The 133936-nt window shown below is 45.4% G+C and overlaps 1 protein-coding gene across 2 annotated transcripts; it reads left to right on the forward strand.

Moving 5' to 3' along the window:
- The first annotated feature begins 280 nt into the window (after positions 1–280).
- On the forward strand, positions 281–102380 carry LOC143769086 (uncharacterized). Of its 2 annotated transcripts, XM_077257665.1 has the most exons (6): positions 281–397; positions 99723–99780; positions 99866–99940; positions 100061–100256; positions 100410–100583; positions 101387–102380. In XM_077257665.1, the coding sequence occupies exons 1-5, from the start codon at positions 351–353 to the stop codon at positions 100574–100576; spliced, it is 543 nt and encodes a 180-aa protein (XP_077113780.1). In that variant the 5' UTR covers positions 281–350; the 3' UTR covers positions 100577–100583; positions 101387–102380. The 2 variants fall into 2 exon arrangements, with proteins under 2 accessions (XP_077113780.1, XP_077113779.1); XM_077257664.1 differs by having other exon boundaries at positions 100410–102380.
- The last annotated feature ends 31556 nt before the right edge of the window (positions 102381–133936 follow it).

A 133936-nucleotide genomic window follows, 5' to 3' on the forward strand; every position in this document is an offset into this window, starting at 1 on the left:
GGCAGCAGCGGCTCAGTATTGGGATATCAGGTGTAGTAATAGGGACACATACGGCAGCAGCGGCTCAGTATTGGGGTATCAGGTGCAGTAATAGGGACACATATGGCAGAGGCTCAGTATTGGGGTATCAGGTGCAGTAATAGGGACACATACGGCAGCAGCGGCTCAGTATTGGGGTATCAGGTGCAGTAATAGGGACACATGCGGCAGCAGTGGCTCAGTATTGGGGTATCGGCAGGATGAGGCGTTTGTGCAGGTTGGGAATAGATGGTGATGGGGCTGGAATGTAAGAAGTGAAATGTGTCTTTGTTGTATTCTCTGCAGGAAGTTGTCATGTCGGTCTGGGCCAGATGGAAAAGATGGGAAAAGTGAACAACTCCATCAGAAAACATAAGCGGTAAGACATTATCTGTAACTGTGCTGTGATCTCATATATGTTCTGTAGGACTGTATTTACCACTGACCGTATGGTGGTAATATCTATGTTGGTTCTCCTCCACTCCTCCACTATTAGGGCGCGTCACCGAATTGTAATCAAGGTTACCTGGTTAGGGGCCCACTCAGAAGCTTCGCCCCCCCCCCCGGACCAAAACCCTAGCTACGCCTCTGCTTACACAACAATGCCACTGGTCAAATCTGTCAGTTTACAGGAGTGCATTGCCCATTGGGAAATCGGGAGGCAAGATAGCAGTGCTCTCCTGATAAGATAACTGGGCCGTTTAATTCTCTAATTATAAATTGTCTCCCTTCATATTAGATATGTAAGCACAAGGGATGTTCTCCATTTTTACAACCCTGCGTACAACAGGCCACATCATAGCCGAGACTCTCGTGTCTGATTTTCGTCCTGCAAAGAGATAGTTGAGAACGTAATTTAAAATAAAAAGATAATACCTCAGCAAATAAATAATCAAAAAAAAATAACTTGGCTCTTCTACAATATCATTCAGCTGAATACTAAAAATGCTAACTTATACTTGGTCTTTAGGGCCATAAGTAGAATTTAAAGAAAAGTAAATCAAATCTTTTTTTCTCATAGCAATGGGCCATGTTTCATGTATTTATTGTGCCTCTTTACTCTCCCCTGCTGGCAGACCATCTTTAGTGCATGTGACTGTCACAGTGTCCTGCTGTTTTCATGTTTTGTTATTTCCTTGTGAAGGAACTGCTGTATATTACAGTGATGCTTTGTGTTCATGACATTCTGTATAGCAGCTTATTACAAGCCATTTGCTAACATAAGGATAATGAATGGATGCAAGAAAATCATATGGATGAAAAAACAATTTCCAAGATTAAGCTCCCAGCCTCTAGTCTCATACTTACAGTGCCGCTCGGGTCCGTCTCCAGCAGTTTGTGACCTGCCGGACCCCTCCAGTGTTGTCTATGAAAGACAAAATGAGGCTCACATAGAATTACATTGAGAGACAGAAGTTACGGTCACAAGATGGAACGGAGAGGCGCCAGGAACAATTGAAGTATAATGCTAGGAGCAGGGACCTTAAGTTAGTGGCACCATTCCAGCAGTGAAATAAAAAAAAAAATGGAGTAGTGCTTTAGGTGACAGGTTATCCTGATAATAGGCCAGGGGATTCGGAGGTCGGCGTCTCACGGCGGTATGAAAACTCAGGCCAGTCATAAGCACAAATAGCGGACATGACTGGCTCCGTGTGCTTGTCCACACATCAGATGAGTGCAGTATATCTGCCTGTTATATATATGCAGTGTCGGACTGGGATGACAAGGGCCCACCAATAACATTGACTTTGGGGGGCCTACTTCTCACCTGCATGAAAATATTATACTACCTTCGTTCAAAAATTTGCCTATATCTCTATATAATGATAAACTGGGTAGCGTGGTTAAGAATGATGAGATGCTGCTTTTTTCTGTACAGAGTGATTCAACTGAATTATGCCAAGTACTGCCCATACAGTGGGGTTGGGGGCCCAGATCTACACAGGGGCCCACCGGGGGATTCCCCTGTTACCCTGTGGGCCAGTCCGAGCCTGTTTGTTACACGTGGAGGAAAGACAATTATGGTAGCTAAATAGGAAAGGGTTCTTTACAGTAAGAGCAATCAGACTGGAATGCCGACCACAAGAGCTAGTAATGGCAGTTACTATAACAACATTTAAAAAAGGTCTGAATGCTTTTTTAACAAAAACATGACATTATGAGTTATAAATAATTTAGCAAGATAAAATATATAACTTTGAAGATAGGTTGAACTTGATGGTCCTAGGTCTTTTTTCAACGTCTTTAATTATGTGAACTGTACATTAGGAAAATGCTTGAAATGTAATTCCCTATAATCAGGGCCGTATTTAGAGTTTCTGCTGCCCTAGGCACTTTTAGTGCTGCCTCCCCCTTTGGTGAATATGACACTATCGGCAGTGACTTTGGCAAGAATCGCTGATGTGAAAGTCGCCTTTTGCAGCAGATCGTGCAGTTTTTCTGCATCTGCCGCGTAACGGATTACTTATGGCCATACTGCGTTCGGCCTCATTCATTCCCTATGGGATTTGCGGCACTTGCCATGATCTGGCAAATGTGGTACCATACCTCCCAACTTTTGAAGAAGGGAAGGAGGTATAAAGTTTGCGGCGTGCGTAGGCCACGCCTCTGACCACACCCATTTCACAACTAGTCACACCCATATCCACGTCCCAACCACAGCCATTTAGCACTGCTGATCACACTGTTTCATATACAATAATTATAAAAGAAAAAATATGGCCACAGTGCTCCATACTGTATAATGGCCACACATGATGCTCCATACTGTATAATGGCCACACATGATGCTCAATACTGTATAACGGCCACACATGATGCTCCATATTGTATAACGGCCACACATGATGCTCCATACTGTATAACGGCCACACATGAGGCTCAATACTGTATAATGGCCATTGGCCACACATGATGCTCCATACTGTATAATGGCCACACATGATGCTCCATACTGTATAACGGCCACACATGATGCTCCATATTGTATAACGGCCACACATGATGCTCCATACTGTATAACGGCCACACATGATGCTCAATACTGTATAATGGCCATTGGCCACACATGATGCTCCATACTGTATAACGGCCACACATGATGCTCAATACTGTATTATGGCCACACATGATGCTCCATACTGTATAACGGCCACACATGATGCTCCATACTTTATAACGGTCGCACGTGATGCTCAATACCGTATAATGGCCACACACAGTTCTCCATACTGTATAATGACCCCCCCTCCTGTATGCATGGCTCATATTCCCCCCCTGTATGCATGGCTCATATTCCCCCCTGTATGCATGGCTCATATTCCCCCCCCTGTATGCATGGCTCATATTCCCCCTCCTGTATGCATGGCTCATATTCCCCCCCCCTGTATGCATGGCTCATATCCCCCCCCCCCCTGTATGCATGGCTCATATTCCCCCCCTGTATGCATGGCTCATATCCCCCCCCGTATGCATGGCTCATATTCACCCCCCTGTATGCATGGCTCATATTCACCCCCTACTGTATGCATGGCTCATATTTCCCCCCCCTGTATGCATGGCTCATATTTCCCCCCTGTATGCATGGCTCATATTCACCCCCCTACTGTATGCATGGCTCATATTCACCCCCCCCTGTATGCATGGCTCATATTCCACCCCCCCTGTATGCATGGCTCATATTCCACCCCCCCGTATGCATCGCTCATCTCTCCACCCCCCCCCGTATGCATGGCTCATATTCCACCCCCCTGTATGCATCGCTCATCTCTCCACCCCCCCCTCCTATGCATGGCTCATCTCTCCACCCACCCCCGCTCCCATCTTGAATGGCGCGGCTTACCATCCTCCTTCATCCCCCCTCCCTGGCTGTCCCCCATCCCTCATACTCACCTGTTCCTCACCGCGTGGCCGCGACGTCCCTCTGGCTGTCCCGACTCCCGGTGCACCTACTTCCTGCGTGAGCGGTCAGGTGATACCGCTCATTAAGGTCATGAATATGCGCATGGGGGGGGCGGGGGGGTGTTGGGGCGAGGTCGGTCGGGAGGTGACCCAGCTTTAAAAAAAAACAACAAAAAAAACAACCAAACCTTGCTCAGGTGCCGCCCCCTGCATTATCCCCGCCCTAGGCACGTGCCCTCACGTGCCTAGTGGCAAATACGGCCCTGCCTATAATATTATTTTACAAGTAATTTCCCCTTATTTTTTTCTGTGTAAAGTGCTAGCTATAAATCCAATCTCTGGATTTAAAAAGTGCAAAACACACCTGAAACACCTTAATCTGTATTTCTTATGGTGCTTAAGGGAAGTCATAATGATAGGCGCCTGCTTGGTAACAAGTGCAGTAATTTTCCTCTATAATGAAGTGAATTATTATTATTTTTTTTTATTTTTTTTTTAATTCGTGTATTAATTTTCAGAATAAATCATACAATACACACATTTGCGTTCGTGTCCATCATTATCAGTTATATCATGAAGTACAGATAATTGCAGTGCGTCACCACGTCTAAAATATTGCAAGAATAACAAATGGTGTATGTCAATCACTAATACCTTATAAAACTCCTATGATATAACATTAACTACATTAACTACTAATAATAGTACGCCGCCAAAAAGAAAATTCCACATAAATTTCACCTTTTAAGCAATGTCCCCGAAACCATAAACCCAGCTTCTTGCATAAATATTAAATTATTGTAGACTATAGAGTATGATAAGAGGAGTTCCATCTGCCCCAGATTTTCTCAAATTTTCCTGGACATCCGCTATTCTGGTATCGTGTTCGTTCATATGGGATAATCTAGTTCACCAAATCAAACCAAGCTCTAAGAGATGGGCAAGAACCACCCATCCACCGGAGCGCCAATACCTTTCGCGCCATAAAGAGTGTCTCTCGTAGAAAAATCCCAGTATAATGGTCCCAGGTTTCCGCATCCCACACCCCAAATAAGCAGGTCAATGGTTCAAGTGTGACAGGGATCGACAATAAAGATGTTAATAATGTCGTCACCTCTTTCCAATAATGAAGAATAACAGGACACTTCCAAATTATATGAATGAAATCTGCATCACGTAAGTGACACCGCAAACAATCTGATGAGTGGAGGCGACCCATTTTAAAAAGACGAGTCCGAGTCAGATAGGACTGGTATATGATATACAACTGGGTCATCCTATTATTAATTGATGGGGAGACTTTAGTTGGAGATTCCAGAATACCTTCCCATTCTTCTCCCAGTACATCAGGAAGAAGTCCCTCCCACTTCCCTTTAATAGAGTTTATAGTAGACCCGTACCCACGGACAGCAGATAGGTATATAAAGAGGAAATAAGTCCTTGAGGACCTTGCGAATTGAGAATTCCTATTAAAGGCAAAGATGAAATAGCTCGACCTGTACCCATATTCCGCATGTGCGATTGAAAGGCTGACCTTAACTGTAGATAACGGAAGAATTGAGATCTCGGGATATTATAAATATTTTGTAATTGTTCAAAGGATAGAAAAATCCCCTGGTTATGTACATTGCCTTCCGAGAGAACACCATATCAAATCCAAAAATCAATGGATGGATGGTTCAGCAATCCCGGGAAATAACTGTTATTCCACAAAGGCATTTCAGCAACTATATCTACAAATTTAGTGACTTTTTTAATTTGTCTCCATATTAAGCGCGCCAGCCGGAGTAAAGGCAACAACCGAGGGACACTGACTTTCTCCAGCTCCAAAAACCCCAGTGGACAATCAGTCCGGGCAGAGTGGAGCAGATGGCTCTCAGAGTTAGGTAGAAAATTATTGGGCATCCATTTATTTATCGCCTTAGCCTGCCCTGCAAGATAATATAAGTAAAAGTCCGGCAAAGCCGCCCCGCCCCCCTGCTTCGGTCTCTGCAAAGCAGATGGTTTAAGTTTAGGCCTGGTCTTCCCCCATATAAAGGATGCAATTAAGGAGTTTAAAGTCGCAAAGAGGGATTTAGGTATCGGCACAGCACTATGTTGAAAGCAATAGCTTAGTTTGAGGAGTAATATCATTTTGATTAGGTTGATACGACCAGCAACAGAGAGTGGGAGTTTATCCCAGGTTGCAAATTTAGATTTGACCAAATCCAATAATGGGTAAATATTAAGTTGTAAATCCAACCGACTATGTTGAGATATGTGGATACCTAGATATTTAAAGGTAGAGACAATGGGCAGTGATGAGAGAGTTTCGAGACATGGTATTGGGGTATGAGAAAGAGGCATCAGAGCAGATTTATCCCAGTTTATATAAAAACCGGAGAATTTACTAAATTTATCTATAATCGTTATTACTTGCGGCAGCGTTTCCTCTGTTTTATCCATAAATATCACCATATCATCAGCATAAAGACCAATAATGTCCACTCGATCTGCAATATGTATTCCCTTAATATCAATGGAGGACCTTATACGTATTGCCAAAGCCTCTATTGCCAGGGCAAATAGGGCCGGGGATAGAGGACATCCCTGGCGAGTTCCCCTATGTAGGGAAAAAGGCTCAGAAATAGAATTATTCACAACCATTCGTGCCTTGGGTTTCGTATATAGTATACCTATCCCTCTCAGAAATTTATCCCCAAAACCATATTTCCGCAAACATGCAGAGAGGAATGGCCACTCAAGAGAATCAAAAGCTTTAGCCGCGTCCATTGATGCTAGTGCCCAATTATTATCTGGTTCTAGAGAGCTATATTGAACAACTGACTGAACGCGCCTAATATTGATGGAAGTACTTTTACCAGGCATAAAACCAGTTTGGTCTGGGTGTATAAGGTCCAGTATGATCGTATTCAGCCTAGTAGCCAGAATTTTAGTAAAGATTTTATAATCTACGTTTACTAGAGATATGGGTCGATATGATCCACAATCCAAGGGATCCTTCCCTTCTTTCCTGAGCACAATAATATTTGCATCATAAAATGTTTCGGGTATAGACCCTCTCTCCCACATTCCCCTGAGTACCTTCAATAAAAGTGGTGCCAGCTTATCTCGATACTTCCTATATAGCTCAATGGGAAAACCATCAGGTCCAGGGGCCTTCCCAGTAGCCATATCCGCTATAGCGTGTTCCACTTCCTCCAGAGTGAACTCAGCATCCATAAAGGCCTGCTAGGTTGGGTTCAATGAGGGAAACGTTATATCTGATAAGTAAGCTAAACATTCAGAAACATCAAGGCCGCTACTAGATTCATATAGTGATTTATAATAATCATGAAAACACCGAAGTATTTCATCAGTAGAAGATACTAATGAGCCATCAAGTGCACAAATCTGCAGTATTGTATTAGAGGTGTTATGTTGGCGCACTAAGAAAGCCAGGAGAGTGCTGGCCTGATTCCCGAGTTCAAAGTAGGATTGACGGGTAAAAAATAATTTGTGTTTTGACTTAACGTCTGCATGCTGAGCATACAACCTCTGGGAAGTAAGCCATTCAGCCCTGTTACCGCTAGTTTGATTAGCTATATATGCGGCCTCCGAGTCTTTCAACCGCTGCGCTACCTCATCATCCTCCCTCGCCATTATCCTTTTAATATAAGAAATTGTAGAGGACAAGCATCCCCTTAAGTATGCCTTTAGGGTATCCCAAAATAGACCAAGATCTTGGGGTTCCGGATGAGTTGAAATTAAACAATTTAACTGGTCGACCGTCCTATCACTAGAATCTATTAATTTCAACCAGAAAGGATTCAATTTCCAGGACATATTATTATTAGATTGACCATATTTAAGTTTAAGAATAACCGGACTATGATCTAAGATCCCCCTATTACCATGTTCAATGCCATCCACCCTCAATGCCAAGCTACTAGATCCAAATTTATAGTCTATACGGGACAAAGATCGCTTAGTAGATGAGTGGCAAGTATACCCCCTAGCCTCAGGGTGACTCATTCTCCATAGGTCCAGCCATCCACTACCATCCATAAACAGTGCCAATTGGGAAGGGGGCTGAGGCAGAGGCTCCCCAGATATTGTATCATCCAGTCTTAATCTATCCAGGGTATTATTCATGACTAAATAAAAATCACCCATACAGATAACATTAGCATCAGGATATTTTAAGGAGAAACCCATTGCCATACGAAGAACCGATGTGTTAGCAGGGGGGGGTTATAGACACATAATATCACATATTCACACGAATTAATGAATGCATGCACAAAGACAAAGCGACCCTCAGGATCTCGCCGTGCCTCCCTGGCCTCCCATCTAACGTCCCTGTGTATTAGCAGAGAGACCGCTCTTGAGTAGCTAGTGTGAAATGCATGGAGAGACCACTGTACCCACGGCTTTTGTGTACAGCAAGCTGTATCTCTAGTCAGATGTGTCTCCACCAGTGCCACAACATGAGGGCGGTAACGTTTAATCTGCGAAAATACCTTGATTTTCTTCCGGGGAGTTTTAATACCCCCGTATATTCCAGGTCATACAGATAATTTCAGACCCAATATTTATATGTAAAAGAAAGAATAATGTACAGTATTATTCGGGCAAGGCTCAGAGACATCACACAAAGCATAAAGATAGTATTGGCGGCGACTGTACACATCAAACAATCAAAACTGGTATAGAAAACCAAACCAAACAAAACTTGAACAATAGAGGAGTATGGTCCTATAATCCTACAGTTAGATATAAAAGGGGATACCCTCGCTGAATCCAGCGTCTGGTATTGTTAATAACCTCAGTACCCATATGAAGAGCTTCGTTTATATTGCCATTAGACAAAGAGCACAGATTAGGAGTCTTTCACATTAGACACCCCATGAGACCTCAACCATTCGGCTACCTCCGCTGGGTCTGTAAAGAATAAAGAGGAACCATCATGGACTATACGGAGTCGGGCTGGAGAGAGCATGGAGTAGACAATATTCTTATCTCTAAGTTGTTTCTTGATGTCCATGAACCGTGTCCGCTGCTTTTGGAGCTCCAAGGAGAAGTCCGGGAAAATCGATATGGTAGCATTGTTGAATTTAATAGGGCCCTTCTGCCGCTCCAGATGAAGAATAGCATCTCTGTCTCTACAATTGAGGAGACGTGCCAGGAAAGGTCGAGGTGGAGTTCCAGGTGGAAGAGGTCTCGTTGGGACCCTATAGGCCCTCTCCACCGCGAATGTTGAGGAGAATCCATCTCCCAGTGAGGCCTTAAGCCAGTCTTCCAGAAATTGTTCAGGTTGCTGACCCTCCGAACGCTCCGACAGACCAGTAATTCGAATATTATGGCGGCGTAATCTGTTCTCCAAATCGTCTGCCTTTTGTTTCCAGGCGTTTACTGAGCCAGCGGCTTTTGCCAGTTTAGCCTCCATAGGGGCAATGGTATCCTCCACTTGAGACACTCTTGTTTCAACCTCCGAAATATGCCCTCTCATAGCTTGCATATCATGCCGCAGACGACCCACTTCAGTATGCACATCCTCTATTTTTTCCGTGAGAGATGATCTAGTGAGAGATATAGCCTGCATTAATTGCTCAGATGCCTGTTTAAGAGTCAGTTCCTCTTGTTCTCCCTCCTCATCAGAAAGAAGATTTTTGCGCTGGGCCTGTGCAGGGTTATTTCTGAGAGTGTGTACATTATCAGGGGGATCCTCCCTGGTGTACTTCCTTAGTTTGTCAGCAGCCCCTGCTCCTTTGGTGTGATGCATGGCAGGCAGCAAGAAGGACTCCACAGTGTGAGTGCAGTTACATTTGGAGACAGTCCGCTCCCCCGTCTCAGACGCAGCAGGGTTAAATACAGGATTGTATCACAAAGAGACCACTAGACGGGCAGGTGAGATATTGAGAGTTGTAAAAGCAGCAGCTTTAATGTGCACCCGGGCTCTATGTATAGGAGTGGGCCTACAGTCTCCATAGGGGGAACAGCAGGGAGGGGGTTAATGCCTCTAAAGTTTATGGCGCTGGCAGGGGAAGTGTCTATCTGATAGGGGGGCGCAGGGCCCAATCTTTCAGGGCACACACCGTACCACCCCTTTATTATTCCAGGTTGTCAGCTCACCTCCTGGGCAGCACCGCAGATATGGCAAGGAGCACCGCTTCCCTCACTGTTAGGCTACTTTCACACTAGCGTCGTGCACTGCACGTCGCTATGCGTCGTTTTGTAGAAAAACGCATCCTGCAAAAGTGCTTGCAGGATGCGTTTTTTCTCCATAGACTAGCATTAGCGACGCAGTGCGACGCAATGCCACACGTCGCAACCGTCGTGCGACGGTTGCGTCGGACCGTCACCACCAAAAAAGTTGCATGTAACGTTTTTTGGTGCGTCGTGTCCAGCATTTCCGACCGCGCATGCGCGGCCAGAACTCCGCTCCCTCCTCCCCGCACCTCCCAATGGGGCAGCGGATGCGTTGAAAAACAGCATCCGCTGCCCCCGTTGTGCGGCGCATTCACTGCTAGCGTCGGTACGTCGCAACGACGCAATTCGTCGTGCGTCGTACGACACTAGTGTGAAAGTAGCCTTAGGGCGCACACTGTAGTAATGGCCGCTGCGCCCCCCGCAGGCACCGCCGCCCGCCTCAGGTCCCCCGGCTCCTGCACGCCGATGTTCCACAGCGCTCACCGCTTAAGATCCGGAGACCGACTATTCCAAGAGGGAGGAAGCCCGGCACTAGTAGAAGCCAGCGCCGCGTCCTGTCTCATCAGAGCGCGCACACAGAAAATGGCCGCCGCTGCATGTGGAATCCTCCACCCATCCAGGCCACTACAGCTTCTGACGTCCCAGGTCTTCACAGCAGCCGTCCGGAGGGCTCATAGGGTTCCTGGGGTTATGGGGTTCCAGTACCGGCCGGTACTGCCCGCTAACTGGGGGTCCAAATGGCAGAATGGGTTCAGGATTGCTGGCGCTCACACGAGGTGCGTCTTCCCTCTTCGGCTACATAGCCACGCCCCCTATTATTATTTATTTATATAGCACCATTAATTCCATGGTGCTGTACATGAGACTGGGTTACATTAAAATACAAATATCACTTACAGTAAACAAAACTAACTGACAGACTGATACAGAGGGGCGATGACCCTGCCCTTGTGGCTTACATTCTACAGGATTGTGGGGAAGGAGACAGTAGATCAGGGGTTACAGTAGCTCCGATGGTGTTGAGGTGGTCGTGTGGTCATTATAGGCTGTAGCTTTCCTGAAGAGGTGGGTTTTAGGTTCCGTTTGAAGGATCCAAATGTGGTGGATAACCGGACGTGTTGGGGCACAGAATTCTAGATTATGGGGGATATTCAGGAGAAGTCTTAGAGGCGATTGGGTGAGGAGCAAATAAGCGTGGAGAAGAGAAGGAGGTCTTGGGAGGACCAGAGATTACGTGAGGGAAGATATTGAGAGATTTGTTCGGATATATACAGAGGAGAAAGGTTATGGATGGTTTTGTAGGTCAGTGTTAGTAGTGTAAACTGGATACACTGGGAAATTGGGAGCCAGTGAAGGGATTTGCAAAGAGGGCAAGCAGGAGTGTAGCAAGGAGAGAGATTAATTAGTCGGGCAGCAGAGTTAAGGACGGACTGGAGGGGTACGAGAGTGTTAGAGGGTAGGCCACAAAGGAGGATGTTGCAGTAGTCGAGGCGGGAGATGATTAGGGCATGCACAAGAATTTTGGTAGAGTGAGGGTTGAGGAAAGGACAGTTTCTGGAAATATTTTTGAGCTGGAGGCGACAGGAGGTGGCGAGAGCTTGGATGTGCGGTTTAAAGGACAGGGCAGAGTCAAGGGTTACTCTGAGGCAGCGGATTACTGGGACGGGGGAAAGTGTGAATTAATTTATTGTGATAGATCAGGTAGGAAAGGTATGCGAGATGGAGGAGAGATAATTAGTTCGGTTTTGTCCACATTGAGTTTGAGGAAGCGAGAGGAGAAGAAGGAGGATATGGCTAAGAGAAACTCTGGGATTCTGGAGAGCAGAGAGGTGACATCTGGGCCAGAGAGGTAGATCTGAGTGTCATCGGCATATAGATGGTACTGGAAGCGATAGGACTTTATGAGTTGTCCCAGGCCAAGAGTATAGATTGAGAAGAGAACAGGTCCTAGGACAGAGCCTTGAGGGACACCAACAGAGAGGGGGTGAGATGAAGAGGTAGTATCGGAGTAGGAAACGCTAAATGTGAGGTATGAGGAGATCCAGGATAGGGCGAGGTCTTTGACACCAAAGGAAGAGAGGATCTGTAGTAGGAGGCAGTGGTCAACTGTGTCGAAGGCAGAGAACAGGTCTAGAAAGAGGAGTATAGAGAATTGTCTGTTAGCTTTGTCTGTAAGTCGTTCATAAGTTTGATCAGGGCAGTCTCAGTGGAATGGTGGGGACGGAAGCCAGATTGTAGGTTGTTAAAGAGAGAGTTAGATGCAAGGTGAGAGGAAAGTTCAGCGTGGGCGTGCTGCTCAAGTAGTTTGGAAGCAAATGGGAGCAAAGATATGGGGCGGTAGCTGGACGTATCGCTCGGGTCAAGGAAAGGCTTTTTGAGGATAGGTGTGATTGTGGCATGTTTGAAAGCAGAGGGGAAGGTACCAGAAATTAGTGATAGATTGAAGAGATGGGTTAGGGACGGAATTAGTGTAGTGGTGAGGTTGGGGAGGAGGTGGGATGGGATGGGGTCAAGTTCACAAGTGGCGAGGTGTGATTTGGAGAAAAGATAAGCAAGCTGTCCTTCAGTGATTTTGGAGAGGGAAATTATGGGGTTAGGGCATTGGTCTGACATACAAAGGGGTTGTGGTGGTCGGACAACAAAGACTTGCCTTGTTTGGTCTATCTTATTTTTGAAGTGCGTGGCAAGGTCCTCAGCAGAGATTAAGGAAGTTGTAGGGGCAGTGGTGGGTGGAGGAGGGAGTTAAAGGTGTTGAACAACTGTTTGGGGTTGTGGGATAAAGAAGATACCAGGGATGTGAAATAGGCCTGTTTAGCAGAGGTGAGAGATGATTTGTGTTGCTTGTTTGAGTACAGTGAAATCATCTTGTGAATGCGTTTTCTTCCAATGCTGTTCTGCAATTCTGGATACTTGCCGAAGCTTTTTAGTGATGTTATTGTGCCAGGGTTGTCTATTGATTCGTCGCACTCTGCATGTATGACAGGGGCGACCGAGTTGATGGCTGTTGCCAGAGTGGCATTGTAGAAACTAGTGGCACTGTCTGTGTCATGGAGTGAAGCTATGGAGGACAGTGGCTGAATAGTCAGAGAATGTGCGAGGGTCTAGATGTGTGAGGTTTCTGCGGGGGTGCGCATGTTGCTGGACATGGGTGACAGGTGTGGAGGACAGCGATGAGAAAGTGAATAGATGATGGTCAGATAGAGGGAGGGGGAAGGTTGTGAAGTTCAATATTGAGCAGAAACGGGTGAAGACCAGGTCTAATGTGTGTCCGTCTGTGTGGGTGGCTGAGGAGGACCACTGAGTAAGTCCAAAAGATGTAGTAAGGGACAGGAGTTTGGAGGCTGCTGACTGGTGGGTGTCAATGGGGATGTTAAAGACACCCATGATTATGGTGGGTATGTCAGCAGACAGAAAGTGAAGGAGCCAGGTGGAGAATTGGTCAATAAAGGCAGTGGTCGGGCCCGGAGGTCAGTATGACGGCCATTTGGAGGCTGTAGGGGGAGTAGATTCGGACAGAGTGGACTTCAAAAGAGGGGAGAATAAGGAAGGGTAGAGGTGGAATTGGGTTAAAGGTACAGTTGGAAGAAAGGAGAAGGCCCACTCCTCCACCATGTCTGTTGCCAGGAAGAGGAGTGTGAGTGAAGTGGAGGCCACCGTAACATAGCGCAGCAGGGGAGGCTGCGTCAGAGGGTGTCAGCCATGTTTCGAAGAAGCCCAGGCAGGAAAGATTACTAGAGGTAAAGAGGTTGTGAATCACGTGGAGTTTATTGCAGACGGAGCAGGCATTGCAGAGTGATTCAGAGAGAGGGAGCAGGGTGGTGGGCGTCAAGGGCACGGATTTGAGGTGGGCATGATTTCTGGTGTTTATGTTGGATTGGGAGCGAAAGAAGGGGGTAATAATTGGAGGTATGAGATGTGGGGGTCCAGGATTGGGAGATATGTCGCCAGCAGTGAGGAAAAGCAGAGAAAGACAGAGCAGGTGGGAGAAGGAGAGTGGGCGGCTTGTTTTGTTCTATTAGGAGAGATCTGATGTTGAGGAGCAAGTCAGCGGAGGAGATCAGGTGGGGAGGCAGGAGGGAAGGAGAGATTATTAAATGGTTAGAGGGTGCTGGGGTTTGGGGATAGTGAAGGAGAGTGAGGAGTAATGGAACCAAAATTGTTAGAGCGTATGTCAGCATGATGTGAGTAAGTGTGGTGGAAAGGGAAAGAAATTTAGTACATTTATTAACAGTTGTTAGGCTAGTTTCACACTAGCGTTTGTAGAAGCTGCGGAGGGCTGCGGACTTCCTCCTTGAAGCCCCGCCCTCGGCCACACCTCCGCCACTGCATTAGGGACGCAGGTCGTGCCGCAGTATGCTTTAGATACCCCCAGGGCATGGGAAGGTAACCGAGGGGGGTCCACAGCATAGGATGCCCTTCTGTTACCCTCTACAAAGAGCTGCTCTCCTTTGGGAGTTCATGGAAGCACTTATGACTTTAATGGGTGATAAATTGGGATGGGAGAAGAGGGTAGGGGATATTTCTCCTATTAGGGGTTATCCATTATGAACAATCCCTGTAACCAAAAGTCTAAATTTATGAGAGGTGGACCTGGATATGTAAGGAAGAAATGGATCATCCATCTGGGCAATCAGATCAACTAAATTGAGTCTAACAACCAATGTGGTGACCGATATCGCAGCCAGATCTCTCCCACATCCGATTTATCACATTTATAGTCTACATTTGTTATGTCATTCTCTGTAAATCTGGTAAAATGTACAAATGTTAAAACTTGTTATATCTGTTATATATCGGCACTAACTCTCTAAGCCCAAGGGAAGGGCGATCCTCCAGCCATGGTTTCCTAGAGGTTTCCATCACAGGGTTTTTTCCCTCTCCTGAGTGCTGGAGGGTGACTCTTCATGAGTCGGGGGTGCCATTTTTGGTGTCATGTGAATGTAAATAAAATTGAGAATGTTTGACACCTAATTACAATGCTTTGTGTATTTATTTTGTGTGCGTCTGTATGATTCATTTTGTTTGGGAGTCTGGGTCCATCACATGTCACTGTGTCACAGGGCCGGCCATCTGCTGGACACAGTTTTGCCCCAGGTGTTGCTCCTGCTCTGCTGAATATCATGGAGCAGAGAAGACAAGCAAGTGTGCACTCATCATTGGAATAAGGATTTATATTACAGCAGGATTACAAGCAGCTTCCTCGCCTCATTCACATAGTGAGTATTTTGGCCAGCATTTTACATCAGTATTTCTCAGCTAAAAAAACAAGACAGGAGCAAACATTGAGAAAAATAATAACTGAATGACTTTCATCCCTTCTGTGTTTTGGATACACTCCTGTAGTCTGTTAAGAAATACTGATGCAAACTATCGCCATGTAAAAGTGCTGTAAATCCTTACTGACTTGATCATTACATCGATTACAGCACTGCAGTCAGTAACTTAGCTCAGTGACTCTGCTTGAGTTGACATCATAAGCTGCTGAGCTCGCTAATTGTCTGCAGTGCTGTCTATGTGAAGTCAGCGCTGCAGACAATGACAGATACCATGGGTAGCACCAGAGATTCATCCCTGGAGCAGGGGAGAGTGTGTAAAGTACAGGGGAACAGAGATTTTACTTTCTGAATACCCTTCATAAAAACCGACGCAATTCAAACCAGGACTAAGAACGTTGTAACGTTTGAAACGCGTTGGTTCTTAAAGAAAGTGTTCACTTCACCCTTTTAAAAAAGCTGGACATGTGTGCATGCCCATAGACTATAATGAGTACTTGTTTATAATGGATAGAACACTATGAGAATATTGGATGAGTGAAAATGATCTAATATTTCTTTACTCTATCTTACACTCATCATCGATTACAGGCTGTTAATAGCCAATAGCTGCATTTACAATTTTACAGAATAAATAGCAGTAATCTGCCAGCAGTAATTTCTGACTCAGTGCCTAGAGGTTTAGATTATTGATACTTAGAAGAGGCCAGTATTACCAGATCAGAGGGACTCTTCACATCCCATAAAGATCAGCACAAGTGCTGTTAGAATGAGTCACAGCACTTGTACAAGCACTACAACTCGCCTGTGCAGAAGACCCTGAATGCAGCGCCCATAGAAGGGAGGAAGAGGTTCAGATTGTGGTGACTAGTAGGGCACAGGCGCAGGATTCTAGCACCATAACTGACATATATGGGAGGTGGTAGTATCATAATGAAGACAGGAGGCAGGGATTTCTTTCAGGGTGTGTGCACACGTTGTGGATTTGCCTGCGGATCTGCAGCGGATTGGACGCTGCGGATTCGCAGCAGTTTTCCATCCGGTTTACAGTACCATGTAAACCTATGGAAAACAAAATCCGCAGTGCACATGCTGCGGAAAATACCGTGCGGAAACGCGTTGTATTTTCGGCAGCATGTCAATTCTTTGTGCAGATTCCGCAGCAGTTTACACCTACTCCTCAATAGGAATCCGCAGGTGTTAAAACGCAGGTGAAATCTGTCTGTCTGTTTGTCTGTAACGGAAATCCCGCGTCGCTAATTGGTCGTGCCTTAGTCCGGCCGCGAATTGGCCCCTCCCTAGCGAGACCGCTATGTCATCTGGGTAATTTTGCAATTCATCTCTGGGAACGGAAGCTGGCGGCCGTATCACGCACGTCGCGACAGCTTCGGTGGACGACGGAGGGCGAGTATATAACTATTTTTTATTGTAATTCTTTTTTTAACAGGGATATAGTGCCCACACTGCTATATACTACGTGGGCTGTGTTATATACTGCGTGGGCTGTGTTATATACTGCGTGGGCTGTATTATATACTGTGTGGCCTGTGTTATATACTGCGTGGGCTGTGTTATATACTACGTGGGCTGTGCTATATATTACGTGGGCTGTGTTATATACTGCCTGGCTGCTATATACTACGTGGGCAGTGTTATATACTGCATGGGCTGTGTTATATACTGTGCTATATATTATGTGGGCTGTGCTATATATTACGTGGGCTGTGCTATATACTATGTGGCTGCTATATACTATGTGGCTGCTATATACTACGTGGCTGTGCTATATACTATGTGGCTGTCTGTGTTATGTGGGCTGTGCTATATAATATGTGGCTGCTATATACTATGTGGCTGCTATATACTATGTGGTTGCTATATACTACGTGGCTATGCTATATACTATGTGGCTGTGCTATATACTATGTGGCTGTGCTATATACTATGTGGCTGTGCTATATACTACGTGGCTGTGTTATATACTACGTGGCTGTGTTATATACTATGTGGCTATGCTAAGCACGACGTACATACATACATACATACATATTCTAGAATACCGATGCATGTTATATACTACGTGGGCTGTGCTATATATTACGTAGGCTGTGTTATATACTGCCTGGCTGCTATATACTATGTGGGCAGTGTTATATACTGCGTGGGCTGTGTTATATACTACGTGGCCTGTGTTATATACTGCGTGGGCTCTGCTATATATTACGTGGGCTGTGCTATATATTATGTGGCTGCTATATACTATGTGGCTGCTGTATACTACGTGGCTGTGCTATATACTACGCGGCTGTCTGTGTTACGTGGCCTGTGCTATATAGTTGTGGCTGCTATATACTTTGTGGCTGCTATATACTATGTGGCTGCTATATACTATGCGACTGTGCTATATACTATGTGGCTGTGCTATATACTACGTGGCTGTGCTATATACTACGTGGCTGTGGTATATACTATGTGGCTGTCTGTGTTATATACTACGTGGCTGTGTTATACACTACGTGGCTGTGCTATATACTATGTTGCTGTGCTATATACTATATGGCTGTGTTAAATACTACGTGGCTGTGCTATATACTAGGTGGCTGTGCTATATACTACGTGGCTGTGCTAAGCGCGACATGCATACATACATATTCTAGAATACCCAATGCGTTAGAATCGGGCCACCATCTAGTAATAATAAGCAATTTATTATTATAAAGCTAATTACTGCTTGGAATAAATGTCTGCAGTCACTTTATGTGACTACGGACTACCAAATCATGACAGGGAGCGCCTTCTGTCATTAGTCCTCAATATCACGGGCGTTATCAGGCGTTCTTGCAAGCACATGTTTGCTATATGCATGTGCCGACTAGAAAGGTTTGGTTTCTCTCGATAGAAGAGAATTGAGAGAAGCAGAAGGAGTCCTCACATGACCGTCTGCTCAAATCTGTGATACTGGGGCCATTGTTACTGTACATGGAGGGACTCGGGATTATTAGTAAATGTTAAGTGGGCACGTAAGCATTATTGTTATAGGGGCACTCAGAGTATTGTGACCATCAAAGTTGCATATGGGGTATTATTACTTTGTATGGACAAAATGTGGAGGGCACTAGCACAGGGCATTAATATTTTTTAGGGGAGAATATTACTATCAAGAGGGCACAAAGGAGGCATTATTACTATGTCAGGGGCACAGTGGAGGAGTATGATGTGGAGCTGTAAGAGGTTGGGCATAGATATGGACGGTGCAGGAAATGTGAGAAGTCAGATGTGGTGTTGTAATCCCTGCAGAGTCCTGGCTGAAGAAGTTGTCATGTTTTTCTGGGCCAGATGGAAAAGATGGGGAACGTGAACAACTCCATCAGAAAGAACATCGGCTGTAAGTCACCATCTATAACTGTGCTGTGATCTCTTATATGCTCTGCAGGACTGTTATCTACCAATTTATGTCTCCATATAGTAATATGAGTGTTCGTTTTGAAAGAACATCGGCTGTAAGTCACCATCTATAACTGTGCTGTGATCTCTTATATGCTCTGCAGGACTGTTATCTACCAATTTATGTCTCCATATAGTAATATGAGTGTTCGTTTTGAAAGAACATCGGCTGTAAGTCACCATCTATAACTGTGCTGTGATCTCTTATATGCTCTGCAGGACTGTTATCTACCAATTTATGTCTCCATATAGTAATATGAGTGTTCGTTTTTGTACGTAGATTTATTTTCAATCACAGCGCGGTCATCTGCTGATGTTACCCTATACTCACAATTAGGGTGCACCACGTAGCTGTAGTCAGGATTACCTGGTTAGGGGCCCATTCAGATTTTTCACCCCCCCCCCCAAGTTGAAACTCTAGCTACGCCTCTGATTGTGGTATTATATGTTCACTCTGTGGTGGTAATATGTGGTCGGTCCGGCCATGATGTGGTGATATTATTTGTCCCTTGTATGTGGTATTATTCGGTCACTATGTGGTGGTAATATGTGGTCTGGTCATGGTGTGGTAGTATTTGTCCCTCGAATGTGATATTGGGCATTTTAAAAATTGAAAAATAAATAAAAATATACCTAAAAAGAGTATTGGATATTTTAACACATGTTTAATAGGATAGAATAGAGTAGGGCCATGCCAAAAAAGTCTACCTTGTCATGTTGGCTGCTTAAAAAATCTTTTGGCCAAAACAAAAGCTGATGGCTATGTATGTGATCTGGTGTTAGTTGGGAACTGTGATTGGTGAGGACGTGGTACAGAAGTGATGTATTTCCAAGAGTGGGCGGTGGGATTGTGGAAGGTTTGAGGGGTGGATGCAGAGCATGGGGTAGAGCCTGGGCGGAGTCTCAAGGGGGCCCAAAAATGTTGCAGTATGGGGCCCTGAAATTCCTGGTGGCAGCCCTGGTGCCTCTACCATCACAAACTGTTATTAGAGCCAGTTCACATTACATTGCTACCTACTATGGATTTGCTCCTACGCCTGTGTGCAGCTTCAGACCTTCTTTTTTCTCTACACCTGCCCTGCTGGTTCAGAGGCTTCCAGTGTGTGCTGCTCCACTAGTTTATCTGCCATCCAGCATAGCCTGTTATCCAAATCCTCGTTGTCCCATGTGCCTTGCAGCCTGCTGTACAAACGCCCTGTGTCAGTGTGCACCCTGACCTGCAGCTTTGTGAATCCACCTCACCAGCTGAGCCTAACACCGTCCTAAAGACCTAAGCATATGCAGTTCTATACAAAAGCTGTCTTAACTCACATCATTCTCTGATTAGGCCATTACTGGAGGAAATTAAGGAATATAATTGGCAGTTCACTTATGGAATTAGGATATCTTCTGATAGAGATTTGCCCTGATAAGACTATTCATTTTCATACTGTAATTGTGACAAGAGTTAATATTTGGTCTGTTATTCTTTGCATAAATAGAATGGTCCTTAGGGGGGAAAGCTGATTTACAGAACAATCACTGAAGCCATTGTGTAAGCTGTCAGAGGAACCGTAAAAATGAGATTACCAGGGACTGTGATCTCCATCATAATTCAAATGGCTCTAACTTCCTGCACCTTCTATTTAAAAAATGTAAAGAGGCATCTTCCATTATACAGTTTCCCACATCTGTGATTATTATCAAATGGAGTCAATCATGGCAGAATTACTGTTCAAACCAGGCACAGCTTTTCGCACCCTTTCCATGGCCATACATTTAAGTGCACCTTTCCAACCTACCTGTTTTCCATCCTATGGATAGACTATCAAGAAAAAGTAGTGGCCCCTTTATCTCCTTTCCTAAAACAAATTCAAGTATCATGTAGCGTCTGCCGTTGCCTTAGCATAGTTCCCCTCCTCCCACCATACTCATCGCCTCAGTTCTGGCATGGTCCTCAACGTGCTCCAGCTTCCTGGTCTGTGTGTGCGCTGCAGTTGCCTAGTATATGCATGCGCGCTACCTTGCTTGTAAAGGAGCAGAGCGCGCACATGGTAAAATACCCCCTAGCTGACAGATGGGAGGCATTTAGTTGGGAACCCCTGCTAGATGTCTCTCACCCAATAGCTGGGAGGCATCTTGTTTAAAAGACACCCTCCCCAATTGGGAGGTGCCTGAGGCAACCCCTATAGTTTAGTGTAGGTGCCTGAGGCAACCCCTATAGTTTAGTGTTAGGTTTGTTGGTGTCTGCAACTATATGTTGCCAGGACCGTCTCCCTAGACTGTTAGAACAATTCTGTATCCTGTTTACCCATAGTCTATTATTGAGATTTCCCATCCTTTACCTGTAGATATGTATAGGTTACAAGTTATCCTGACAACTACGTCCGCGGTATCTGTACCCCGTGACCACATAAGTGGTACCAGAACTGTTTCCCAAGTGACCGTCCTGTCTGCACAGTTTGAACCTGTAACAAGTGGCCATCCTGCCTTGTCTTTGCCTCTCTATCCGAGTTAACGTCTCTGACCCTTGGTGTCAGCTGCTACTGCCGGACGCTGACCTGGAGTAACACTGGACAATTACCTGCAGCACAAGCCTGACCTCACCACTAGAGGCTTCAGTGAACACTAAGGGTATGTGCACACGCTGCGGACTGGTGTGAGGATTTTTCCGCAGCAGATTTGATAAATCCACAGGACAAAAACACTGCGTTTTTCCTGCGGATTTATTGCAGATTTACCGCGGATTTACCACGGTTTTTGTGCGGATTCGACTGCGGTTTTACACCTGCAGTTTTCTATTATGGAGCAGGTGTAAAACCGCTGCGGATTCCGCACAAAGAATTGACATGCTGCGGAATGTAAACCGCTGCATTTCCACGCGTTTTGTTCCGCAGCATGTGCACTGCGGATTGTGTTTCCCATAGGTTTACATTGTACTGTAAATGCATGGGAAACTGCTGCGGACCCACAGCTGCAGAAACGCTGCAGATCCGCAGCAAAATCCGGAGCGTGTGAACATAGCCTTAGATAGCTCTTAGTCACACCCCTCCAGGGTAAGTCCAGTCTGTGGCACAGTGGGTGCCTGAGTGCGTAACATATTATTATTGACTTTTCCAACAGGACAGGTGTGATTTTATATCTGGCTAAGCACATTCAATGTATACTATGCAATTTTCACAAGATTGACTAACTATCTAAAGTATGTGGACCTTCAAACCCTTACTGGACAGAAGATGTTGGGGGAGATAAGAATTAAGCATTGGGATATTAACTGCATAATTCGCTTGCTATTAGTATAAAACCCAAGATAAAAGCAAAATGAATATACAGTATATCCTCTAGTAAGTAAATAAGCAAATAGTAATGGTATATGTAAATAACATAGGGTACTTAGTTAACAAAGAGAGCAATCATTGGAGAACAACATCATGGTTAGAAGAATAGAAGGAACAAGGTGAAGAATATGGCCAGCACCCCGAAAGCTTGATACAATCAAAATAATGGTGGAGGAGACCGTAGTGGACCTATCTAGGCTTTCACAAGATCATAGCATGGTAACACATTGGGAACCGCAATTTTCATTGCGAGGAACCAATGGTTATAAAGGGGGTCTTGTTGACACCCTTGTAACAATTTAAAAACCATTGTTGCGATTGACAGCTGTATTTAAGGGGTTAATCAGCCCCAACCGGTCGAGTCCAAAATTGCAGGGTGTCAGCTGTCATGAATCGGCACTATTCTCTTATTTCTCAGCACTGTTAAAAAGCGACGCTGATGAATAAGGCTGGTTTCACACTTGCGTTTTGATCTGCAGCGTTTTAAACGCATCTGCAAACGCATGAAAAAACGCATGTAAACGTGTACAAACGCAGCGTTTTTTAGACGCATGCGTTTTCACATGTGTTTAAAAAAACACAGCGTTTGACCGCGTTTACATGCGTTTTTTCATGCGTTTGCGGTTTTTTTTGCGCAAGAAGAGAAATTTCACAATAGCAAAAACAAGATAACCAGACACCACCAATGGGACTACAGAGGGCGTATATGATGGGCTCTCTATATATAGACCCTACGGCTACTTAAAGGGCCACTGTCACCCCCCTCCAGCCGTTATAAACTAAAAGAGCCACCTTGTGCAGCAGTAATGCTGCAGTCTAACAAGGTGGCTCTTTTAGTTTTTGATTCAGTTATTCCCTCAATAAAGCGTTTTAAAATTTGTACAAAATAACCTGTCCTTAGACCTGGAGGCGGTCCGAAGCTTCCTTGGTGAATCTCCCAACGGCCGTCACTCTTCTCTTCTGGGGATGTGGTCGCTGCCCCCTGCGCGCTGTTTCTTCTTAAATCCGGCGCCTGCGCTGTGCGTGCCTGCCTGGGGCAGGCGCAGTCTTCATTGTCCTTCATAGCTCAGATGCCGGGTGCCTGACTGCGCCTGTGCGGGCAGTGCGGCCACCCTGTTGCTGAATCCCCGCCCCGCACTGTGTTATTCATTATGCACAGTGCGGGGCTGGGGTTCCTGGGCATGCGCACTGCGCTGTTCAGACGCTCCCCCAGCTCAGACGCTCCCCCAGCTCCCCCGCCTTCCAGCGTTGTTATTTGCGGCTGCTTCATTCCAAACGCTGGCAAGGAAACCTGTATATTACGGCAACGCTGGAAGGCGGGGGACCACTGCGCCTGTCACAGGCAGGCACGCACAGCGCAGGCGCCGGATTTAAGAAGAAACAGCGCTCAGGGGGCGGCGACCACATCCCCAGAAGAGAAGAGTGACGGCTGTTGGGAGATTCACCGAGGAAGCTTCGGACCGCCTCCAGGTCTAAGGACAGGTTATTTTGACCAATTTTAAAACGCTTTATTGAGGAAATAACTGAATCAAAAACTAAAAGAGCCACCTTGTTAGACTGCAGCATTACTGCTGCACAAGGTGGCTCTTTTAGTTTATAACGGCTGGAGGGGGGTGACAGTGGCCCTTTAAATTTTAACAGCTTGCTACTGTATCCTGTGTCATGATGGATCTTCGCATGGAGAGCTTTTATTTCAACCTGGATTTCAGCTTCAAGATGTTTCTGGCCTGCGCTTTTGCTTGGGAGCTAGACCGAAACCGCGAAAGATGGAGAAGGAGACAACGTAGGCGTTTTTGGAGGCACCCGATTATTGAAGTGCGTCACACGCTCTATGCCGAGCTGAATGCCAACCCGGAGAAATTCCAGGAGTACACAAGAATGTCGCAAGAATCGTTCCGGGATTTGCTGTCTCGTGTCCAAGGAGCCATACGGCGACAGGACACCCAACTCCGTAGAGCGATTCCACCCGAGGAATGTCTGCTGGTGACATTAAGGTACTTTCAAAATCTAAACCAATGACAGTCCAAATTTTGATTATTCTGACATGGTTTTTTTTTTTATTTTCCTTTCTTTCTTTTTTTTTTTTTTTCAATTTTTAACCACACCATAAAAAGAGTAGATTGTAATGATGTTTTTTGTTTGTGTTTTTCTTCTAGATTTCTTGCCACAGGGGAGAGTTTATCGTCCCTCCAATTCCAATACCGGCTTGGAATATCCACCCTGTCCGGAATAGTTGTGGACACCTGTCGGGCTATATGGAATGCACTCCGTGATGAGTTTATACCACTACCCACCACGGACATGTGGCGTGAAATTGCTGTAAAATTCTGGAATGTGTGTGATTTCCCCAACTGTTTAGGAGCGGTGGATGGAAAGCACATCCGCATTATCAAACCTGCCAGAACCGGATCGGAGTTTTTCAACTACAAGAAATATTTTTCTGTAGTGCTCATGGCAATAGCTGATGCGGACTGTCGCTTCATCGCCGTGGACATTGGAGCTTTTGGCCGTGGCAACGATTCCCAGACTTTCAAGAGCTCGGATATGGGCCGGCGTGTGTATGGGAACAATTTTAATTTTCCCCCTCCACTGCCTCTCCCCAACACTCAAGGCCCTACGCTGCCATTTGTTATGGTTGGGGATGAGGCCTTCCAGATGTGGTGAAAATCTACTGAAGCCCTATTCCAGTCGTGACTTGGACCACACTAGAAGGATCTTCAACTACAGACTGACGAGGGCCCGAAGAACAGTAGAGTGTACCTTTGGCATTCTGGTCGCTAAATGGCGCATTCTTGCATCAGCCATAAATCTAAACGTGGAAACAGTTGACGAGGTGGTCAAAGCCTGTGTGGTTCTCCACAATTACATAATTACTAAGGAACGACCCCACATTGAACTGGATGAACCAGTTGCACACCCTCTGCCTGATTTCCAGCATCACCCGCTGCGGTCAACTGCAGCCGTTGGTCTCATGCGGGACCAATTTGCTGCTTATTTTGATTCAGATATTGGACGGGTGTCATGGCAGGACAATGTTGTGTAAATGTCCTGTTGTATCTTTATCTGTACCAGTACTTTTCTACAATGAAAATAATGTTTCACATTAATAAACTTTAGTGTTGGTTGTGTTGACCGTGTCTCCTATCTTTTTCCTCTCCAAACCAAGGTTACCCAAAAACGGGCAGTAAACCATGTCATATCCCCCTTTTTTTGCATATTCCATACTACAAATGTTAGTAGTGTGTACGTGCAAAATTTTGGCGCTGTAGCTTTTAAAATAAAGGGTTAAATCGCGGAAAAAAATGGCGTGGGCTCCCACGCAATTTTCTCCGCCAGAGTAGTAAAGCCAGTGACTGAGGGCAGATATTAATAACCAGGAGAGGGTCCATGGTTATTGCCCCCAACTGGCTACAAACATCTGCCCCCAGCCACCCCAGAAAAGGCACATCTGTAAGATGCGCCAATTCTGGCACTTGGCCACTCTCTTCCCATTCCCGTGTAGCGGTGGGATATGGGGTAATGAAGGGTTAATGTCACCTTGCTATTGTAAGGTGACATTAAGCCAGATTAATAATGGAGAGGCGTCAATTATGACACCTATCCATTATTAATCCAATTGTATGAAAGGGTTAAAAAAACACACACATTATTAAAAAGTATTTTAATGAAATAAACACATAGGTTGTTTTAATATTTTATTGCTCTCTCAATCCACCTGAAGACCCTTGCTCTGAAAAATAATAAGCCAACAATATACATACCTTCCGATGATCTGTCACGTCCCACGAGGTAAATCCATCTGAAGGGGTTAAAATATTTTACAGGCAGGAGCTCTGCTAATGCAGCTGTGCTCGTGCCTGTAAAAACCCCGGGGAATGAAGGTAATGTAGGTTAATGACCTGTATTTACCTTCATTCGCAGTGATGCGCCCCCTGCTGGATGTCCCTAGAACGTGGGAAAATATTTACCAGGCTTGAGGTCATATGAGGACATCCAGCAGGGGGCGCATCACCGCGAATGAAGGTAACTACAGGTCACTGACCTACATTACCTTCATTCGCGGTGATGCGCCCCCTGCTGGATGTCCTCATATGACCTCAAGCCTGGTAAATATTTTGCCACGTTCTAGGGACATCCAGCAGGGGGCGCATTACCGCGAATGAAGGTAACTACAGGTCATTGACCTACATTACCTTCATTCGCGGTGATGCGCCCCCTGCTGGATGTCCTCATATGACCTCAAGCCTGGTAAATATTTTCCCACGTTCTAGGGACATCCAGCAGGGGGCGCATCACCGCGAATGAAGGTAAATAGAGGTCATTGACTTACATTACCTTCATTCCCCGGGGTTTTTACAGGTACGAGCACAGCTGCATTAGCAGAGCTCCTGCCTGCAAAATGATTTAACCCTTTCAGATGGATTTACATCATGGAACGTTACACATCTACGGAAGGTATGTATATTGTTGGTTTATTATTTTTCCTTTGTTACAGAACGATGGTCTTCAGGTGGATTACCAGTATAATAAAATATTACAACAACCTGTGTCTTTATTTCATTAAAATACTTTGTAATAATGTGTGTGTGTTTTATTAACCATTTCATACAATTGGATTCATAATGGATAGGTGTAATTATTGACGCCTCTCCATTATTAACCTGGCTTAATGTCACCTTACAATAGCAAGGTGGCATTAACCCTTCATTACCCCATATCCCACCGCTACACGGGAGTGGGAAGAGAGTGGCCAAGTGCCAGAATCGGCGCATCTTCCAGACGTGCCTTTTCTGGGGTGGCTGGGGGCAGATGTTCGTAGCCAGGGGGGGCCAATAACCATGGACCCTCTCTAGTCTATTAATATCTGCCCTCAGTCACTGGCTTTACTACTCTGGCGGAGAAAATTGTGCGGGAGCCCACGCCAATTTTTTCCGCGATTTAAACCTTAAATTTAATAGGTACAGCGCAGAAATTATGCACATACACACTACTAACATTAGTAGTGTGGAATATGCAAAAAAAAAGGGGGATATGAGATGGTTTACTGTATGTAAACCATGCCTCATATCATGTTCGGTTTGAAAAGCTGGCAATTGAATTTCCGGCTTTTAATATATATCGCGCTGAAGTAAATATAAATATATTTATATACTGTATATATATATATATATGTGTCTCAATGACACATTATATATATATATATATATATATATATATATATATATATATATATATATAAAGAAACCCGACTTTGGAGCGAAGATCGCCGACGGCCGACCCGATCCCACAGTGACATTGGGTGGGGTTTCACCAAACCCGACTTTGCCAAAAGTCGGCGACTTTTGAAATTGGCCGATCTGTTTCGCTCAACCCTAGTGGTTATACAAGGCAGTTATCTACTCAACAGGTCAGGTGTCATAACTTTTGAGTTTTTGGACCCCTGACCTGTTCAGTAGAGGACTGCACTGTATTTCCACCATTTTCTCTTAATACTGCCACACTAGGCATATACAAAAAGAGATTATGGAGATACAGGTTATATTTTTGGGGCCACCTCATATCTGTATACTAAAGACACACATATAGCTGCAGTCTTGTATTTTTAACTACTGGAGATATGTTGTGGCCCAAAAAGTAAGTGTGTGGCCAAGTTTCTTGGCGCACGGTGTGTGTTGGCGGCGGCGATATACACAATAAACCAAACATAATTGTGGCAAATCAAACTTGTTTTATTTTGTTAACAATGTAAAAAACTTTTTTTGAACCGCGCCGGCTTGGGGTTGAGTGATGTAAACGGGGGGGTGTGAAGAACTGAGGCCTGGCTAACCGTGGACGACGCAGAGGAGGCAGGAGAAGGGGCAATGAAACTAGAAGGGTCTGGAAGTTCAGGGATGGGGCTTGACACATGAGAGGCTTGAGACGCACTGGAAGGGTGAGACAAAACTGACAATACAGACACATCGGTAGGTGAAGGGGGAGGAATACTAAGAGTTTTTTGTTTTTTTCTTTTCTGATTTTTTTTGGCTTTGCCTGGTAGGGGGACGTCTTGGTGAGCTCATACGCTGTAGCGTGGTGGCGGGAGACCCGTCAGGGTCCGGCTGCACTGTCTCACAGTCCATTGCGCTTGTCGAGCGCTCGCCCATGCCAGAGTCCTGCTGCGTAGTGGTGGGGGTGAAAACTAAAGCCCTGCCAGGGTCCTGCTGCATCGTGGTGGGTCCGGTCCTGAAAGCCACGCCAGGGTCCTGCTGCATCGTGATGGGTCTGGTCCTGAAAGCCACGCCAGGGTCCTGCTGCATCGTTGTGGGTCCGGTCCTGAAAGCCACGCCAGGGTCCTTCTGCATCGTGGTGGGTGCGGTCCTGAAAGCCACGCCAGGGTCTTGCTGCATCGTGGTGGGTCCGGTCCTGAAAGCCACGCCAGGGTCCTGCTGCATCGTGGTGTCAGTGGAGGACGTCCAAGCCGGAGCAGCGGTGGTCACGGTGGTGGCGGTGGGATGTCCAACTGCACTCGTCATGGTGTTGGCGCTGTAGTGGAGTCCTCCTGTGGAAGGAATTGAGATGGCCGTGCAGTGGTATGCAGCAGAGGTCGGCATGGAGGTTAATCGTGACAGTGACGGCACAGTTGGATATGCCGCCACTGTCTGCTGTAATTAACAACTCTGCTGCATAGCCTGCACAAAAGCACCATTGCAGGCCTGCATAACACTGAGCTGGAGATCAGGGCTAAGGTGTTCCGACATGCCCTGCTCAATTTGGTTGAAAAAATGATGAGCTGGCCTCTGGAGGTCGGCTTTAACTTTATCAAGGCTTTTGGCGACCTCCTGGATACGGCAATTCAAGAGGTTATGAGAAACATCCATTCGGTCACCTAAAGCCTTGATTGCTTCGTGTAAAACTGAGCTCAAGTGCAAAAACTCGGGCATGAGGGACCTGTCCGAAGCCCTCTGTCGCTGCCGGGATGAGCCCCAAAAAAAGGGTGCAGTGGAAGAGGACTGCGAAAGGGGAAGACCTGATGGGCCAGCTCCCTGGCCTCCAGTTAGTGTGGAAGGCCCACCTGCTGCTGCGCTGCTGGATGGCTGGGACGGAACCGTGGCTGCCGGATGAAGGACCACTCCAGAACCTGGGCCGACAGTCGTGCTGTGTGTGCTGTGAAAAAAGGAAACAGAAAATTAATACCAAAAAATAACCAGACGCTAAATCCTGTGGAATTTTAAAATACAGATTATGTCAATACAATACAACCGAAAGCATGTGAGAAAAACTTACGTTCTCTGGACAAGGACCGGTCTTAAAAATGACAGCACGCGATGATATTTGTACAGTCTGATTTTTGCTCCTGAACCACTGGCAGCACGACTCTCTTGGCGCAGGTCCTTGTTGAAGCGGTCCTTCATGGAACGCCAACGTGTTTTGACTTTGTCCACTGTTAAAAAAAAAAAATATATATGGTCAGGACATGGATTTTTTGATGTTCAAAGACAAGTGTGTGTGATGAGAGAAACTCCGGAGAGTTTCTTTCATCACACACAGTCAAGAGAACACGGCAAAGGTCTCTGCCGCTTCACACTGCAGTGCAATACTTACCAAATGCACTACGGACCCGTGACGTGGCATTGTCCCATCCATCCCACAACGCTTGGGCCACCTCATTCCATAAACGGCGGAGCGTGGTGTTCATCGAATGCAGTGGATCCCGGCTGTCCCACAACGGAACTCGCTCCTGGACCAGGGTTATTAGGAGGTCGTTGTCGATAAGGTCATCGTCCCGTCGTGAAACCTAAAAATTAAAGACAATCATTACAGTTTGCTCAATCACATAAGGAAAAGAAAGAGAACAGATGATGAGAAATGGCATGAATACGAAAGCAAACATACAAATTGATTCCATAAGAAAAATGTAAAGAAATACGAGTGTAAAGAAAGGAAGATTCAATAATTTTACAATGAGGACAGTCAGCCATGTATACATACCCGCTGCCATCTTCCCACCGGACCTTGACTCCGCTGCTCCTGCCCGGTATGAACCTCAGTAGAAGTGCTCTAAAAAAAAATGAAAAATCAAATTGTCACATGTGTCGATGTGACAGTGAATACTTACCAATCTGACAAAGCAAATGCTCACCTCACTGACATGCTCCACTTCCGACTGACGTGGTTCAAACTCCTCACCAGATGAAGACTCTGAAGAAGACATTCTGAGGCATGTAGAAAGAAAGAAATGGAAGAAATTAGGACATGTAGAGCCAAAATATCGAAAATAAAGGCATTGGTAGGATATACTCACATTGATCTATGTATTGTCCTCCAAAATGCGGTCTGCCAGTGTATTGTCTTCTTGAGAGTCTGATGAGAAGTGTCTGGAAACTTTCCCCAACCTCCCTTTTATCACCTTGTTAGCAGGGGTTGTCTTATCAGTGTCTAGACATGGTTATCTTAATTGAAACGCATGCGTTCAAAAACGCATGCAAACGCATGTACGCAAAAACGCATGCGTTTCCATAGACATCAATGTATTTTTTGACGCAAATCAAACGCAAATGAACGCATGCGTTTTTTTGCGGCAAAAAAACGCCTCTAGAAATTACTACATGTTGCATTTCTGTGACAGAACGCAGGGGAAAAAAACGCATGCGTTTTTTTCAGTACAAACGATGCAGATCAAAACGCAAGTGTGAAACCAGCCTAAGTACCTTAATGACTGTCGTTAAAAAGCGTATCAGCGGTCGTTAAGGAGTTAATCTACAATTAGGGTCAACATTTCAGACTCTTGACCAACCGAAGAAAGAAACATAAATTCAAAACTCAACATAAATGCCATCTTCCACTCATCTACCTCCTTAGTCCTAATCAGATTATAGGCTCCCCTGAGATCCAACTTGGAGAACCATTTTGCCTCAATAATCTGATAGAACAAATCAAGTATGAGTGGGAGAGGATATGGGTCCCAGATAGTAATCCGATTTAACTCATGAAAGTCTTAACAGGGACACATGCCCCCATATTTCTCTTTTTTTTTTTAATCATGTATTTTTTTATTAAAGCATATGACACGCCAATACCACAGTCCTGTACAATTTCCACAGAAATACCGTACATTAGATATATGACCTGATAATACATTTTCATTTTACTAAACAACACCCTTACCCCCTAACCAACCCCCCTCCCTCCCCCCAATCTCTTGCCCAATATCCAATACAACCATCTGACAACATCACCTCTTGAGAAAAGATAACATGCTTTACAAAAACACACCTGTACATGTAGGAGTTCCCCCAGAATGAACTAAACGACACCCATTCTACTTTGCAGTAACTCAGCAGACGCCACACCTGGGTAATCCATCCATCCACCCCACACATTTTCAAATTTTGTATTCTGACCTCTCTTACTGTATATGTTTATTTCCATAAGGACAATAAAATTTATCTTGTTGATAAATTCCTTTTTCCCTGGCGGTTTTTCATCCAACCAATGCATTGCGATAAGCTTTCTCACAGCATACAACAATCTTGCAATAGTCAGCCTTCCACATTCATCCGTAGCAATATCATCCATACAGCCCAAAAGGCAAGTCAGCGGGTTACGCACCACATCTACTCCTGTCACCTCCTGGATCAAGTTAAGCACCTTCACCCACCCATTTTTCTCTTTAACGAAGAAGATCCTTGCTGCTACAGACAGAGACAAGAGTCTGTGTCCCTTGGCAAGACTCTCAGAGATATAGTCTTTCATGGCCAGTCTGTCAGGACCTGACAGATTGTATAATCTGGTCTTGGTCAACTTTGAACCTGGAAGTAAGTTCACAGGACAATCATACACACGATGAAGAGGCAGTTCTTGACACCTATTTTTTAGAGAACACCTCCTCAAAATCAGACAAAAAAGTTGGAATGTTTTTTATTGGAGACACTAGAGATAATAGTACCTAGGCAATTCTTTTTGCAAGAATCACTCAGCTTAATTATCTCTCTGGCCTGCTAGTTTATGACTGGATTATGCATAGTCAACCAGGGAAGACCCAACACAGTAGAGAGGCCTTCCAGAAGGTAATAAGAATGGAGCTCTCTGTGAAGAACTCCTACACGAAGGATTACTTTATGCGCTATTTGTGTAAAGCTTCCCCGACCCAGAGGTGCAAAGTTTATCGCAAATATGGGATTGGACTTCTCCAGCTTACTACAGGAGAGACAATGGATCTGAGCGAACCGAGCATCCACCATATTGGCTCCTGCTCCACTATCCAGTAAGACAGATATTGTCTTAGTTTTCTTTACCAATAACCACTTCTGCAGGTTGTAATCCTCCACACAACCTGGGGTCAGAATTTCTCAAATGGTTTCTGGTGTTTCAGTATAGATGGACAAACCCCATTTGAATTACCTTTTTTGCCACAGTAAAAGCACACCCTCATTTTGCGGTGAACTGCAAGAGACCTATAACAGGAAAAAGCCACCCGTAACTGCATAGTTTCTTCAAAGCACACATGGAGAACTTCAGTTTGGGAAGTTCCACAGGGGGTGGGGTCACTACAGGTCTATCCCTGAGGCATCTACAGATATGTATAGCAAGAGCTATGGAGGCCTGCAACCATGCTGGAGTTTCGTACTGCGCCAACGCATCTTTTAACCATTCAGACCGGCCCTGACAAAATTGACTCCTAAGGGTAGGATTATTCTACTGTGTCAGTGGCCCATCTACAGAATTTGTTACAAAATTCCTCTGCTAGTCGGTCTCCCTGCTGGATCTTACGTAGTTTAGGTTCCTCATGGGATACCCAGTCCAGGTCATCATGAATGAGGCTAAGAGCAGCGAAAAATCCATCCACCGACTAGAGTGACAATGAGTCGGATGAGTGTGAAAAGGCCCAGGATTGAAGATCTCCTTGAAGAAGGGAGACAACAATCCTCTCCCTCTGTACCTCACTCCCAGATGACCACGAATGAAGCCTGAAGTAGAGCTTACAGGCTTCCCGAAATGCAACAAGTTTATCATGAGCCCCAGAAAACCTATCTAGGAGAGCCAGTTTAGGTTCCGATTCAGCTGTCTTTTGTGACAAAACCTTAGACCGTAGGTCAGTAAGCTCAAAAGACAGACCCTGTAGCTGTCTCACAAGGTTAGTGTCGGGATCCATATGATGATCCAAAAAATGTGGGGTCAGTGAAAATGTCATGCTGTTACTGTATGTGGTTCTTCAAAGGGGAACAGAACCGTCCCTAGGACTGGGACCCTAACTATCCCTGCTCCCAAAGGTACCTCTGAAGGTGAGGTTTGGGCCACCAGATTTACTGATCTCCTGTTATTCTCTAAGCTGTCCCCTCCCCCAGGGGGTCTGAGACAGATATGCTAGTGTATAACCACGTAAGACAAACAGGGATAACAAAAAGCCACTGTGGCATCCCAGGAGTTCAGGTACCACAGTGGTATTGCCTTCCTCTTGGGGAGGGTGATGCCATGCCTGGAAACGAGAAGAATCCCTTTGGCAGGTAAGCTGTACATTCAACACATTCTGACTCCAGGCCAGAAGGGGGAGCTCTTAAGTCGGTTTTCAGGGGAGCTTCCCTAGATAATATACATTCTGGTCTGGAGGAGGAGTTAGTCTGGTGCAGACAAGGAACAGAGAAGGAGCACAGGAGAAGTCAGGAGCTAGAGGAGAGCTGCGAGTGGGCTCCCTCTAAGCTAGAGCACAGAAACCGGGCTCCGGGAGCCCGAGGTTGTAAGGAACTACAAGTCCCAAGGCAGAATCGGAGGGCAGGAAACTGAACAACTATAAACATAAGGATGAATGACCTCGGGGAGATCAAAACATCCAACACTGCGGAGACACCATCATGTGTTTTTCAACGCAGTGATCCAGAACACTGCCCCCATCCCTAAAGGGAAATATGCAAATGCATGTAGAAAAGCCGCAGAGACACCATCACGTGTTACTCAACGCAGTGATCCAGAACACTGCCCCCATCCCTAAAGGGAAATATGCAAATGCATGTAGAAAAGCCGCAGAGACACCATCACGTGTTTCTCAACTCAAGCAATGAATAGCCAGGGGCAGTGTTCTGGATCACTGCGTTGAGAAACACGTGATGATGTCTCCGCAGTGTTGGATGTTTTGATCTCCCCGAGGTCATTCATCCTTATGTTTCTAGTCTTTTCACTAGGCACTGCTCCTAATAGCCAGTTTCCTACTCCACACTGATGAGGGGCAAATACCCTGAAACAGCTGTCTGTGGATGGATACCATGTTTTGGCATAGGTGGTTTTCCTTTATTGGATGCTGCCCTTCCTGTGGTTGTTCCTTCCCGGTGAAAGACCTGGCTATTCATTGCTTGCATTGAGAAACATGTGATGGTGTCTCCGCGGCTTTTCTACATGCCGGAAACTGAAAGAGACTTGCCCACATTACACCTAAAGTAGAGCATCAACCAGAGCCCGGAGTCACCATGAATAGAGACCCCAAGGAAATGGCTTGAGTTGCCTACCGTGCAGGTACTGTCCCAGGACAGGAGAGAAAGAGTAACTTGCCAGAAATCTGCAGGCAGCAAGGGACTAATATTCAGTGCATAGTGGAATGCTCCCAAGCTGACCTGACCAAGGGGGTTCAATCCATTTCCAGGCTGCCTGGACTCCTCCGTCGCCTGTTGCCAGTACCCTGGACTGAAACTGACTGCCAACAGTAAACCAGGTAAAGACATTGCAACCCCATGTCCTTCATGTATTCTGGCACCACACCACTCTGGCCAAACACACCGGGAGCCCTGGGGACCCCACTTAACCTGTGGGAAGTGAAACCATCTTTGCTGCAGCACCTGTTATGATCTGGTGGCCTAAGAGCAGCATGAGACGTACTCTGGAGAAGGTGGTACCTGTACTGACCGCAGACCCTGAACTTAACACCGCAACTAGAAGTAGCCGTGGAATGTACCTAGCGCTCCCTGGACATCTCGACACAGCCGGAGGACTATTTACCCCTAGAGATAGAAAAGGGAAAACTATCTTGCCTCAGAGAAAATTCCCAAAGGATAGGCAGCCCCCAAAAAATATTGACTGTGAGAGGAGAGGAAAAAAACATACACAGACTGAAATCAGAATTTAGCAAAGGAGGCCACTTCTAGCTAAATAGAAAGGAAAGGACAGAGTACTATGCGGTCAGTATTAAAACACTAGAAAATATCCACCACAGAAAATACAAAAACTCCACAGCTAACTAAATATGGAGGGTATATCTGCATCTCCAGAGATACCAGCTTGGCTAAACAAATCCTTATACAGACCAAGCTGGACAAGACAAAAAACATGGAAAATAACTGAACAATAAGGCCACAGCATGTGGACAGCAAAAAATCAAGGCCAGAACTTATCTTTGTTGAAAAGAACTGCAAAGCAGGAGACACCAGGCAGAGATGTGAATCCTCAGGAACAATGGACAACTGGCACTGGCTAAAGGGTGAAGCAAGACTAAATAGCCCAGTCAGATTTGCAGAAAGTGAACACACCTGATAAATGCTGCAATTCAGAGACAGCAGCGCTACCACTTACAACCACCGGAGGGAGCCCAAGAGCAGAATTCACAACAGTACCCCCCCCTTGAGGAGGGGTCACCGAACCCTCACCAGAGCCCCCAGGCCGATCCGGACGAGCCAAATGAAAGGCACGAACCAAATCATCAGCATGAACATCGGAGGCAACAACCCAAGAATTATCCTCCTGGCCATAACCCTTCCATTTGACAAGATACTGAAGCTTCCGCCTCGAAAAACGAGAATCCAAAATCTTCTCAACCACATACTCCAACTCCCCATCAATCAACACCGGGGCAGGAGGATCAACAGAGGGAACAACGGGCACCACATATTTCCGCAACAAAGATCTATGAAAAACATTATGGATGGAAAAAGAGGCTGGAAGGGCCAAACGAAAAGACACTGGATTGATAATCTCAGAAATCCTATAAGGGCCAATAAACCGAGGCTTAAACTTAGGGGAAGAAACCTTCATAGGGACATGACGGGAAGACAACCAGACAAAATCCCCAACCCGAAGCCGGGAACCAACACACCGACGACGGTTAGCAAAACGCTGAGCCCCCTCCTGAGACAACACCAAATTGTCAACAACATGAGCCCAAATTTGCTGCAACCTGTCAACCACAGAGTCCTCCCCAGGACAATCAGAAGGCTCAACCTGCCCCGAAGAAAAACAAGGATGAAAACCAGAGTTACAAAAGAAGGGTGAAACCAAGGTAGCAGAACTAGCCCGATTATTAAGGGCAAACTCGGCCAATGGCAAGAAAGCCACCCAATCATCCTGATCAGCAGACACAAAGCATCTCAAATAAGTTTCCAAAGTCTGATTAGTTCGCTCGGTTTGGCCATTTGTCTGAGGATGAAATGCGGAAGAAAAAGACAAATCAATGCCCAGCCTAGCACAAAAGGCCCGCCAAAACCTAGAAACAAACTGGGAACCTCTATCGGACACAATATTCTCCGGAATGCCATGCAAACGAACCACATGCTGAAAAAACAACGGAACCAAATCGGAAGAGGAAGGCAACTTAGGCAAAGGTACCAAATGAACCATCTTAGAAAACCGGTCACAAACCACCCAGATAACTGACATCCTCTGGGAAACCGGAAGATCCAAAATAAAATCCATAGAAATATGCGTCCAAGGCCTCTCAGGGACCGGCAAAGGCAAAAGCAACCCACTAGCGCGGGAACAGCAAGGCTTGGCCCGCGCACAAGTCCCACAGGACTGCACAAAAGAACGCACATCCCGTGACAAAGAAGGCCACCAAAAGGACCTACCAACCAAATCTCTGGTACCAAAAATCCCCGGATGACCAGCTAACACAGAACAATGAACCTCCGAAATCACTTTACTAGTCCATCTGTCAGGAACAAACAATTTCCCCACTGGACAGCGGTCAGGTTTATCAGCCTGAAATTCCTGAAGAACCCGTCGTAAATCAGGGGAGATGGCAGAAAGAATCACCCCTTCCTTCAGAATACCGACCGGCTCAAGGACCCCAGGAGAATCAGGCAAAAAGCTCCTAGAGAGGGCATCAGCCTTAATATTCTTAGAACCCGGAAGATACGAGACCACAAAATCAAAACGGGAGAAAAACAGGGACCATCGGGCCTGTCTAGGATTCAGTCGTTTGGCAGACTCGAGATAAATCAGATTCTTATGATCGGTCAAGACCACAATACGGTGCTTGGCCCCCTCAAGCCAATGTCGCCACTCCTCAAATGCCCACTTCATAGCCAACAACTCACGATTGCCGACATCATAATTGCGTTCCACAGGCGAAAACTTTCGAGAAAAGAAGGCACACGGTTTCATCAAGGAACCATCAGAATTTCTCTGAGACAAAATGGCCCCTGCCCCAATCTCAGAAGCGTCAACCTCAACCTGAAAAGGAAGAGAAACATCCGGCTGACGCAACACAGGGGCAGAAGTAAATCGGCGTTTAAGCTCCTGAAAGGCAGAAACAGCCACAGAGGACCAATTCGTCACATCAGCGCCTTTCTTCGTCAAATCGATCAAGGGTTTAACCACACTGGAGAAGTTGGCAATGAAACGGCGATAAAAATTAGCAAAGCCCAAAAATTTCTGAAGGCTCTTCACGGATGTGGGCTGGATCCAATCATGAATGGCCTGAACCTTAACCGGATCCATTTCTATAGATGAGGGAGAAAAAATGAAGCCCAAAAAAGAAATCTTCTGTACTCCAAAGAGGCACTTAGACCCCTTCACAAACAAGGCATTATCACAAAGGATCTGAAATACCATCCTGACTTGTTTCACATGAGACTCCCAATCATCTGAAAAAATCAAAATATCATCCAAATATACAATCATGAATTTATCAAGATAATTCCGAAATATATCATGCATGAAGGCCTGAAACACAGATGGAGCATTAGAGAGTCCGAATGGCATCACAAGGTATTCAAAATGGCCTTCGGGAGTATTAAACGCAGTTTTCCATTCGTCACCCTGTTTAATACGAACAAGATTATATGCCCCTCGAAGGTCAATCTTAGTAAACCAACTAGCCCCCTTAATCCTAGCAAACAGATCAGAAAGCAAAGGCAAAGGGTATTGGAATTTGACCGTGATCTTATTCAAGAGGCGATAATCAATACAGGGTCTCAAGGAGCCATCTTTTTTGGCAACAAAAAAAAAACCTGCTCCCAATGGTGAAGAAGATGGCCGAATATGCCCCTTCTCCAAGGACTCCTTAACATAGCTCCGCATGGCGGTATGTTCTGGCACAGACAGGTTGAAAAGTCAGCCCTTAGGGAACTTACAGCCTGGAATCAAGTCAACAGCACAATCACAGTCCCTATGCGGTGGAAGGGAACTGGACTTGGGCTCATCAAATACATCCTGGAAATCTGACAAAAACTCAGGAATTTCAGAAGAGGGGGAGGAGGCAATTGACATCAAAGGAACGTCACCATGAACCCCCTGACAACCCCAACTAGTCACAGACATAGATTTCCAATCTTATACCGGATTATGCACATGTAACCATGGGAAACCCAGCACAATAGCATCATGCAAATTATGCAACACCAGAAAACGACAATCTTCCTGATGGGCTGGCGCCATGCACATGGTCAGCTGTGTCCAAAACTGAGGTTTATTTTTAGCCAACGGTGTAGCATCAATGCCCCTCAAAGGAATAGGACTCTGCAAAGGCTGCAAGGGGAAACCACAACGTATGGCAAATTCTAAGTCCATTAAGTTTAGAGCGGCGCCTGAATCCACAAATGCCATGACAGAAAATGACGATAATGAGCAGATCAGGGTCACAGATAACAGAAATTTAGGTTGCACAGTACTGATGGTAACAGAACTAGCGATTCTCTTGGTACGCTTAGGGCAATCAGAAATAACATGAGCAGAATCGCCGCAGTAAAAACACAACCTATTCTGACGTCTGAATCCTTGTCGTTCAGCTCTAGACACAATCCTATCACACTGCATAGGCCCAAGACTCCGCTCGGAAGACAATGCCACAGTGTGCACAACTCTGCGCTCGCGCAAGCGCCGATCAATCTGAATGGTCAGAGACATAGAATCACTCAGACCAGCAGGCGTGGGGAACCCCACCATAACATCTTTAACGGATTCAGAAAGACCCTTTCTGAAGATTGCCGCCAAGGCATCCTCATTCCATTTAGTCAGTACAGACCATTTTCTAAACTTCTGGCAATATGATTCTGCCGCTTCTTGACCCTGAGACAGGGCCAACAAGGTCTTCTCAGCATGATCCACTGAATTAAGTTCATCATACAATAACCCAAGCGCCTGAAAAAAGGTGTCTACATTAAGCAACGCCGGATTCCCAGGTTCCAGGGCAAATGCCCAATACTGGGGGTCACCACGCAGCAGAGATATAACAATTTTAACCTGCTGGATGGGATCACCAGAGGAACGGGGTTTCAGAGCAAAAAACAGTTTACAGTTATTTTTAAAGCTCAGAAATTTGGACCTATCTCCAAAAAACAAATCAGGAGTTGGAATTCTAGACTCTAAAACCGGAGTCTGAACGATATAATCGGAAATACCCTGTACTCTAGCAGCAAGTTGATCCACATGAGAAGCCAATCCCTGAACATCCATACCAGCGCCGAACTCCTGAGCCACCCAGAGGTAAAGAGGGAAGAAAAAAAAACACAACAGACTACAGAAAAAAAATGGCTCAGCACTTTCCTTCCCTTCTTCTGAGATGCGGTTAACTCATTGTGGGCCAGTTGTACTGTTATGATCTGGTGGCCTAAGAGCAGCATGAGACGTACTCTGGAGAAGGTGGTACCTGTACTCACCGCAGTCCCTGAACTTAACACCGCAACTAAAAGTAGCCGTGGAATGTACCTAGCGCTCCCTGGACATCTCGACACAGCCGGAGGACTAATTACCCCTAGAGATAGAAAAGGGAAAACTATCTTGCCTCAGAGAAAATTCCCAAAGGATAGGCAGCCCCCCACAAATATTGACTGTGAGAGGAGAGGGAAAAAACATACACAGACTGAAATCAGAATTTAGCAAAGGAGGCCACTTCTAGCTAAATAGAAAGGATAGGACAGAGTACTATGCGGTCAGTATTAAAACACTAGAAAATATCCACCACAGAAAATACAAAAACTCCACAGCTAACTAAAGATATGGAGGGTATATCTGCATCTCCAGAGATACCAGCTTGGCTAAACAAATCCTTATACAGACCAAGCTGGACAAGACAAAAAACATGGAAAAGAACTGAACAATAAGGCCACAGCATGTGGACAGCAAAAAATCAAGGCCAAAACTTATCTTTGTTGAAAAGAACTGCAAAGCAGGAGAGACCAGGCAGAGATGTGAATCCTCAGGAACAATGGACAACTGGCACTGGCTAAAGGGTGAAGCAAGACTAAATAGCCCAGTCAGATTTGCAGAAAGTGAACACACCTGATAAATGCTGCAATTCAGAGACAGCAGCGCTACCACTTACAACCACCGGAGGGAGCCCAAGAGCAGAATTCACAACAAGCACCATCACCCCCAGAGGACCCTTTTAAGCAGTGTCGGTCACTCTTGACTGAAAACCACAGGTGGCGTCACAAACCTTTATTACTTTCACATCCCCTTTAAAGACTTCCCCTTTTACTTGAGCACCCAGGGCCACGGAACGGGTTGCTGCCAATGTGACCTCCCCTTTAATAACGACCGGACCCGGTACCGAGTACCCCTAGGCCCTGGCAGGCAACTCACCACAAACATACAAAACACTCACCAAAGGTAGAGAGATATAAGGAAGGGTAATGTACAAACCAAATAGGAATAGGATAATGAGAAAAGCATACACCCAAAAACAGCATACAACAATCTCCAGCAGAAACAATGATCTCTAAGGCTGGGTTCAATCTGCGACTGTGGCGTCCGTTAGATGGACTACGTTACACCGGGGCACAACGCGGTGTATCGCAGTCCGTTAACGCCGCCATTATACCCTATATCGGACGCATATCGCTAGCGCACGCCCACAATGGGTGTGCGCTAGCGATGTGCCGTCATTGAGTGACGGACCCTGGGATGCGGGCTGCAGCATTTCCGGGTCCGTCACTGCTAGCGCAGATACAGCAATCTGCTAGCTCTATCTGCGCTAGCGCGATGGAATGTCGGCACTTGCGTTAACAGCAGCCCATTAACGCATGTGTTGAACGGGCTGCTGTTAACGCAATGTGAACCTAGCCTTACTCAGAACATAAAATATAAACAATAATGCATTATTAAATTTTGATGGTATAAATTGTAACCTGTAACAGACCTGGTTGTATTCCCCTTTTTTGAACCTGCTTGGTTTGTGGTACTCTATTCCCATGTAAATGAATCTTGTTTATGTATATAATAAAATATTGATATTTTGGAAATACTCTACCTCATTGATTAAAATACAATAGAGGTTATGGTGTTATAGTGTATCTAAGAGTTAAAGTGATATCTAATTGTGAGATCCTGTGGTGTTTAATTACTCAGAACAGCGACTCCAAGGAGCTAGGAAGTAAAACTTTCACTGGCAAGGAAGAGAAGACCTGGCCAAATTTTATAGCGAGAGGCACGCTTTGAGATGGAGCTGCAAGTTTCTAACCAGCATAGAAAGAGTTGTTAACCTCTTCAGCACCAAAAGAAACAAAATCCATTTAATACGAAACACAAACACACAGGCTAAATAGAAGATCTGCGATTCACAATACGTAGTGATCTTCTAACTCCAGATCTCCCAGGAGGACGCGACCAACTCGTGACAGTGGTTTCATCAGACCATGGTTCTGCATGGTGATACACAGCCATTACACAGTATACAGCAGGGGCACATTTATAAGAAATCGCTGGTCAACTTTTAACCCTTCTAACTTCCTAACAAAAAAAAATTATGTTTCAAAAATTGTGCTGATGTAAAGAAGAAATGTGGGAAATGTTATTTATTAACTATTTTGCGTGACATATCTCTCTGATTTCATAAGAATAAAAAGTGTGAGGATTGTTAAATTTTCAAAATCTTCTCCAAATTTCCATTTTTTCCCACAAATAAACGCAAGTTATATCGAAGAAGTTTTACCACTATCCTGAAGTACAATATGTCACGAATAAGCATTCTTGGAATCAGTGAGATACATTGAAGCATTCCAGAGCTATAACCTCATAAAGTGACAGTGGTCAGATTTGTTAAATTTTGCTTGGTCATTAAGGTAAAAACTGGCTCGGTAATTAAAGGGAACCTGTCAGCAGGATTGTGCTGAGTAACCTACAGTGTCAGGTTGGCGATGTTATACTGATTAAAATGATACCTGGGTTGATGAAATCAGTCTTGTGGTTGTTGAATCTTTATTTTCAATTTTCAGTTAATGAGATTCTCGTGCTCCGGGGCAGCCTGTGGGGGGTCCTCTTTTGTGGTGCTCTGCTTATATATTCATCTGTATGACTTACCCCTAGTTTACATACTGAATATAATACACTAGTGGCCAAAATTGTGGATACACTTGAAGTTTTTAATAATTTTCGAGGCCTCAGGAACTTTCGTCCATCTTACTTGCTTGATTATGTAATTATATTTATAACTCAAGCACGCAATCTGTTGTTAAAGATATCGGGAAACTTGTTTTTGTATTTTGACGGTAGTTTTTATAATTTTGACAAGAAATACTGAACTTTGTTTTCTGTAAAATTCATACATTTTCAGTTATATGTTAACTTTACTTTATGTCCGCATTAAATTAAAAATAGTATTTTAAAGCTAAATGTCTGCCCATCAACCAACGTCAAGGTGGCCTCAAAGACTGATGGGTCCCTAACCAGTGTGAACACCTCTCTTAGGCCGGCATCACACTTGGCGTAAGACAATACGCCACGTATTATACGTCCGTACTACGGCCGTAATACGGAGAAATGTTCCCAAAATAGTGATCCGTAGTCAGGGTGTTTCAGCGTATTTTGCGCATGGCATCCTCCGTATGTAATCCGTATGGCATCCGTACTGCGAGATTTTCGCGCAGGCTTGCAAAACCGACATCTAATGGATTTATGTGCTCAAATGTTCGGGAAAACATATATACAGTATATATATATATATGTCATTGTGACACATATATATATATTCTGTATTTAGATTTCAATCAGCGCGATATCTGTGAACAGCCGGTAATTCAATTGCCGGCTTTTCATTTCTCCTGCACAAACCCGACAGGATATGAGACATGGTTTACATATAGTAAACCATCTCATATCCCTTTTTTTTTTGCATATTCCACACTACTAATGTTAGTAGTGTGTATGTGCAAAATTTCAGCGCTGTAGCTGCTAAAATAAAGGGTTAAATGGCGGAAAAAATTGGCGTGGGCTCCCGCGCAATTTTCTCCGCCAGAGTGGTAAAGCCAGTGACTGAGGGCAGATATTAATAGCCAGGAGAGGGTCCATGGTTATTGCCCCCCCCTGGCTAAAAACATCTGCCCCCAGCCACCCCAGAAAAGGCACATCTGGAAGATGCGCCTATTCTGGCACTTGGCCACTCTCTTCCCACTCCCTGTAGTGGTGGGATATGGGGTAATGAAGGGTTAATGCCACCTTGCTATTGGAAGGTGACATTAAGCCAGATTAATGATGGAGAGGCGTCAATTATGACACCTATCCATTATTAATCCAATTGTAGGAAAGGGTTAAAAAACACACACATGATTGAAAAGTATTTTAATGAAATAAACACAGCGGTTGTTGTAATAATTTATTGTTCTCTCAAATCCATTTGCAGGCCCTCGCTTGGCAACATAATAAACGCACAAGATACATACCTTCTGATGTACTGTCCTTGTGAATCCTCACCCATCCCCTGTAGACTGTGAGCCTTCGTGGGCAGGGTCCTCTCTCCTTCTGAACTTGTGTGTGCCTTGTATTGCTCATGTTTATTGTACTTGTCTATGTATGCCCCTGAGGGATCAGTGACCTGTCATAAGCCAAACAGATGAATATGTAAGCAGAGCATCACATAAAGACCCCTCCCCCCCCCCCCCCCACAGCCCTGCCCCGGAGCACGAGAGTCTCATTAACTGAAAACTGAAAATAAAGATTAAACAACAACCACAAGATGGATTTCATCAACCAAGGTATCATTTTAATTAGTATAATGGCATTAACTTGACACTGTAGGTTACTCATCACAATCCCGCTGACAGGTTCCCTTTAAGGGGTTAATATACATTCAATTGTGAAACTACAAGTAAGACTTGTTCATCTTTAAGTTGCCCATTTGCATGATTTATCTATATTTCACTCAGAGTGATGCTGTAATTGTATAACTCTTGAAATATGTAATGTATGACGCCTGATTCATCTTGAACATGTTTTGCCGCATGATTGGAATATTCAAAATAGATTGTTATGAATTCAAATGCCATTAAGTTGCTACTGACATTACCGTTTCAATAAAATTAGTTTAAAAAAAACATATTAATGAATAAATCTAGCACACTTTTTTGGTGCAATTTGAGCTATCATTCTGGAGCATATCGCTGGCATGTTTTTTTTCACCCCAGGAGTAATATCACAAATGTTTGTTCCGTGCCCATAGTAAAATACTTATTAGCCGCCATCATCTGCTCTTCCTGGCACCGCTTCAGTCTTGTTTCGCCATCTTATGACCACAGCTCGTTCTGGCTCTCATTGAGAAGTTACTTTTGGTCCACCCAGCAAACACTGGTCACAGCTATCAGAACAGGACCGATGCGGCGCCAAGAATAGCAGAAGACAGTAGCAGTTAAGTATACAGCCACAGGCAGCGAACATGCATTAGTGAAACCACTGTGGTGGTGAACTATAAGAGATGCTAGTGTGGTACTTTAGTAACTCTTCCCCTGAGTAGAAATGTGGGAATTGGAATAAAATTTTTTGCACCTTTCATCTATAAAAGTAATGTAAAAATATGATTTAAAGCACAAAGAGCTACACAACAAGTTGTTAGCAGAGACTTTTGTGTTGTCATGTAGTATGTAGAGAAGAAGTGCCACATTTCACTTCAGTGCATGAAGATTAAGCTAAACAAGTCATAATAGCTTCAGGAGGTCATCAACTATTATTCCATTTCAGCTCACATAGAAGCATCTTTGGGTAAATCCTTGGGTGCACATTATGGAACTGCTTATTCAGATTTGGTTTCAGAATATTTCTATTATCAGAATAATGATCTTTATAAATAACAGCAAAATAATGAGAAGAGTTAACAAAAGAAAGATATGCGTATTGTAGTGTGATTCTTTATTACCCAGAGAGGAGAGCTACAATAAAAAGTGTTATCCAGTCCACTATATATCCTCTAGGGCAGAGGTGTCAAACTGCATTCCTCAAGGGCCGCCAACAGGTCATGTTTTCAGGATTTCCTTGTATTGCACAGGTGATAATTTAATCACCTGCACAGAATGATTCCAGCACCTTGTGCAATGCTAAGGCAATCCTGAAAACATGACCTGTTGGCGGCCCTCGAGGAATGCAGTTTGACACCTCTGCTCTAGGGTTTCTAGACCAAGGGTAATTACATTACTGAGGAGTTGACATAGTGCCCTTCCCCACTATACCAGTGGGCTCGGTGACAATCTAATGTGTATGGAGGGCTCTTAACTCTCTGTCAACAAATGATATCAGGGGAAAGAAGGAACTGGTTTGTTCGATTTCAGACTGCCAATGCCATTGTTCTTCAGGAGCTAAGTGGCCAACAAAGGAGTCTGACAGTGGATCTCTAATAGAGAACACAGGAAAATATCCTGTCACCATTGTTTTTTATAGTCACTATTGCTTTCACTTATTTACTTAGAAGCAAAATGAATAAATATCCTGCTATATCTTGGGTTCTATTGAGAGAAACAGTTAAGGGGAAATTCAACACCAGGCCCTTCTGTCCTGTGTAGATAGTATGAGTATCTATGTGACTGCAGACTTGTGAATCCTAGGGGTATGTGTCCACGGTCATGAATTGGCAGCGCTTTGAATGCAGCACATGTCCGCTGTGTCCAAAGCGCTGCTGGCTTTTGAACACAGGTGATTCCGCATGTGTTCATTGAACCGTGTGGAATCATCGCGCCCAATACATTGCAGTTTGGAAGACGTGCCACATGTCCGTCTCTGCAGGTGAGCCGTGGGCATATGTGCACGCATTGTGGGCATGGGATTTCTTGAAATCCCATCCACTATGTTGTAACATCTGGACGCTGCAGGTTGTACACAGCGTCCAACCAGCAGCATTTACTGACCGTGGGAACATATCCTCACAGCAAGGGCGCCGCTATCATGGGGCAAGTTGAGCCCTTTGCTTCAGGCGGCAGTCGTCACTGAAAGACAGGGGGCGGCAGAGCGGCGGTCAGAACACCTGGTGCCGACTCTCCATAATCACTGACACTTGCAGTCAGTCACTAGCGCGCCCCTGCTCACAACCCCACCAGCCTGTCATCCCTGCACCTTGGCTGCTCTGTGCAAACAGGACCTATGATGAGGTCACAGGAGGGGAGGAGTCAGAGGTCACATGATCGGGACCTCCATGGATTGCAGGACTCTGCTGTGCTGGTTGCCATGGTAAGTGTGTGTGTGCTAGGTGTATGGAGCGGAGCCATGTGTGTATGAGGTGTACAGAGCAGAGCTGCATGTGTATGAGGTGTATGGAGCAGAGCCGGGTGTGTATGAGGTGTACGGAGCAGAGCCGGGTGTGTATGAGGTGTACGGAGCGGAGCCGGGTGTGTATGAGGTGTATGGAGCAGAGCCGGGTGTGTATGAGGTGTACGGAGCAGAGCCGTGTGTGTATGAGGTGTACGGAGCGGAGCCGGGTGTGTATGAAGTGTACGGAGCAGAGCCGGGTGTGTATGAAGTGTACGGAGCAGAGCTGCATGTGTATAAGGTGTACGGAGCGGAGCCGGGTGTGTATGAGGTGTATGGAGCAGAGCCGGGTGTGTATGAGGTGTACGGAGCAGAGCCGTGTGTGTATGAGGTGTACGGAGCGGAGCCGGGTGTGTATGAAGTGTACGGAGCAGAGCCGGGTGTGTATGAAGTGTACGGAGCAGAGCTGCATGTGTATAAGGTGTACGGAGCGGAGCCGGGTGTGTATGAGGTGTATGGAGCAGAGCCGGGTGTGTATGAGGTGTACGGAGCAGAGCCGTGTGTGTATGAGGTGTACGGAGCGGAGCCGGGTGTGTATGAGGTGTACGGAGCGGAGCCGGGTGTGTATGAGGTGTATGGAGCAGAGCCGGGTGTGTATGAGGTGTACGGAGCAGAGCCGTGTGTGTATGAGGTGTACGGAGCGGAGCCGGGTGTGTATGAAGTGTACGGAGCAGAGCCGGGTGTGTATGAAGTGTACGGAGCAGAGCTGCATGTGTATAAGGTGTACGGAGCGGAGCCGGGTGTGTATGAGGTGTATGGAGCAGAGCCGGGTGTGTATGAGGTGTATGGAGCAGAGCCGGGTGTGTATGAGGTGTACGGAGCAGAGCCGTGTGTGTATGAGGTGTACGGAGCGGAGCCGGGTGTGTATGAGGTGTATGGAGCAGAGCCATGTATGTATGAGGTGTATGGAGCAGAGCCAGGTGTGTATGAGGTGGACGGAGCAGAGCCAGGTATGTATGAGGTGTACGGAGCGGAGCCGGGTGTGTATGAGGTGTGCGGAGCGGAGCCGGGTGTGTATGAGGTGTGCGGAGCAGAGCCGTGTGTGTATGAGGTGTATGGAGCAGAGCCGGGTGTGTATGAGGTGGACGGAGCAGAGCCAGGTGTGTATGAAGTGTACGGAGCAGAGCTGCATGTGTATTCATTGTACGGAGCGGAGCTGGGTGTGTATGAGGTGTACGGAGCAGAGCCATGTGTGTATGAGGTGTACGGAGCAGAGCCGTGTGTGTATGAGGTGTACGGAGCAGAGCCGGGTGTGTATGAGGTGTACGGAGCAGAGCCGTGTGTGTATGAGGTGTACGGAGCGGAGCCGGGTGTGTATGAGGTGTATGGAGCAGAGCCATGTATGTATGAGGTGTATGGAGCAGAGCCAGGTGTGTATGAGGTGGACGGAGCAGAGCCAGGTATGTATGAGATGTACGGAGCGGAGCCGGGTGTGTATGAGGTGTGCGGAGCGGAGCCGGGTGTGTATGAGGTGTGCGGAGCAGAGCCGTGTGTGTATGAGGTGTATGGAGCAGAGCCGGGTGTGTATGAGGTGGACGGAGCAGAGCCAGGTGTGTATGAAGTGTACGGAGCAGAGCTGCATGTGTATTCATTGTACGGAGCGGAGCTGGGTGTGTATGAGGTGTACGGAGCAGAGCCGGGTGTGTATGAAGTGTACAGAGCAGAGCTGCATGTGTATGAGGTGTACGGAGCGGAGCCGGGTGTGTATGAGGTGTATGGAGCAGAGCCGGGTGTGTATGAGGTGTATGGAGCAGAGCCGGGTGTGTATGAGGTGTATGGAGCAGAGCCGGGTGTGTATGAGGTGTACGGAGCAGAGCCAGGTGTGTATGAGGTGTACGGAGCGGTGCCGGGTGTGTATGAGGTGGACAGAGCAGAGCCAGGTGTGTATTCAGTGTACGGAGCAGAGCTGCATGTGTATGAGGTGTACGGAGCGGATCCGGGTGTGTATGAGGTGTACGGAGCGGAGCCAGGTGTGTATTCAGTGTACGGAGCAGAGCTTCATGTGTATGAGGTGTATGGAGCGGAGCCGGGTGTGTATTCAGTGTATGGAGCTGAGCTGCATGTGTATGAGGTGTACAGAGCAGAGCCGGGTGTGTATGAGGTGTACGGAGCAGAGCCGGGTGTGTTTGAGGTGTACGGAGCAGAGCCGGGTGTGTATGAGGTGTATGGAGCGGAGCCAGGTGTGTATTCAGTGTATGGAGCTGAGCTGCATGTGTATGAGGTGTACGGAGCGGAGCCGGGTGTGTATTCAGTGTACGGAGCTGAGCTGCATGTGTATGAGGTGTACGGAGCGGAGCCAGGTGTGTATTCAGTGTATGGAGCTGAGCTGCATGTGTATGAGGTCTACGGAGCGGAGCCGGGTGTGTATGAGGTGTACGGAGCTGAGCTGCATGTGTATGAGGTGTATGGAGCGGAGCCAGGTGTGTATTCAGTGTACGGAGCAGAGCTGCATGTGTAAAGAGGAGTGGGTCAGAGACCCAAAAATGACCCAAAATTCATAAATACCAATATATAAAAATAGTCTTTATTAGAAAACATTTATTAAAATGAAAACAGGTAGGGGCATGGCGCCGCATGGCGTACATAACACACCGCACAGTCATGTATAGTTACCAAGGGCGCACGGAACCGAGTAACCAAACATCCATAATCAAACTACAATTCAGCAGAGAACCATATATTCCCCGTAATGGGAAAGTTAACATGTAATGTATAGTATAACATGCTACGGTTCCCCCTGAGGAAGGTGTGTTACCGAAACGCACTTCGGGGTGGGTGCACGGAACCTGGAAGTCTTGCATCCTATTTAGAGGTAATGAGCACTCCTTATATATTATGGTATTTACATTGAGATAGTGCATCCATTTTGTAGCATGTTATACTATACATTACATGTTAACTTACCCATTACAGGGAATATATGGTTCTCTGCTGAATTGTAGTTTCATTATGGATGTTTGGTTTCTCGGTTCCGTGCGCCCTTGGTAACTATACATGACTGTGCGGTGTGTTTTGTGCGCCATGCGGCGCCATGCCCCTACCTGTTTTCATTTTAATAAATGTTTTCTAATAAAGACTATTTTTATATATTGGTATTTGTGAATTTTGGGTCGTTTTTGGGTCTCTGACCCACTCCTCTTTGTTAATATAATTAGCAACTAGTTCGTTCATTTAGTCCTCATGTTTATTAGCATAGCCATATTTTTCTTTATTGTATTAGGTTTTTTCTGGGGATATCTGTATTATGTTGACTTTTGTCGTGTTCCTGTTTAAATGTGTATGAGGTGTACGGAGCGGAGCCGGGTGTGTATGAGGTGTATGGAGTGGAGCCGGGTGTGTATGAGGTGTATGGAGCAGAGCTGGGTGTGTGCGAGGTGTATGGAGCGGAGCCGCGTGAGTAAGGAGTGGAGCCGTGAGTGCAAGGTGTAGGGGAGCGCAGCCGTGTGTGTAGGAGTAACTATGTGTGGCCATTATACAGTATGGAGCATCATGTGGGACCATTATACAGTATGGCGCATCATGTGTGTCCATTATACTGTATGGCACATCATGTGTGCCCATTATACTGTATGGAGCATCATGTGTGACCATTATACAGTATGGCGCATCATGTGTGACCATTATACTGTATGGAGCATCATGTGTGGCCATTATACAGTATGGAGCATCATGTGTGCCCATTATACTGTATGGCACATCATGTGTGCCCATTATACTGTATGGCACATCATGTGTGCCCATTATGCAGTATGGAGCATCATGTGGGACCATTATACTGTATGGCCCATCATGTGTCCCCATTATACTGTATGGAGCATCATGGGTGGCCATTATACAGTATGGAGCATCATGTGTGCCCATTATACTGTATGGCACATCATGTGTGCCCATTATACTGTATGGCACATCATGTGTGCCCATTATGCAGTATGGAGCATCATGTGTGACCATTATACAGTATGGAGCATTATGTGTGCCCATTATACAGTATGGAACACTGTGTGGCCATTATACAGTATTGAGCATAATGTGTGGCTATTATACAGTATGGAGCATCATGTGTGACCATTATACAGTATGGAGCACTGTGTGGCCATTATACAGTATGGAGCCTCATGTGTGACCATTATACAGTATGGAGCATCATGTGTGGCCACTATAGTATGTAGCATCATGTGTGGCCATTATACAGTATGGAGCACTGTGTGGCCATTATACAGTATGGAGCATCATGTGTGGCCATTATACAGTATGGAGCACTGTGTGGCCATTATATTGTATGGAGCATCATGTGGGGCTCATACTGTATGGAGCAATATATGGGGCTCATTATACTGTATAGAGCAATATATGGGGGATGTTATTCTGTATGGGGCGCTGTGCGGTGCCCACAATACTGTATGGAGCTATATATGGGGCTCATTATACTGTATGGAGCAATATATGGGGCTCATTATTCTGTATGGAGCACTGTGGTGCCCAGAATACTGTATGGAGGACTATACTGTCTGATTTATGACCTATTGTAGAATGTACAATAGGTATCACTCATGTAATGTATGGGGGGACTGTATATGAGATGGGAGCCCTATAGGGGGGCTGTACTGTATATGTGTTTGGGGGGGCGCCGTTTTGAAGTTCGCCTCAGGCAGCAGTGTGGCTAGGTTCACTCCTGCGGCTCACAGCACACGCAATGCGCACTCTCAGATATCTATGCCATTTGCATGCTGGAGCCCCTTCTACCTTGGAATCTTCTGTGTGGGATTGATTGCCCATGTGCTCATGTACACCGGGTTTCCTATTATTGTTGGTTGATAGGAGGATGAGATGAACAATTTTTCTCTTCTTTTTATGCTCCTGTATTCACAGTGTTAATGGTTTACTATTTTTTGCTTCATATTTGGAAGGTTGCAGTTCACTCCCATACATACCTATAGACTTAATCAGTGCGTGAGCTTGTAATGTTTTCAGATCTTTGTCATGAAAGCAGCCTGTGAAGATGCAAGGGACATTATTCAGAGTTGAATTTGTATTCACATCCAGAGGGCTGTGGCTTGTTCCCAATCCTGCAGAAACAATATAAAGGAAATGGAACGACTGAATCATGGGCTCTTGTTGATGCCAAGCATAATTTTTTTTGCCATCTGACATACAGTTGGAAGACTATTATTCCCCAATATTTAGTGGTATACAGCATTTCAGTCCACAGTGAAATTCCTTTAACCCCTTAAGGACCTACCGATTTTTCACGTGTGCCCTTTAATTTCTTCCAAGTCTCGATCCAAGAGACATATCTTTTATAGATTTCCCTTTGTATGAGGGTTTGAATTTGTCCAGGAAAAGTTGTAACTTTGAATTACATCATTTACTTTACAATATAATTGACTGAAAACAGAGAAAAAAATTGCAAGCTAGGTGAGTTCATTGTATGGTAAAAGTGACCTGCAAACCTGATTCTCCAGGCCACTACAATTACAGCAATACCAAACTTGCATGAATCAATTTAAGTGAAAAAATATAGAAATTTATAAAAAAAAAATTATGTTTTGCTTTGTGTCGCATTTTTCAGAGACCTGTAGTTTTTTATTTTTCTAACAATCGAGCTGTGTGAGGATTTATTTTTTGAATGGTGCGCTGTTTTATTGATACCGATTTGGGCTACATACATCTTTTCAGTTAGGCTTCTTTCACACTTCAGTTGTTTGGCGTCAGTCTGCTCCGACATAGTGACGGAGAAAAAAACGGTTCTAACGGATCTGTTTTTTTTTTATGGATCCGTTACTTGGGGGTTGTCTGGGAAAAGTATCTACTTTTTGGAGCATGCGCAATTGAAAAAGCGGATTGGGTCGACGGATCCGCCAAATGACGGTTGCGACGGATCTGTTGCCCATAGGCGCCCATTCTATGGAATGGCGGACGCGACGGATCCATCGCCAACCGCCATTTCGGCGCAGACAAAAAACGTTATAATGTCCGTCTATGTCTAGATGACGTCCGCCAAATTTCGACGGATCCGTCACATGGCGGATGGAACGGACGACCATCCGTCACAATCCGTCGCTAATGCAAGTCTATGGGAAAATAGCGGATCCGCAAAAAAAAATGGCGGATCCGCTATTTGATGAAAACGGCGGATTCAAACTGACGCCAAAAGACTGAAGTGTGAAAGAGGCCTTACATGTTAATTTTATATTTTGATATATTGGACTTTTAGGGATACAGCGATACCAAATGTGTTTTTTTATTTCTTTATTTTTATTGGGGGGGGGGGGGTGCAGAAACGGGGTGACTTGAATTTGTAAATTTCTTCTATATGTTAAAAAAATGTTTTGCATTATTTTCTTAATATTCTTAGAGGACTTGTACCTGTGAATATTTAGTTTGCTTGTTCTATATATAGCAATGCTACATTATTGCAGTAAATTGCATTATTGCAGTATATAATGTAAATGGAGGTCTCCCATGAAAGCCAACCTGTGGATGGGTAAGTATGAAAATACCAATTATGGGGGCCTGTAGCAATCTGGCATAGTAACCCATCAATAAGCCGTGATCGTGATGGGAGTCGGTATATGCTCACTGTTGACAACTGCATTTACATGCCATAGTCAGAAACTGACAACAACGTCTAAATGGCTAATAGCACCAATTAAAACTTAGCCGGGTTGCTCCTGATGGAGATAGATGCTAGCTATGTAACACAACCAGCATCTGCCTCATATGGAGCAGTCTAAGCTCCTGAGCCCCTTCAATACATCTGAACCACAGCATAAATGTATATTTCCATTTTTTTGAGCAAAGGGGTTGTTAGTCCAGTATCAAATAATGCAGAAAATCTGATAATCCTTATTTATTTATTAGACTATACAAATGCAATACATAGTAACATACCGTAGTTATCAAGGCCGAAAAAAAGACATTTGTCCATCCAGTTCAGCCTATATTCCATCACATAACAAACAGAGGAACACATATAGCTATTGGAATACAACATGTTCAATGTAAATATTCACTATAAGTATATATCCCATAGCAACTATACTGAACTAGTGAAGACCCACTGAAATCAAATTGAGAACCACCACAGAGGATTCAGTGAACAAAGGTCCCAAAAGAATATTAGATTGCAACAAATATATTTATTAATACAAAAAGTCAATTGACAGAGGACATGGCTAAAAAGTGACAGGCAATGCCACACATACATACACTCACTGGCCACTTTATTAGGTACACCTGTCCAACTTCTTGTTAACACTTAATTTCTAATCAGCCAATCACATGGCGGCAACTCAGTGCATTTAGGCATGTAGACATGGTCAAGACAATCTCCTGCAGTTCAAACCGAGCATCAGTATGGGGAATAATAATAATAATAATAATAATAATAATTTTATTTATATAGCGCCAACATATTCCGCAGCGCTTTACAACTTATAGAGGGGACTTATACAGACAACAGACATTACAGCATAACAGAAATCACAGTTCAAAACAGATACCAGGAGGAATGAGGGCCCTGCTGCTCGCAAGCTTACAATCTATGAGGAAATGGGGAGACACAAGAGGTGGATGGTAACAATTGCTTTAGTTATTTGGACCAGCCATAGTGTAAGGCTCGGGTGTTCATGTAAAGCTGCATGAACCAGTTAACTGCCTAAGTATGTAGCAGTACAGACACAGAGGCTATTAACTGCATAAAGTGTATGAGAACATGATGGAGGAACGTGATTATGTTGTTGTTTTTTATTAATAGGCCACACAGGGATAATTAGGTTAATGCGTTGAGGCGGTAGGCCAATCTGAACAAATGAGTTTTTAGTGCACGCTTAAAACTGTGGGGATTGGGGATTAATTGTATTAACCTAGGTAGTGCATTCCAAAGAATCGGCGCCGCACGTGTAAAGTCTTGGAGACGGGAGTGGGAGGTTCTGATTATTGAGGATGCTAACCTGAGGTCATTAGCAGAGCGGAGGGCACGGGTAGGTTGGTAGACTGAGACCAGAGAGGAGATGTAGGGTGGTGCTGAGCCATGGAGTGCTTTGTGGATGAGGGTAGTAGTTTTGTACTGGATTCTGGATTGGATGGGTAGCCAGTGTAATGACTGGCACAAGGTAGAGGCATCGGTGTAACGGTTGGCGAGGAATATGATCCTGGCAGCAGCATTCAGGACAGATTGGAGCGGGGAGAGTCTGGTAAAAGGTAGGCCAATTAGTAGAGAGTTACAATAGTCCAGACGAGAATGAATAAGTGAGACAGTAAGAGTTTTTGCAGAGTCGAAAGTAAGAAAAGGGCGAATTCTGGAAATGTTTTTGAGATGCAGATAAGAAGAGCGAGCCAGTGATCGGATGTGGGGGGTGAATGAAAGCTCGGAATCAAGGATGACTCCAAGGCAGCGGGCATGTTGCTTTGGAGTAATGGTGGAACCGCACACAGAGATGGCAATGTCGGGCAAAGGTAGGTTTGTAGAGGGAGAGAACACGAGGAGTTCAGTTTTTGACAGGTTCAGTTTCAGATAGAGGGAGGACATGATGTTAGAGACAGCGGTAAGACAATCACTGGTGTTTTCTAAAAAGGTCGGCGTGATAACAGGAGAAGAGGTATATAATTGGGTGTCGTCAGCATAGAGATGGTACTGGAAACCAAATCTACTGATTGTTTGTCCAATAGGGGCAGTATACAAAGAGAAGAGGAGGGGGCCTAGGACTGATCCTTGAGGAACCCCAACAGTAAGGGGAAGGTGAGAGGAGGAGGAACCAGCAAAACAAACAGTGAAGGATCGGCCAGAGAGATAGGAGGAGAACCAAGAGAGAACGGTGTCCTTGAGGCCGATGGAGCGGAGCATAGTGAGGAGGAGCTGATGATCCACAGTGTCGAATGCTGCGGAGAGATCCAAGAGAATTAGCATGGAGTAGTGACCATTAGATTTAGCTGTTAGTAGGTCATTAGAGACTTTAGTGAGGGCAGTTTCAGTAGAGTGTAAAGAGCGGAAGCCAGATTGAAGAGGGTCGAGAAGAGAATTATCTGAGAGATAGCGGGTAAGACGGGAGTGGACCAGGCGTTCCAGGAGTTTAGAGATGAAGGGAAGATTAGAGACAGGTCTATAATTAGCGGCACAATTTTGATCGAGGGAGGGCTTTTTAAGTAGTGGATGTATGATGGCATGCTTAAATGAGGAGGGAAAAATACCGGAAGTGAGGGAAAGGTTGAATATTTTTGTTAGGTGAGAGGTGACAGCCGGGGAAAGGGACTGGAGGAGATGTGACGGAATGGGGTCGCTGGTGCAAGTGGTCGGGCGAGAAGATGCAAGGAGCCTGCTTACTTCTTCTTCTGTAACTGGTTCAAAGTCAGAGAGTGAACTAGATGCAGTGGGGGAGGGAGGACAGTGCTTGGTATGAAGAGATTGGGAAATGATTTCCTGTCGAATGTGGTCAATTTTTTCTTTGAAGTAATTGGCCAGATCGTCAGCGTGGAGATCTGTGGTTGGGGCCTGCTCTCTTGGGTTGAGTAGGGACCGGAAAGTGTCAAAGAGACGTTTAGGGTTATTGGACAGCGAGGTGATGAGGGTGTTGAAATAGGTTTGTTTGGAGAGGTGAAGGGCAGAGTTGTATGTTTTTAACATGAACTTATAATGGATGAAATCTTCGGGCAGATTAGATTTTCTCCACAGACGTTCGGCGCACCTGGAGCACCGCTGCAGGAAACGTGTTTGCAGCGTGTGCCACGGTTGTCGCCGTCTGTGCCGAGTTGTTCTATGTATAGGAGGTGCAGCTTCTTCCAGGGCACTTTGCAGGGTTTCATTGTAATGCTTCAGAGCAGAATCAGGACAAGAGATGGAGGAGATTGGGGCCAATGAAGACTGCAAGTTCTTCATAAGTTTCTGGGTGTTAATGGCCTGTATGTTTCTATAAGTGTGGAAAGTGGGGGTGACCTGAGCGGGATGGCAGTTCTTGATAGAGAATGAAAGAAGGTTGTGGTCAGAGAGCGGGAGAGGGGAGTTTGTGAAATCATCCAGTGAGCAAAGCCGGGAGAAGACCAAATCAAGGGAGTTTCCATCATCATGTGTTGGAGAGTTAGTATGCTGCGAGAGGCCGAAAGAGGAGGTTAGAGATAAAAGGTGAGAAGCAGATGGGGAGAGGGGAGAAGCAATTGGGATATTGAAATCACCCATGATGAGGGTGGGGGTGTCATAAGAGAGAAAGTGTGGAAGCCAGGTGGCAAAATGATCCAGGAACTGGTGAGAGGGGCCGGGAGGACGATACACCACTGCCACTCGCATGGAGAAGGGGACGTAGAATCTGACAGCATGGACCTCAAAGGAAGGGAATACAAGTGAGGGTACTTGGGGGATAACTTGGAAGGTACATTTGGGTGAAAGGAGCAGACCAACGCCTCCACCTGCTCTGTTGTCTGATCTTGGGGTATGAGAAAAGTGTAGTCCACCAAATGAGAGAGCAGCAGCAGCGGTGGTGTCTGACTGCTGGATCCAGGTTTCAGTAAGAGCCAGGAGATTAAGAGAGTTAGAAAGGAAGAAGTCATGAATGAAGGAGAGTTTATTACACACAGAGCGAGAATTCCAAAGAGCACAATTGAAAGAGACAGAAGGCATGCATGGAATATTAATAAGGTTAGAGGGGTTTCTGGGTGTAGCAGTTGGGAGGTTTGACTGGCTATAACATGGGGGGCCGGGGTTCGGAGAGATGGGGCCGGGGAAGAAAGGTGATTTGAGTGCCTTTGAACGTGGCATGGTTGTTGGTGCCAGAAGGGCTGGTCTGAGTATTTCAGAAACTGCTGATCTACTGGGATTTTCACGCACAACCATCTCTAGGGTTTACAGAGAATGGTCCGAAAAAGAAAAAAAATCCAGTGAGCGGCAGTTCTGTGGGCGGAAATGCCTTGTTGATGCCAGAGGTCAGAGGAGAATGGGCAGACTGGTTCGAGCTGATAGAAAGGCAACAGTGACTCAAATCGCCACCCGTTACAACCAAGGTAGGCCTAAGAGCATCTCTGAACGCACAGTGCGTCGAACTTTGAGGCAGATGGGCTACAGCAGCAGAAGACCATACCGGGTACCACTCCTTTCAGCTAAGAACAGGAAACTGAGGCTACAATTTGTACAAGCTCACCGAAATTGGACAGTAGAAGATTGGAAAAACGTTGCTTGGTCTGATGAGTCTCGATTTCTGCTGCGACATTCGGATGGTAGGGTCAGAATTTGGCGTAAACAACATGAAAGCATGGATCCATCCTGCCTTGTATGGAGCATCTTTGGGATGTGCAGCCGACAAATCTGCGGCAACTGTGTGATGCCATCATGTCAATATGGACCAAAATCTCTGAGGAATGCTTCCAGCACCTTGTTGAATCTATGCCACGAAGAATTGAGGCAGTTCTGAAGGCAAAAGGGTGTCCAACCCGTTACTAGCATGGTGTACCTAATAAAGTGGCCGGTGAGTGTACATAGGTGGTGATATGGATTTGTATTTTCTTGCGTCGGCGGTTAGGGTGACGCTGGGGGGTGGGCGGTGCAGTGTTTTTTGGCCGGCGCACACTTCCGGATTAGGGAATTATAAGTGTTCACCAGTGCTCATTGCTACATGCCCCCTGAGGAAGGAAGGTGAACTTCCAAAAGGCGCGTCGGGGAGGGCGGGAGACTACGTGTGCCCCTGCTGTGTACCACTAGGTATGTGATTTTTTGTGCTGATACGATGTATTTGGGCAGTTATATGTCTATACTTAATTATCACTCCAGGGGTATCATGTTGTCTATTACCGCCTATGTATGTATGTGTGGCATTGCCTGTCACTTTTTAGCCATGTCCTCTGTCAATTGACTTTTTGTATTAATAAATATATTTGTTGCAATCTAATATTCTTTTGGACCTTTGTTCACTGAATCCTCTGTGGTGGTTCTCTATATTCCATCAGAATAAATCCCAAAATCTATGTCCTTCTAAAGAACCCAATAACTGTAAGATAACAATATTGTTACACTCCAGGAAGACATCCAGGCCTCTCTTGAACCCCTCGACTGAGTTCTCCATCACCACCTCCTCAGGCAAGCAATTCCAGATTCTCACTGCCCTAACAGTAAAGAATCCTCTTCTATGTTGGTGGAAAAACCTTCTCTCCTCCAGACGCAGAGAATGCCTCCTTGTGACAGTCACCTTCCTTGGTATAAACACATCCTCGGAGAGATATTTGTATTGTCCCCTTATATACTTATACATGATTATTGGAGTCAGTCACGGACTCTGGCCAAATATGTTTCTAGAGCCTTAGTAGAAGATGTCATTCTCATCATGAAGTAGTTATTTCTCCTGTCATGTGTAATGAATATCTCCTGCAGTTTTGCTAATGCCGATTCCAGTGTCGGTAAATGAGACGAGAATTAGCGTTATGGAAGATGAGTCTATGAGAAACGTACTCAGCTGCCGACTCCGAGGAAGAAACTGCATGTTGTCTGTGGCCTAAAATATATAGGTTTTATTAGTAGATGTCAAGAAGGGAGCTAAATACTGTGAAATAACAAAAATACCATTCCTACTTGGGTCCCTGCCAGTCTCTGTATTTCCTGCTCAGTCCTAGTGAACTTTTGATTCCTACAGCCAATCAGTTGCTGAAGCAGTGAGTAACATAGCCAGTGATTTGGAGCATGGAGGAGATGTCTTAGTCAGTAATAGTCAGTAATTCAACTTACGTTCATACTAGACTAAGAATGCAAAATCTACAAGTTCTATCTTCTTATATGTTTCCCTTAATATCTCCAGTAATTAATCGCCCGACTAATTAATCTCTCTCCTCACTACACTCCTGCTTGCCCTCTTTGCAAATCCCTTCACTAGCTCCCAATTTCCCAGCGTATCCAGTTTAAACTACTACTGACCTACAAAGCCTTCCATAACCTTTCTCCTCCATATATTTCCAAACTAATCTCTCAATATCTTCCCTCATGTAGTCTCTGGTCCTCCCAAGACCTCCTTCTCTCCTCCACGCTTATTCGCTCCTCACTTAATCGCCTCCTTGACTTCTCCCGAATATCACCCATCCTCTGGAATTCTGTGCCCCAACACGTCTGGTTATCCACCACATTTGGATCATTCAAAAGAAAGCTGAAAACCCATCTCTTCAAAGCTTACAGCCTGTAATGACCACACGACCACCTCAACACCACCGGAGCTACTGCAACCCTCGACCTACCGTCTCCTTCCCCATAATCCTGTAGAATGTAAGCCCGCAAGAGTAGGGTCCTCGCCGCTCTGTATCAGTCTGTGATTGTTAGTTTGTTTACTGTAAGTGATATTTGTATTTTGATGTAACCCCGTCTAATGTACAGCACCATGGAATTAATTGTGCTATATAAATAAATAAATAATAATTTTATCGCCCCTGAGTCATCTTTTTTCTAGACTAAATAATCCTAATTTTGCTAATCTCTCTTGGTATTGTAGTTCTCCCATCCCCTTTATTAATTTTGTTGCCCTCCTTTGTACTTGCTCTATATAATGTGCAATGTTACAACAGTGGAAGCAAAAACCTAAGTCACAATATGCAAAAAGGAAATCCTAGACTAAAAAGGAAAGTTATACTGTATTATCATTTTATGTTCTTTATTTTAATATATGATACATGATATATACATAATTACTTTGTTGCTACGGTTGAAAAAAAGAAAAATGTCAGTCAAGTTCAACTAAGCGATGGGAAAGGATAAAGGGAAGGGGCACATACACAACCACTATGCAAAATCTTTCCCTCGTGATCCCATGTATTTATCTACTGGACCAAAGATTAAGAAAAGAACTGAACACATTTACATAGGCGTTTATGTTATTGTCTTTTAAAAAAGCATCTAAGCCTTTTTTTAACCCCTTAGTGACAGAGCCAATTTGGTACTTAATGACCGAGCCAATTTTTACAATTCTGACCAGTGTCACTTTATGAGGTTATAACTCTGGAACGCTTTATCGGATCCCGCTGATTCTGAGATTGTTTTTTCGTGACATGTTGTACTTCAAGTTAGTGGTAACATTTCTTCGATATTACTTGCGATTATTTATGAAAAAAATGGAAATATGGCGAAAATTTTTAAAATTTTGCAATTTTCAAACTTTGTATTTTTATGCCCTTAAATCAGAGAGATATGTCACAAAAAAATAGTTAATAAATAACATTTCTCACATGTCTACTTTACATCAGCACAATTTTAGAAACAATTTTTTTTTTTGTTAGAGAGTTATAAGGGTTAAAAGTTGACCAGCAATTTCTCATTTTTACAACACCATGTTTTTTTTAGGGACCACATCACCTTTGAAGTGATTTTGAGGGGTCTATATGATAGAAAATAACCAAGTGTGACACCATTCTAAAAACTGCACCCCTCAAGCTGCTCAAAACCACATTCAAGAAGTTTATTAACCCTTTACGTACTTCACAGGAACTAAAACAATGTGGAAGAAAAAAATGAACATTTAACTTTTTTTTGCAAACATTTTACTTCAGAACCATTTTTTTTAATTTTCACAAGTGTAAAAACAGAAATTTAACCACAAATTTTGTTGTGCAATTTTTCCTGAGTATGCCGATACCCCATATGTGGAGGTAAACCACTGTTTGGGCGCACCGCAGAGCTTGGAAGTGAAGGAGCACCGTTTGACTGTTTCAATGCAGAATTGGCTGGAATTGAGATCGGACGCCATGTCGCGTTTGGAGAGTCCCTGATGTGCCTAAACAGTGGAAACCCCCCACAAGTGACACCATTTTGGAAACTAGACCCCCCAAGGAACTTATGTAGATGTGTGGTGAGCACTTTGAACCCCCAAGTGCTTCACAGAAGTTTATAACGTAGAGCCGTGAAAATAAAAAATCGCATTTGTTTTCACAAAAATGATTTTTTCGCCCACAAATTCTTATTTTCACAAGGGTAACAGGAGAAATTAGACCACAAAAGTTGTTGTGCAATTTCTCCTGAGTACGTCGATACCCCATATGTGGAGGTAAACCACTGTTTGGGCGCACCGCAGAGCTTGGAAGTGAAGGAGCACCGTTTGACTTTTTCAATGCAGAATTGGCTGGAATTGAGATCGGACGCCATGTCACGTTTGGAGAGCCGCTGATGTGCCTAAACAGTAGAGACCCCCACATATGACACCATTTTGGAAACTAGACCCCTTAAGGAACTTATCTAGATGTGTGGTGAGCACTTTAAACCCCCAGGTGCTTCACAGAAGTTTATAACGTAGAGCCGTGAAAATAAAAAAATCAAATTTTTTCTACAAAAATGATCTTTTTGCCTCCAAATTTTTATTTTACCAAGGGTAACAGGAGAAAATGGACCCCAGAAGCTGTTGTACAATTTGTCTTGAGTACGCCGACACCCCATATGTGGGGGTAAACCACTGTTTGGGCGCATGGCTGAGCTCGGAAGCAAAGGAGCGCCATTTGACTTTTCAATGCAAAATTGACTGGAATTGAGATCGGACGCCATGTCGCGTTTGGAGAGCCCCTGATGTGCCTAAACAGTAGAAACCCCCCAAAAGTGACCCCATTTTGGAAACTAGACCCCCCATGGAACTTATCTAGATGTGTAGTGAGAACTTTGAATGCCCAAGTGCATCACAGAAGTTTATAATGCAGAGTCGTGAAAATAAAAAATATATATTTTTTAACAATAAAGATTTTTTAGCCCCCAAGTTTTTATTTTCACAAGGGTAACAAGAGAAATTGGACCCCAAAAGTTGTTGTCCAATTTGTCCTGAGTATGCTGGTACCCCATATGTGGGGGTAAACCACTGTTTGGGCGCACGGCAGAGCTCGGAAGGGAAGGAGCGCCATTTTGGAATGCAGACTTTGATAGAATTGTCTGCGGGCGTTATGTTGCGTTTGCAGACCCCTAATGTACCTAAACAGTAGAAACCCCCAACAAGTGACCCCATTTTGGAAAATAGACCCCCCAAGGAACTTATCTAGATATGTGGTGAGAACTTTGAATGCCCAAGTGCTTCACAGAAGTTTATAATGCAGAGTAGTGAAAATAAAAAATATTTTTTTCCCACAAAAAAGATTTTTTTAGCCCCCCAATTTTTATTTTCACAAGGGTAACAAGAGAAATTGGACCCCAAAAGTTGATGTCCAATTTGTCCTGAGTATGCTGGTACCCCATATGTGGGGGTAAACCACTGTTTGGGCGCACGGCAGAGCTCGGAAGGGAAGGAGCGCCATTTTGGAATGCAGACTTTGATAGAATTGTCTGCGGGCGTTATGTTGCGTTTGCAGACCCCTAATGTACCTAAACAGTAGAAACCCCCACAAGTGACCAAATTTTGGAAACTAGACCCCCTAAGGAACTTATCTAGATATGTGGTGAGAACTTTGAAAGCTCAAGTGCTTCACAGAAGTTTATAATGCAGAGTAGTGAAAATAAAAAAATATTTTTTTTTCCAACAAAAAAGATTTTTAGCCCCCAAGTTTTTATTTTCACAAGGGTAACAGGAGAAATTGGACCCCAAAAGTTGTTGTCCAATTTATCCCGAGTACGCTGATGCCCCATATGTGGGGGTAAACCACTGTTTGGGCGCACGGCAGAGCTCAGAAGGGAGGGAGTACCATTTGACTTTTTTAGCGCAAAATTGGCTGTCGTGTTTGGAGACCCCCTGATGTACCTAAACAGTGGAAACCCCCCAATTCTAACTCCAACCCTAACCCCAACACACCCCTAACCCTAATCTCAACCCGATCCATAATCCTAATCACAACCCTAACGATAATCACAACCCTAACCCCAAAACAGCCCTAATCTCAACCCTAACCATAACCCTAATCAAAACCCTAAATCCAACACACCCCTAACCCTAATCCCAACCCTAACCCTAATCCCAACCCTAATCCCAAACGTAACACTAATCCCAACCCTAATCCAAACCCTAACCCTAATCCCAACTCTAACCCTAACTTTAGCCCCAACCCTAACTTTAGCCCCAACCCTAACCATAACTTTAGCCCCCGTCGTCACAAAAAAAGTTCAATGTAACCTTTTTTTTGTACGTCGCGTCCGCCATTTCCGCGCATGCGTGGCCGTAACTCTGCCCCCTCCTCCCCAGGACATAGACCGGGCAGCGGATGCGTTGAAAAACTGCATCCGCTGCCCACGTTGTGCACAATTTTCACAACGTGCGTCGGTACATCGGGCCGACGCATTGCGACCGCCCCATACCGACGCAAGTGTGAAAGAAGCCTAAGGCTACTTTCACACTAGCGTCGTACTCGGCCCATCGCAGTGTGTCGGGCCGACGTACTGACGCTAGCGTTGTAAGCGCCGCACAACGGGTGCAGCGGATGCTGTTTTTTCAACGCATCCGCTGCCCCATTGTGAGGTGCGGGGAGGCGGGGGCGGAGTTCCGGCCACGCATGCGCGGTCGGAAATGGCGGACACGTCGCACAAAAAAGTTACATGTAGTTTTTTTTGTGTCGACGGTCCGCCAAAGCACGACGCATCCGTCGCACGACGGATGCGACATGTGGCAATCCGTCGCAATGCGTCGCTAATGCAAGCCAATGGAGAAAAAACGCATCCTGCAAGCACTTTTGCAGGATGCGTTTTTTCTCCAACGACGCATTGCGACGGAAGCCAAAAAATGCTAGTGTGAAAGTAGCCTAACCCTAGCCCTAACCCTAACCCTAACCCTAAATTTAGCCCCAACCCTAACCCTAACTCTAACCCTAACTCTAACCCTAACTCTAACCCTAACCCTAACTCTAACCCTAACTCTATCCCTAACTCTAACCCTAACTCTAACCCTAACCCTAATTTTAGCCCCAACTTGTCTTCTCCTGCCGGCCGGCAGATGGCGGGCGCACTGCGCATGCGCCCGCCATGATGAAAAAGCCGGCTGGCAGGAGAAGACAGAAGAGGACCCAGGGACCCCGGGTGAGTATGATAGGGTCCCCGAATCCCCCTATTTCTCTGTCCTCTGATGTGCGATCACATCAGAGGACAGAGAAATAACTGATCGCTTTTTTTTTTTTTTTTTGCGGTCGCCGGTAAACTGTTAATTACCGGCGATCGCAAAGCAGGGGTCGGTGCAAACCGACCCCGATCATGTTCTTTGGGGTCTCGGCTACCCCCGGCAGCCGAGACCCCAAAGATCTTCCGGGTGCCGGGCGGCGGGCGTACTGCGCGTGCGCCCGCCATTTTTTCCCGGAAAAAAGATGGTGGCTCCCATGGGGAGACACGAGGAGCACCGGGGGAGGTAGGTGAGTATTGGGGGGCTATTGGGGGCCATCGGAGACCACGTTTCTCTGTCCTCCGATGTGCGATCACATCGGAGGACAGAGAAATTAAACGGCAAATCGCGTTTTGGTTTTTTTTGTTGCAACCGCCGGTAAACGGTTAATTACCGGCGATCGCAACTCGGGGGTCGGTAAAAACCCCCCGAATCATGTTCTCTGGGGTCTCGGCTACCCTCGGCAACCGAGACCCCAGAGAAAATCCGACTCTGGGGGGCGCTATTCACTTTTTCCACAGCGCAGTTAATTAACGGCGCTGTGGATTAAGTACCCTTAGCGGCCGCCGTTAAAAGGCGTATCGGCGGTCGTTAAGGGGTTAAACCATCAATGATTCCCACTGTGACCCGCTCCTGAGGTAGACTATTCCCAAGATTAATAGTTCTTATAGTGAAGAAGCCATGTCTCCTCTGGAGAGAGAATGTTTCTTTCTCCAAGCAAAGGGAATGCCCCTTGTTTTGAGGGGTTTATTTTACACTAGATGGTGGCCCGATTCTAACGCATATGGTATTCTAGAATATGCATGTCCACGTAGTATATTGCCCAGCGACGTAGTATATTGCCCAGTGACGTAGTATATTGCCCAGTTACATAGTATATTGCCCAGTGATGTAGTATATTGCCCAGTGACGTAGTATATTGCCCAGTTACGTTGTATATTGCCCAGTTACATAGTATACAGCACAGAGCCACGTAGTATATTGCCCAGTTACGTAGTATACAGCACAGAGCCACGTAGTATATTGCACAGCGACATAGTATACAGCCACGTAGTATATTGCCCAGTGACGTAGTATATTGCCCAGTGACGTAGTATATTGCCCAGTGACGTAGTATATTGCCCAGCTACGTAGTATATTGCCCAGTAACGTAGTATATTGCCCCGTGACGTAGTATATTGCCCAGTGACGTAGTACATTGCCCAGTGACGTAGTATACAGCACAGAGCCACGTAGTATATTGCCCAGTTACATAGTATACAGCAGAGCCACGTAGTATATTGCACAGCGACGTAGTATACAGCCAAGTAGTATATTGCCCAGTTACGTAGTATATTGCCCAGTGACGTAGTATATTGCCCAGTGACGTAGTATATTGCCCAGTGACGTAGTATATTGCCCAGTGACGTAGTATATTGGCCAGTGACGTAGTATACAGCACAGAGCCACGTAGTATATTACACAGCGATGTAGTATACAGCACAGAGCCACGTAGTATATTGCCCAGCCACGTAGTATATTGCCCAGCCACGTATGTCACAGGTTAAAAAATAAACATGTACTCACCTTCCGAGGGGCCCCATGTAGTTCTGTTGCCTGTGTTCGGTTCAGGCGGCAGCTTCCGGTCCGAGGGTATGATGACGTCGCGGTCACATGACCGTGACGTCACGGCAGGTCCTTCTCGCGCACACAGTCCTGAGGTCCTTCTCTCACACAGTCGTATGATTGCCATTATTCAATAAAGAATGGTGTTCACACAAAAAAAGAGGTATGTCTGCTATAATAATCATTTCTGTCTCTTCTGACATGATATAACATATCAGAAAAGAGAGAAATTATGAATCCAAGACTCCTCCACCATCCCCCAGCCCCTCTTTCTTTGTCCCCTTGCCATCAGACTCTTCATGAAAAAAATGGCGTGTGCATGTGCAGTGCGCTTGCCGAGATCTGTCAGCTGGTGCTCGGCGACAGCAGGGAATTTTCCAAATGGTTCCAGACTATTGATCATGTGATAGACTATCACAGTGATCAAAAGCTCAATAATTAGGAAATCATCCCTGTGTCATCCCCTTAGTCATATTAAAAAAAATAATATTGTATAATTTTTATTTCTTTAATTTTTTTGCCGTTAGGGTCAGTGGTGGGCTTAGGGTTTGGCTTAAAGTTAGGGTTGGTCTTAGGGTTGGGGTTGGGGCTTAGGGTTAGGCTCAAAGTTAGGGTTGAGCTTAGGGTTGGACCTAGGGATGGGGTAGAGTTTTTTCAAAAGTAAAAAAAAAATAATGACAATATGATGACTACTGCTGAGCACAGGTGCTCGCTACTCAAGTTTGCATCGGGTGCTCGAGTGACATGCTTGAGTCGCCGCATCGCATGTTTCACGGCTGTGATACACGCAAAAAACATGCAAGGATTTCATGCCATACATGAGCAATCCCTATATGTTTTTTTTTGTGTCTTACAGCCGCAAAATAAGCGGGCGGGGACTCAAGCATATCACTTGAGCACCCGCGATACTCTGTGCATACCTGAGCACCTGATGCAAACTCGAGTAGAGTGCACTTGAGCTCAACACTAATGATGACCTAATGTTATCAGATTCTGTGTTGTACCTGTGGGTTCAAAATACTCACTACACCCCTGGATAAAATCCTTGAATGTAGTTTCCAAAACTTTGTGGGGGATTTCTGCTGTTTAGGCACCTAAAGGGCCCTTCAAATGTGACATGTCACCAGTAATCTATTTTAGCAAATTTGTGTCCACTTTTTTGGTTTGCCCACTTGAAAAAGTGAAAAAATTTCAGCTAAAACAACATTTTGGAGATAAAATTGTAATTTTTTTAATTTCACTTTTCATTATCCCTTTTCTGACATATGACGTACTATCCCGTTGAGGTGGTATGGGCCGTATGACCACCGACGGGATATTACGTCATCACCGATCAGCCGCACTCACGGGGGGAGCACGGCCGATTGGGGCCGGGTGTCAGCTGACTATCACAGCTGACATCTGGCACTATATGCCAGGAGCGGTCACGGACCACTCCTGGCACATTAAGCCCTGGAACACTGCGATCAAACATGATCGCAGCGTTCCAGTGGCATAGGGAAGCATCGCGCAGGGAGGGGGCTCCCTGCGTGCTTACTTGAGACCCTCGGAGCAATGCGATTGCTCCGAGGGTCTCCTCCTCCCTGCAGGCTCCGGATCCAAAATGGCCATGGGGCTCCTTCTGGGTCCTGCAGGGAGGCGGCTTTCAAGCCTCCTGCAGTGCCTGCCAGATCGCTGATCTGACACAGTGAACTGAAAAGTGTCAGATCAGCGATCTGACACTATATAGTCATGTCCCCCCTTGGGACAAAGAAAACAAGTAAAAAAAAAATATTTACATGTGTAAAAAGATAAAACTTAAATAAAGAAAAAAAAATATTGTTCCAATAAATAAATTTCTTTATCTAAATAAAAAAAAACAATAAAAGTCCACATATTTAGTATCGCCGCATCCGTAATGACCCGACCTATAAAACTGTCCCACTAGTTAACCCCTTCAGTGAACACCGTAAAAAAACAAATAAAAAAAACGGGGCAAAAAACAACGCTTTATCATACCGCCGAACAAAATGTGGAATAACACGCGATCAAAAAGAGGGATATAAAAAAATATGGTACCGCTGAAAATGTCATCTTGCCCCACAAAAAACGAATCGCCATACAGCATCATCAGCAAAAAAATAAAAAAGTTATAGTCCTCAGAATAAAGCGATGCAAAAATATTTTTTTTTTTATATAAAACAGTTTTTATCGTATAAAAGTGCCAAAACATAAAAAAAATATAAATGAGGTATCGCTGTAATCGTACTGACCAGAAAAATAAAACTGCTTTATCAATTTTACCAAATGTGGAACAATATAAACGCCCCCCAAAAGAAATTTATAAATTGCTGTTTTTTGGTCATTCTGCCTCACAAAAATCGGAATAAAAAGCGATCAAAACATGATACATGCCCGAAAATGGTACCAATAAAAACGTCAACTCGTCCCGCATCAAACAAGACCTCACATGACTCTGTGGACCAAAATATGGAAAAATTATAGCTCTCAAAATGTGGAGATGCAAAAACAATTTTTTGCAATAAAAAGCGTCTTTTTGTGTATGACAGCTGGCAATCATAAAAATCCACTAAAAAAACTCTATAAATAGTAAATCAAACCCCCTTCATCACCCCCTTAGTTAGGGAAAATAATAAAATAAAAAAAATGAATTTATTTCCATTTTCCCATTAGGGTTAGGGTTGGGGCTAAAGTTAGGGTTAGGGTTGGGGCTAAAGTTAGGGTTGGGGCTAAAGTTTGGGTTGGGGCTAAAGTTAGGGATGAGGCTAAAGTTAGGGATAGGGTTTGGATTACATTTACGGTTGGGATTAGGGTTGGGGGTGAGTTGGAGTTAGGGTGCGGTTAGGGTTGGGATTAGGGTTAGGGGTGTGTTAGGGTTAGGGGTATGGTTGGGATTAGGGTTAGGGGCGTGTTTGGGTTAGGGGTGTTGTTAGGGTTATGGTTGGAATTAGGGTTAGGGGTGTGTTTGGGTCAGGGTTTCAGTTAGAATTGGGGGTTTCCACTGTTTAGGCACATCAGTGGCTCTCCAAACGCGACATGGCGTCAGATCTCAATTCCAGCCAATTTTGCATTGAAAAGTCAAACGGCGCTCCTTCTCTTCCGAGCTCTGCCATGCACCCAAACAGTGGTTTACCCCCACATATGGGGTATCAGAGTTCTGAGGACAAATTGCACAACAACTTTTGGGGTCCAATTTCTTCTGTTACCCTTGGGAAAATATAAAATTGGGGGCGAAAAGATCATTTTTGTGAAAAAATATAATTTTTTATTTTTTCGGCTCTACATTATAAACTTCTGTGAAGCACTGGGTGGGTCAAAGTGCTCACCAAACATCTAGATACGTTCCTTAGGGGGTCTACTTTCCAAAATGGTGTCACCTGTGGGGGGTTTCAATGTTTAGGCACATCAGGGGCTCTCCAAACGCGACATGGCGTCCTCTCTCAATTCCAGTCAATTTTGCATTGAAAAGTCAAATGGCGCTCCTTCCCTTCCGAGCTCTGCCATGCGCCCAAACAGTGGTTTTCCGCCACATATGGGTTATCAGCATACTCAGGACAAATTGCACAACAACTTTTTGGTCCAATTTCTCCTGTTACCCTTGGTAAAATAAAACAAATTGGAGCTGAAGTAAATTTTTTGTGAAGAAAAGTTAAATGTTCATTTTTTGTTAAACATTCCATAAATTCCTGTGAAACACCTGTAGGGTCAATAAACTTCTTGAATGTGGTTTTGAGCACCTTGAGGGGTTCAGTTTTTAGAATGGTGTCACACTTGGGTATTTTCTATCATATATACCTCTCTCAAAGTGACTTCAAATGTGATGTGGTCCCTAAAAAAATGGTGTTGTAAAAATGAGAAATTGCTGGTCAACTTTTAACCCTTATAACTCCCTAACAAAAAAAAAATGTTGGTTCCAAAATTGTGCTGATGTAAAGTAGACATGTGGGAAATGTTACTTATATTTTGTGTGATATATCTCTGGGATTTAAGGGCATAAAAATTCAAATTTGGAAAATTGCGAAATGTTCAAAATTTTCACCAAATTTCCGTTTTTTTTTTTTTACAAATAAATGCAGGTAATATCAAATAAATGTTACCACTATTATGAAGTACAATATGTCACGAGAAAATGGTGTCAGAATCATCAGGATCTGTTGAAGCGTTCTAGAGTTATAACCTCATAAAGGGACAGTGGTCAGAATTGTCAAAATTGGCCCTGTAAAGTGCAAACCACCCTTGGGGGTAAAGGGGTTAATTCCTGTGCAGCACTTGAAGAGTTAAATGGGAAGTTTCAAATTTATGGGCCCCTCAAGGTACCTTGAAATCTGAATAGATCCCTAAAGAAACAGGTTTTGTAAATGTGTTGAGAAAAATTGCTTCTAAACTTTTAGCCGTTCTGACAACCTAACAAAATAAAATTACGTTTGAAAATGATGCAGATGTAAAGTAGACATATGGGAAATGTTATTTATTAAATATTTTGTGCAGCATGACTAACTGGTTATAAAGGATATAAAAACTGAAAGTTTGAAAATTGCGAAAAAAAAAAATTCCCAAATTTTTGTCAAAATTGATATATTTTCACAAATAAACGCAAGTCATATCAAGCTAATTTTACTTGAATTGAATTGAGTTAGAATTACTGGGATCCGTTGATGCGTTCCAGAGTTATTCACTCATAAAGTGGCAGTGGTCAGAATTGTAAAATTTGACATGGTCGTTAAGGTCAAAATTGACTCGGTCACTAAGTGGTTAAACATTTGCCCGTGGAAAGCTATGTTGTAGCTGTTTTCATTCTGACCCAAATGTCAGCTGACAGATCACCAGTGAGTCCTAATTGTGGATTTACGCCCTTAGTTGACAAGCGCTTGGAGACAAAAGACACCTCACACGTATCCCGTGAGCAAGTCACTTTTATCTGATATATAAAAAGCCAAAGCAATGTTTTATACCATTTACATCCAATGCATTTCAATGTAACTCATGTAGCCCCCACCCTCACCCAGGGTCATACTTTATTTACCATAACCCAGAATATGTTGTACTGACTATTGAGAACATACATGATAAGAAGTACAGTCTCCTTGAAGAGGAGACCGTTAGACTACTGAGTCAACAGATTCTAGTAATTCTAACACTTAAAGGCAAAAGGCATTTAAAGGCAAGGTAGTTAAAGGCAAACTATTAACCCTTCTATAACAGCTATATATACTATATCCACAGCCCAAAAATAGGGAGTCACACTCCTGTATGTACAAAGATTAAAAACTAAAGTACAATGAAAGAAATGAGCCAGAACACATGTTGGTAGAAGTGCAATGTGTAGGTGCACATTCACACTGAGGCCATTAAAGGGACTCTGTCACCCCCTCCAGCCGTTATAAACTAAAAGAGCCACCTTGTGCAGCAGTAATGCTGCATTCTGAGGCCGGCCTCACACTAGCGAGTTTTACGGACGTATGAGCGCATAAACTACGTCCGTAAAACTCGCAAAATAAACTGCACAATTATTCTCAATGGGGCTGCTCCTATTAGCCGTATATTACGGTTCAGTATTATACGGCTTTCTACGGCCGTACAAAATCGCAGCATGCTGCGTTTGTCACCGTATTGCGCAAAAAAATCGCCAATGAAAGTCTATGGGGGCGAGAAAAATACGGATTCCACACGGACCAGCAGTGTGACTTGCGAGAAATACGCAGCGGTGTTAGTGAAAAGTCGGTAATTCAATTGCTGGCTTTTCATTTCTCCTGCACAAACCCGACAGGATATGAGACATGGTTTTCATACAGTAAACCATCTCATATCCCCTTTTTTTTTGCATATTCCACACTACTAATGTTAGTAGTGTGTATGTGCAAAATTTCAGCGCTGTAGCTGCGGAAATAAAGGGTTAAATGGCGGAAAAAATTGGCGTGGGCTCCCGCGCAATTTTCTCCGCCAGAATGGTAAAGCCAGTGACTGAGGGCAGATATTAATAGCCAGGAGAGGGTCCATGGTTATTGGCCCCCCCGTGGCTACAAACATCTGCCCCCAGCCACCCCAGAAAAGGCACATCTGGAAGATGCGCCTATTCTGGCACTTGGCCACTCTCTTCCCACTCCCTGTAGTGGTGGGATATGGGGTAATGAAGGGTTAATGCCACCTTGCTATTGTAAGGTGACATTAAGCCAGATTAATAATGGACAGGCGTCAATTATGACACCTATCCATTATTAATCCAATTGTTTGAAAGGGTTAAAAAAACACACACACATGATTTAAAAGTATTTTAATGAAATAAACACAGCGGTTGTTGTAATAATTTATTGTTCTCGCAATCCATCAGGAACACCCTCGCTTGGAAAAATAATAAACGCACAAGATACATACCTTCTGGTGAACCGTCTCGTCCCACGAAGTAATCCATCTGAAGGGGTTAACTAATATTACAGGCAGGAGCCCTGCTAAATGCAGCTGTGCTCCGTGCCTGTAATCCCCGGCGAATGAATGAAATGTAGGTCATTGACCTACATTTCCTTCAGTCGCGGTGAGGCGCCCTCTGCTGGATGTTCTCATGAACTGCAGCCTGGGAACTTTTTCCCACGCTCCAGGTCATATGAGGACATCCAGCAGGGGGCGCATCATATCGCGCTGAATGAAATCTAAATACAGAATATATATATATGTGTCTCAATGACATATATATATATATATATATATATATATATATATATATATATATATATATATATATATGTTTTCCCGAACATTTGAGCACATAAATCCATTAGATGTCGGTTTTGCAAGCCTGCGCGAAAATATCGCAGTACGGATGCCATACGGATTACATACGGAGGATGCCATGCGCAAAATACGCTGACACACCCTGACTACGGATCAATATTTTGGGAACATTTCTCCGTATTACGGCCGTAGTACGGACGTATAATACGTGGCGTATTGTCTTACGCCATGTGTGAGGCCGGCCTTACAAGGTGGCTCTTTTAGTTTGTGGTGCAGTTATAGCCAAAATAAAGCGTTTTATAATTTCGCCAAAATACCTCTCTTTAGCCCTGGAGGCAGGTCTTAACCCCTCTGCTGCAACCGCCACACTTCAGTCACTCAAATCTTCTTCGGCGCCAGGCGCCGCCCCCTCTGCGCTGTTTTCCACTCAAATCCGGCGCCTGCGCTGTTTAGTACTGGCTGGGGCAGGCGCAGTGTGGCCACCCAGTTTGTGAATCTCAGCCCCGCAGTGTGTTATGCATTATGCACAGTGCGGGGCTGGGCTGAGATTCACAAGCTGGGTGGCCACACTGCGCCTGCCCCAGCCAGTACTAAACAGCGCAGGCACCGGATTTGAGTGGAAAATAGCGCAGAGGGGGCGGCGCCTGGCGCCGAATAAGATTTGAGTGACTGAAGTGTGGCGGTTGCAGCAGAGGGGTTAAGACCTGCCTCCAGGGCTAAAGAGAGGTATTTTGGCGAAATTATAAAACGCTTTATTTTGGCTATAACTGCACCACAAACTAAAAGAGCCACCTTGTTAGAATGCAGCATTAGTGCTGCTCAAGGTGGCTCTTTTAGTTTATAACGGCTGGAGGGGGTGACAGAGTCCCTTTAACTAACATAACCTAGGATAAAAACAAAATGAACAAATACCCTGCAGTAAGTGAATAATAATAGTTCATGTAAATAACATAGGGTACTTAGGCTACTTTCACACATCAGGATTTTTCCCTCCGGCCCAATCCGGCTCTTTTTTAAAAAACCGGAACGGGCAAAATTAAAAGCTGGATCCGTTTTTTTCTCATTGGCTTGTATTAGCGCTGGATTGCGCCGCATGGCCCACCGTTCCTTCCGTTTTTTTCTGGATCCGACGAAAATTTCCATTTCGGCGTATGGAAAAAACGTCTACAGTAACTTTTTTGTCTGTGACGAAAAACCAGAAAACATCGGATCCGACGCTTCCGGCTTTTTGCTACAATGCAAGTCTATGGGCGCCGGAATGCGCCTGATCTGGAAAAAGACGGATCCGGCACCGCATTCCGTTTTTTTAATCTGAGCATGCTCAGAACCAATTGGCCGGCCCCCAGGAAACATATATAAACAATGCCAGTGAGGCCCTCACTCATTACCAGCCAGCAAGACAGCCAGCAACAGAGCCTACCAGCAACAGAGCCTGCCAGCAACAGAGCCTGCCAGCAACGGAGCCTGCCAGCCACTGAGCCACGTGTCATTCTATGTGTAGTGATGGGGTGGATCCACAAACACCGTCGGTGCAGACGCATAATGCGCTGTTTCTCTCGCTCCTTCTCCAGAACAATAGCTTTCAAATGATTCGGCTCCACAATAAAATCCACTTTAATCCTCACAATATTCGCCATAACGCCTTCCATCTTGCTCTCCAACCTGCTCCTCTACAACCTGTCACAGATGAGCTAAAGAAACACTGTATATATAGGTTTTCAGTAGCCATTCACATTTTGGAGCCTCCCAGGGGCATTTTTAAATACCGGATCTGTCAAAAAACGGATAAAAAACAGAAGAAATGGATGCAAGACTGATGAAACGGATACAGTTTTCCACCGGTTCCGCTAGTCAGATCCAGCGAAAAACTGGATCCATTTCATCAGTTTTCTACATTTTACGCTGGATCCGTCGCTCCGGTGTGATGCCGGAATCGGCATCACGGCAAAAACCTGATGTGTGAAAGTAGCCTTAGCTGACACACATGGTCCTGCTCGGCTCTTGTTTATTTTGAGGTCTGCGTGCATCTAGTGAGCTGAACCATAAGAGATTGGGTACACCTTGTCTTGGTGTAATGGCTTTTATGCTTTTGTGATCAAAATAGTACATGTACTATTAGGCTATGTGTGCACCTTGAGTATTTGCTTGCAGAAATTTCTGCAGGGTTTCTGCATGTCTTGGTAGCAAAAACGGTGCGGCAAAAACGCGCGTTTTGCCCCAATTTTGGATGCGTTTTTGCTGCAGTTTTGTATTTGTTTTTTGCATGTATTTTTCTACAGCAATGAATGTTTTTTGAGCTAAATAAAGATATTAAAAAAAGTTTTGCGATGTAATTTCTTGGTTCAACACCACCAAGTTCATTCTGACACAGTAGCATCAGAGTAATGGGATTAGGGCTTGGTGTAAGCATCTGTCATTAACATCAAGCCCAAGGCTTAGTAATGAAAAGGTGTCAGCCTGACACCCTCATTACTATTCCTGAAAGTAAACACAAACACACACATTGTCACCAGCCTATGTAGGAGTGTTAACAGAATGAACCTAGTTAGGCTGTAACAAAACAGCAACTCCTAATTAAAAAAAATAAATATATAAAAAAAATTACATGGGCTCTTGCGTAATTTTCATAACCAGTAGAGGGCTGATGTTAGTTTTCTGGGAGGGAGTCAATGGCCATAAATGTTCCCAGGCTATTAATAACAGCTCGCAGCTGTTTGCTTAGCCTTTACTGGCTAGTTTACAGGGGGACCCCAGTAGAAAAACTCACATAGGGTCCCCCTACAAAATCTAACCAGCAAAGGCAAGGCAAACTTCTGCGGGCTGATATTAATAGCCTAGGAAGGGGCCATGGATATTGGCCCCACCAGGCTAAAAACATCAGCTCTCAGCTGCCCCAGAAAAGACGCATATACAGTGGGGCAAAAAAGTATTTAGTCAGTCAGCAATAGTGCAAGTTCCACCACTTAAAAATATGAGAGGCGTCTGTAATTTACATCATAGGTAGACCTCAACTATGGGAGACAAACTGAGAAAAAAAAATCCAGAAAATCACATTGTCTGTTTTTTAACATTTTATTTGCATATTATGGTGGAAAATAAGTATTTGGTCAGAAACAAAATTTCATCTCAATGCTTTGTAATATATCCTTTGTTGGCAATGACAGAGGTCAAACGTTTTCTGTAAGTCTTCACAAGGTTGCCACACACTGTTGTTGGTATGTTGGCCCATTCCGCCATGCAGATCTCCTCTAGAGCAGTGATGTTTTTGGCTTTTCGCTTGGCAACACGGACTTTCAACTCCCTCCAAAGGTTTTCTATAGGGTTGAGATCTGGAGACTGGCTAGGCCACTCCAGGACCTTGAAATGCTTCTTACGAAGCCACTCCTTCGTTGCCCTGGCGGTGTGCTTTGGATCATTGTCATGTTGAAAGACCCAGCCACGTTTCATCTTCAATGCCCTTGCTGATGGAAGGAGGTTTGCACTCAAAATCTCACGATACATGGCCCCATTCATTCTTTCATGTACCCGGATCAGTCGTCCTGGCCCCTTTGCAGAGAAACAGCCCCAAAGCATGATGTTTCCACCACCATGCTTTACAGTAGGTATGGTGTTTGATGGATGCAACTCAGTATTCTTTTTCCTCCAAACACGACAAGTTGTGTTTCTACCAAACAGTTCCAGTTTGGTTTCATCAGACCATAGGACATTCTCCCAAAACTCCTCTGGATCATCCAAATGCTCTCTAGCAAACTTCAGACGGGCCCGGACATGTACTGGCTTAAGCAGTGGGACACGTCTGGCACTGCAGGATCTGAGTCCATGGTGGCGTAGTGTTTTACTTATGGTAGGCCTTGTTACATTGGTCCCAGCTCTCTGCAGTTCATTCACTAGGTCCCCCCGCGTGGTTCTGGGATTTTTGCTCACCGTTCTTGTGATCATTCTGACCCCACGGGGTGGGATTTTGCGTGGAGCCCCAGATCGAGGGAGATTATCAGTGGTCTTGAATGTCTTCCATTTTCTAATTATTGCTCCCACTGTTGATTTCTTCACTCCAAGCTGGTTGGCTATTGCTGATTCAGTCTTCCCAGCCTGGTGCAGGGCTACAATTTTGTTTCTGGTGTCCTTTGACAGCTCTTTGGTCTTCACCATAGTGGAGTTTGGAGTCAGACTGTTTGAGGGTGTGCACAGGTGTCTTTTTATACTGATAACAAGTTTAAACAGGTGCCATTACTACAGGTAATAAGTGGAGGAAAGAGGAGACTCTTAAAGAAGAAGTTACAGGTCTGTGAGAGCCAGAAATCTTGATTGTTTGTTTCTGACCAAATACTTATTTTCCACCATAATATGCAAATAAAATGTTAAAAAAACAGACGATGTGATTTTCTGGATTTTTTTTTATTGGATTTTTCCCATAGTTGAGGTCTACCTATGATGTAAATTACAGACGCCTCTCATCTTTTTAAGTGGTGGAACTTGCACTATTGCTGACTGACTAAATACTTTTTTGCCCCACTGTATAAGATATGCCAAATCTGGCACTTAGCCTCGCTCTTCCCACTTGCCCTGTAGCAGTGGCAAGTGGGGTGATGGTTGGGGGGATTGATGTCACCTTTGTATTATCAGGTGATATCAAGCCCACAGGTTAGCCTATTAGCATTAACCCCATAGTGATATTATAAAAACACACATACCCAGAATAAAGTCCTTTATTTGAAATAATGACACAGACTCCTTTAATGAATCTAAATTAAACCATACTTACCAAACGCTTAATCCACTGACACCAATAAACCACAATATTCCACACCTGTCCACAGAGAAGATAATCTATAATGTCCCACAACGATATTGATGACTTTGAGAGTAGTCACTGATGTGACTGCTCTCAAAGATAGCTGGTGATACACTGACAGGAGGTAATTGCACCCGCAGTGTATTACTGAGCTGATGTGAGAGAGTTCACCGGAGTTCATCAGCTGATCAGCTCCAGCAATCTCCCTCATGAAACCACTGCTACATGAGAAAGTTCTCACGCAGCGGTGGTGCGGTAAGTGAGAGCATCAGAGCTGATCAGCTGATGAATTTCAGTGAACTCTCTCACAGCAGCTCAGTGATACACTGTGGGAGCAATTACCTCCTGTCAATGTATCACTGGCGGCAGGGTAGAACAGTCACATCTCCCGATGTGACTGTTCTACAAGTGAGATAGCCATGGGACACTCTGAATTACGTTGCCTACTGAGGACAGATGAGTATATGGTGGTTTATTATTTTTTATTTTTTCTAGAGGAAATGGACATTGGGGATTGGGTTTTAAGGTGAGTGTAATGTGTTTTTTTATTTTTATTTTTTTCTGGGAGACAAGAGCATCAGGGATTTGGTGTTAGGTGAGTATCATGTGTTTTTTATTTTTATTTGAATATGTATGTAATTATTTTACATGTTGTATTTTATTTTATTTTTTTATTGTGAGCACAGGCGCCGGCTGACGAGAGACTACGTCTCCCATCAGCGGCTCCTGCCATCACTGTTCTCAGTGACAGCAGACTTAGGCTGATGGGAGAAGTAGTCTCATCAGCCCATGCCTGCTGACCTGCGGTAAGCGTTTTACCGTGGGTCACCGCTGCGAGTCACAGTCACAGCTGCGGGGTTTACGCTGACATTTGGCAGCATGACCATGCAGCGCTCTGACCAACATTCTTACCGGTGGTAGCGTTAGGCTGGGGTCACACTAGCGTATTACATCCGATGCGAGAGCATCGGATGCGATATACTAATGACCCTCGGCTCCTGCTCTGCTGATCATGTGCACAACACTTCAGGATTGTCATTGAATTAGCTTGCATAATGTTTCCATAGTGTTTTTGGCCCATTTCTGCTTGGAAAAAATAAAAATAAAAAAATGCACCGTGTGCACATAGCCTTACTATTTACTTGTTGTATGGTATTTGCTCATTTTGTTTGGCGGCAGTGCTGGGTACTGAGGTGGGAGACTCGTGTGAGTTTTTCGCAAGTGTGACCCCGGCCTAAATGTGCTAGTCATAACATAATCGGCACCGCGCTCTCCTGATGCATAAATGAGTGGTTCTGGTTGTCTCTGGATAACCCCATTAATGGAATAATGCGAAAGCTTGAAAATATGGGCTAATACAAATCCTAGGGAATTTAGAACTGTGTCATAAAACTGTCTCTTACTTCACCATTACTTATATTAAATGTACTCTTTAGCTTTATCTTTACCAGTTATATGTCTTCCGATAAAAGCAAAAATTAATTGCTGTATTAAGTATATAAGGTGCACTATTAGGAAATTACTTTAGGGTATGTTCTTACACATTGTTTCTCCACACCCCAGGTGCACACTTGTGCCATTTATATTCACTGTTGAGAATTGTTCATACTTTCTTGAATAAACCTTTTGAGTAAAATAAAAATCACTTTTTTGCCTGCTGGAATGTGTGATCTCCCACTTTAGGCTCTCCCCATTGCAAATACCCTCCTAACTGCCTTATCTCCGCATAATACAAACATTAGTCATTGGGGCCCGACCTGTTCTGGGATTCCAATTCACAAGGTAGAGTTCAGGAATAAACACATTTATTGCTTCAGCCTTTCCATTTTCCTTATGTTGTTGTTGGAAACCTACTGTTTCCGGGAGTACTGCCAAAAGGGAATGCCTTCATACAGATTTAACCCTTGAAGCTGCACGACCTCTCAAAAAACAGATGTTATCATACTGCTCTCCATTTCTCAGTCTTTTTCAAACAGATGTGGATCTGTTCCTAGCACTGTGTATCACAGAATGCACTTGTTTGGATTTAGCAATTGTTTGGAAAAGCAAAAAATAATGTAAAAAAGAAAGACAATTTAATAAGTGGTGAAAAACATATAGAGAATAAGACGCAAATACTAAAGTAGCTAAAAAGGAGAAAATTACTCCAGAAAAGGGAGAAACAGCAATAATGGATCAAGGCCTATGTATCTGAAGGTACTCCATAAGGGTATGTGCCCACATTGCGGATTTCTGTGCGGATTTTTCAGCTCAGTTTTTTGAAAAATCCGCAGGTAAAACGCCCTGGGTTTTACTTGCAGATTGCCTGTGGATTTACAGCAGATTTCGTGCGTTTTTTTGTGCGGATTTCACCTGCATTTTTACCACTGCAGATTCCTATTGAGGAGCAGGTGTAAAACGCTGCGGAATCCACACAAAGAATTGACATGCTGCGGAAAATAAACCGCAGTGTTTCCGCGCGGTATTTTCCGCAGCATGGGCACAGTGGATTTGGTTTTCCATAGGTTTACATGGTACTGTACACCGCATGGAAAACTGCTGCGGATCCGCAGCTTCAAATCCGCTGCGGATCTGCAGCTTCAAATCCGCTGCGGATCTGCAGCCAACTCGGCAACTTGGGCACATACCCTAATCCTGCCACATGATTCTCTGAACTGTTATTGCTTGCAATATTTTGCCTTTAAAAGTTCAAATAATGACGACTGATTGAAACAGTTTTGGTCGATTAGGCTGGAGTCACACTAAATGTATGAAAAATCTGACCAACTCTCCCTGCCGGGAGTCGCACAAGTGTAATGCAAGTGTCATACGAGTGTTATACGAATGCAATCCGATTTTTGACACCTAGCATACAATTTCCATCCGAATGTAGTGCGATTGCTATCTGATTGCAATAGGATTTTAGCATGAGCTTTTACATAGAGCAATTCTCTAAGCCATTTACATATCAATTTCAATGGAAATATTCTTCAAAACACACATATATATATGATAGATAGATAGATAGATAGATAGATAGATAGATAGATAGATAGATAGATACCGTATTTTTCGGACTATAAGACGCACCGGACCATAAGGCGCACCCCAAATTTGGGGTGAAAATTGCAGAAAAAAAGATTTTTTATAAGATGGGGGTCCGTCTTATTGTCCGAATTTACAGTATCTTACCTGAGGGCTGGCGGTGGCAGAGCAGGGTCACAGGAGGCATGGTGTCGGCAGAGGTGGGGTGATGCGGTACGGCATGCACCTGAGCAGGGTCCCTTCCTGCTTAGGTGGGCGACGCCACGGCCTGGTGTCCATGGGAGGGTTGCAGCAGTGGTTACCGGCAGAGGTGCTGGGATGAGGAGGTCCTGGGATGAGGAGGTCCTGGGATGAGGAGGTCCTGGGATGAGGAGGTGCTGGGATGAGGAGGTGCTGGGATGAGGAGGCGCAGTGAGAGGTATGGCGTCAGAGGGGTCCCTTTCCCCGGTGAGGTGATGCAGCAGCCCGGTAAGCAGCAGAGCCGGGTGAATACTGTTGTTAGCGGTGGTGGCGGCCATCTTCCCGAGGCCGCGGGTGCGCAGATGAAGCGCTCTGCTTCCCGGGGCTTCAGGAAAATGGCCGCGGGATGCCGCGCATGCGCAGATGGAGATCGCGGCGGCCATTTTCCTGAAGCCACGAACTTCTCATCCCTCCTCATCCCCGCACATCTGCCGCCGCACCTCTGCCACCGTACCTCTGCCGCCACGGTAAGCCTGCATTGCGACTATTAGACGCACCCCCCATTTTCCCCCCTTTTTTGGGGGGGAAAAAGTGCGTCTTGTAGTCCGAAAAATACGGTAGATAGAATAATAGTCGGCAATTCATGTGCCGCGTAGTGTAAAATCATACAGTGACAGGTTAGAATAGATATGTACACATAGGATAGGTAGATATATAGATGTCAGTGACACATAAATGTATATATTACATAGATAGAAGAAAAGCCGGCTAGTGTATATCACAGCAGGAGCTGACAGCATAGAATAGATGGATTACACACAGTAAATACACACAGAATAGGTAGGTATATAGACGTCAGTGACATATACATATTTTTTTCGGATTGTAAGACGTACCGAAACATAAGACGCACCCCAAATTTTGAGGTGGAAAATAGCAGATGGGGGTCTGTCTTATTGTCCTAATTGAAGGTATCTTACCTGAGGGCGGGCAGTGGTACAGCGGGGTCACAGAAGGCATAGTCCCTTCCTCAGGAAGCCGGTGGCAGCAGAAATGGGGCAATGCTGCAGTCCGAGGGTGCGATGCTGCGGGTCCGGTGTCGGCAGTGAGGCAAAGCATGGAGCAGGGTCCCTTCCTCAGGAAGCCGGCAGCGGCAGAAGTGGAGCAATGCTGCAGTCCGAGGGTGCGATGCTGGGGTCCGGTGTCGGCAGTGAGGCAAAGCATGGAGCAGGGTCCCTTCCTCAGGATGCTTTCGGCAGCAGAAGTGGAGCAATGCTACTGTCCCTGGGTGCGATGCTGCGGGTCCAGTGTCGGCGGTGAGCCAGAGCATGGAGCAGGGTCCCTTGTTTAGGATGCTGAATGCATCACAGAGTTCCCCTACGGCCATCTTACTGAAGCCGTGGGCCGCCGGAAACTTCAGAAAAATGGCCGCCGGAGGCCGCGCGTGCGCAGATTGAGATCTCGGCGGCCATTTTCCTGAAGTATTCTAATGAAAGGACCCTGCTCAGGTGCACTCTGCACAGCCCACCACCGCAGCATCGCCACACCTTTGCTGCAACCCCCCGCTACACCTGCATTCGCACTATAAGACACCCCCCCATTTTCCTCCCAAATTTTTTCTGGAAAAAGTGCATCTTATAGTCTGAAAAATACAGTGTTTAATTAATGAAAGATTATTTTTCTGAATAAATCTCATGGGCTCCCGAGTAATTTTCTTAACCAGCAGTGTGAAAGTCAAGAGTTGGGGGCCGATATAGTCTGGGAAGGGGGTAATACCCATGGAGCTTCCCCAGCTATTAATATCAGCTCACAACTGTATACTTAGCCTTTACTGGCTATTAAAATGGAGGACCCTAAAAAAATGGCATAGGGTCCCCCTATATTTAATAACCAACAAAGGCTATGCAGACAGCTATGGGCTGATATTAACCCCTTCATGACACCAGCTTTTTTCGGTTTTGCATTTTCGTTTTTCACTCCCCTTCTTCCCAGAGCCATAACTTTTTTATGTTTCCATCAATATGGCCATGTGAGGGCTTATTTTTTGCAGGATGAGTTGTATACTTTTGACCAACACCGTTGGTTTTACCGTGTCATGTACTCGAAAACAGGAAGAAAATTCCAAGTGCGGTGAAACTGGAAAAAAAGTGCAATCTCACACTTGTTTTGCTAAAACTGACCTGCCATTATGATTCTCCAGGTCATTACGAGTTCATAGACACCAAACATGTCTAGGTTCTTTTTATCTAAGTGGTGAAAAAAATTCCAAAGTTTGCTAAAAAAAAAAAAAAAAAAAAAAGAAGAAAACAATTGCACCATTTTCCGATACCCGTAGCTTCTCAATTTTTCGTGATCTAGGGTTGGGTGATTTTTTGCATGCCGAGCTGACATTGTTAATGATATCATTTTGGTGCAGATACGTTTTTTTGATCTCCCGTTATTGCATTTTAATGCAATGTCGCAGCAACCAAAAAAACGTTATTCTGGTGGTTTGACTTTTTTATCACTACGCCATTTAGCAATCAGGTTAATCTTTTTTTTATTGATAGATCGGGCGATTCTGAACTCGGCAATACCAAATATGTGTAGGTTTGATTTTTTTGTATTTTGAATGGTGCTAAAGGGGGGTGATTTAAACTTTTTTTTATTTTTTTTCATATTTTTAAAACTTTTTGTAAATTTTGGCATGCTTCAATAGCCTCCATGGGATGCTAGAAGCTGCCACAACTTGATTGGCTCTGCTACATAGAGGCGATGATCATATCACCCCTATGCAGTAGAATTACTGCATTGCTATGAGCGCGAGCCACAGGGTGGCGCTCATAGCAATCCGGCATCAACAACTATAGAGGTCTCAAGAAAACCTCTGGTTATTATGCCGATGCGCCGATGCCCCCCGATCACATGACGGGGTTCACCAGTGTGCGCATTACGGGCCGGAAGCTCTTGTTAAATGCCGCTGTCAGAGTTTGACAGTGGCATTTAACTAGTTTATAGGTGTGGGTGGATCGCGATTCCACCTGCGCCTATTGCGGGCATGTCAGCTGTTCAAAATAGCTGACATGTCCCGGCTTTAATGCGTGCTCACCGCCGGAGCCAACTTCAAAGCAGGGGTTCTGCCCTCAGATGTACTATTCCATCCGAGGGTAGAAAGGGGTTAATAGACTATTAAGGGGCCATGAATACTGCCCCCCCCAGGCTAAAAACATCAGCTCACAGCCGCCCCAGAAGAGGCACATCTCTAAGATGTGCCAATTCTGGCACTTAGCCTCGCTCTTCCCACTTGTAGCTGTGGCAACTGGGGTGTTGATTGGGGTGTTGATGTCACCTTTGTATTGTCAGGTGACATCAAGCCCCAAGGTTAGTAGTGGAGAGGCGTCAATAAGATGCCCCCATTACTAAACCCATAGTCATATCGCATAAAAACACACACTCAGAAAAAAGTCTTTTAATTGCAAGAATGACAGACTCCTTTAATAAATCTTAATTAAACCATACTTACGACCTCACCCATTCCACCGACGCCATTGTCGTCTGCAAAGGAGTTAAAAAAAAAACAACAATATTCCTCACCTTTTCGCAGAGATGATGATACTCCATTTGTCCTACGACGGGTCTAGCTCTGCTACATCTAGATGGCAGGCTGCATGGTGCGACAATACAGCCTGCCATCCAGCAGAGACACTGAGCAGAATGTGCTCAGTGCCTCCCTGTGAACGCCTATTCCCTGTCTGACCACATCAAGAGTGTGAGAAAGGACTCCTGCTCGCGGAGCCGTCAGACAGGTCATGCGAGTTCACAGACAATGAACTCACTTCACCTTTCTGACATCAGCGCGAAGAAAATGCTTCCAGAAAAATAATCTTTTATTAAATACATGTACAGTAAACTGCAAACACATTGTATTAATTGTATTGCTCACAGACATCTGTATATGTATTTAGTCTATGTGTATATACTGTATGTAACTCATCTCTTCTATCCTGTCGGCTCCTGCTGTGATTTTACAGTACATGGCTGCTGAATTGCCAGCTTTTCTTCTATCTATCTATGTAATATATATACATACTAGAAATAGGCTCGATGCTATCGCATCAGGAGTGCGGTGAAATTAACGTCGGCTGCACAAGTAAAAATAGACGTCACTGCTATTCCCCACGCAGGCGCAGTAGCGTCGCTACCGCGCATACGCGGGTAGAGCGCACAATTTTGGCTGTTACTGTGCATGCACGGGAATGGCGGTGGTGTGAATGTCACTTGCGCAGACGCAGTTCATGGCCGCAAGGGGGTGGCGCATGCACAGATGGTGATCTCGGGACCAAGATCTCGAGAGATGAGATTTCAGCGCTGAGATCTCATCTCTCGAGATCTTGGCCCCGAGATCACCATCTGCACATGTGCCGGCCATATTCCTGGAGACTACCGCACATGGAACCATGGAAGTGTCAGGCTCTGGCTTGTCGCAAAATGTCGGCAGAGCCCTAGGCAGCACCGGACACCCACGCAGCACCGCAGGGCATTTCTTGTAACGCTCCTGTGCTGCGGTCAGGGAGTCTTTCAAAACTTTTGATTACGTTGCAACACCGCCACTCTGTCTTGAACTGCCGGTACCGAAATAGCAACCGGAGACCTAGGCAAAATATTTGGATGATATCCCAGATTGGCGAAAAAAGGCGTTACCTTCGTGGAACTGCTCTGTGAGTTGTTATACGAAAATTCCGCTAGTGGAAGTAGCTTCAGCCAATCATCCTGTAAATGACTGACGTAACAGCGTAGATATTGCGCCAAGGTTTGATTGGTCCGTTCAGTCTGCCCGTTGGTCTGAGGGTGGTATGCAGGAGACAAGCAAACGTTAATATGGAGCGCAGAACAAAATCCTTTCCAAAACCTAGAGGTAAATTGTATTGCCCGGTCAGAGATGATCTCATCTGGTACCCCATGCAGCCGGAAAACGTTCTGGATAACCAGATCCACTGTCTCTGTAGCTGAGGGAAGACTGATGCAAGGAATGAAATGAGCAGCCTTCGTTAAACGGTCCACTACCACCAAAATAGTATTTTTACCGCCAGAGGTGGGTAACTCCACAATAAAGTCCATCGAAATAGACCCCCAAGCGCGAGATGGTACGGGTAGTGGCTTAAGAAGGCCAGTAGGTGAAACACGAGGAACTTTGTACTGGGCACAAACCTCACAAGAGCGGACATAGTCATTCACATCCTTCAAGCAGGTAGGCCACCAGAAAAAATTACTTAAAAATTCCTGCGTCTTCTGTACCCCCCGATGACCAGCCAATACGGAGTCATGGATCAATTTGAGAATTCGAAGTCTTACAGCCTCAGGGACATAAATACAGCGATCTCTAAGCCATACACCATTCTGAAATACAAGATTCACATTGTCAGGTGGGGCAGCAAGAAATGCGTCACCATCATAGGCCAGCTTGATCTCCTCCCACAAGTCCCGGTCCTGGAGCACTCCTATGAAATTGGCATCAGACAAGATGGTCTTAGACGGGGTCCCAGGCACGGAGTCCATTGTGTGGATTCGGGATAGTGCATCGGCTTTCCCATTATGTGAACCTGGCCGGTACGAGATGATAAAATCAAACTGGTTCAAACTCCACATAGCTTGTCGAGGAGAAAGACATCTGGCAGACTTAAGGAATTCCAAATTACGGTGATCTGTGAGCACTACTACCTGTTGAGTTGCTCCCTGCAAATGGTGTCTCCATTCCTTAAAGGTGGAAATGATTGCCAAAAGTTCCTTATCTGCAATATCATAGTTCAGTTCAGCAGATGATAACCTGCGAGAAAAGAAGGCACACGGGTGCAGCAAACCTTTGTCTCCGGTTCGTTGTGAGAGGATTGCTCCCAGTGCACAGTCAGAAGCATCCACCTCCACGACAAAGGCAGTGCAGGATCCGGGTGTGTCAATATCGGAGCCGTGGTAAAACAAACCTTGAGGCGATCAAAGGTTTCCTGGGCTTGCGAAGACCATACAAACTTCTTCCCCTTCTTAGTGAGGAGAGTGATGGGACGGACAATTTCTGAAAAATTCTGGATAAAACGTCTATAAAAGTTAGCAAAACCAATGAATCGTTGTACCTCTTTGATGTTTCCTGGTACCGGCCAATCTATGATCGCCTGGATCTTGCTGGACTCCATATTCAATCCCTGGGGAGAAATAACATAGCCTAAAAATTGAATCTTGGAGCAATAAAATTCACACTTTGAGTTTGATGTACAAATGATTATCTCTCAAATGTCTGAGCACGGTCTTGACATGTTCCTGATGTTCTTGTAGTGAATCATAAAAAATCAAGATGTCATCCAGGTAAATTACTACATAATGATCCAGTAAATCCCTGAAGATATCGTTGGCTAAGTGTTGGAAAGCAGCAGGAGCGTTACAGAGTCCGAATGGCATCACTAAATATTCAAAATGTCCCTACCGACATCTGAAAGCTGTCTTCCATTCATCTCCGGGACGTATACGGAGTAAATTATATGCCCCGCGAAGATCTAATTTGGTAAATATTTTAGCTTGGCGATCTCTCTCCATCAATTCAGGAATTAACGGCAATGGGTACCTGTCACGAATGGTTACCTTGTTTAGCTCCCGGTAGTCAATACAAGGTCTTAGAGTGCATCTTTCTTCTTTACAAAGAATATGGGGGCTCCCGCTGGTGAAGAGGATGGTCAGATAAACCCCTTGGCTAAATTCTCATCTATGTATTCTCGTAATGTCTTTAATTCTGGAGCTGACAACGGGTAAACATGGCCGAAAGGAATCGCTGCCCCAGAAAGCAGCTCTTTGGGGCAGTCATAAGGTCTATGTGGAGGAAGTTGGTCTGCCTTCCTCTTGTCACAAATGTCTGAGAATTCCTGGTAAACCAGAGGGAGAGTAGATACCTGTTTCGTTTCCTCCAAATTCTGTGTAACTGGAGCCATTACCGGAGGACTGATGGTAGGGCTACACTTCGGAAGGAAGGATATCTCCTTGGTTTCCCAATTGATGTTTGGATTCTGTGACCATAACCAGGGAATTCCTAAAATTACAGGAAAATGGGGAGAAGATATTAACATAAAGGAAAGTGTTTCCTGATAGTCTGGTTCCATCTTACACTTCAGAAGCACCGTCTCCCGGTCTACTGGTCCGGAAACTAATGGAGAACCATCCACCGTTTCCATGGTGACTGGTGAGGCTCTTAGTTGTGTCTTAATACCATGTTCCTTGGCAAAAGAAGAATCCATGAAATTTCCACCTGCTCCAGAGTCTATCATAGCAGAACTTGGTATCCACTGTCCCTCCCACAGAATCTGAATAGGAAGAGGACAATGTGAGTATTTCTCCCCTTGATCTTTAGGGGAAGTCGGCATCACTGTTAAGGGAACCACAGCATCTATATGTAAACTGGTCTCCGAAACTTCTGACTCAGTGTCCGTATTGTAATAATCCCCTACTGCCGCCAACACTTTGTTAGGTCGCCTGGGACATTTAGGACAATTAATGAGGAAATGAGCCGATTGACCGCAGTAAAAACATAAGCGCTCACGAAACCGATATTCACGGCGTTTGTTACTCTCACGGTTTTGTAGTGAGTCCACTTGCATAGGCACCTCCTCAGCTTCCGGCGGGTTCTTGCTGGTAGTTTCCCTAGACGGAAGAGTAAAATTAGTGATGCGATTCACAGCTGCCTATTTCTCTTGTCTGCGTTCAGTTAGGCGGATATCAATACGCACACAGTGTTGTAAAAATAACTCAAACTCCTGTGGAGACTCTGAGCGAGCTAGCTCATCCTTGATTGTACTGGACAACCCTTTCCTAAAAATTGGCAATAAAGCATTGTTATCCCAGTTGGTATCCACTACTAACCTCTTAAATTCAGTAATAAATTCTATGACTGAACGTTTTCCCTGGCGTAAGGAAAGCAAGGATTTTTCAGCGGAGGCACGGCGGTTGGGATCATCAAACATTTGCGCCATAGCTGCCAGAAAATCATCCAAATTATTTAGACGGACATCACGAATTTCAACCATAGGATTTGCCCAAGCCAGTGCCCGTGATGTCAACAACATAATAATACATAGTACCTTAGATCTATCAGACTGATAGTAGGAGGCATGTACATCAAGAAATAATATGAATTGATTAACAAACCCGCAGAATTGACTTCGGTCACCATTAAATCGGAAAGGAGGCAATTTAGGCATACTGGTGGGTGGTGTATGCTGAACAGATGGTGCATGCTGAGCAGGTGGTGTAACATGAGCTTCTACCAAGGTACATAAATCTTGGAGAGCCTGACCAAACACCTGCGCATTGTGGTTAGCCCGGTAGTCCATGTCTCTAATCTTACTTTGTACAGCCGCCAATGCTGCAATGAGTTAATCATAGCAAACATCTTGTCTACCCGTGTCTCTGTCATTGACCCAGCAGAATCCTTTTTTTTTAGGCTGGAGTATCCTGTAATACTATTGTAGGAACTCAAGGATTCTGATAGCATGGGGCAATGAACAGACAGAGATGGGTTTCTTTAGTGCAAAATAGTGTATTTGTACAACAGCAATAACACCCAAAACAATATACTGATAACCCACAGTGTCCTAGAATGAAATGAGTCCTTCAAACAAATACAGCAAATCGGCAGAGTTCTTAAGGCAGAGTCCTCAGCAAGGTGATCAAAAGGTGAGTGTGACAGGTGATGTGGTGCAGATCCAAACACTGTCGGTACAGAAAGAGTCAATTCCAGGTATGAAGTAAACACAGGGAAGTCCAGAACAAGTCCACAAGTTCATCCCAGGTGTGACATGAACACGGGTAAGTCCAGAAGTTCAGAAACAAGTTCAAATTAAAGTATTATACTGGTGTTGTTTCCAACAGCTCCCACCGGGGGGAGTAAATGAAGGATTAAGTAGCAACACTCAGTCCAGAAACAAAGGTCCAAAACATAGTTCCAAAAATACAGTTCTTACCAGGAGGAATGAACCGAGGGTTAAGTTCCAAGTCAGCAGACTAATGATAACATAGAGAGTGTAGCTTACATATGCAGGAAATGTCCAGAGCCAGAGGTAGAGACACACTCAGAACCAGCAGCTGAGCTGAAGGAGAACAAAATCAGAATACTCCAGCAAAGAGGCTAACACCTGACCCAGGTTTTAAACAAACAAACAGGAAGTAGGGCAGACAAAAACAGCAAACTCCATCTTACCTTTGCCTGACATTGCCATCTCCGTGTGCGGTTCCACCATTACTCCCAAGCAACATGCCCACTGCCTTGGGGTCATCCTTGATTCCGAGCTTTCATTCACCCCCCACATCCGATCACTGGCTCGCTCTTCTTATCTGCATCTCAAAAATATTTCTAGAATTCGCCCTTTTCTTACTTTCGACTCTGCAAAAACTCTTACTGTCTCACTTATTCATTCTCGTCTGGACTATTGTAACTCTCTACTAATCGGCCTCCCTCTTACCAAACTCTCCCCACTCCAATCTGTCCTGAATGCTGCTGCCAGGATCATATTCCTCACCAACCGTTACACCGATGCCTCTACCTTGTGCCAGTCATTACACTGGCTACCCATCCACTCCAGAATCCAGTACAAAACTACTACCCTCATCCACAAAGCACTCCATGGCTCAGCACCACCCTACATCTTCTCTCTGGTCTCAGTCTACCACCCTACCCGTGCCCTCCGCTCCGCTAATGACCTCAGGTTAGCATCCTCAATAATCAGAACCTCCCATTCCCGTCTCCAAGACTTTACACGTGCTGCGCCGATTCTTTGGAATGCACTACCTAGGTTAATACGATTAATCCCCAATCCCCACAGTTTTAAGCGTGCCCTAAAAACGCATTTGTTCAGACTGGCCTACCGCCTCAACGCATTAACCTAACTATCCCTGTGTGGCCTAATAAAAAAAAAAAATAAAATAAAAAATAAATAAAAATTAAAAAAAAACATAATCAGGTTCCTCGCATCATGTTCTCATACACTTTATGCAGTCAATAGCCTCTGTGTCTGTACTGCTACATACTTAGGCTGTTAACTGGTTCATGCAGCTTTACATGAACACCCGAGCCTTACACTATGGCTGGTCCGAATAACTAAAGCAATTGTTACCATCCACCTCTCGTGTCTCCCCTTTTCCTCATAGTTTGTAAGCTTGCGAGCAGGGTCCTCATTCCTCTTGGTATCTGTTTTGAACTGTGATTTCTGTTATGATGTAATGTCTATTGTCTGTACAAGTCCCCTCTATAAGTTGTAAAGCGCTGCGGAATATGTTGGAGCTATATAAATAAAATTATTATTATTATTATCTTAACAAAGGGCAAAATCATTCACAAGGTGACTTAGAAAACCCGGAATACTGACAACCACCTACAGAGAACAAATACAGCCACACCATGGCCAGACCACAAATTACCACCATAGTGACTGAATACTACAATACTGATCTTTAATAGAAAAACACAATACTGATATCACCGTAAGTGACATTATACACAGAAGATCTGCACTTAGTATACAGTGTCAGTTTACAGGTCATATAGTGATCACCAGTGACATTATACACATGAGCTCTGTAGATAGTGTACAGGTAATACAGTGATCACCACTAACATTATACACAGCAGCTATGTATATAGTATACAGTGTACAGGTAATACCGTGACCACCAGTGACATTACACACAGTAGCTCTGTGCACAGTGTACAGGTAATACAGCGATCACTGGTGACATTATACATAGGAGCTCTGTATATAGTATATAGTGTATGGTGTCAGCGTACAGGTAATGCAGTGATCACCAGTAACAATATACATAGGAGCTCTGTACATAGTGTCAGTGTACAATACAGTGATCACCAGTGACATTACACATAGGAGCTCTGTATGTAATATACAGAGTATAGCGTGCGTGTACATGTAATACACTGACTCATCAGTGACGTCGCTAGGTGAAGTCCTTCATCTGATTTTTATCTTCATCCAGCACAGACCACCATCATTTCTTCCAGCGAGGACTCGTCTCTGCAGGAAATAACAGTTATCTAGAGCACCGCTTGCAGAGCACATTGCTTCATCTTTTCCCAACTTCTACCCTGCACCAGATGAAGAAAAAAAGGCGACATATTGTCACTCTGCACAGTAACAGGACCCCCCATTGAAAACGGAATCCTTAAAACATAAAATAAATCACTGCAGTAATAATATCCCTTAATTAGCCCCTACAGTAATAATATTCCCCATCCTAGCCCCCTTGTGTCTCATTCCTAGCTCCAGCCCTATGTTCTCCCATCCTGGCCCCATATGTTCTCCCATCCTGCCCCCATATGTTCTCCTATCCTGCCCTCATGAATATCCATTCTGCCCACATGTGATGTCCCATCCTGCCCCATATGATCTCCCCATCCTGCCCCATATGATCTCCCCATCCTGCTCCACCTGTCTCCATTCTTTCTCATCTGTCTCCATCGTGCCCCATGATCCTGCCCCATGTGTCTACATGCTGCCCCATCGGTCTCCATCCTGCCCTGACTGGGTGGCGCGAGTGAGGAGATTGTGGCCCCACTGTGCCACAATCCAGATTACCTTGGAAGGGGTGTGACTAAGCAGCTACCTGGTTGTTCACTAGAGCCTCTGAGGGTGAGGTCAGGCTTGTGCGGCAGGTAGCTGCCAGGTACCACTCCAGGGCGGTGGCAGCTGATCCCACTGAGGGCCTGAAAATTAATAAAAAGTGTAGGCAAGTTCAGATGAGCACGACTGGTACTCTGGCAGGCACGGCTGACACTCTTGGCAGGAAGGCGGGCACGGCTGGCACTCTGGCAGGCAGGTGTGCATGGCTGGCACTCTAGGAAGGCAGGCGGGCACGTCTGGCACTCTAGGCAGGCAGGCACGGCTATCGGGATTGGAACTGGTTCGGGTAGGACAGGAACATGGCTGTTATGAGTGGGAAAAGGGAACAGGTAGGTACCACTTCAAACTGGAGGGGCAGGAACCGGTAGGAGCCAGAACAGACTAAAGGGCAGGATAAGCAGGGAGTGGAGCCAGAGCAGAGCAGAACCCCAGGATGCAGAGCAAAGCAGAACCGCTGGATGCGGAAGGGAGCAGAACCGCAGGATGTGGTGCAGAGCAGAACCACAGGATGCGGTACAGAGCAGAACCGCAGGATGCGGTGCAAAGCAGAACCGCAGGATGCGGTGCAAAGCAGAACCGCAGGATGTGGAGCAGAGAGCAGAGGAGAGCCGCAGAGTGCAGAGTGGAGAGCAGAGCAAAGCTGCAGAGTGCGGAGCAGAGGGCAGAGCAGAGCCACAGGTTGCGGAGCAGAGAGCAGAGCAGAGCTGTAGGTTGTAGAGCAGAGCCATAGGTTGCAGAGAAAATAGCATAGCAATGCCGCAGGTTGTGGAGCAGAGAGCAGAGCAGAGCCGCAGGGTGCTGAACAGAGCGCAGAGCAGAGCCATAGAATGCGGAGCAGAGCAGCTGACGCTAAGAGAGAGCCGCAGGATGCTGAGCAAGGAGCAGAGCCGCAGGATGTGGAGAAAACAGCAGAACCGCAGGATGTGGAGCAAAGAGCAGATCCGTAGAATGCGGAGCAATGAGCAGAGCCGCAGGATGTGGAGCAAAGAGCAGAGCCGCACAGTCTGGAGCAGAGAGCAGAGCCGCTGAGGCTAAGAGAGAGCCGCAGGATGGGGAGCAAGGAGCAGAGCCACAGGATGAGGAGCAAAGAGCTGAGCCGCAGGTGGCGAGACGGGAGCGAACACAAGGAAACACACAGCGGGATAGGGAAGGCTACAGACAGGGATACAAACGGACACAGGTATAGGACTTAGTTCAGACAGGGTCAGGTACGGGACAAGGCACAGAAACAAGGATTCAGACCAGGGTATGCAGACCTCCTGGGAGGCAGAAACATGAGACACAAGACACAGGTACAGGCCAGGGTATGAAGCCCCCTGGGTGGCAGACACGAGAGATCACGCAAGACAGGACCTGGCAACTCAGCAGCAAGACACTAACTGAGAAAGTACATTCCCCTAGGGGTGGGGAAGCCTTAAGTACCTGAGGTCTCTTGGCAATAGGTTTGGGACAGGTTTTAGGAAGGTGCACACAGTCACTATAAGAAACAGGAAGTGCCGGGGACGCCGCCCTAAGCATACAGCCCGAAGTGGTGAGTAAGGGTACGTTCACATTTGCGCCTTTGGGCGCAGCGTCGGCGACGCATAGCGGCGCATGCGTCATGCGCCCCTATCTTTAACATTGGGGGTGCATGGACATGCGTTGTCATGCGTTTTGTTGCGTTTCGCGACGCATGCGTCGTATCGGCGCACCTGGCGGGGCGCGGCCGACGCTACATGTTGCATTTTTGTAGCGTCAAAATTTTTTCAAAAAACGCATGCGTCGCCTGTGCGTCGTATTTGCGTTACAATCCCCATTAAAACCAATGGACAACGCAGAGGACGCAAGTGCGTGCGTCATAGTGCGTTGTGCGACGCATGCGTCGTTTAATAAAATAACAAAAAAAGTGTCTAGACGGTGTCTAGACAGTGACAAGACATCCCATATATGTATAAAGGTTAAAATGCATTGTTTGTCAATTGGATGCAGCATAGGACACAGACCAGACAAGCTCTCATCTGCTTTCAAGAGATGTAAGTATAGAATGTATCTGCGCATTTTCTTTGTGTTTTAGTTTTAAAAATTTTTTATTGCAAGTTGTGTATGTTTAACCCCTTCCCAACCTTTGACGCCACGTAGGCGTCATGAAAGTCGGTGCCAATCCGACCTGTGACGCCTATGTGGCGTCATGGAATGATCGCGTCCCTGCAGATCGGGTGAAAGGGTTAACTCCAATTTCACCCGATCTGCAGGGACAGGGGGAGTAGTACTTCAGCCCAGGGGGGGTGGCTTCACCCACCCGTGGCTACGATCGCTCTGATTGGCTGTTGAAAGTGAAACAGCCAATCAGAGCGATTTGCAATATTTCACCTATGAAAATGGTGAAATATTACAATCCAGCCATGGCCGATGCTGCAATATCATCCGCCATGGCTGGAAAACCTAATCTGCCTCCCCAGTCCTCCTTTCTGCCCCGTACTGTGGTCCGCTCCCCTCCGTCCTCCTGTCCGCTCCCCCCATGCTTCGATCCACCCCCCGTGCTCCGATCCCCCCCTGTGCTCCGATCTCCCCCCCATACTTACCGAGCCTCGCGGTGTCCGTCCGTCTTCTTCATGGGTGCCGCCATCTTCCAAAATGGCGGGCGCATACGCAGTGCGCCCGCCGAATCTGCCAACTGGCAGATTGATTCGTTCCAGGTACATTTTGATCTCTGTGATAAAACCTATCTCAGTGATCAAAATAAAAAAAATAGTAAATGAACCCCCCCTTTATCACCCCCATAGGTAGGGACAATAATAAAAATAAAGAAAATATATATATATTTTTTCTTCCCCCACTAGGGTTAGTGTTAGGGTTAGGGCTAGGGTTAGGGCTAGGGTTAGGGTTATGGCTAGGGTTAGGGTTAGGATTAGGGTTAGGATTAGGGTTAGAATTAGGGTTAGAACTAGAGTTAGGGTTAGATTAGACTATGTGCACACATGGTGCGGATTTGGCTGTGGATCAGCAGCGGATTGGCTGCTGCGGATTCGTAGCAGTTTTCCATCAGTTTTACAGTACCATGTAAACCTACTGAAAACCAAATCCGCTGTGCCCATGGTGCGGAAAATACCGCGCGGAAACGCTGTGTTGTATTTTCCGCAGCATGTCAATTCTTTGTGCGGATTCCGTTTTACACCTGCTCCTCAATAGGAATCCGCAGGTGAAATCCGCACAAAAAACACTGGAAATCCGGGGTAAATGTGCAGGTAAAATGCAGTGCCTTTTACCTGCGGATTTTTCAAAAATGGTGTGGAAAAATCTCACACGAATCCGCAATGTGGGCACATAGCCTTAGGGTTAGGGTTGGAATTAGAGTTAAGGTTGGAATTAGGGCTAGGGTTGGAAATAGGGTTAAGATTAGGCTTGTCGTTAGGGTTAGGGGTGTGTTGGGGTTAGGGTTGTGATTAGGGTTGGGATTAGGGTTAGGGGTGTGTTGGGTTAGGGTTGTGGTTATGGGTGTGTTGGGGTTAGGGTTGTGATTAGGGTTGGGATTAGGGTTTGGGGTGTGTTGTGGTTAGTGTTGGAGTTAGAATTGAGGAGTTTCCACTGTTTAGGCACATCAGGGGTCTCCAAACGCAACATGGCGCCACCATTGATTCCAGCCAATCTTGCGTTCAAAAAGTCAAATGGTGCTCCCTCCCTTCCGAGCCCCGCCGTGCGCCCAAACAGTGGTTTACCCCCACATATGGGGTACCAGCATACTCAGGACAAACTGGGCAACAATTATTGGGGTCAAATTTCTCCTGTTACCCTTGCGAAAATAAAAAATTGCTTGCTAAAACATAATTTTAGAGGAATTAAAAATGATTTTTTATTTTCACGGCTCTGCGTTATAAACTTCTGTGAAGCACTTGGGGGTTCAAAGTGCTCACCATACATCTAGATAAGTTCCTTGGGGGGGTCTAGTTTCCAAAATGGGGTCACTTGTGGGGCTTTCTACTGTTTAGGCACATCAGGGGCTCTGCAAATGGAATGTGACGCCCGCAGACCACTCCATCAAAGTCTGCATTTCAAAACGTTACTACTTCCCCTCCGAGCCCCGACTTGTGCCCAAACAGTGATTTACCCCCACATATGGGGTATCACTGTACTCAGGACAAACTGGGCAATAACTATTGGGGTCCAATTTCTCCTGTTACCCTTGTGAAAATAAAAAATTGCTTGCCAAAACATCATTTTTGAGGAAAGAAAAATTATTTTTTATTTTCACGGCTCTGCGTTGTAAACTTCTGTGAAGCACTTGGGGGTTCAAAGTGCTCACCACATATCTAGATAAGTTCCTTGGGGGGGTCTAGTTTCCAAAATGGGGTCACTTGTAGGGGGTTTCTACTGTTCAGGCACATCAGGGGCTCTGCAAATGTAACATGATGCCCGCAGACCATTCCATCAAAGTCTGCATTCCAAAACGTCACTACTTCCCTTCCGAGCCCCGACATGTGCCCAAACAGTGGTTTACCCCCACATATGGGTATCAGCGTACTCAGGAGAAACTGGACAACAACTTTTGGGGTCCAATTTCTCCCGTTACCCTTGGGAAAATAAAAAATTGTGGGCTAAAAAATCATTTTTGAGAAAAGAAAAATTATTTTTTATTTTCATGGCTCTGCGTTACAAACTTCTGTGAAGCACTTGGGAGTTCAAAGTGCTCACCACACATCTAGATTAGTTCCATGGGAGGTCTAGTTTCCAAAATGGGGGTCACATGTGAGGGAGCTCCAATGTTTAGGCACACAGGGGCTCTCCAAACGCGACATGGTGTCCGCTAACGATTGGAGCTAATTTTCCATTCAAAAATTCAAATGGCGCGCCTTCCCTTCCGAGCCTTGCCGTGCACCCAAACAGTGGTTTACCCCCACATATGAGGTATCTGCGTACTCAGGAGAAATTGCCCAACAAATTTTAGGATACATTTTATCCTGTTGCCCATGTGAAAATGAAAAAATTATACTAAAAATTTTTGTGTGAAAAAAAAGTACTTTTTCATTTTTACGGATCAATTTGTGAAGCATCTGAGGGTTTAAAGTGCTCACTATGCTTCTAGATAAGTTCCTTGGGGGGTCTAGTTTCCAAAATGGGGTCACTTGTGGGGGAGCTCCAATGATTAGGCACACAGGGGCTTTCCAAACGCGACATAGTGTCCGCTAACGATGGAGATAATTTTTCATTCAAAAAGTCAAATGGCGCTCCTTCCCTTACGAGCCTTAGGCCGGCCTCACACTAGCGAGTTTTACGGACGTATGAGCGCATAAACTACGTCCGTAAAATTCGCATTACACACGGCCCAATGAATCTCTATGGCCCCGCTCCTATCTGCCGTATATTACGCATCCGTAATATACGGTCTTGTACGGCTGTAGAAAATCGCAGCATGCTGCGTTTGTCACCGTATTGCGCAAAAAAATTGCCAATGAAAGTCTATGGGGGCGAGAAAAATACGGATTCCACACGGACCAGCAGTGTGACTTGCGATATATATGCAGCGGTGTTAGTGAAAAGCCGGTAATTCAATTGCCGGCTTCTCATTTCTCCTTCACAAACCCGACAGGATATGAGACATGGTTTACATACAGTAAACCATCTCATATCCCCCTTTTTTTTGCATATTCCACACTACTAATGTTAGTAGTGTGTATGTGCAAAATTTGGGCGCTGTAGCTGCTAAAATAAAGGGTTAAATGGCGGAAAAAATTGGCGTGGGCTCCCGCGCAATTTCCTCCGCCAGAGTGGTAAAGCCAGTGACTGAGGGCAGATATTAATAGCCTAGAGAGGGTCCATGGTTTTTGGCCCCCCCTGGGTACAAACATCTGCCCCCAGCCACCCCAGAAAAGGCACATCTGGAAGATGCGCCAATTCTGGCACTTGGCCACTCTTCCCACTCCCGTGTAGCGGTGGGATATGGGGTAATGAAGGGTTAATGTCACCTTGCTATTGTAAGGTGACATTAAGCCAGATTAATAATGCAGAGGCGTCAATTATGTCACCTATCCATTATTAATCCAATTGTATGAAAGGGTTAAAAACACACACACACATTATTAAAAAGTATTTTAATGAAATAAACACACAGGTTGTTTTAATATTTTATTGCTCTCTCAATCCACCTGAAGACCCTCGCTTGGCAAAATAATAAACCAACAATATACATACCTTCTGATGAACTGTCACGTCCCACGAAGTAAATCCATCTGAAGGGGTTAAATCAATTTACAGGCAGGAGCTGTGCTAAAGCACTCGCTCGTGCCTGTAAACCCCGGGTTCTGAAAGGAAAGCTGGGTGATCTGTACTTACATTGAGTCGCGGTGAGGCGCCCTCTGATGTATTTCTGGCGTTATATGATGGCGTGTCATTGTCTCTGGCCTTGTTGGTTTTATTGTAAAGTATGGTGGTCTATCCAGGATTTACTTTTCTTTTCCTTTTTTTTTTTTGGGGATGTTCTTTTTTTTTTTTTCTCTTACAATCTTTGGTGCTTTAAATGTATTTTGGGTTGTTCTGTGCATGCGGTTGTTCCACTGTGTTTTTTTTTAATAGAAATGTTTTATTTTGTTATCAGGTTCTGATGAATTTCAGGGGTTTATATGTAACCGTTATCTTGTTTTTTTTTGTTTTTTTTTTAAATTGTAAAGTATGGCGGTATGGATTGCCTTTTCTTGTGCCTTTCTGAAAAAAATTATTCTGTAAAAAAAGATATATGTGTCTTTTTTTGATTTGTACATAGGGGCTGTTGTTTATTTGTTTTGTTATCTTTTCTGGGACTGTTGTATTCTGCTTTTGCTATATTCTGCCATTGTTTTTATTTCAATATATGGCGGAGTGGTTTGCTCAGCGCTTGTTCAGTTGGCATTGTACTATGAGTGCACTGTTCGTTGTGGTCGTAATGTTAATGTGATAATTTTTTTTTTTTTTCCTTGCAGAATTTATCTTGTTACCATGGCCAGCGACTCAAGCCACACAACACCGCAGGGGAGTCCGGTGAGTACATGATCTACTGTTGCTTACTATTCGGTGTCATTTGTAGATGTGTTTTTTACTAAATTTTTTTTAAACCATTTTCCAGGCTTCTTCAAGTGAGGAGGAAGCGAGCCAGCAGGAGCAGCGACCTCGGGGCCAAGCTGTGGTGGCAAGACGGCAAGTAAGTATTTTTTCAAAAAAAATTTTTTTTTTTTTTTTTTTTCTTAATTTTTTTTTGTTTTGGGGGGGGAGAGCTATTTTTATTTAGATTGCAAACATTAATGTTTTACAATTATTCTAGGTTTCACAACGGGACCAAGATGAGGGGATAGATGTCGATATCATGGTCGCCTCTATCCAGGAGCGAGGCCCGTTGTGGGACAGCCGTGACCCCCGGCACGCGGACCAGGTCGTTTTGAGGCGTATGTGGGCTGAGGTGGCCAAATCACTGTGGGATGGCTTTGACAGAGCTTCATCCACGGACAAAGATAACTTTGGTAAGTATAGCTGAAACGCCGCTCTGACCCATCAGGCCAGGAACACAACCGTGTGTGATGTGATCAACTCCTGCAAGTTTGTTGCATCGCACACGGTTGCGTTATCATTTGAAAATGTTTCTCTAATATTTTTTTGGGGGGGCTTTTTCACAGTCAAAAAATTGAAGACAAGATGGCGTTCCATGAAGGACCGTTTCAATCGGGGCCTGCCTAAGGAGGAGGAACAGGCTCGTAGTGGGGCTGCTGCGGCAAGGACATCCACGTATAAGTACACCCGACTTCTACAGTTCCTGAGACCGGTCCTTACCCGCCGAGAATAAGTATTTAGTACCTATTCAAACACATCGGGTATTGTACAACATGCATGTTCACGTAGTATATTGTTCAGCCACGTAGTATATTGCCCAGCCATTTAGTATATTGCCCAGTGACGCAGTATACAGCACAGAGACACATAGTATATTGCCCATCCACGTACAATATTTCATAGTGGCGTAGTATATTGCCCATCCAGGTTTGTCAAAGTTTAAAAAAAAAAAAAATTGACACGGGAGACCTTCTAGTCCACGGCAGGTTCCATTCCCAGGGTTGGTCTGACCGCAGGACCTGTGATGACGTCTTGGTCACATGACCACGTCATGGCAGGTCCGACGATAAGCGTAAACCATGGCGGCCGTCACAAACGGCAACCATGGGTGAGTATAGCATGCTAATTTTTAAAATCAACATTTTTACATTTTTTAATATTGATGCGGCATAGGCAGCGTCAATAGTAAAAAGTTTGTGACATCAAGGTTTAACGGCGGCAACGGTTACCGCCGTGTTTAGCAATGACAGAGGGGAGTATGCGGGCGACAGGCATTCACTGCGGGGAGTAAGGAGCGGCCATTTTATTCAGGACTGTTCCCTTCGCTGATTGGTCTCGTCAGCCATGACAGGCAACTGGCCAGAACAATCAGCGAATTAAACCGTTACTGAAGGACAGACAGACAGACGGAACTGACCCTTTACAATTATGTAAAATTTTTTGATAGTGCTGTAGGATGCAATGTTAACTTTATATTACACAGGAGTTGGCGAATGTTAAATGTTATATTTTGTATACTAATGTTTTCCTTATGTTTTCACAGAACACACAGCAGCACCCTCGAGCCTGTTCGGCCATCTGGAGCGGTCCTTCATGAATCGCCATCTGACCCGTCACAGCCATCCCACAGCGAGAGCAGGCATGCACCACCATCTGGAGAACCGGCAGCCGGTCCATCTGGTGTTCCCCTGGCCGAGGCCTCTGGCGCTCCTTCTTTTGGCTATTCACGCCAGCGCCAGCGGGCCTCGGACAGGCCGCTAATGCTCGAATATTTTCATTTGGGCACGGTATTCCAAAATTGTTTCAAGGCGCTAGGAGATACAGTAGAATGGACACTGCTCTGGCCACTATCGACCGGCGCCTTGAAACAATGGAATCCGAGCTCATGAGGCCGGCAAAACATTTTTTTAGTGCCATTGCTAAGGACATGGTGGAACACCTTACACCGGAACTCCAGATTTCGGTGATGCAGGCCTGCAACAACGCCTATGTGAGTGCTCTGCAGCAGGCTAGGATCATTCAGTCAGCGAGTACAATGCCTGTTGTACCAACACTGGCAAGCATGACTCCTAGTCCTGCTGCAGAGCAACTCTACTGAGGTCCGGGTGCCGAGGGACGCCGCCACCGACACCGTCGCACCGAGCCGCCGAGTCCTGCTCCTGCCAGGCCCTCAAGTTCCCAAAGGCGGCGTCAAGAGGAACACCCAGAGGGAGACAGGAAGAGACGGAAACGGACAGCTACGGCGGCTCTGGCTGCTCCAACACCCACACCGAGCTCTCGGCCAGGTACAAGCCGGAGCAGGAGTAGCCAGAGCCAGTCAACAGTCATTCGCAGACTGGTCGTGCCTCCTCCCTCCCCTCCTGCGTTGGCAATCTCACCACCGACGGCCACAGGGTGGAGAGAGATACCGTCGAGTATTCTAGAGTATGGTTCCTCCTCATCCTCCTCCTCCTCTACCGACTCCCAAACCGGTGGATATCAGTCGCCCTTAATAGCCGACGTGGATACCCCTTGAATCTTTACCCCTTTTTTTCTTGTGTCCCCCAATAAAAAAGTTTTGTTTCAAAATCAATGTATTTTTATTGTAGTTAAATTAGTTGCCGGCAACTCACACCGTGCGCCGTGTACACAAATCTTTGGTTTTTCACACCTCATATCTGCAGTGTCAGCCACTATTTTATCAAGTTTTTAATCTCCATTTTTTCCGTGTCTATCATTGTACTATGAGGTGTTAAACACAAAGAGGATTAGAAAATATTACAATTTTAAAACATACTTGAAGGTAATGGGTCAGGTGAGGTGATAGCAATGGTCACGTGGCCAAGTGTCGCCACTATTTGACTCAGGATGTTTTCCAGCTTCCTGAGTTCAATAGTGTTAACTCACTAGAGTTGAGCGAACATGATCGGCTCCCTCCTTGGCAAGCTAACAGTTGCCGACTACTAGCATATGGAACAGGGCTTCCTTGAGTGCCGATTATGATCTGCATTTTTCCTCCACCGCAGCCGCATGTTCCGAGGCAGTGTGACAAGCAGAACCCATGCACAACCCAGGCCTATTTGTTGGCCTCGCTATGCATGTGTAGTGCCTACACAGCCGCGGCACATGCAGCTGTGGCGGCTGAAAACGGCTTCAGCCACCGCGATACATGAAGCCGTGTTCCATATGCAACTAATCTGCAAGCTTCATAGCTTGACAAGGAGGGAGCCGATCATGTTCGCTCAACTATAGAACACACGGCTATGTGAACATAAGTGGGGTGGTTTGGCAGAGTCTATTTGGGAACTGATTATAACCTGAGTACATTTTTTTGTGGGACACACAGTTGGTAATAAATGGACATTGGAATAGTTCAAAATATTTTTTTATTGACCACAACATTTTTTAAAAAAGGGGAGCAGTTTTTATAAAGGAAAGGCACAATACGTTTACTCAAAACACAACACAGTAGAAAACCTAGGTATATTACAAAATTGAAAGAACAATACCTAGCCACCCAACTGGTTACATGTCATGGACACAATACTGTTAATATCTTTAAATGTCTATATTTTCTTTGATTTTAATCACAATAAATTTATTGAAAGTTAAAAGCAGGATAAAGTAGAACTGTTAAACATAAACACTACACCATTTGATCTTGCCATGACACACGGCCAACATCAGAAACAAAATAGGAAGCAAATCGATCCCTCATCTGCCCAATTTCAACAGTTGTCCTCAGAGGATGATCTTGGTAATCGGGCAATGGGTTTGGTATGGGTTCATCTAGTTCCACATTCAGTGTCTCTTTAGCAATAATGTAATTGTGGAGCACCACACAAGCCTTCACCACCTCATCCACTGTCTCAATTTTCAGATTAATGGCGGATCCTAAAATACGCCATTTGGAGACCAGGATCCCAAAGGCGCACTCCACAGTTCTTCTGGCCCTGGACAGTCTATAATTAAAAATACTTTTGGTGTGGTCCAAGCCGCGACTGGAGTAGGGTTTCAGTAGGTTGGCACACATTTGAAATGCCTCATCCCCAACCACAACAAATGGCATTGCCGGGCCTTCGGTGTTGGGAAGAGGTCGTGGCTGGGGGAAATTAAAATTGTTCCCATACAATCTTCGGCCCATATCAGACTCTTTAAATGTCCGCGAGTCATTTGTCCGGCCAAACGCTCCAATGTCCACGACGAGAAGCCTGCAGTCCGCACCTGCAATTGCCATGAGCACGGTGGAAAAATATTTTTTATAATTGTAAAACAGAGATCCACTTCTTGCAGGCTTTGTAATCCTAATGTGCTTCCCATCCACAGCTCAAATACAGTTGGGGAAAGAACACAGTTGTTCAAATTTATTGGCGTTGGCCTCCCATATTTCTGTTGTAGGGAGGGGTAAAAATTCTTCACGGAGATTTTCCAACAAAGCGCGGCAATAATTCCAGAAAGAGTGGAGACTCCAATCCGAAATTGGAAATGCAGGGATCTTAAGGTCTCTCCGGTAGCCGGGAAACTGCCAAGAAGAAAAATAAATAAATTCAATTAAAGTACATTGTAATAAAAAAAAATTCATTTACCATACCCACCACAAAAAAAAAAAAAAAGGCAGAACATATCACAGTCGTTCTAGCTACATTACGTACCGTAGAGTCACCAGCAGTCGTTCCTCAGCAGAAATTGATCTCCGGAGCTGCGTGTCCTGCCTGGTAATGGCTCCTTCCACCAGACGCAGCAGATACCGGAAGCTGTCTTGAGACATCCTGGTATATTCTAAATATTTTTCCAGGTTGTCATTTAGCTCGCCAAACAAGCAATGGTAGGCTCCACGGCTCTCCCAGACTTCCACTATTGGGTGTAGCCAAAAGCGCTGATGACTCCTTCTCCGTTGTTTATCTCTTTTCCTTTTCTCGTAACAGGCGATAGCATAGGCATTAGCCAAGGCAAACTCTAAGGGTACCGTCTCACAGTGGCACTTTTGTCGCTATGACGGTACGATCCGTAACGTTCCAGCGATATCCATACGATATCGCTGTGTCTGACACGCAGCAGCGATCAGGGACCCCGCTGAGAATCGTACGTCATAGCAGATCGTTTGGAACTTTCTTTCGTCGCTGGATCTCCCACTGTCATCGCTGGATCGTTGTGTGCGACAGCGATCCAGCGATGCGATCGCTTGTAACCAGGGTAAACATCGGGTTACTAAGCGCAGGGCTGCGCTTAGTAACCCGATGTTTACCGTGGTTACCAGCGTAAAAGTAAAAAAAAACAAACAGTACATACTTACATTCTGGTGTCTGTCCCCCGGCGTTCTGCTTCTCTGCACTGTGAGCGCCGGCCTGCCGGAAAGCGAGCACAGCGGTGACGTCACCGCTGTGCTCGCTTTCCGGCTGGCGCAGACACAGTGCAGAGAAGCAGAACGCCGGGGGACAGACACCGGAATGTGAGTATGTACTGTTTGTTTTTTTGTTAACCCCTTCATGACCCAGCCTATTTTGGCCTTAATGACCTTGCCATTTTTTGCAATTCTGACCAGTGTCCCTTTATGAGGTAATAACTCAGGAACGCTTCAACGGATCCTTGCGGTTCTGAGATTGTTTTTTCGTGACATATTGGGCTTCATGTTAGTGGTAAATTTAGGTCGATAATTTCTGAGTTTATTTGTGAAAAAAACGGAAATTTGGCGAAAAATTTGAAAATTTTGCAATTTTCACATTTTGAATTTTTATTCTGTTAAACCAGAGAGTTATGTGACACAAAATAGTTAATAAATAACATTTCCCACATGTCTACTTTACATCAGCACAATTTTGGAAACAAATTTTTTTTTGCTAGGAAGTTATAAGGGTTAAAATTTGACCAGTGATTTCTCATTTTTACAACAAAATTTACAAAACCATTTTTTTTAGGGACCACCTCACATTTGAAGTCAGTTTGAGGGTTCTATATGGCTGAAAATACCCAAAAGTGACACCATTCTAAAAACTGCACCCCTCAAGGTGCTCAAAACCACATTCAAGAAGTTTATTAACCCTTCAGGTGTTTCACAGCAGCAGAAGCAACATGGAGGGGAAAAATTAACATTTAACTTTTTAGTCACAAAAATGATCTTGGAACTGAACAAATTTCTTATACATCTGAATGACAATAACTGGAATGTAAAACTTACCTTCAAAATCACCACCGATAAGATCGATTTCTTGGATCTCCAGTTAACGGTAGATCAGACGGGTCATATTCACAGTACAATTTTTTGGAAAGAAACTAGTACCAATTCCGTACTACATGCAAGATCAGCACACCCGAGACATGTTATAAGGGCAATCCCTAAAGGACAATTTATCCGTGCAAAAAGGATTTGTGATACCAATGAAGAATTTGAAGTTCAAGCCCAAGTGATGACAGGCAGGTTTTTGGATCGAGGATATAAATTTGAGGACATTAATCGAGGTTACCAACAGGTGAAGGAACTGGATCGTAACTCTTTATTGCAGAATAAGGTCACAAAAAAAGAAGACTCACGATTGCGAATTATCACGGATTATCATGGGAGGTGGAAAGATATGAATAACATATTTAATCGGTTTTGGCCAATTCTGAAACAAGACCCTGGTCTTGCAAAGTTAATTGAAGATAGACCATTGGTAGTAGCACGAAGAAGTAAAACTATTGGTGAGACTATTACACATAGCCACTATGTTGCACCAAGATCTAAGTTCATATTTGATTCAAAAGGACCAAAGTGGGGTTCCCGTGCATGTGGCACCTGCAGTGCTTGCAAGTACATGGAGAAAGCGGAGACATTCAGTAACTCATCTAAAACACGTAATTTCAAAATTGTACATTCAATTAACTGCAAGACCACATCAGTTATATATTATCTGACATGCCCATGTGGGCTCATTTATGTGGGCCTTACCTCTAGACAGCTCCGAGTACGAATATTAGAGCATGTGAGGGATATCAAATCTGCGAGACTTTTGAATTCAGAGAATTCTCAGGAAGAAGACCTTGTGAAATTAAAAACAATACCTGCACATTATCGGCAATTTCATCCATTGGGCCCAATAGAACTTCAAGTTAAAGGTATTGACGTTATACATATGGGTATTCGTGGGGGTAATGTCATGAATAGATTAGCCCAAAGGGAGTGCCGCTGGATCACAAATTTGAGAACAATTAAACCATATGGCCTCAATGATCAGTGGGGTTTTTCCAGTTTTTTATAAATTATTCTCAATTGATCTCTATACTGTCGTCTGTCTAACTATAAAGATTCTTTTAAATTGATGTTTTTAAATTTATTTTATAAGTAATTTTTTGTTTGTCCTTTGTATTATGTATAAGGTGGTCGCTGCGGACTATTTTCACGCTAGATTGGGGATGTGAATGGTGTATTTGACTCTAATTGTTTCTGTCCCTTTTATTACATCTAGGGACTTGATAAACTATTGATATATGGATATATGCGAGTCTATTATGAGGAAGATCTGTGATGGCGGCATTGAGGAAGCGACTCCAGTTCTTATTCTTATTAATTGTATATTATCACTTGTGCACGTTCTTTCAACACTAAAATGTTGTATTTATATGTATTGTTGTTTATTTATATATAATTGTCACTTTTTAATTGTTCACTTATAATTGTCATATATTCATTTGGATATATTGATATATATATTTATATATAATTGTCCATTTTTCAATAGTTCACTTATAATTGTCATATATTCATTTGGATATATTGATATATTTGGAATAATTTTTATTTTTATGTATATGTGTATGTATGGACACGTGTGTGTATGCGTATATATATACATGTATCTTTTCTTACTAATTGTCTTCTTCTCACATACACAGTTCAATTTTGTTTTTAGTCTGGAGTATCTTGTTCTCTGTCCTTATGAATGCTTTCTTATTCTAATCTCCCAACTATAGCATTGTTTATTACTGATTTATTTTGTTTGTTCTGACATACGTGGTGCCGGGAGACGCCTCTGGTCTCCGTTGTGTGTGGCTCCCACTGTGTTTTCCCTCTGTGATACCGCGCAGGGTATACTTACCCCTGTGTGTTGTCGTTCTGGGATGCTGTTTGGGTTTCACGCTGACGTGATGTCTTGCGGTGTTGTCCTGGTGCTCGCCTGTCAGTTTCCAAGCATATTTATTGTTAATTGTGGTTTCTTGAGATACGTATATATTTATCTGACTTTATTCATTTGTTTTTTTTAAAAAACGCCATATATGTATTTTGTCCGCCGGTTTCGATGGTCCTTTGTGCGTGGCCCAGTTGCGGCATCATGGGGGATAGGCTTTGCCTCCCTATGGGGTGGCTGCGGGTAGCACACTCAGGCGTCGATCCGACGAACATGTGGGACCTATAGCTATTGATGCCGCAATTGCACTTATTTGCCCTCACACTTGCCCGGCTCCAATATGGGGCTGTGCGCATCCTCTGCTGCCGGGGCGGGCGGGTCCTGTCGCGTGACGCGCTTGCTGCGTCGCAGACGGCGCCATGGCGCCTTTTTGTGACGCGGCCGCGGGTCATGTGCCGGGGACGCCGCCATCATGGCGGCGGTGGATGCGCCGCTGTAGCTCCGTGATTGGTCCTGCACAGGTGGGCTATTATATTCTATATATAAACCGTATGCAGGCGCCTCCTTGTTACCACTCCCTGAGGAAGCTACGTGCTGCGAAACGCGCGTTGGAGTGTAGTCACGAGGCACTGGTACAGCAACATGAGCACCGGTAAGAGTAACTAATTGCACTATGCACTTTATTAATGGCCCTTGATGGGGAACCAGTGTATTAACTTTGTATGGGCACTGTCCCTCTTTTACCATATAGTGGCAATAATTATTTATAGGTTTATAGGATTATGTACTTCGTATGTGGATATAAAATCCTCCTAAATTTGCACTAAAGTGGTGGCTCTACCCTTTTTTAGGTGACCTCTTGCCAGAGCTCATGTCTATATATGAAAATATGCAGGGGCGTTAATAACAACACATTTTGAATATTGCATACTATCATAATTTGCCCCTTGCATAGCCTCATTTGGCAAATAATGTACTGTGCCTTTTTGAGATTTTCTGTGTATTGTTTTTGTTGGTGTCTTATGTGTTATAATAAAATACTTTGGTTTTACTAAGTTGTTAATCAGTATTTTTTCAGGTAGTGGTTTTTGGTTATTTGTCCAGAGAGTATAGGCCTACTCTCCCCATGTCCTGAGAGTATAGGTGCACAGGCAGCTCATCTTTGTCATACTGGCAAGTTTCTTAAGTGACCTGGTAGAAGACACATCGGATGTTTTTGTGATGTTGCGCTGTACATTGTCACCTGACCATTGCAGCCAATCACAGGCCACAATGATCCTGCTGGTGTTAGCTTATTTTTTAGAGATCTGAGCTAATAGGAAACTATATAGATGAGACATTGGCAGTAGGCGCTTCCACTCCAGATTATCAACTTTTGCGCAGAGTATTATTTTAACACGATGCTGATGAATAACAAAGCAGGTTCAGCCTCGAATAAAAAACTGGACGAATAAGAAACCAATTTCAGCATCGTCACTTTAACTAACATGTTAAAGGTGAACAAAAGTTCATGTCTATATTACAGTTAGGGTGGAAATACCACACACCAATCTACTCTACATAAACTTGAAGGGATTTCTGCATGGATCCCATTACTCTGATGCCTAAGTTGAACTTATCGTTAGGTCCCAACTTGCTGTAATGTTTATATCAAATCATTGATGTTCTTCACAATTTACCTCCTGTAAAAATTCCTCTGAATCTTCATTTATCTTAGTTAATCTACTGACAAAAGCTCTGTATGAAGCCTTCCTCCAACTCCTCTGAGCTGAACTTTGGCGTTGATCTGGAGGAGTGCAATTCACAGCTATGTCCGGAATGTGGCTGATCATTGGCTATCACCCATCTTGCCCTTACATAACTGGCACCTTCTTTGTCAGGTACCTGGAGAGTGTTGAGCAGGACAAGAGAGTCAGAAATTCCGTTCCCTCCCAGCATTCCAAGCAAGCTCAGTCACCATGGAAATCTCCCTAAATCTGCCTGGGAGAGGCTGCTTGGGTCAGAACACCAGGGGTTCCTCAAACTTCACACTGTCTTGTGAAGAGGAGGGAGATCAAGTACCAAGCAGCAAACCCAGATTCCTGTTACTGGGCAGGGCATATGCAGGCCTTCCAACATAGAAGCATCCAAATAGGGCAGAGAAGCAGCGTTATCTTTTGGACAACAAATAAAACTGTTGCAATGTGTCCTTTAACCTCATCTTCTCTAAGACTTAATGCATATTTTCATTTAGAAACAGCATTTTAAAATGCATTTATAGAACTGGATGAGTTTTGCACTCAATGTTTATTAAGATATATGGACTTTATCATCCAGAGACCCACTAAAAGAGCGTGCCCCCTACATGGTTAGTCATTTAGTAGACATTACTATTTATTACATATATTCATTTTAACACAAGCAACCTTTTACTGCAGGGACACTATGCTGATAAAAGAAGCTTACTCAAGGGTGGCAACATTTAAAGGAGTGTTGTTGCTATTTGTCTTCAGGAGCGTACTGCTCCCATGCCCTTGTCTTCAGGAGCGTACTGCTCTCATGCCCTTGTCTTCAGGAGCGCACTGCTCCCATGGCCTTGTCTTCAGGAGCTCCCTGTTCCCATGCCCTTGTCTTCAGGAGTACACTACTTCCATGCCGATGTCTTCAGGACTGCACTGCCCCAACGCTGTTGTCTTCAGGACTGCGCTGCTCCCACGCTGTTGTCTTCAGGACTGCGCTGCTTCCATACTGTTGTCTTCAGGAGCACACTGCTCCCATGCCATTGTTTTCAGGAGCTCACTGCTCCCATGCCATTGTCTTCAGGAGCCCACTGCTCCCATGCCACTATCTTCAGGAGAACACTGCTCCCACCAATGCTGCCCAGCTTTCAGCTTAGGCTACTTTCACACATCAGGTTTTTTGTTTCAGGCGCAATCCGCCAAGTTTTGAAAAAAACAGATCCGTTTTTTTTTATGCCGGATCCGTTTTTTTCTCATAGAGTTGTATTAGCGCCGGATTGCGCCTGATGGCCAGACGTTTCATCCACTTTTTTCCGGATCCGTCCAAATAGTCGTTTCCGGGGGACAGAGAAAACGTCCAGAGGAACTTTTTTGTCCGGCGAAAAAAGCGCACAGTGACGGAACCGGCCAAAAACGTGTGAAACGGAGATGTGAAACAATGAATCCGGCCTCCGGATCCATTTTTCAAAGCATTTTCCATTAAAATCATTCTCCCTCTCCCTCTCTCTCTCCTTTTCCAGGAAGTCACTGTAAACTCCATGTTAAACGCAACGGATCCGTTTTTTGAAACATTAGCCTTACTGGGAGTGGGCATTCCTGATGCTTCACAGTTAAAACCAACCCCATGGTCAAGCCACTGGTATGAACTATTCACTCTCCCACACTGCTAGCAGAGGTAGCTTTGCCTCTTTATCCTGGGAAAAGTGCTAATACACTGAAACACGCCAGATGCAGCAATCCAGTTGGCTTCAGAGTGCTGCTTCCAAGCTGTATAGCAAACAGCTTTCCAACGCTTCTTGCCTAGGAGACTGGCCACTCTGAGGTAGCAATGAGCAGTAAACTGTAGAAATAAAAATCCTTCTTGACAATGGAGAGGATTATTAATAAGTGAATTGCAAAGTTGCATGTTTTTACAAGCACTTTGCAATTTGAACCATTAATGAACATTGAATTAATGAAGTGTTGTCCAGCAGTCCCTAAGGGTATGTGCACACGATGCGGAAAACGCTGTGGACCCGCAGCGTTTCCGCAGCAGTTTCCCATGAGTTTACATTACAATGTAAACCTATGGGAAACAAAAAACGCTGTGCCCATGCTGCGGAAAAAAACGCACAGAAACGCAGCGGTTTACATTCCGCAGCATGTCACTTTCTGCGGATTCCGCAGTGGTTTTACAGCTGCTCCAATAGAAAACCGCAGTTGTAAAACCGCAGTGAAATCCGCAGAAAAAACGCGGTAAATCCGTGATAAATCTGCAGCAAAAATGCAGAGTTTTTGCCCTGCAGATTTATCAAATCTGCTGCGGAAAAATCCGCAGTGGACCATTATACGTGTGCACATAGCCTTATGAAAAAATAGGTGTGGCAGCTGAAACCTCCAATATTCAGTTGTTATTGTTGCTAACTACTAAAGCATAACCAGGAGAGATTAGAATTCCTTTGAAGGAATGCTCCTGCCATGTATGCTGATTGTATGCACAGGATATAATGGACCATATATATGCTGAAGGAGTGTCTAAGCAGGAGCCTCCCATTCTGCCTAATCTATCACCAATACATTTTACAGTTCAACAGTATGATTTGTTAGTGCTGGAGGCCCCTTGAGCTGTTCTGCAGCTTTCATTCTGTATTTGCACCACTGTTAGCGGTTCTTACAAAACCATTCACTGCATTGTGACTGTCTATATGATTTGTGAGTCAAATGCCACCTGCTGTTAAAAGTCTCACTGTACTGAGTGCAAGCTATGACCAGCTCATAGAAGAGATTCTTCCGCGTAACCGTCACATAGATGTTACATCTGTCAGAGGACACGGGTTCAAAAAGGCTTCTTTGGACAGACTTGGCACAAGCCACACCTACGTCTGGCAGATTCCAGAGAAACCCTGATCTCTACCCTTTAAGGAGTTTTCCCATGAACCAAGTACATTTTAATTAAAAGTACTTAGAATAAAAATAAGTTCCACAATTGGATGTTAAAAAACATGTTCCTGTTGTGAGACAGTGAGGGGGATCATATACGAGGGTCGATATGTGTCCCCCAGGATGCAGAAGGAGTCATATTAAACCAGCTGGAGCGACTTGTGCTGAGTGCTGACAGCAGAATGCCTGTGAATCACAAGGCAAAATAAAAGGGAGTGTGGAATGGGTCCAAGTAGTTGACCCAGTCAGATGTTTAGGAAAACCAGACAAGGGCTTTTATCTTTAGAGGGATTTGCAGGTTTGGTAGTGGGGTGAATCCCTCTCTCCAGTCCAACTTTTGGAAGTAGCTCTATGACCACGATTCCATTTAATCTCTCAGTTTGGCCTTGGGTGTGTCAGTTTAGAGTCTTGCAAGCTGCAGATCAGGAGGCTCTGTGCAACCCACGCCTGTGTAAAGACAACACAGCCAGGAAGTTCACAACGGCTGACGCACCCAGGAGTTACAGTGGTGCCGTTGCCCACGGCAACAGGTTGGAACAAGAACTGTTTGTGGAAAGACGGCTGCGAACCAGAGGATATAGCTTCTGTTTACATGAGTCTAAAAATAAAGACACTTTATATTGAACTTTCTGTAGTCGATGCATATCTGTCGCACTGTATCAACTCCGCTGCACTACGTATGGCTGGAGAATGTGTGCAGTGTGAACTGAGGCATATCCAAAGCAAGTTGCATGTTGGTAACTAAGCCTGCAATGCTACAGCTCAAGCCTGCTGGTAAAATAGAGGAAATACTCAAGCAGTTGACCCTCACTCAGCAGCAGCTGCAGTTTCAGCGGCAACATCGGCAGCACAATTTTTATCAGTAGCTGCTGTAACAGCAGAAGACTAATCACCTCATTCTGCAACTAATTGCAGCTCTGCGAGAGGCGCCCCAACAGCGACCCCGATCCGTTCTGAGGCCCGGCACAAAGTCCAGTCAGCCTTGAGGAAGATGAGTCCTGAGGATGACATGGAAGCTTTCCTCACTGTGTTTGAGCACACAGCAGAGTGGGAGAGCTTGCCGTTTTCCTAGTGGCCCCCTTCCTGATGGGGGATGCCCAGAAGGCCTACTTTGACCTCAGTTTGGACAATGCCCTGGACTATGAGAAACTGAAAGGTGAGATCCTTGCCTGACTGAGGGTTAACACGTATATACGGGCACAACGGGTGTTTCAATGGTCCTTTGTGGAGGCCCTACCCACCAGGTCTCAGGCATATGACTTGCTGCAGCTAGTAAAAAAATGGCTTCAGCCTGAGACCTTAACCCTTTCCCAGATGGTAGAGAGGGTGGTGGTCGATTGGTTGGTGAGAACTCTGCCAGACGCTATTCAGTGTTGGGAGGGCCAAGGGGATCCAAGCACCCAAGACCAGGTGGTCAGCCTGATTGAGTGGTGTACGGCCACACAGGACTTCATATGGGACTCTGCCCCACTACGGCTATCACTCCGGGCCCCACCCTGGGAGAGGGACACGACCCTCTGCTAGGGTTAGTCAGGACCAATCCCGTACTGAGGGGGTACCCCGGAGTGAGAGTGACGGGACCAGTTCCCCTAAACCGGTCCCGTGGTCCAGTCGTGCTGCAGCTATTAGGTGTTGGTGGTGGCAAGGGCCAGGACATGTGGCTGTCAACTGCCCCCCTGACAACCGAACCCATGGACTGCAGGTTTACTCACTGTATTTCGTTGTACACCAAGGCCATCTTCACCGTGGATCCGTTCATCCCAGCTGGTGAACCACATCTGTGCAAGGTGCGCATAAAAGGACACATGGCCGAGGCCCTCCTAGACTCAGGGAGCCTAGTGACACTTGTGCATGGGTCATTAATCTCAGGCTTAGAACCCACTGGGAGAAAACTGAGTGTCATATCTACAGTATTCATGGGGAACTCCATGAGTATCCGACAGTGAAGGTTGCATTTTTACTCCATGAGGAGAGGTTAAACATGTGGTGGGGGTAGTGAAGACCCTTCTGCTCGGGATTAACCTGGGAAAGGACTTGTCCCTGTTCTGGTCCCTGTGGAAAAAATAAAATTAACCCTACCCAAGCAAATATTTTTCCTGGCGCAGAGCCCGAAGATCCCGACACAGGGATTCCTGACGTAGGGGTCACCCCCTTAGGGAAAGAGTGTGAACCTGATAGGTTTCCCTTAGAGGTGATGGCAGTAGAGGTCGAGGAAACCCCAAGAATTCCAGAGCTGGAAGGAACTTTTGGGACAGCCCAGCTACAGAATCCCACTCTGACTCTCACGGGAAAGAGTGATAGAGGTAAATGAGGTGGCTCAGCAACTGGGTGCGAAAACGGTGTTCCCACTAATGGCGGTCAACCAGAAGTTACTTTACAGGGTTGATAAAATCCGGGACAAAGTAGTAGAACAGCTGGTAGTGCCCCAATCCTACCGTAGGGCGGTGCTCGAAATGGCTCACACCAACATGCCGGGGGGACACTTAGGGGTCAAAAAGACACAGGAACGTATTTTGTAACTTTTTTTTGGTCTGGGGTCTACGCCTAGGTACAGAAGTTTTGTGAATTGAGTCCTGAGTGTCAACTGACCTCACCCACTGCCAACTTCTGGAGTCCATTGGTACCTCTACCCATTATAGAGGTACCTTTTGAGCGGATTGCTATGGATCTAGTGGGGCAAATAGTAAAATCTGCCTGTGGCCACCAACATATATTAGTGGTAGTAGACTATGCTACTCAGTACCCGGAGGCAATACCGCTGCGTCACACCTCAGCTAAACTTATCACCCGGGAGCTGTTTGCTATGTTCTGTCTCCTTGGGCTACCTAAGGAGATCCTTACTGATCAAGGGACTCCTTTTATATCCAAGCTGACAAAGGAACTGTGCAAGATTCTCCAAATAAAACAATTGCGCACGTCAGTGTACTACCTTCAGATCGACAAGTTGGTCGAACAGTTCAACAAAACCCTCAGGCAGAGGAAGCATACCAATCTATGAAGTTGGTGTAACAACCCTGCCGGCATCACTGCATGGCCTTCCATTCCCCACTTGCTTGATACATCAACTCACTCACCCTGTGCCATGCTGTGAGATCTGTCTGCTGCTGGCTCCATGCCGTGTGCTTCATGGCCGCTTGCTCTGTGTACACTTTCTGTCTGAGTGCATAGACGGGCGGCGCCAGCAACTCCTGTTTCTCATTCAGTCTGTGTGCACCTCCCTAAGGTGTCCCTGGCCAATAGCTTAGAGGCCTCTGATTTTTAAGGCGTCCTCACCCATTGGACCCATTCCTCAGTCAGTACTTTGCTGCTGAAGTGTTTGGTTCTGTCTCTGTGTCCGCCATCCAGTGGGGCGTTGTACCCTGGTCTGTGTTCGCCACCCAGTGGGGTGTTGTACCATGGTCTGTGTTCTGTATTTGCCACTCAGTGGGGCATCGTACCATGGTCTGAATCTGTGTTCCGTTACTTCTGTGTCTGACTCTGAGGCCTGCAATCCGCAGGCCTGTATCTGTATGCAGTTCTAGTTTCTGTGTCTGCTCCTGTCTGAACTCTGGTCTATGTCCGTTCCTGTTGTCTTCTTGCTTGTTAATCATTTCCACTCTGCTGTGTGTACCTCTGCCTTATCTCTCTGCTCTGTTTGCCACTACCAGTGGCTCAGCACCTCTCTGCTCTGCTCTCAGCTCTGCCCTCTGTGTCTTGCTCTGCTCTCCTCTGCCCACTGTGTCCTGCTCTGCTCTGCTCTCGGCTCTGCACTCTGTGTCTGGCTCTGCTCTTGGCTCTGCACTCTGTGTCCTGCTCTGCTCTTGGCTCTGCACTCTGTGTCCTCCTCTGCTCTTGGCTCTGCACTCTGTCCTGCTCTGCTCTTGGCTCTGCACTAAGTGTCCTGCTCTGCTCTCAGCTCTGCACTCTGTGTCTAGCTTTGCTCTACACTCAGCTCTGCATTCTGTGGCTTTGCTTGCTCTTCACTCTGTGGCCTTGTTCTGCACTCTGCGGCTTCGCTCAGCTATTGCTCTGCGATTCTGCTCCTTGAGGTTCTTCCTAGCTCCGTCTTCTCCGCCCCGCCTCCCGCTCTTGGCTCCGCCTCCTACATTCTTGTACTTTACTCCGCTTCCCGCTCTTGGCTCCGCCTCCTGCGTTTCCATTCTTGGCTCTTGCCCTTGGCTCCTCCTCCTGTGTTCCTGCTTTGCTTCCACTGTTGCGGTCTTTCCCTTCTGCCGTTCCTCCTGTCGGAACAAGTCCCTACCTGTTCCTAAGTACTTGCTGTGCCTGCCTGTATACCGGTCCATACCGGTCCTGCCAGTGTTCCAGTTCAGTTCTCCTGTCCTGCCTGAGCACCAGCCGTGTCCGCCTGTCTGCCAGAGTGCAATCCGTGCCTGCCTGTGTCTCCGTCAAGCCAGTCCGCCAGTTAGAGCCTCTGCCGTACCTGTCCTTCAGCCCGTGTCTCTGCCGTGCCCGCCTGCCTGCCTGTGTCTCCGTCAAGCCAGTCTGACCGTCAGGGCCTCTGCCGTATCGGTTCGTCAGTCAGTGTCACAGCCGTGACTGTCTGTCTGTGTCCTGTTCCCCGGTGGGATCAGCACCCACAGCCAGACACCACCCTGGAGTTGTACCTGGTAGCTATCTGCCGCACGTCTGACCTCCCCATCAGAGGCTCCAGCGAACACCTAGGAAGCTACTTAGTTAAACCCCTTCCAGGGAAGTCTGGTCTGTGGTCCAGTGGGTCCACACCCCCGCGCCAACTAGTCTGGGCGCGAGCGTTACAGATTGCTCAGGCCATGGTCCCCGCTGAGTCCCATGAGCCGTCGCTCTTGGAGTGAGATGAACTTTCTTCTTGCCTGTATTGGCCTCCGAGAGAATTGTATACCCGATCTGAAATCCTGACCACTCCTACACCTGGTCGACTCATAGTCGACTCATAGTCGACCATAGGCTGTCAACTGGTTCATGCAGCTTTACATGAACACCCGAGCCTTACACTATGGCTGGTCCAAATAACTAAAGCGATTGTTACCATCCACCTCTCGTGTCTCCCCTTTTCCTCATAGGATGTAAGCTTGCGAGCAGGGCCCTCATTCCTACTGGTATCTGTTTTGAACTGTGATTTCTGTTATGCTGTAATGTCTATTGTCTGTACAAGTCCCCTCTATAAGTTGTAAAGCGCTGCGGAATATGTTGGCGCTATATAAATAAAAATTATTATTATTATTAGTCTCTGATGAGATGTAGTATCAGTTTGCTTATGAAGAACTCCTTCCGAAGCCTCCTCCAAGATTCTATGGGGATCCAGAGGAGTGCATGGAGTTTCTGGAATGCAGTTTGATGTATATCTAAGAGAATGCTTCCAATTTCACCTCCGATCGGGCCAAGGTGGGATTCCTGATATCCTACCTAGCAGGAGATGCTTTGAGTTGGATTAACCCCTTCTGGAAGCAAGGGATCCTATCCTCTCTGACCTTGAGGCCTTCCTGATGGTCTTCCTTAAAGCCTTCAAAGTGCCTAAGCCAGCTCCTCCTGCAAAGTCTTCCCTCACTAGATCCCAGAGGCGGTCCAGACGAGCGAATTCCCCCAAGAAACCACCTCGTCTGAGCAAGTCCGTCCAAAACCCGCCTGTTCCTCTACCTGTCCCAGCAGCTACCCAAGCAAAACCCAAGAAGGCTGAAAAAAGTGGACTGGCAAAGCAGCAGCCCGAATACAGCAGCAAGAAGGGAACGTGGTATCGCTGCGGTTGTAAGGAACATCCAGACGGTCTCTACCCTGTGGATCTTAATCTCCAAAACCCTAGGCCAGCTGGAGAGGCTGCCCTAGGAGAGAGTACTTCCTCTCCATCAAAATCCAAGACTGTGTCTCTGTTTTCCAGGAGCTTTGGTGTGGTACAGTGGCCAGCCATTCGGAGTCGGTGTGTGGTCTCTGCCATACAGCTCCATAACCTGGTGAGGGCGTTGTCTGAAGATGGTCAAGCCCTATTCAAGAACAGTCTAGTCCTTCAAGGACAACTACAGCTCCAGGTAGGGGACTTATACTCGAAGAAGTTTGTCTTCCGTATGCTGTCTGTTATTCCCATGGGTCATTCTGAGTCAAGGACTCTACCACCCGCTCTGGTCAAGAGTTCCAGCAAAATGCTCCATTGGAATTTACCCAGTTGCGAGAAATGTCTGGTTCCCTTGCATCAAAGACAGTCAACTGTGTGGTCTTCTTCTTCTGCTGGTCTGCTAGTCGTCGAATCAAGGTGTGCTGACGTCACCAAAGATGGGGAAGCGGTGACTATCTCTCCACACTTCTCCACGTGACTATACCAGTAATCTGTTCATGGAAATATCTCCGCCTCTTGGACGTTTTCTTCTGGATAACGGGCAAAAGATGGTTCCTATGTGGGTACCTTCATCATCTACGTGGCCGGTTGGTGAAGATTCTGAATTAGAACCTTTCTCTTCTCAGTTTTTTTCTGATCCGGTGGAGCTGTTGTTCTCCACACTCAGTTCTGATAATTTTTTCCTGTGTTCAGTACTTTAGAACATCTCTGCTACCTGAAAGTTTGTCTCTGGATTTCGGGCAGAAGATGTATCCTGTGAGAGTTCCCTCAGCTTCCGTTTGGCCGGCTGGTGAAGATACCAAGTTGGAAGTTTTCTTGTCTCCGAGTTTCCCTTTTCTGGAAGCGGTCCAGCCCGTTGAGCATAAAGAGACTTTGCTATCTGAGATTCCTGGTGATTCATCTGCTTGGTTCTACCCTAAAGATGTCATGATGTCTTGGACTGTGAGTGAACCCTTTTTTCTTCTACAGATCATTCTGGCAGGTTTGAAGAAGAGGGGGCGTAAAGGAGAGGGTACTGTAATAACCCTGCCGGCATCACTGCCTGGCCTTCCATCCCCCACCTGCTTAATACATCAACTCATTCACCCTGTGCCATGCTGTGAGATCTGTCTGCTGCTGGCTCCATGCCATGTGCTTCATGTGCCACTTGCTCTGTGTACACTTTCTGTCTGTGTGCATAGGGGGCGGCGCCAGCAACTCCTGTTTCTTATTCAGTCTGTGTGCACCTCCCTAAGGTGTCCCTGGCTAATAGCTTAGAGGCCTCTGATTCTTAAGGCGTCCTCACCCATTGGAGGATGCCTGAGCAAACTTACTTCCTCAATCAGTACTTTGCTGCTGAGGTGTTTGTTTCTGTCTCTGTGTCCGCCATCCAGTGGGGCGTTGTACCCTGGTCTGTGTTTGCCACCCAGTGGGGCGTTGTACACTGGTCTGTGTTCTGTGTTCACCACCCAGTAGGGCATCGTACCCTGGTCTGTATTCCGTTACTTCTGTGTCTGACTCTGAGGCCTGCAATCCACAGGCATGTATCCGTATCCAGTTCTAGTATCTGTGTCTGTTCCTGTCTGAACTCTGGTCTATGTCCATTCCTGTTGTCTCCTTGCTTGTTAACCATTTCCACGCTGCTGTGTGTACCTCTACCTTATGTCTGCTCTGTTTGCCACTACCAGTGGCTCAGCACCTCTCTGCTCTGCTCTTGGCTCTGCCCTCTGTGTCTTACTCTGCTCTCGGCTCTGCCCTCTGTGTCCTGCTCTGCTCTGCTCTTGGCTCTGCACTCTGTGTCCTGCTCTGCTTTTGGCTCTGCACTTTGGGTCCTGCTCTGCTCTGCTCTTGGCTCTGCACTCTGTGTCCTGCTCTGCTCTTGGCTCTGCACGCAGTGTCCTGCTCTGCTCTCCTCTCGGCTCTGCACTCTGTGTCTAGCTTTGCTCTACACTCAGCTCTGCATTCTGTGGCTTTGCTTGCTTTTCACTCTGTGGCCTTGCTCTGCACTCTGCGGCTCCGCTCAGCTATTGCTCTGCGGTTCTGTTCCTTGTGGTTCTTCCTAGCTCCGTCTTCTCCTTCTCTGCTCTCTGCCCCACCTCCCTATCTTGGCTCCACCTCCTGCATTCTTGTACTTTACTCTGCTTCCCGCTCTTGGCTCCTCCTCCTACGTTTCCATTCTTGGCTCTTGCCCTTGGCTCCTCCTCCTGTGCTCCTGTTTTGCTTCCACTCTTGCGGTCTTTCCCTTCCTTCGTTCCTCCTGTTGGAACAGGTCCCTACCTGTTCCTAAGTACTTGCTGTGCCTGCCTGTATACTGGTCCATACCGGTCCTGCCAGTGTTCCAGTTCAGTCCTCCTGTCCTGCCTGAGTGCCAGCCGTGCCCGCCTGCCTGTGTCTCCGTCAAGCCAGTCCACCCGTTAGGGCCTCTGCCATACCTGTCTGTCAGCACGTGTCTGCCGTGCCTGCCTGCCTGCCTGTGTCTCCATCAAGCCAGTCCGCCCGTCAGGGCCTCTGCCGTATCCGTCCACCAGTCAGTGTCACAGCCATGACTGCCTGTCTGTGTCCTGTTCCCCGGTGGGATCAGCATCCACAGCCAGACACCACCCTGGAGTGGTGCCTGGTAGCTACCTGCCGCACAAGTCTGACCTCACCATCAGAGGCTCCAGCGAACACCTAGGAAGCTACTTAGTTAAACCCCTTCCAGGGAAGTCTGGTCTGTGGTCCAGTGGGTCCACATCCCCGCACGCTCGCGCCAACCTGAGTAGGAAACTAACCCAGGCCGAGAAAAATTATAGCGTAGTGGAGAAGGAGTGCTTTGCCATTAAGTGGGCCTTGGAGTCCCTACGCTATTATTTGCTCAGGCGACAGTTTCGCTTGGTGACAGATCATTCACCCTTGCTCTGGATGAGAAATGCCAAGAAAAGGAATGGTTGGGTCACCAGATGGTTCTTGTCACTGCAAAACTTTAGTTTCATGATGGAACATTGTGCAGGGAAGGTGCAAGGAAATGCGGATGCCCTGTCATGGGCACCCTGTATGGTGAGAAGTGGTCACCCTCACAGAGGGGAGGATCAGATACGAGGGTCGAAATGTGTCCCCCAGGATGTGTATGGAGTCGTATTAAACCCACTGGGGCACCTTGTGTTTACATCAGAACACCTGTGAATCGCAAGGCAAAATAAAAGGGAGTGTGGATTGGGTCCAAGTATTTGACCCAGTTTATGTGAGTCTGAAAATAAAGACACTTTTATGTTTAACTTTCTGTGATCCCTGCCTATCTGTCGCACTGTACCATCTCCGCTGAACTACACTGTGCTGAGGTAATCTGCGCCTTAATGTGTGTTGTGTAATGGCCTTGTCTGACCATGTAAGAACATGGTCTGATCATACCACATCTCCTGGACAGGGGAGGAAGGAAAAGAGTATGCAGACATTACAGGATGGGATCAAAGTTGATTCTTTCTGTCAGGTAAAACAAGTTGTGACGACACATCCTTTTATCTTAATTAACCAAACGTCTAAATTCAGTAATCAAGGAGTCATTGACTGCTGTCTATATGTTGATTTTTGAATTTATGTGTTTGTTCTTCAGTTGGTCAAGAACCATACGCTGTTGTCATATGAGTCCAAAACATAGGGTTTTTTTTATATTTTTGAATGGTTAATGTTTGCCTCTTATATCAGCTCCTACAACTTATTGTCTGCCATTTTTGCAAGACAGTGATGCAGAGTCATTGAACAATGGATGCTTGCTTAATATGTTGAACGACCATTGTGTGGGTCCTATAGCTTGTTGGCTTGCAAAACAGAGGAGTAAAAACTATGCAAATTGATTAAATAGTCAAACAATGCGAGTTAATCTCATTACCCCTTCACCTTGACCTGTGAATGATGGCTTGAAGAACAGTTGTGAACTATAAAAAGAGGGTATGTCTCTGTAAAAATATATACATTTATACATCCAGACATCCAAGATATCCAAACAGTCAAGAGATCCAAGGAACCAGAGACTCTTTACAAAACCATAGACAGGAACATTCTACAGGTTAGCTGCCAGATCATGGCTCCGTCACGAGGGACACAGAGTTGACATTCTAAAGGATGTCAGCTTAGGGGACCATGACCCCGGCTGAGAGAACACAGATCTGCTCCTATGACCAACACTGAACCATGGATATGTTTGGGGTAGTCAGGATTTGGATCCGCTGGTCACCTGAGCCCCATGGATACATTTGGGAAAACCAGGAATGGGACCCACCAGTCACCTGGCTCCATGGAGATGTTCGGAGAAGCCAGGTTGTGACCCTCCAGTCACCTGGACTTGTACCTCAATGGACTTTCAACCTCGTAAGCTTGTTGTTACCTCTTCTCTGTGCAAGCCACAGGTGGGGTAGTTGGCCATGAAGATCTGAAGTCACAACTGCTCTTATCCCAGCGAGTCAGCATAAGGGAGAGATTCTGTAATTTTGCACCATCTTGGGTATTGTGCCGGGACTGTTCTATGTGTTACTTGCCTGTTTTTGTGGTTCAATAAAGTGCTGCCACACTGTTTTACCCTCACCCTATGTTGTCTGAGTAGTATTACACCCACGATGAAAGGAGAGCGGGCATTTGGTGGGATGTGCCCTGGTCCATGCAGTTTCGGCTAGCGGACTAGAGCACCCGCTGACACCACTGTGTCTCCACACAACTTTTTAATCAGAAAATTAAATGTTTTCCTTACAGAAACCAGAAGCTGTGATCCCATGCTGTCCTGCCTGTATACTATGTTTTGCTTCTTCCCCCTGCCCAGGAGATGTGGTGTGATCATGTTCCTGCACTATTAGGCCATGTTCACACTTTGCGGTTTTTACCGCGGATCCGTGGCGATTTTGATGCTGCGGGTCCGCAGCAGTTTCCATAGGGTTTACATTAACATGTAAACCCTATGGAAACCGCAAACCGCTGTGCACATGCTGCGGGAAAAACCACGCAGAAACGCAGCGGTTTAAAACCCGCAGCATGTCACTTCTTTGTGCAGAATCGCAGCGATTCTGCACACATAGAAATGCATTGAACCGCTTACTTCCCGCATGGGGCTGTGCCCACGTTGCGGGAAGTAAGCGGATAATGTGCGGGTGGTACCCGGGGTGGAGGAGAGGAGACTCTCCTCCAGGCCCTGGGAAGCATAAATAGTGTAAAAAAAAAAGAATTAAAATAAAAAATGATGTTATACTCACCTCTCAGCGCTGCCCGCGGCCGTCCGGTCTTCGGTTTGCTGTGCGAGCAGGACCTGTGGTGACGTCGCGGTCACATGACCGTGATGACGCCTCGGTCACATGACCGTGACGTCTCGAAGGTCCTTCTCGGCACAGCATCTTTGGAACCGGACCGCCGGGTGCAGCGCCCAGGAGATCCGGACATCGGAGGGTGAGTATAACCAATTTTTATTATTTTTATCATTACTATTGATGCTGCATATTGCTGCATATGCAGCATCAATAGTATAGGAGTAATCCCGCAGCGGAAACCGCGGAATAAACTGCGATAAATCTGCAGGGATAACCGCAGCGGTTTTGCCCTGCAGATTTATCAATTCCGCTGCGGGATAAACCTGCAGAGCACACCGCAAAGTGTGAACATGGCCTTAGACAAAGCCATTACACAGTACATATCAGGAGCACATTTATAATATTATCTCAGCACAGGAACATTTTTTTAACACATCCAAATGTGGAACTTATTATTATTCAAAGATCTATGGATTAAAATGAACTTTATCCCTGGGAAAACCCCTTTAAACCCCTTACGACCTATGACATATCTCTATGTCATAGGTCTCTTGCCCATCTTTGATGCGGGCTCTGGCGCTGAGCCCCCATCTTTTCAGGCACATTACAGCTGATTTGACCTACACCAACTTTTGATTTTTTTTGACCACTTACCATAAAGAAAAAAGAACCTATACATGTTTGGTATCTGCAAACTAGTAATAACCTGGAGAATCATAATGGCAGCATTGGAATTGCAATTTCACCGCATTTGGAATTTTTTTTCTAATTTTCCACTACACTATATGGTAAAACCTTTTTTTGTCGTTCAAAAGTACAACTCGACATGCAAAAAACAAGGCTTCACACAGCCATATTGACAGAAAAATAAAAGCATAATGGGAAGAAGAGCGAAAAACAAAAACGCAAAAATGGAAAATCCAGAAGTGGTGAAGGGGTTAACCCCTGTACAGGGTGATCTGATCTCACAACAGAGCCCAGTGGATTGCTTTCATGGAAGGGCTGCCATCCGGAAGAGCAATTTGGAGACAGAAAGGGTCACCAAACAGGGTCAAAGCCGAGAAGTGGCATGAAAGACAAAATCAGGAAACAAGCGGGCAGTCAAAATTCAAGCCAGAGTCAGGTCACAGGAAACACAAATCAGTGCATAGAAGCCAAGTCAGAGGATTTGTACTAGCGAAACAAACTACCGTATATACTTGTATATAAGCCTAGATTTTCAGCACAATTTTTTGTGCTGAAAATGCCCCCCCTCGGCTTATACACAAGGCAATTGTCCAGAACGCTGGCAGAAGGAGCAGACATCATACTCACCCTCCATCGCTGCATCTCTGTCCCTGCATCTCCGTTGTCAAGGTGCTGGCAGCTCTCCTCTCCTGTGCTGAGCGGTCACGTGATACCGCTCACTAAGGTAATGAATATGGACACGTCTCCACTACCATAGGTGTGGAGTGCATATTCATGACCTTAATGAGCAGTACCACATGACCACTGAGCAGAGGAGAGGAGAGGCGCCGGACAACGGAGATGCAGGGACGGAGATGCAGGAATGAGGAGGGTGAGTATGACTGGGAGGGGGGGGGCAATATGAGCCATGCATTCAACCAGGGGAAGGGGCTGAGCCGAGCCATGCGGACCGGGGGAGCTGAGCATGTGGGACCGGGACCAGAGGAGCTGAGCATGCAAGACTGGGGGAGTTGAGCAATGCGGGACCAGGGGAGCTGAGAAATGTGGGACCAGGGGAGCTGAGCAATGCAGGACCGGGGGAGCTGAGCAATGCAGGAACGGGGGGAGCTGAGCAATGAGGGAACAGGGGAGCCATGCATACAACAGGGGGAGCCACACATACCAGGACAGGACAGGGGGAGCCACACATACCAGGACAGGGGGAGCCACACATACCAGGACAGGACTGGGGGAGCCATACATACCAGTACAGGACTGAGGGAGCCACACAAATCAGGACAGGGGGAGCCACACCTACCAGGACAGGACTGGGGGAGCCATACATACCAGGACAGGACTGGGGGAGCCACACATACCAGGACAGAGGGAGCCACACATACCAGATCAGGACGCAGAAGGCACACATATCAGGACAGGACAGAGGGAGCCACGCATACCAGGACAGGGGGAGCCACACATACCAGGACAGGACTGGGGGAGCTACACATACCAGGAAAGGGGGAGCCACACATACCAGATCAGGACGGGGAGCCACACATACCAGGACAGGACAGAGGGAGCCACGCATAGCAGGACAGGACAGGGAGAGCCACATACCAGGACAGGACCGGGGGAGCCACACATAGCAGGACAGGACAAGGGGAGCCACAAATCAGGACAGGAGCGGGAGAACCACGCATAGCAGGACATGGATGAGGGGGACAATGCATACCCGGCTTATACTCGAGTTAATAAGCTTACCCAGTTTTCCATGGCAAAAGTAGGTGTCTCGGCTTATACTCGGGTCGGCTTATACTCGAGTATATATGGTAATAACTGTCAGATAGAGACTCTGCCAGGGTTTATACAGAAGGGAGCCCAGTTCATGGCTCCCAGCATAGAGCTAATTACCTACCAGTTGCATGAGGCTTCAGGTAGCTCTTCAGGTTTGGTGACAAATCTGCACAGAAAAAAAGCACCAAATCTCCAATATGTGGGCAGGCCCTTAACACGCAGATACTGCCTGCGTCTAGCAGTAACCGTAGTGTTAGTGTGGTGTCACCTAGCCACCAGGACAGGGGTTACAGCAGTGTGTTCTGACACGGATGTAACACCAGATAAGTAACTGCATCAGCAGACTGTACCCCTGAGGCTCTGCATCTGCTGTCCTAACTGGGTATTCTCATCTTATTATGTGATGGCTAGGATATTCCATAGTTAATGATCGCAGGTGATCTGTCTTCTTGAACCTCCCTGATCCTAAGCTTGAAATTGCATTTTTCTCGCTACTGGACTGTGATCGTCTCATTTACTGGAATAGATCCACATTGCAGCATGTGGGCGCGAACTGTGCAGACTTAAAACTGAAGGTAACACAGTGCTAAACCAGAGCTGTCGCCCCTTAATTCTCAGGATTATTGGGGGTCCCAAAAGTTGTACATGTGACTACAGTGCCGAGCCAAGTTATTTTGGTGCCCTAGGCAGATGAAGCCAATAGTGCCCCCACCCCAAAGCAAAGGAGTAAGTTAACAGCACCCCTAATGCAATTTCGATTTCCCCCCACCGAAGGGTCAAGTAAAAAGCTCTGGTGAGCACCTCAACTAGAAATGTTACTTTTTTCACAAAAAATGTCAGCAAAAGTAAACAAAAAAGTGGTGTACTTTAGGGATGTGACTTAAAGGGAATTTGTCACCCCCAAAATCGTATGAGCTGCGGCCACCAGTATCAGGGGCTTCTCTACAGCATTCTGTAATGCTGTAGATAAGCCCCCGATGTAACCTGAAAGATGAGAAATAAAGGTTATATTATACTCACTCAGGGGCGGTCCCGCTGCGGTCCGGGTCCGATGGGCATCGCAGTCCAGGTCCGGCGCCTCCTATCTTCATACGATGACGTCCTCTTCTTGTCTTCTTGCCGCGGCTCCGGAGCAGGCGTACTTTGTCTGCACTATTGAGGGCAGAGCAAAGTACTGCAGTGCGCAGGCGCCGGAAAAGATAGATATGAAGATAGGAGGTGCCGGACTGCGACGCCCATCGGACCCGGACCACAGCAGGACCGCCCCTGGGTGAGTATAATATAACCTTTATTTCTCATCTTTCAGGTTACATCGGGGGCTTATCTACAGCATTACAGAATGCTGTAGATAAGCCCCTGATGCCGGTGGCCGCAGCACATATACGATTTTGGGAGTGACAGACTCCCTTTAATAATGGGTGTAATTTCAAAGTTAAATACAGAATCAATCATTTTTTGCAGACCTTTTACACAATATAGAGGAAAAAATAGCAATATTCATCCCTGATGTCCTATATTTTAAATGTCAAACCCAAGTATAGTCATGGAAACTAATTTAGGGGGGCTGTTTGGTTTCAATTAAGGTCTCCAGCATTTGGTAGATTTTCCCTAATGGAAAATAAATAGACCCCCATTATAAAGGGATACATCCAATGTTTTTTTTACGTCCATCATGCGACAAATACAGCTTGCACAAAACTGATGGTGGTTCTGGTGAGGAATTTATGTACTGATGGAGGTTTTGGTGACGTATTCCGTTTCTGGTGAGATATTCATGCAGTGATGGTTGCTCTGGTGCTGTATTCATGTAGTGATGATTTTGGTGATATAGTCATCACCAGAACCATCATCAGTGCATGAATACAAAACTAAAATCATCATCAGTACATAATTAGAGCACCAGAGCCATCAATAGTACATGAATATGGCACCAGAAACAGCATCAGTAAATAATTATGTCACCAGAACAACTATCAGAACATGAACAAATCACCAGAATCACCATTAGTTCATGAATGCATCACTAGAACCACCATTCGTACATGAATACATCAATAGACCCACCATCAGTTCATAACTTCATCACCAGAACCACCATTAGTAAATTAATATGTTACCATCAGTACATGCATACATCACCAGAACCACCATAAGTAACTGAATACATGAACAGAACCCTCTGCACAGTTCCTCATTTTATGCCCCCCTGCATAGCCCTTCATTTTATGCCACCCTTGCATAGCCCGTCATTTTAGGTCCCCCCTTCACAGGCCCTCATTTTAGGTCCCCCTTCACAGCCACTCATTTTATGCCCCCTCCTGCAAAGCCCCTCATTTTATGGCCCCTCCTGCATAGTCCCTCATTATATGCTCCCCCCTGCACAGCCTCTCATTTAATGGCCCATGCACAGCCCCTCATTTAATGCCCCCTGCACAGTTCCTCATTTTATGCCCCATGCACAGCCTTTCATTTTATATGCCCTGCACAGCCCCTCATTTTATGACCCTTCCCGCATAGCCCCTCATTATATGCTCTGCCCTGCACAGCCCCTCATGTTATGCCCCCCTGCACAGCCTCTTATTTAATGGCTCTTGCACAGCCCCTCATTTAATACCCCCTGCACAGCCCATCATTTTATGCCCCATGCACAAACTCTCATTTTATGCCCCTCTGCATAGCCCCTTCAATATGTGCCCCATCATTATATGCCCCTCTTGCACAGCCCCTCATTTTATTCCTCCCCGTACAGCCCCTCATTTTATGTCCCCCCGCACTGACCCTCATTTTATGTTTCCTCCTGCATAGTCCCTCATTATATGCTCCCCCCGCACAGCCCCTCATTTTATGCCCCACGCACAGCCCCTCATTTTATATCCCCTACAAATCTCCTCATTTTATGCTTGCTCTGCAGGAGCCCCTCACTTTATGCCCCATGCCTATCCCCCTCATTATATGCCCCCTCCTGCACAGCCCCTCATTTTATGTCCCCCCCTGCACAGCACCTCATTTAATGAGCGTCTTCTCTGCGCAGCAGCAAGCGCCTGATGGAGCGATGAGGTCAATGCATCGAGTCATCCAAAGTCCTTTGCGTGCACCTTCTCCAACAATGCAGAGTCGGGAAGCAGCTTGCTGGAGATCCCGGCGGAGCACGGGAGATTACAGCTCCCCTGCTCTTGTTTCGGGCACCGCCGATCAATTGTATTTGTGTCTTATACGAGTAGAAATGAGTGAGGGGAGGGAGTGACGGCCGGAGTGCAGGCAAAGAAAGGGGTGAGCAGTGTCAGTGACTGACACTGGCCCCATGTGTGCCTGTGCCCCAGACATCTCTGTGCTGAATGCCTGCAGCCAGAGGAAGGTGCTGTGTAGCCACAAGCATTCAACAATTTTTTTTCAAAGTGTGCCCCCTCGGGTAGGCAAAGAGATAATGCCCTAGGCAGGTGCCTACCCTGCCTACCCTTTGTCCCAGCCCTGTGTGACTAAGATACTTCATACCAGGTGTGATGACATACCCTTACAATGGGAATACCCCTTTAAGAACTTGGGATCTTCCTGAATTAGTATATAAAGTGGATTGCCTGCTTTCCTAAGGCCAGTCTCACACATCCAGATAATTCCGGAAAAATCAATACCGAAGTTATCTGTGTCCGTGTGTTCATGTGCTCACGTGGCACATCAGTGTGGCACACGTACGGCAGCCGTGTGCCGCCCATGTGCCGACTGGGTACCACACGGACTGTGCAGGAGACAGCGCTAGAGATAAGCGCTGTCCCCTGCATCTGGTGCTGAAGCCGTAATTCATTCCTTCTTCCCAGCAGCGTTCGCTGGAGAGAAGGAATGAAAAATCATTGTTTTTTTTATTTTTTTGGTGTTTAAAATAAAGATCCTTGTCACCACCCCCCTCCCACCCCCTGTGCGCCCGCCCGCTGGAAATAAAATACTCACCCGGCTCCCTCGATGCTTCCTCTCAGCGCCGCAGCTTCTTCCTGTATGAGCGGTCACGTGGTACCGCTCATTACAGTGATGAATATGCGGCTCCACCCCTATGGGTGAAGAAATGAATGGCGGTTTCAGCACCACAAGCTGGGGGGACAGCGCTTACTGCAGCGCTGTCTCCTGCACTGCACACGGACGGCACACGGACAGCATCCGTGTGCGGTACGTGTTTTACACGGACCCATTGACTTTAATGGGTCCGTGTGATCCGTGCGCTCCCACGAACACTGACATGTCTCCGTGTTTTTCAAACGGACACACGCTGACATGTGCAGAGACACATTGATTTTAATGTGTCTACGTTTGTCAGTGTCTCCGGTACGTGAGAAAACTGTCACCACACCGGAGCCACTGACGTGTGAAACAGGCCTAAAAAGGGTTCTTTGACTATAGGCTGATTAGAGTTATTGTTTAGGCTGTGAGCAATTAAGCTGAATCCTACTAATAACTTAATATTTTCTTAAGCATAATTTGAAAAGGGTTTATTAAACATAACAACCTTGTAATGGTAAGAAAGGTCACGTCTTATCTATGCAAGAACATTTTTTTTCTGGAGTATTAAATAACATTTTTTTTATTTCACTGTCTTAGTTACCATTTATGTAAACAAATATATCCATGTAATAGTCTCACTCCCCGTATCCTCCTGGAAACAAGGCTGATTATGCTCCAAGAATCAGTCGACTTTTCCAAAGAATGCACCATGTAGGTTTTAATGAACAAAGGGTGCATTTAGGAATAAGCTGCTCGTATATGCTGCGCGGAGTGTGTGGGCCGTGCGGAGTTGCAGTGTATTGACTTCTGTTTAATTATGCAGCAGTTGAGTTCCTAATAAACAGTGCCATTACTGACAGCACATCGTCAGTTGACGTAGTGATGTGCTGCTGACAAAGATGATTTTTATAACCTCATAAAGGATGAGATCGAACGCACGCTCACTTGTCGTTTTATTGTCAGTTAGGCAATGTTGGCATGTTCCATATACATGGGACTTTGCAATTTTTGAGCTGGGAAATGAGATTTACAGAACTATGAGACATCAGTTCTTGCACCTACTACCTACAATTTTAGTGGTGTTCCCAATCTGCATTGCAAGAGTCGATGTAAACAAATGGCCGTGGATACCATTGACCATAAGTCCAAGATTGCTTATATAGTAATATAATAATAATATAATATATTTATTACATTTTCATAGACAGTAACCAGTGCCATAGATCTATAATCCTTATGTGAGCTGTAAATATGTTGTGTTTAGGTTCATGTGAACCACTTTTGGCTAGGATGCAGTAATATTTCCTTCAGGATCTATCAGAATGCTCTATACAAGATCTGGTAACGGCAGTACGAGTAGAAATAGAATGCTTTTAGCATCATCACATGATATACTAGATCACAGCCTAACTAGCTTGGGAAATACTATACGGTACTTATTTTTACCAATTTGCCAATATTTTTGCCATTCAGCTTGTCTTCCTTTATTAATGATTGAGCTGCTACATTTTGCATCACTGTAGTCCACTAAGTTGTAAGGCTGCTTTGCTCACCCCTCTGGGATACAGAAATACCACCATGACACCTTATTCACTGTACATAGTAAGAAATGTTTCACTGGACAGAATTTAACAGAGCTAGGGACGGGAAAATGATCACCTCTGGGGATTTTTTTCATGTCTTATTACTATAAACAATAATTTACTTATTATAGACACAAAGCTTATAATTATGAAGGCTCCCTGTCCGCCATTGCGATATGATCATATACTGTATAAGCATTGCTACTGTATATGATTTTTTTTTACTATTGAACCATTCTAAATATGGCCATATCTAAATGCTAGAATCTGGAACAGTAGTGTCATGAGCACCTTCCCTTCTAGCAGCACTGCCTATAGCGTATCCCAAAAATTCCTCCCGATTCTCTGGATGATTCCCTCTATAGTGCCATCCCCATGGACCTATATGACATCTGTCCAGCGCTGAAGAGAACTATGATAGAGGAGAGCTGAACAGGCAGCAATCAAGCCCATGGGGTTAGCACTAGTCAGTGAGTAATGGGTTTGTGGCCTTAAGGCAGAGAAGACATTTCTGGTCTGCTACATAAGTAACGCAGTGTAAGATTATAATAAAGAAGGACATAGGATGTGTCTATAGGATTATACAGTTTGTAGAATGAGATTACACTTGCCTTTTGCATTTTTACCTGTATTCAGGTTATCCAAAAGTTGCAGGTGCACCACATAAATACTTGGCTTTATGCATAGGATAGACCCCCAGCTTGTCAGAATACTTTCACCTGACCTTATTACCTGGATCATTATTTCATCTTCTGACAGATTGGAAGTGGCCCTGTGACTGCCCAGTGGAGCTTGGAATCCCCTGACAGGCACAGGGAGTGTTCCTGGAGGGAAAACATCTGACTGTTAATGATTTCAAGCACTTTTCCACTAGCAGAGTTTTCCATTCTCTTTCCACTGTAGCCCACCCACCTGCCACATAGTGATGCAAAAAACCTCATCCACCTAGCGTCACATAGTATATTTTTCTATTCATATTTCTAACTTTACATTTTTATATTGTGTTGATTACCTGGGGTCACACTAATATTGCAAACTATGAAAAGTGATATGGTGAGATTTCAAAATCAAAGGATTTAGTAGGTAAGAAGAGGCAGGTATATATACTGAGAAAGGTTAAATGTTATCTAAAGCTAATACAGGTGCTTCTCACAAAGCTAGTTAATATATTTCAGTTTTTCAATACAAAAGTGAAACTCATATATTATATAGTCATTACAAACAGTGATCTATTTCAAGTGTTTATTTCTGTTAATGTTCATGATTATGGCTTACAAACAATGAAAACCCAAAAGTCATTATCTCAGTAAATTAGAATGATTGACAAAAAACATCTGCAAATGCTTCCTAAGTGTTTAAGAGGGTCCCTTAGTCTGTTTCAGTAGTAATCATGAGGAAGACTACTGACTTGATAGATGTCCAGAAGGCAGTCATTGACATCCTCCACAAGGAAAGTATATTTTGCATTTCATTTGGAAATCAAGGTCCCAGAGTCTGGAGGAAGAGTGGAGAGCCACACAATCCAGGCCGAGGTCTAGTGTGAAGTTTCCACAATCAGTGATGATATGGGGAGCCATGTCATCTGCTGGTGTAGGTCCACTGTGTTTTATCAAGACCAAAGTCATTGCAGCCATCTAGCAGGAAATTTTAGAGCACTTCATGCTTTCCTCTGCCGACAGGTTTATGGAGATGGAAATTTCATTCTCCAGCAGGACTTGGCACCTGTCCACACTGCCAAAAGTACCAATACCTGGTTTAAAAACAACAGTATCACTGTGCTTGATTGGCAGCAAACTCGCCTGACCTTAACCCCATAGAGAATCTATGGGGTATTGTCAAAAGGAAGATGAGAGCCACCAGACCCAACCATGCAGACGAGCTGAAGGCTGCTATCAAAGCAACCTGGGCTTCCATAATACCTCAGCAGTGCCACAGGCTGATCGCCTCCATGCCACGCTGCATTGATGCAGTAATTGATACAAGAGGAGCTCCGACTAAGTATTGAGTGCATTTCTGAACATGCATTTCAGTAGGCCAACATTTTGGATTTAAAAATAATTTTTAAAGCTGGTGTTATAAAGTATTCTAATTTACTGAGATACTGACTTTTGGGTTTTCATTGGCTGTAAGCCATAATCATCAACATTAACAGAAACACTTGGAATAGATCATTCTGTTTGTAATTACTCTATATAACATATAAGTTTCATTTTTTTGTATTGAAGAACATAAATAAATTAACTTTTTGATGATATTATAATTTTGTGAGAAGTACCTGTAAGTATGAAAATTGATC

This window comes from Ranitomeya variabilis, chromosome 4 (assembly GCF_051348905.1).
Source record: "Ranitomeya variabilis isolate aRanVar5 chromosome 4, aRanVar5.hap1, whole genome shotgun sequence".
Classification (NCBI taxonomy): Eukaryota; Metazoa; Chordata; class Amphibia; order Anura; family Dendrobatidae; genus Ranitomeya; species Ranitomeya variabilis.

Bases quoted from the DNA above. Each gene is read 5' to 3' on its own strand.
- LOC143769086 (XM_077257664.1), top strand. From the start codon at position 351: ATGGAAAAGATGGGAAAAGTGAACAACTCCATCAGAAAACATAAGCG. The intron at 99,781-99,865 runs GTGAGTACATGA...ACCATTTTCCAG, and splicing joins CAACACCGCAGGGGAGTCCG to GCTTCTTCAAGTGAGGAGGA. The intron at 99,941-100,060 runs GTAAGTATTTTT...CAATTATTCTAG, and splicing joins CTGTGGTGGCAAGACGGCAA to GTTTCACAACGGGACCAAGA.